The 144,179-nt window shown below is 38.2% G+C and overlaps 1 protein-coding gene across 3 annotated transcripts; it reads right to left on the bottom strand.

Annotated features, from left to right (window-relative positions):
- Nucleotides 1–12,681: 12,681 nt before the first annotated feature.
- CUL3 (cullin 3) lies at nt 12,682–120,118 on the bottom strand. 3 transcript variants are annotated; one of them, XM_015093555.4, is made up of 16 exons: nt 119,767–120,118; nt 89,366–89,563; nt 64,337–64,450; nt 46,541–46,701; nt 45,770–45,884; nt 42,466–42,694; nt 38,435–38,580; nt 37,514–37,690; nt 35,955–36,125; nt 35,239–35,346; nt 30,920–31,044; nt 30,235–30,331; nt 28,629–28,763; nt 21,731–21,917; nt 17,743–17,888; nt 12,682–15,569 (listed from the first exon to the last, which is right to left on the bottom strand). In XM_015093555.4, exons 1-16 carry the CDS (start codon nt 119,830–119,832, stop codon nt 15,438–15,440), a joined length of 2,307 nt encoding a protein of 768 aa, XP_014949041.2. In that variant the 5' UTR covers nt 119,833–120,118; the 3' UTR covers nt 12,682–15,437. The 3 variants fall into 3 exon arrangements, with proteins under 3 accessions (XP_014949041.2, XP_042100245.1, XP_027821044.1); XM_042244311.2 differs by lacking the exon at nt 89,366–89,563; XM_027965243.3 differs by lacking the exons at nt 89,366–89,563; nt 119,767–120,118 and adding an exon at nt 88,084–88,210.
- Between the last annotated feature and the right edge of the window lie 24,061 nt (nt 120,119–144,179).

A 144,179-nucleotide genomic window follows, 5' to 3' on the forward strand; every position in this document is an offset into this window, starting at 1 on the left:
ATTTGGTTGTGTGCTAGACACTGAAATTGAACAGGTTCTGAATTGAATTCAACTCACCCCTCCTTGAAAATAAAATGATCCACTTTGCTGTGAACCTAAAACTGCTCTGAAAAATAAATTAAGAAAAAAAAGATAAATGTGAAAAAGTCTAACAAAATGAAAAAAGAAAACTACCCTACTCACCTTCTCCCCCTGTTGCCTGCTAGCTCGCTTCAGTAGTGTCTGAGTCTTTGCAACCCCATGGACTGTTGCCCGCCAGGCTCCTCCATCCATGGAATTCTCCAGGCAAAAGTGAATTGCCATGCCCTCCTCTGGGGGATCTTTCAGACCCAGGGATCAGACCTCCTGCATTGGCAGGTGGTTGGTTTTTTTTTTTTGTTTTTTTTTTTTTACCACTAGTGCGAATAGCAAGTCTATGTTTTCAGTGCCTCAGACCAAAAGCCTTGGTGTCATCTCTCGCTCTCTGCCCACATCCTATCCATCAGATGCTACTTGTAAACCCATCAGATTACTGGAGTAGTCAGAGAATATAGCAGCTAGAGTGATCTTTCTAAAGGATGAGTGAGGGTGTCATTCCTCTGCTTAGCCCCCTGCAGTGGTTCTCCATTCCACTGGAAGTAAAAGCCAGTCTTTTTGAGGCCTGCAAAGCCCTCCGCCATCTGGCCCCTTCTTACTTCTCACTTCTCTCTTTCCCTCCCTGAGACTCTGCACAGTGAAGTCAGCCCCATGTCTGTTGCTTTGACACTTTAATCCAGTCTGTGAACTGTTTTATTTCTCTGCCTGGATCATTCTTTCTAAATAGTGGCATGGCGTGCTTGCTCCTTCACTTCTTCCAGATCATATCTAGCTCAAATGCGAGCTTCTCAGTAAGACAGTCCTACGCTGATCATTCTATTCAGAATTAGAACTCTCTTCCGTCATGCCCTCTTCATGCCCTTGAGCTGCTTTTATTTTTCCTCACAGTGCTTATCACATTATGCATGTTATATAATTTTATCTGACAATTCTCCTCAGTGTACTCTGGTTTTTCTTTTTTTTTCGGCCATGTCATGCCGTATGCAGCATCTTAGTTCTCCAATCAGGGGAATCCGCGCTCCCTGCAGTGGAAGTGTGGAACCCTAACCTCTGGACTGCCAGGAAGTCCCAAGTGCACTGTTCTTGAGGGCATGGCTTGTCTGTTTTGTTCACTTCTGAGTCGCGAGGGCCTAAATAAATCTCTACCTGGCATATAGAAGATATACACCTAAATGTGATGAAGATACATATTAAAGATGGTTCACTATGTATAGACACATAATATAAAAAAATTAATTCTGAGCAAAACATTATTCAATTTAAATATATTTCATTACATTGACATTCTTAAATTTAGTAAGTTACATGATATACAAACTAGGTAACACATTGAGAATGTTCATCTAACAGCAGTACCAAATTCCACCTGTGGATGAAGGGGAGTTCTCACTGCGAATATTGGGAACTTCTGAAAATATGCACATCTTATAAATTGTCTGCATATACCCTGTCTTGAATAAATTCAATAGTGAATCTCTGAGATTTGCTATTGTTACCCTATCCTCCACGGACCCCTTTTAACTCCTTCACTACTTTTTAAAGGTTTTTTTGTTTTGTTTTGTTTTAGTAAACCTGGACTGACAAACTTTTAAAGAATTAGAAGTCTATACAGAGGCAATTTCATATTATGCAATTACACACCATTATTATGGCAGAAAATTCTTTACTCCTGCACCATCTGGGACACCTGCAACGCAGGAGATAGGGATCCCTGGGTCGGGAAGATGCCCTGGGGTAGGAAATGGCAACCCACTCCAGTGTTCTTGCCTGGGGAATTCCATGGACAGAGGAGCCTGGAGGGCTACAGTCCATGGGCTCACAGAGTCAGAAACGATTGAGTGAGCACAGGCACACATACACATTACGGAGGTTCGATTTCCTCACTTTAGAAGCGAAAGTGTTAGGTCACTCAGTCGTGTCCAACTCTTTGTGACCCCATGGACTGTACCCCGGTAGGCTCCTCTGTCCATAGGGATTCTCCAGGCAAGAACACTGGAGTGGGTTGCCATTCCCTTCTCCAGGGGATCTTCCCGACCCGGGGATCGAACTCAGGTCTCCTGCACTGCAGGCAGATTCTTTACCGTCTGAACCAACAGGAGTCCAAACCCAAATTGCCTGGCAAACTCTAGCAAAGCCAGGCTCTTGATTCCTTCCCTCCTAGTGTCTTAGCCTCATTTCCTTCTGAACAGCAACTGTGCCACTGCAGTTATTTTTTTCCCCATCTTTAGCACAGGAGAAGCATGGAAGCTGTTAACAGGCAAGCCCACTGAACAAGGAAGCAACTTGCAGGCAGATTCAGCCAGAGTTGGAGGGAGGCCATAAAAAAGCCCCAGACAAAAGGCACAAAACTTTACTACAGCTGTCCATTGACCCAGAATCATCAGAGACAGGTCAGATTATGTATACACTCACTTCTCAGAAAGGTTTAGACATGAGTGTAACACAGTTACAGAAAACTGACACCAGAAATTATGAAAAGAATACAAATCTGGTAAATCTTTGGCTGTTTGGGATTGATGCAGCATTTTTGTATATATGTAGACATATTTTTATGTTTTTGCTTTTCTAGTATGTACTTTTTTTTTTTTTAACCAAAGAAGGAAGTTGTGTGTGTCTGTCAGTCACTTAGTCATGTCTGACTCTTTGTGACCCCATGGAGTGTGGCCAGCTAGGCTCCTCTGTCCATGGGATTCTCAGGCAAGAATACTGTAGTGGGTTGCCATACCCTCCTCCAGGGGATCTTCCCGACCCAGGGACTGAACCCGAGTCTCCTGCATTTCCTGAATTGGCAGACGGATTCTTTACCACTAGCGCCACCTGGGAAGCCCATTGCCTCATAAGTGAACGCTGCTATTAAGGGGTGGAATGAAGTTAGAATTTGAGAACTAAGTGGCAGGTATCATGCTATGAGGTATTATAGTGACAGCGAGCATGTCTTTGATAAATTCAAGCTCCAAATACTCTAAGTGAAGCCGCTGCTGCTGCTGCTAAGTCACTTCAGCTGTGTCCGACGCTGTGCGACCCCATAGATGGCAGCCCACTAGGCTTCCCGTCCCTGGGACTCTCCAGGCAAGAGCACTGGAGTGGGTTGCCATTTCCTTCTCCAATGCAGGAAAGTGAAAGTGAAAGTGAAGTCGCTCAGTTGTGTTCAACTCTTCGCGACCCCATGGACTGCAGCCCACCAGGCTCCTCCACCCATGGGATTTTCCAGGCAAGAGTACTGGAGTGGGGTGCCATTGCCTTCTCCCCTAAGTGAAGCTACAGAGGGGAAAATCTCCCTCAGGAGAAATAATGCCATTTGGCACCCTGTTCTACCACTGGATTCACAGTTGAGGCCAGTGGAGAAGTAAACAGTATAAATATTAATAAACATTAACAGGCTGTGTACCCATGCTGGGCTTGAAGGAGCAATTCCTGTGGCCTTAAGGGAGGCACCTCAATCAGACTAAGTGGATGCTCCTCAAACCAAAGAGTAACTCTCCCTAGAAATACTTGGCACCATTGAGGTTATGCTGATGATAGCCAGACTGGTTAACCCTCGCATGTGATTTTACAAGGCTGACAACATAAATGTACCAATTCTTTGTCACCCAGATCTCAGTAAACTGATTCACAACCAATCAATCTTTATGGGAGAAAAAAATTCAGATAGGTTCAGTAGGCATTGACTTTTTTCTTAGAATCACTCTTTTAAGTTGCTATCTAAACTCATACTAATGGGACAGAGGTCATTGGGCTTTGAACACCTGGTTTCTAAATTTAATTTCTCCCAGCAGAAAGGCCTAATTAAAAAAAAATTTTTAAGACCACAGCCTTCCCTTTGACTATGACACTATTACTGATGCATCCCGATGTTTCCCCCCTGCAATTATGAGGATTCACTGATTCGTTGCAATTAATATTGTGATCTGTGAGCATGCGTAGCTTGAAATGAACTGGCTCACTTGGCAATCAAATGTCTTGACTTGACCAACAAGTTGCCGTAATCAGCTGAGGCTCAATAAATGCATGAAAGATGTGTACGAACATCTCATAATTTGCATAACATTGTCAAGGGAATGTTTTCTCCAATTAGTAAAACTGGGACATTATATGCTTTATTGTAACACATGTAATCTAAAGCAATGATTCCCAAATTTAGCTGCATTGAAGAATCACCTCAGGCCTACCAAATCATAATCTACAAGAGGCGTTGTTTTTGTTTTGTTTAAAGCTCCCTTAAGAAACTACGGTGAGCAGTCAGGCTTTAAAACAGTGAAGCAGTTGTCATTCCTCTTCGGGAACCGCTTTTAAAAGCTTCTGCAACCTTTCCCTCTTCTGAGAATGGATTGAATTAATTTTTAATTAGCTCAAGTCAGTTTGGTGAATTAGATGCCTTAATACAAATTTCAATAATACTAATTTCGGTCAAAGAATAGTAAGAATGCTCTTCTTAGGAGTACTGGAAAATGCCTAAGGGGGAATTTTTTTTTTTAAGTGATACTATAAACGTAGTATTTATAGACTTTCTTAAGGGCCTTCTCCGATGTAGAAGTTGCAATAAGCTCTTGACAATCTCTAGTGACATACACTGGCTGCTGACTGCTAGAGCTACACTGCAACAAAATGCAGTCCTATTCCTCATTCAATTCCATGCCCTTTAGGTAAGTTTTCTCTTTCCACTTACAATTCTATTCCATTAAATAAAATAAAATCAGTCCAGTGGCTATCTTTTTTAATTCAGAGGATATCGCATCAGGCAGGAAATAAAAGATTAATTCTACAGATATGGATACCTTACATCGGTTCTATAAACTTATAGACAAAAATAAGTTACATATACCAGATACAGTGATATGCACAGTTGATAATCACCAATTTTTCTCTTGTGCAGGATCTATAGAGTTTCACAACATCAAATTCTCCACAGAACACTTTCAGAAGTCAACACAAACTTTCACCAAAATACTCACCAAAAAAATCACCTTTCAGATCCAGATCCATGTTCTGTCCACTGCCTGCCGAAACAACTGAGGACCCATGAACATTCGCTGGAAGCACGGGTTTTGGACTCAGAAACTTGGGCCTAAATTCCTGCACCTCATTAGCTCTAAGTGGGCTCATGAGTTTTTAGATCACTAGTCTGAGTTTTTTTCCATAGGACGTTGAGTCAAGAGGGCAAAAATAAGTATTTAATACCATCTGGAGCAACCCAGCAGTTGATCTGCATTTCCCACTTTGTACCTAGTTAAAAATCAAAGGTCAAGTGATTTCATTTATAAAAGTAGAATATATATATATAACCCTTATACCATATTGTCATATCTCTAGTATGAATTTTATAAAGCTCAATTTTTCTAAGACTTTCTTTCAAATCATTTCGTGATTATTGTGCACATTCATCTGAGATTTACTGAGTGCCTACACCCACGACATGCCAGACACGATGCTGAGGCATTTCCTCAAGAATCACAACTACAGAAAGAATTTTAAGGCTTAAAATTTTAATTTTCCCACACTGTAAAAATTCTTAGTTTTATGTATTATTTGAATTGTACTTTACCTGAATATTGAAATTTGACAATTTCACTGTGACTAAAAAGTAAGATTACTCTGAGCTCTTCACATACAGAGTTATTTTGGTGTGGCTTAGTGGAGGTTCACTTTAGACCCCAATACTGAGGATCAAGTCACTCATTCACAAACAAACTGGCTATATCTAAAATTATTAAATGAATGGGGTTTTAAGTTGTTGTAACTACTCATGTTTCCACAAGTTAGCTTCATTTCCATTATTACTTATTAATTCTTGGGTCTCCTTTTACTTCTGGCTAAATGATTTGGTACAGGACAGGCATACAAAAAGTAAAATGTTTCTTTAAATCCAAGATTTAATTTTAAATAAAGCATCTATCCGTGTTGCCCACTGAAATATATAAGAAATTCACTGAGACTCCAGAATAGTAGCCATTACCTTCCCTATATACCCTTCCTACTAAAAACTGTGATCAACAAATAATGTTCAGTCGCTCAGTCTATCTCTTTGTGACCCCATGGACTGTAGCCTGCTGGCTTCTCTGCCCATGGGATTTTTTCCAGCCAAGAATACAGAGTGGGTTGCCATTTCTGACTCCATCAACTAAAGTCTTTAAGTTCCATGCTTTTATATTGCCTTTAGCTTTCCATAACATCTTTTTCATGTGAATGAGGTACAAAATAAATGATAAATTTTTAAGTAGAAAATGTCAATTTGCAATATGGAAGATAAGCTAGGAGCCAGACATAGGATCAAACCCAGACCCAATTCTAGGCTCTGCCATTTCCTAGTAGTAACCTTCACTTTCCCTTCATGGGTAACAGCCTTGTCCTGGTGAAGGGGCCGGTGTAACTCATGAAGCTATGAGCCATGCTGTGCAGGGCCACTCAAGACAGACCAGTCATAGTGAAGAGTTCTGACAAATCATGGTCCACTGGAGGAGGAAATGGCAAACCACTCCAGTATTTTTGCCGTGAGAACCCCATGGAAGTATGAAAAAGTAAAAAGATATGACACTGGAAGGTGAGCCCCCCCCAGGTCGGAAGGTATCTGACATGCTATTGGGAAAGGTGGTGGTTTAGTCGCTAAGTCGTGTCCAACTCTTTTGACCCTGTGGACTGTAGCCTGCCAGGCTCCTCTGTCCATGCAGTTCTCCAGGCAAGAATACTGGAGTGGGCTGGCATTTCCTTCTCCAACTGGGGAAAAATGCAGGGCAATTAGTTGTAGCTCCAGAAAGAATGAAGTAGCTGGGCCAAAGCAGAAATGACTCTCAGTTGTGAATGTGTCTGATAGTGAAAGTAAAGTCCAATGCTGCAAAAAATAATATTGCATAGGAATCTGGAATATTAGGTCCATGAATCAAGGTAAATTGGACGTTGTCAAGCAGGTGATGGTAAGAGTGAACACCAACATCTTAGGAATCAGTGAACTAATATGGACAGGAATGAGCCAATTTAATTTAGATAACCACTGTATCTTTCTTTGCGATTGGAATGAAAAATGACCTTTTCCAGTCCCATGGCCACTGCTGAGTTTTCCACATTTGCTGGCATATTGAGTGCAGCACTTTCACAGCATCATCTTTCAGGATTTGAAATAGCTCAATTGGAATTCCATCACCTCCACTAGCTTTGTTCATAGTGATGCTTTCTAAGGCCCACTTGACTTCACTCTCCAAGATGTCTGGCTCTAGATTAGTGATCACATCATCATGATTATCTGGATTGTGAAGATCTTTTTGTACAGTTCTTCCATGTATTCTTGCCACCTCTTCTTAACATCTTCTGCTTCTGTTAGGTCCATACCATTTCTGTCCTTTATCGAGCCCATCCTTGCATGAGATGTCCCCTTGGTATCTCTAATTTTCTTGAAGAAATCTCTAGTCTTTCCCATTCTGTTGTTTTCCTCTATTTCTTTGCATTGATCGCTGAAGAAGGCTTTCTTCTCTCTTCTTCCAATCCCAAAGAAAGGCAATGCAAAAGAATGCTCAAACTACCGCACAATTGCACTCATCTCACATGCTAGTAAAGTAATGCTCAAAATTCTCCAAGCCAGGCTTCAGCAATATGTGAACCGTGAACTCCCTGATGTTCAAGCTGGTTTTAGAAAATGCAGAGGAACCAGAAATCAAATTGCCAACATCCGCTGGATCATGGAAAAAGCGAGAGAGTTCCAGAAAAACATCTATTTCTGCTTTCTTGACTATGCCAAAGACTTTGACTGTGTGGATTGCAAGAAACTGTGGAAAATTCTGAGATATATGGGAATACCAGACCACCTGACCTGCTTCTTGAGAAATCTGTATGCAGGTCAGGAAGCAACAGTTAGAACTGGACATGGAACAACAGACTGGTTCCAAATAGGAAAAGGAGTACGTCAAGGCTGTATATTGTCACCCCGCTTATTTAACTTCTATGCAGAGTACATCATGAGAAACGCTGGGCTGAAAGAAACACAAGCTGGAATCAAGATTGCTGGGAGAAATATCAATAACCTCAGATATGCACATGACACCACCCTTATGGCAGGAAGTGAAGAGGAGCTAAAAAGTCTCTTGATGAAAGTGAAAGAGGAGAGCGAAAAAGTTGGCTTAAAGCGCAACATTCAGAAAACGAAGATCATGGCATCCGGTCCCATCACTTCATGGGAAATAGATGGGGAAACAGTGGAAACAGTGTCAGACTATTTTTTGGGGCTCCAAAATCACTGCATATGGTGATTGCAGCCATGAAATTAAAAGACGCTTACTCCTTGGAAGGAAAGTTATGACCAACCTAGATAGTATATTCAAAAGCAGAGACATTACTTTGCCAACTAAGGTCTGTCTAGTCAAGGCTATGGTTTTTCCAGTGGTCACGAATGGATGTGAGAGTTGGACTGTGAAGAAGGTTGAGCGCCAAAGAATTGATGCTTTTGAACTGTGGTGTTGGAGAAGGCTCTTGAGAGTCCCTTGGACTGCAAGATCAAACCAGTCCATTCTGAAGATCAGCCCTGGGATTTCTTTGGAAGGAATGATGCTAAAGCTGAAGCTCCAGTACTTTGGCCACCTCATGCAGAGTTGACTGATTGGAAAAGACTCTGATGCTGGGAGGGATTGGGGGCAGGAGAAGGGGATGACCCAGGATGAGATAGCTGGATGGCATCATGGACTTGATGGATGTGTCTGAGTGAACTCCAGGAGATGGTGTGGACAGGGAGGCCTGGCGTGCTGCAATTCATGGGGTCACAAAGAGTCGGACACGACTGAGCGACTGAATTGAACTGGACTGAACCACTGTATCTACTACTGCAGGCGAGAATCCCAAGAAACGGAGTAGCCCTCATAGTCAACAAGAGTCCAAAATGGAGTATGTGGGTGCAACCTCAGAAACGACAGAATGACCTTGGTTCATTTCCAAGGCAAACCATTCAACATCACAGTTATCCAAGTCTATGCCCCAACCACTGATGACAAAGAAGCTGAAGTTAAGCAGTTGAAGAACTAGAACACACGCACGCACGCACACACACAAAATGTCCTTATCATAGGTGACTGGAATGGAAAAGTAAGAAGTCAACAGATACCCAAACAACCTAGTTTGACCTTTGAGTACTAAATGAAGCAGGGCAAAGGCTAACAGTTTTGTCAAGACGACATGCTGAGTCTTCATTAAGAACACTTTTCCAATAACCTGAGACGACTCTATACATGGACATCATCAGATGATCAGTAACAAAATCAGGTTATGTTCTTTGCAGCCAAAGATGGGAAAAGGGCTATAGTCAGCAAAAACAGGACATGGAGCTAACTATGGCTCAGATCATGAGCTTCTTACTGCAAAATTCAGGCTTAAATTGAAGCAAGTAGGGAAAGTCACTAGGCCACTTAGATATGACCTATGTCAAATCCCTTATGACTATAAAGTTGAGGTGATGGGTAGATTCAAGGGATTAAATCTAAGAGTGCCTGAACTATGGACGGAAGTTCAAAATATTGTACAATAGGCAATGACCAAAACCATCCCAAAGAAAAATAAATGCAAGAATTCAAAGTGATTGTCTCAGGAGGACTTACAAATAGCTGAGAAGCGAAAGGCAAGAGAAAAAGGCTTCTCGGCCTTTTGGCTGAGACCGCAGACAGTAAAGCATCTGTCTACGATGTGGAAGACTCAGGTTCAATCCCTGGGTTGGGAAGATTCCTTGGAGAAGGAAATAGCAATCCACTCCAGTACTACTGCCTGGAAAATCCCATGGACAGAGGAGCCTGGTAGGCTACAGTCCATGGAGTCGCAGTCGGACACGACTGAGCGACTTCACGTACACTCTATTCAATGTAGTGTCACAGAATAGCAAGTTAAGAAGGCCTTAATTGAACATTGCAAAGAAATAAAGAAAAAAATAGAGTCGCAAAGACAAGATCTTTTCAAGAAAATTGGAGATATTGAGGGAATACTTCATACAATGATGAGCACAATAAAGGACAGAAACAGTGAAGACCTAACAGAACAACAACTATACAAGAAAGATCTTAAAAGACCTAGATAAACATGATGGTGTGGTCACTCACCTACAGCCAGACACCCTGGAGTGTGAAGTCAAGTGGGCCTTAGGAAGCATTACCGTGAACAAAGCTAGTGGAGGTGACAGCTGAGCTATTTAAAATGATGCTAACATGCTGTACTCAATGTCAGCAAATTTTGAAAACTCAGCAGTGGCCAGAGGACAGGAAAGGGATAGTTTTCATTCCAATGCCAAAGAATGTTCTAACTACTGTACAATTAATTGTGTTCATTTCACATGGTACCAAGGTATGCTCAAAATCCCTCAAGCTAGACTTCAGCAGTGCATGAATCAGTAACTTCCAGATGTACTAGCTGGGTTGCAAAGGGGCAGAGGAGCAGATCAAATTGGCAACATTCACTGGATCACACAGAGAGCAAAGGAATTCCAGGAAAACATCTACTTCATTGACTATGCTAAAGCCTTTGTGTGGATCACAGCAAACTGGAAAATTCTTAAGAGATGGGAATACCAGATTACCTTACCTGTCTCCTGAAAAACCTGTATGCAGGTCAAAATGCAACATTAGAATCAAACATGGAAACACAGACTGGTTCAAAACTGGGGAAGTACAAGGTGGCTGTATATCGTCACTCTGCTTATTCAACTTATATGCAGAGTATACATCATCCAAAATGCCAGGCCAGATGAAGCTAAAGCTGCTATTAAGACTGCCAGGAGAAATATCAATAACCTTAGACATGCAGATGCCACCACCCTAATGACAGAAAGCCCAGAAGTAAAGAGCCTTTTGATCAAAGTGAGAGAAGAAAGTGAAAAGAGCTGGCTTAAAGCTTGGGGCTGGTGCACTGGGATGACCCAGAGGGATGGTATGGGGAGGGAGGTGGAAGGGGGTCTCAGGATGGGGAACACTTGTACACCCGTGGCAGATTCATATTGATGTATGGCAAAACCAATACAATATTGTAAAGTAATTAGCCTCCAATTAAAATAAATTTAAATTAAAAAAATTTCAGAAAACTAAAATTACAGCATCTAGTCCCATCGGTTCATGGCAAACAGAAGGGGAAAGAGTACAAGCAGAAAGATTTTCTTTTCTTGGTCTCCATAATCACTGCAGATGGTGACTGCAGCCACGAACTTAAAACGATGCTTGCTCCTTGGAAGGAGAGACATGACAAACCTAGACAGCGTATAAAAAAGGCACAGACACCACTTTGCCAGCAATGGTCCATATAGTAAAACTATGGTTTTTCCAGCAGTCATGTATGGGTGAGAGAGTTGGGCCATGAAGAAGGCTGAATGCCCAATAATTGATCCTTCTGAACTGTGGTGCTGGAGCAGACTCTTGAGTTTCTAGGAAATCAACTCTGAATATTCATTGGAAGGACTGTTGCTGAAATTCCAATACTTTGGCCACTTGATGGAAGAGCCAACTCCTTTTTCCATTGATGCTGGAAAGACTGAAGGCAAAAGGAAAAGGCAGAGGATGAAATGATTAGATCACCAACTCAATGGACATGAATCTGAGCAAACTCCAGGAGACAGGGGAAAACAGAGGAGCCCGGCGTGCTGCAGTCCATGGGATCGCAAAGGAACAAGACAAGTTAAGTGACTGAACGAGTAGTATTAAGCTTGGGCAACACTAGTTATAATCAATAGTTCTCATCTCATGGAGACCATGTTTCAACTAAGTTAAACAACATACACAAAGCACTCAGAATACCATCTGGCACATGGTGGTAAGTATTATATCACTGTTTAACACTTACATATTTGTTTCTGCTTTGGGGAACAGAAATGATTTAAACGATTTTGCTAACCCGAAATGTTTTAATATTCGTACTGATAGTGCACAAAATACGTATTGCCTGACTATATGCACCATATTGAATACATGATCTACAACTGTGGTACGTTCACTGCTCTCCTCCCTAGACTTGGACAAAAATAGCACTCATGAGATGAAAGTGAAAGTGAAAAGTGAAAGTGAAGCCGCTCATTCGTGTCCAACTCTTTGCAACCCCATGGACTGTAGCCTACCAGGCTCCTCTGTCCATGGGATTTTCCAAGCAATAGTACTGGAGTGGATCGCCATTTCCTTCTCCAGGGGATCTTCCCAACCCGGGGATTGAACCTGAGTCTCCCGCATTGTAGACAGACACTGTGATAAACAAGGCTATAAGGCAGGCAAAGATGAAACCTTGTGATGCTTATTCAAAGTATGTTTAAAACTGTAAACAAAAGCAACATTACTTGGCATGAACATTCAATTGTTTTCTAGAACTGGGAACTAAATACTTAGAAGGCTGAGATCATGCAAAATAGTCTCCTAGGGATGCAGACATAATTGTAAGGTCACTGCCTGTCACCTAAGCCTTTCCTGCTACTCAATGTACACTCTGGGGGGAGGAGCATCGTCAGCGCTTTGCTATGATGAGATTTCTGCCAAGAGAGTACACCAGCATCTTTGGGGGTGGTGGTGGTACCTGTCTATGTTTACAGTGCTACACGGGTGATTTTAATATACCCTTTAGCAAGACATGCATCCCTCTCCCGCCCCCTTTTAAAATTCACTGACATAAGAACCATACAATCACAACCACAAGTTTATTTCGTGAGGCTGTGTGTTCCCTAATTGCAATGAGTTTTCAATCTTTAAATAATATAACTATATAACAATTCAAAATAAACACTGTCCTGGATTCAAAAATGATAGCAGAGAATTACAATTAAACAAGTGGACAAAGAGTACATCATTTTTGCAACTGAAAAACTATGTATCCAACCTCCTTAAAATTCTTCAAGTAAGTCACCAAAATCTATTCACATCAACAGGATTAAATGAATGGTTAGAATCATTGTTTGAGATTAAGACATTAAAAAACAAAGAACAGCATGAATGACCTCTTGCTGAAAAGAAAGCAACGTCAAAATGTATCACTATGAGCTTTATGAACTAAAATAAAGCTAATGCACTAAAACATTTAAAACATGTTGGGTGATCCAATTTTGTTTTTCAGTACAGCATCATTTTCCGACCATTCAACTCAACTGCAATTGACTGAAATGCAACTGAATGCAAAACAGCTGCATTCGCTGATCGCTCAACTCAACTGCAATTCAGAAATGTTTTAATGTATTTATAAGCATTTAGAAGCATAGATATCAAACCTGTTCTCCAAAACTAACAAGTGTGTCTCTGAATTCTACGTGTGATTTGTGTATCCATACTTGAGACGATGATACAAATTTAACTTGACTGATTTTTAATAATTCAACCACAACCTAAATTTTTGTTTTAATGTCTCATTTAGACTTCAAACGGAAGTTTTTACATCTTTCATATTAACTTGACAGTAAGTATTCTATTCCCTAAAGTTTTATATATATATATATAAATCATTTAATTGGAAACTGAGACCAATTAAAAAAAATAATGAAATGTGCAATACCAGTATTTTCCTGTAGATAAACACCCTATCATTATAGAAATTCCAATTGTGTGAAGTCTGAAAGGGAAACCTTTCACCTTCCCATGTTACACCTGACTGACTACCGCTCAAGTATGGTCAAAGCATCCTGAGAATAATGTTCATGATAGCTTTCACTTGTATCTTGTATATGTATCTTGTATATGTAGCTTTCACTTGTATATCATGCAAAACTGGAAAGCACTGAGAAGAGCATAAGGCCTGTATTTCTACAGTACAAATGGAGACGAAATTAAATGCAATAAGAGCATATTTCCAAGTCTGAAAGGAAAATTATAACCCAAGACGCACGGGGAAAAATATTTATGTGGAATTTTTAATCCATATTAGAATTCAGTTTTAACTTGACCATAAATTTAAACAGATATCACCTTCTGAGACATACATTCTAATAAATGTATCAACAGTTTACCATAGTCAACCAAGGGTCAGTTGGTGACATTATTAGTAACATTTCATCTTTCTATCAACAGAAATCTATAGTGGTTTGCCCCAATTACATATCTGAAACATTGTCTTATGAAAACAAAATGAAACAAAATTAAATAAAATTGAAGATAAAAATACTCTGAAGTTAAAGCGAACTATAATCCTTGGCAGATCAGTCAGGTAAAAAATATTGGTGAAAGTTGGAAGCACAAGATAACTGACGTGAATCTTCAGCACAAAGCACATCTTTGAAAACATAAAATGATGACTCTTTGGATTATAAGAGCTAAATATCCAAGAATCATCAGGTTTGAAAAATATTGCTTAATCACTTTCCAAATTGCAGCTGCAAGAACTGAAGATCTTATTAAAAAATATTAAGGTAATCATATTTATTGCATCTTTAGAATGCATTCTGAAGCAGAAAATTAACAGTGGATCCCAGCTTCACCAAAATATATATATTTGAGAGGGGGAACCTAAGATATTTAGAAACAAAGTGTAGACCACATGTGCTTTTCAGAGGGGCTGAATTAAATATAACCAGCTGCCAACTTTGTGCTCTGACATACTTGAATTAGTGAGTATATGTATACTAAACTCATTTGTGTTTGCCTACAATAAGTGAAATAAACACTGCCCTATACAATCCACTATTAGCAGTGCATACAACAGCAAAAAATTATTGTACAATTTATACATACTAAAATATTTTCTTTCTCTAGAAATAATGCAGAACAAAACCTAATCATTGTTAAGAATTTGGGACATCTCAAATTACAGTAGGGAAAAATCAAATCAGGGTGTGTACTGAGCCCAAAACAAAGGTTCCTGGTCATAAGGCTATTAGATTAGTAAGTGCAAGTGGTAGAATAAAGCATGCTCAAATTTTATGCTTGGGTCTCTGTATGTAATCAAACCTTTAAATTAAAACAAGACGAGCTAAAGAAATGCCTTAAGCAGAGCGAGATAACTGGGAATCGTGTCACTGCTTTTACCATTATTGTTACCCAACTTATACAATGTGCAAAGTGCTAAGCAACGCTACAAAAACACAATTACATGAACACTGAAGACCTGGGGAAATGAAATCCAACAATTTTTATTTTAATGAGCTGTATTTTCTAAATTTTGTTTTATTTTTTCCTGTTTTCATACAGTATTGAAAACAAAACTCAGCACATTCACATTTTCCCGAGGAACTGTAAAGATGATCTCTACAGGGATAAACGTTGTAAAGCCTGAAGCTCAATCAACTGATGTTGAAAACTCTCAAAGGGAGTAAAGGCTTGATCTGAATGGTCTAGAACATGTACTGTAATTTAATAGAAGAGATGGTCGTCTTAATATTTAATGATTTAAAAGAACTTCCCAGTCCATGCGAAGAGTACAGTCCAATAATAAATCAAGTTTCTGAACGCATTTTATGCTACATATGTGTATACTTTGCGATCCTCAGGTGTTCGTGCCAAATATTCTCTCTCAATAAGTCCTTCAATACGTTTTTTAATAACAACTGGACTTGGTAAGAATCGAGCCTTCAACTGCTGAGTTACCTAAAAGAGAAGGTTAAAAAATAAACTAACTTCTACCAGAAAATTGGAAACAAAAAATATTTCCATATAAACACACAATTATCTTTGAAATGAAATGATGTACCATTTTAAGACTCAGATCAAACTTCAGTAATTTGACTATGAAAATTAAAAACGATACTGTTGAAAACGTCCTGTGTGGCTGGCTAGAACATATCTCCTCATGTGAGGATTAGCAAATGGATTAGCAGATGAATTAGTTGGAATATATTCATATCAATTTATTACCACCCTACAGTTTAACCACTTTGAAGCTATAATCTAGTGCCTTCTAAGTTACTATCCCAATTCAGATTCAAATTCCAGCTCTCTCACTAGTTCTGGGTCCTTGGGAAATTATTAACCTCATGAAGTTGTTGTGTATATTAAATGAGTTAATAGATGTGATGCAGAATAATGCATTGTCCCACAGTTGAGTGCTACTGTTAGTATTCTTTTCTTCAACAGCTGTCAGGATTCTAGGTCTTGTTACATTAGTAATAATAAAACAGTTAACTACAGCACAGTAGCTGCAACCTGACTATACACTCTCTATATATGTCAGTTTTATATATATTTATTTGATACTCTTAACCCTGCAAAGTTGGCTGTCTCATTTTACAAAAGTGGAAAATAAGCCAGAGAGGAAAAATGACAAGTTGTAAGCAGCAAACAGAACCAGAAGAGATGAGAATCTAAATCCTTCTGATCTTACCTCCTTCTTTCATGTAAGATCACTTTATCTGCAGTCGCAACAGTACCTTCAATTCCTTTGGTTCTATTTCATAAGCACCTATTCTACAACACCCCAAAAGCCATATTCAGTTCTTTACTAAGTTGTAGTGTTTATACCTTTTGTGTAGACCTGGAGTCAACAAATCGCACCCTACAGGCAAATGCAGCCCACTGCCTGTTGTAAATTTTTCCTGGAACAGCCACCCTCATTTGTTATCTATAGGTGCTTTCATGCCATTTAAAAATAGGCTGCCAAACTCTGGTACAGACTGATAACACAAATTTATAGTATAGCAAGTTTCCAAGCACCATAACCTCACATCCTGTTTTACGTAAGAAAAGAAGTCATTTTCATGTGAAATTCCTCTAACTCCCACCATGTTGCACTTAACCTGTTTATCCAAGCATGTATCCACCTTTCTTTAGAAACACCCCTGCCTCCTGCCCTGGGCTTCAGGAAGAGGTACTCAGTAGCATTCATTAACACATTAACTGCCTGTGCGTTCTCTACACAATTCTCTTGCCTTTCTTTTTCTAGACTTTAGTACATCAATTATCCCTCATCCCTGTTCTTTCCTTTTGTTTTTAAGCATCCTTTCTTTATCCTTAGACTATAAATGCAACACAAGGTGTTCCCATCTAGAAAAAAAATGTTCAGATGCCCTCACCTCAACACATAATCCTCTAGGTGTTATTCTTCGTGCCCTTGCCCACAAGACAGCATCCCAAAGGACAAGCCACTCACTTGGTTTTAGCTCCATTTACTTCTCAAGGCACTGCCACCAAATGTTCACTCTTACCAGTCCAATGAAAATGGGAAAACTAATCAGTCACCTAATTGCCAGCACATATTAAATGTTTACTTGATTTGGTTTTTAAATGATTTTTGAAATTACTGACCATTCACCCATAATTCTCTTCCTTTGCCAATGTAATACAAAGTCAACTGATAAAAATGATTTTAACTGACCTGTGGAACACAGCAGTACATACCCTTTCCCTTTTCAGTTAAAGAAACCAACCTCTATCTAGCCAATCAAGCTAGGGGCCTCAGAGTCATACTCCACTCCTCTTTTTTATTTCCTATGCTGTCAGTTTCTCTTCCCATTTGTCTTCATTTGGTTCTCTATCTTCACCCAATACTTTATTCAACCCTAATCACCTCTTTCCTCACTGTTTGAATGGCTTCACAAAGATCTTACATCTTTACTACAAGCATGTTTGTTTTTAAGGTGTGCACAATTTGATGCTCAGCTATGCTTAACTGTCAAGAAAGTGCCAGGGTTTTAATACTGTGTTAATTGACTACAGTTTTCAAATTTGAAGACTGTATTTTAAAATACAACAGTACTTTCCTAAGTTTAAGCTGTTACAGTGATTTTGCCTTTTCCACATCAGTGCTGTCTGGAAGAGTCCTCACCTCTGCTACTAACACATTGTGCTGCATCTTCTTCCTAGATTTCATTATCCGCACTATAGCAGCTTCTATCTCATGTTTTCTGTCGTCGTCTACTTTCTGCCTTGTTTCTTTCCTTTCTGGGTCGGATTCACCTTGCTTGGCAGCAACTACAAGAGAAATAAAGACATTTACCATGTGATTATCATGCAAATTTCACACACAATTAAAAATTATTTATAAGCAACCTTAACCTAAAAAAATCCATTTCAACCTCTGAATATATACTATACACATACTTTTATTCAAATAAACATACAAAAAGTACCTAATTCAAAGTTTACTGAATATTAAATTTAATTCTGGATTTTTCTTTTTAAATATTAGAAGCTTAATTTTATAGAGATAATAAAACCAATTTTATTTTTATAGACTATAATGATTCCTTTCCTAGAAGAAAAATGGTAGCCACATATAGTTAGCAGTAAGATTATCAGTGAAGAATTTTCACTGCTTGCGACTTCCAAATGTTAAGTAGTATCTTACCAATATGACTTCAAGTTAAGCCTCACCAAAACCACATCAAATGGGAGAAACGTGGGGACTTTAAGAGGACAAAAGAGCATGTATTGCCAAGATTTAGCTAGGTAAATAAAAAAATTTTAAAGTATCACCAGAATGTCTCTTAACAAAACTCCATTTGGACACCTCATCAATTATTCAACAATTTGTCATTTATGTTAGTAATTCCTAAATGTCACAATATCACTAATTTGGCTCCAAAATCACTGGGGAGGGTGACAACAGACATGAAATTAAATGACACTTGCTCCTTGGAATAAAAGCAATGACAAACCTAGACAGCACATTAAAAAGCAGAGACATTCTTGGCCTACAAAAGTCCGTATAGTCAAAGCTATGGTTCTTCCAAGTAATCATACAGATATGAGAGCTGGACAATAAAAAAGGCTGAGCATTGAAGAATTGATGCTTTAACTATGGTGTTGGAGAAGACTCTTGAGAGTCCCTTGGACTGCAAGGAGATCAAACCAGTCAATCCTAAAGGAATCAACCTTGAATATTTTTATTGGAGGGACTGATGCTGAAGTTCCAATACTTTGGCCACCTGATGTGACGATCTGACTCACTGGAAAAGACCCTGATGCTAGGAAAGACTGAGGGCAGGAGGAGAAGGGAGCAACAGAGGGTGGAATGGTTGGATGGCATCACTGATTCAATGAACATGAGTTTGAGCAAACTCCAGGAGATAGCCAAGGACAGGGAAGCCTAGCATGCTGCAGTCCATGGGGTCGCAAAGAGTCAGACCTGACTGAGCAACTGAACAACAATGTAAACTACATTCCACTCTTTCAGAGTAGTCTCACTCTGTTATTCCCCAGTCTTCAAGCCAACTTCTCAAGATTTAAATATAAAAGTTCTTTCTCTTATAACCTTGCTCTAATTGAAGTAGCAGAGAAAGAAAAGTGGTAATTGATGCAGTTTATTTGGTTATCAATAATAGATAGATGTGAAGTTTCTGGAGTAAAAACTGAAATATTACAAAGCACCACATAAAATATTGCTGACTTAGGCTTGGGCACACCTATGAGACAGCATACTACAATTCAGAAGATCATTCTCATGTGCCCATTCAGTTATTTCTAATTAGAACTCCTTGGTTAAGAATTCTACTTTCAGGGTCTTCTCCCAAATCAATCAACACATTAACAAGAAAAAGAATAAAATTAGATTAAAATGCTCAACTAAAGGAGAAAAATGCTTTTCTTCAAAAATTCCATACCATAAGGAGAAAAACAAAGATAGAGACACTGGTTTAAACAGAACTAAAGAAACATTAAAATCACTGTAATGTGGAGCTCTTGAGTGACTCCTGGACCCAAAAAATATGATTATGAAAATGAAACAACCGTGGACATGCAAATATGGGTAATACATATAGATGTTTAGAATTTCTAATTAAAAATTAATTTCTGGGTCTGATATAGTACAATTTTGTGGTAAAATCTTAATTCTGAGATAAGTATATTCTCAAGTATTTAAGGGAAAAGTGTTACGATGTTTGCACATTATGTTATGATGTTTGCAAATTAAGTCCAAATGCTGCAGGAACTATAAAAAAAAAACATATATGAAGGGAGAGGGGGAATGGGAAGGTAGAAATAAAGGTGCTTAAGCAAATGTGGCAAAATTTAATTGAGTGTCTATTACAGCATTTTTCACTTTTTCTGCTGATGTGAAAACAGATAAAACAGTGGAGGGAAAAATTTTTTTTAACAACGCACTTATTTCATCTAAATTTGGTCACCTAAATAAATATACTCCAAGACTGTGGATTATGTTTTTAAAAATGTGAGGACGGAGTTCACTCCCAGAGCCTGGCATAATGTGTTTAAGAGAAGCATAACAAGGATATTTGCTGCGTAAGTGGGTACCTAAGTATCTCTATGTATCAGGAGGAATATACTTAGCACCAGAGAGAAAATTTTAACTTCCACAAAAATCAGTAAGAGCCAAGATAGATTCTAAGTACCATTTCAAAAATGAAACACGTTTTTCTTTACGGAATTTGATAGCTGAAAACTTTAAAAAAGGTCATCTAGTCAAATTTTTCATCACATTTAACTGTATTTCTTTTTTAATGAAATCTAAAATACTATATACATATATACTACATACTTAACACCAAAAATAAAAAATCTATGAAGATGACTTTTTAAAATAATCATAATACTTTCTGACAATATTAGCTGGGCATGATATAATCTTGAATTACAAAGACATTAATTTAGGATTAAGCAGGCTGAGGCTAGGTAATTCAGATCTGTATCACCACACATCCTCCAAATCTGAGATATAAGTAACTTCTGAAATCCAAAACTCTGCCCAAAACTGCAGTCTTATGTCTTACACTAGTGAAAAAGATACTTTATTCCACAACCACCCTTTAGCACTGTTCTATTTTTTAACATACATCTGTGTCCCAAAGATATGGATCAATGATATGGGTTCCAATGAATAAACAAAGTAGTCATGGCTGTAAAGAGATACCACTTTGCTGTGAAAAAAATATCCTATTTAGAGTCAAAAAGAAAAACTAAAGTGTATATACAAAGTTCTTGAATCAGTGTATTCTGGCAATCAACTGTATACTTAATATTAAAAAAATTTTTAAGACTTTATCTTTTATTATTAATATATAAAAATCAGAAAATTGAAGTCATTTTAAACACTTATTTTAAAATACACAGATATGAATTACACAGATTTTATTAGATTAATAAACACAGGTTTTATTACACAGATATATTAGATGTACTGGACAAATTATCACTGGGAAGCTCATCTAAAAACCAGGTAGCAAGCTACACTAAGAGTTTAAATATTCAGCAAAGGTGAAGTGCTTTTTTGCCTTCTTAAATACATAGAAAATATACACCTTACATTGTTAAATATACAATAGATAGGACGTTTACTGTCATCCTAAAAAAAGCTGAACCAAAAACTGTTCACAACAGGGTTATCTCTGTTTTTAAGTTAGAGAAATAATATGGTTTTTAAAGTTTTGAAATTTAACAAATATTTATCAGAATATAAATAGCTGAATCTAAAGATTAAATTTTAAATAGATAACTCACAATTTTGAAAAATTTGTAAATCAGTTTTAAAAGCAGACTTCATTGACTAGTTGTTAACCAGTTAAAAGCAATTTTTAATAAGAAAACATTCATAAAATTGTATTTCACTTGCTGAAAACCATATGAAAATAATACTTGTTCACACTATGAATTAGTTTTTCAAATGCTTACTGAACTTGGATTCAACTGCATTTTGACAGGAACATACAATGATAAAAGTCACTTTATCTCTTAAGTCTATGTATCATGCAGCAGACAGAAAAACGTTACTTTTTAAAAAACAGAAATCCAACGTTAAGAACTTCTAAGAAAAAATATGTATGTAATTTTTAAGAGAAAAAGATAATTTCAGATACCTGTTTGAATCTTGACTCTGTGTAGTTTGGACGTGAACTGATCATTAACTGTAAATATGTGACCATTTTCTATCTCCTTTGACTTGGGCTCCTTGGTGAGGACCCGCTGTGTTGGTTTACCACAGGCGAGGGATTGCAGGGCTCTAACAAGTTCTCTTTCAGGGATATCTGTCTCCTGTTGAATTTCCTGAAATTTCACCAGATTAACAGAGTTTAACAAGCCAGATTAACAGTGTGAAAGATTAAATTAGTTAATTAGTAAGTAAAATTGACCAGGCAGTAGTTGAGAGGTAATTACACTTAAGAAATAATTCACAACAAAAAACTTTGTTATGACACTTCACTAAAATCTCACTTATTTGAACACACTAGAGAAAAAGGTGGTTCAAGTCACAGAACATTGAAAAGCTATGCTTTTTCCTGCAGGGATATAAAGTCCAGTCTAAGAATGTCATCCAACAGAGATTAGCAGGGGCTTACTTTAATATTTAGGTAAAAATAAAGTGTTAACCAACATACAAATGCTAACTTTAGAAATACTCTACAATCTTCCTCCCAAGTTTATCCATACTACTCTTTGCTTAGCAACTTTTCCCTAGAAATAAGCAAAGTATACTATCAAAGATTTACAATCCAAGTTAACCATATTTACTGCCTGTATAACCAAATGAAAAAAAATTTAAATACTTGGTAATTTTTGTATTAAACATGAAAAGCAGTATATTCGTTGTATACTTTTTTATGTCAATGGGACGGGAAGAGAATTGTACATCTGTATAATATACATCGACAGGTACTGCATGGCTCAAGTTTTCACAGTGGGATGTATCATTTTGATTCACTATTGTATAAGGCTGTTTTTTTCCCTCAAATGGAGCACAGGAAGAATGGGCATAAAGATGGTGTTATTTAGACTATGTAACTGATCTGGAGCAAGTCATCGTCCTTTAACAAGATCCTGAGGAATACCATTAGGCTTTTTCAGAGGACTACAGGTAGGTGAGGACTGAGAGACCTGCCAGTTTTAGTGATGATGCACATTCCTTAGCTTCCAATGATCTCTGGATGTCTACATACTTTAGACACATCAATATCAATCCTAGCAAATTAAATACATGCTCTTAATAAACAATGTTAATTTTAATTATTATGTACATACTAAAAGTGACTTATTTACCTATATTATTGCTTAACCAGAGTCAAAGAACCAGAAATGCCTTTTTAGGTAGAAATTCATGCTTCATCAATAAATAAATCTCCATTATCTCAATAGATCAGTGGAATTCGATTATGATTTTGCATTTGATATGACATATGGAACTACTCTCTTTCCATTCCTACAAATGAATTAGCAGTTATTTCAATTCCATTTATTAGAAATGGCAAATTTATCACATCCCAAACACTTCTGTATAATACTACTCTGTTTCTGGACTTTCTGTTTTGTTCAAATGAGCTATTTGTTCACACATGTTAAAAACAATTTTAACTTCGAGTTATGTTTGGGTATTAAGACATATTCCTTTCCCTCTTACTGGGCTTTCCCATCTCCAAACCCCTGCCCCTCCTTGCCTACTCTTGTGCATTCCCTTGACCAGATGAATTTTGGGATCAGTTGTCAAATTTCATAGAAAATAAATCTACAGGTTTGGATTGAGACACTGAATTTATAGATGACTTAAAAAAAGAAAAACCCAAATTCCTTTATAACACATACCTTTCTCATTCAGGTACATTTACCCTTCCATATTCTTTTCTCTTTTTGGTTTAAGTCTTGTACTTTCTGTGTTAGAATGATTCCCAGAAAGATTATGATTATTAAAATACCCCTTTCCTCATGTCATTTTCCAATTAGTTCTCATGCAGAGAGAAGGGACTTACTATTAGTAAGTCTGATTTATAGAAAGATTTTTCAACCAAATTCTCCTCAAAGAATAGTTTCTCAGTTATTATTACACTTGACAATCATACTGTCTATAAACTTTGTCAGCTCTTGATATTTGTAAATTTCATTCCTTTTTCTTTTTTAGTGTGTTCATTAGGACCTGCAGAACAAGGCTGGACAGTAGGAGTAAAGGCAGGTATAAATTGTTTCTAACCTTAAGGGGAAGGTGTCTAAGGTTTACTACTAATTACTGCTTGCTTATTAGATCTCTCATTACGTACACCTTTATGCCATTAAGGCATTTTTTCTATTCTTAGGTGGCCAAGAGTATCCCATCTGGAAATAAGAAATCAGGACTGACTTTTCTCATATGCTTTGCGTACATCCATAGACATCATTGATTTTTCTCCTTGAACTCATGTCTGCTCAGTTAATTGTATTATTATTATAAAATCTCAATAGCTCTCTGTTGACAAACTCCTTATCTGTATTCCAGGAAGAAACCCTACTTGGATAGGATGGATTATTATTTCAACACTGCTGAATATAACCTGCTAATAATATTTTATTTAAGATTTGTATATTTATTGTGAATAACCTATAGCTTCCTTATCTTTTTTGTATTCTCCTAGTTCAGTTTTAGTAATAAGGTTATATAGCCTCCTAAGGTAGGCTTCCCTGGTGGCTCAGAGGTTAAAGCGTCTGCCCGTAATGCAGGAGACCTGGGTTCAATCCCTGGGTCGGGAAGATTCCCCTGGAGAAGGAAATGGCAACCCACTCCAGTATTCTTGCCTGGAGAATCCCATGGACGGAGGAACCTGATGGGCTACAGTCCACGGGGTGGCAAAGAGTTATTTCTCAAGAACAATTTATGTATTTTGATTTCTGGTTCAAAGTTCCCAGTATAACTTTCAATTTTAATTTGCTGTGTTAATTCAGATCTTTAGTATCCTTTTTTATTGAGTACATATATCAGTACATATGTGAGGGCTTTCTGTAACAATGGAGTTACCTATTTCTCCTTGTACTTCCAATCATTTTCCTTTATGTGTTGTTATGTCACAATAATGACATAATTTCTCAATGAAATACCACTGGTGTTTAATGATTGTCTATGCAAATTCTGACATTAATTCTGCTACTGTCAACAATTAGCTTTTAGTCTCATTCTCAGAAATTTTAAAAAAGTATTAATAACATTCAGAAAAACATGTATTAATATCCATACCTCTTTCAAAAATTAAATGCTAGTTACTAAAATCTAAGGTACAGACTACCATTAAATATATATTTTGGTATTTTAGCTGTTCTAAATCACAATATGGACTATATTCCAAAAAATATATAAAAAGAGGAAAAAGTCTCTGCAGCCTGACTACTATGGATTAAATGTGACACTATAATAAATGCTACCTTTTGAAGGCAGTTCTCAAGATGGCCCACGGTGACCGTGGTACGTTTTAATCTTGTGTGGTCCCCTCACTTTATCAGGGTGACATTACTCCAACAAAATAAGGAAGTGACAATATGTGATTTTCAAGGCTGGATCATAAAGGCACTGCAGGTTCTGCGTGGTCTCTTGGATCACTCACTCTAGGGAAAGTTAGCCACCAGGATACAAGGACAATCAACCAACCATGTCTGGTAAAACCCACATGGAGAGAATCTAATACCCGCTAAGTTTGGTTAACAGCCAAAACAAACTTTCCAGTCATGTGGAAAAAGGTGCATACCAATAGTATTTTCCAGTCCTGACAACATTAGATAACTGAAGCCCCAGCTGACATCTTAACATAACCTCATTAAAGATTCCAAGCCATAACTCAATCAAGCCCCTCCTGAATCCCCAACCCAAAGAAACCACAAAAGATAATGAATTGTTAGTGGCTATTTTACAACATGAAGCTGAGATTTGTTATGTAGCATTAAATAAAAAATACTCTATTTTACTGAACTCATAAAGAAATAATATTTGAAGAGACCAGCTTCCTTTAGTAATTATTAAATACTTTTAGCTATCTTCTCTAATATGTGAAGATTTTTGCAAAATAAATGCCTAATAAAACTTATGCAGCAGACTGTAAGCACACAGTGTGAATTTGAGTCATGAGCCTTTTCACCATTGCCTGGTTCGAGATGCAAGCAGAGGTTTTGGAGCCATAGAAATGGCATTATGCCACTTATGCTCAGGATTCTGGTTTGACACAGCTAAAATTTAAAATATTAGAGCAATTTTCTACTTAATTTTTCCTTCTACCTAAATCACTTCTTGTTAGCCTCAATGATCCCAACCAGACAGGGAAGGAGAAAAGCCACTAAAAAACCCACTAAAATTACTAGCCATTCCAATAACGGTTTAAGAAAACCCATTTATGATTTTGTTTATCCTATTATTTTTACCAGCTCTTTATAAAGTAGGACTCTGAAAACCAAATCTAGTATTTATTAAGTAGCTTGTTTGTTTAAAATACATTATCCATGATAGCTCCAGACTAAAACATCTAAGCTGTTAAGAGATAATTCACTTCTACCTGCCTGAAAAGCTTTACAATGTTTGGGTAAGGTACTCAATACTTACTTGAAATCAATATTCTTAGGATTCAATCACATATAATTTTGTGTTTCGAAATTAACATTTTTCCTGAAGTAATACATAATATACACCTGGAAATTTACGAGAGCAAAATCTCTTGGCTTAGCCACTGACTTAAAACACTAAGGTTTCAAAATATTTCTCTGAAGCATCATCACGTAAAAATAGTCATCTCTCAACCATATTATCATCACATTAAGGGAAGATGAAGATTAGTATTAAAATAGGCCTACAATTTAATTGCTCATTTCAAATTTAAAACTTCCAATGTTCACCTGTATCTGAAAATTCATTTTCACTTAAGTATAAATATGGCAGTAACTTTACATCTTGTCTAATAATTATTATCTTTCATTTAAACTTAATTTTAAAATATCACATGATCCTCATTTCAACTCCAACCTACTCATTAAACATGTGGGAAAAGACTAACTGAATATAATTCAATCAAATCATGACTTAAAGGGAGAAAAAAGTAATAAAAAGTATATTTTTATAGTTACTCTAAAAAAAGAAAGTTGACACTATCAAGATAGTGTAAAATTACCAAACGGACAGACAGAAAGTAATGAAACAGTGAGAGTGTGTAGAAATACATACATATGGCCAACTGATTTTATTTTTTCTAAATAAAGGGGCTAAAGTAATTCAATGAGAAAATAGTTAGTGCTTTTGACAAATGATGTTGAATGAACAAGTGAATATATGTGGGTAGAGGAAATAATTCTTAATCCTATCTATAACCATACCAAAAAAATTAACTTGAAATTGATCACACATCTAAACGTAAAAAGCTAATTATAGAAGAAAAAGTAGAAGAAAATCTTTGAAACCACACAACAGCCAATAATTTCTTAGACTATCAAAAGCACAAACCATAAAACAGTGGCTACTGGACTTTCTCAATATTAAAAAGCTCTGCTCTTAGCAAAATTAAGAAAATAAAAGGGCAAATAACAGACTGTGAGAAAATATTCATAGCACATAGAAGTGACAAAGGATCTGTATCCACACCTTATAAAGAATTTTTAAACAACCCAATAAAGCTATACGAACAAAAAACTCATCAAATAAGACACATTAAGTGGCACATGAATTAACAAAAAAATGGTCATCACCATTAGCAATCAAGGTAAGAAATTAAATCCACAATGAATAGGTGTAATTGCACACTAGCTAAAATGGCTGAAATATAAGACTGAGAATATTAGACTTTAGAGAGGATGTGGGGCAACCAGAGCTCTCCTACACTGTTGGTAGAAATGGAAAAAGTAAAATCACTCCAGGATGCAGCCTGGTAGCTCGGTGGTCTGTGATGACCTAGAAGGGTGGGATGGGGATGGGAGAGAGGCTTAATCAAGGGGTAGGGGATCTACGTACACATACAGCTGATTCATGCTATGCTGCAGAAATGACACAACACTGTAAAGCAATTAATACTCCTCAATTAAAAAAATAATCATTTTTTAAATGGATTTTCAAAAGCACAGTAATGCAAAGTGCAAAAGAAAAAAAAATTAAACATACAGCTCTATTCACTACAATCTAAATTCAACCCAACAATCGAAATGCCTATCAAGAGGTGAGTGGATAAAGAAACCATAACAGATCCATGTAGCAGAGTATCACTCAGCAATAAAAATAAACTACTGAAAACTATACACTCAACAACATGGATTAATCTTAAAATACTAGACTTTGTAAAAGAAGCTGGACAAAAGTGATATGTATCATGTGGTTCCAATTATATGAAATTCTAGAAAGCCAAAACTAATTTACGGTGATACAGACAACTGGCTGCCTGGGTCTGGAGATACTGTGAGGGAAATGACTGAAACAGAGTATAAAAATTTGGGGAAGATACTCTATGGGGGCTTCCCTGCTGGCTCGGTGGTAAAGAATCCAACTGCCAATGCAGGAAACGTATGTTCCATCCCTGGGTGAGGAACATGCCCTGAAGAAGCAAACAGCAAACCATTTCAGTACTCTTGTCTGAAAATTTCCATGGACAGAGGAGCCCAGCAGGCTACAGTACACAGGGTCGCAAAAGAGTTGGACACAACTTAGTGACTGAACAACAAAATAATATTCTGTATCTTGACTCAGTGATGCTTGTTACAGAGGTGACTATATCTGTTAAAACTCAAACTGTGAACTTAGATGGAGTTATGTTTTACTATATAAAACGTACTATTTCAACAAAGTTGACTTAGAAAACCCAATGAAACATGACCCAAGAAGTATATAACGTTCAGTTTCATGGTTCCATGGTCCAATTTTATGCTACACTTTTTCTCCAATTATATTCTGAAAGGTTATTACTCAAATCCTTTTCAATAATAATTCTACATTAGGTTATTCAAACAAGAAAGACTCAAATAACAACACAACAAGGTACAATCCACACAACCAACTCATACCTCAAATGTGTATTTTTCTCTATTATTGAAGAGCATTAATATGGTCATCTGGAAAGTGGAGACTTGCAATATATGCTTCCGTGTATTAGAGCCAGTTACTTGTGCACCTCCAACACCAACTTCAGATCCATCTTCCTGTTTAATTTTTAAACATAAAAATAGAACCAAGATATAATTATCTTCTGGTAACTTTATCAGTATGTTTGTGAAATAAGCTCTGCAATGCCCAAACCCGCCTTAACAAAATGACAGGACTCATTCCTACATAAAAAAGACATGTCACTTTAAAAGTATATATGTGTGTGTAAACAAACACACAGTCTTTATTTGGGACTGTCCCATTTTTTCCTATTATGAACACGCTAATTTATCTGAACAAGTAATGAATCAATAATTCCTTTTATTTATAGCTAAAATTTACGGTAATAGGACACACAAGGATAATACTGGACTTTAAGATACTGCTGCTATTATACTGCCGCCCAAAGTAGTAGGGTGAGGTTTCTTTTTACATGGTCTGATCACTGTAAGAGATTAAAGGGTGGAGAGGGGGGAATCTCTGTCATCCTTAAAGCCTACTGCTGCTCTATGATTTAAAAGTACAAATTTAGTCCTCAATAATTAACATATGAATTATCTTTTCAAAACCTACTTATCTGTTTAATAAAACTACAGAAGCTAACATGATTATTTAAGAAAAAAGCTTCTCCTTTAAAAGAGAAGCAATCAAGCAAGAATTAAAAACTGAGTGAGTTAATATCCTTGGCCCTCCCACTTACAGCTAAATAGACATATAACAGTCTTAAATGTAATTCAACTGAATGAATTCTAAGGAATATTTCCCATTTCAATTAAATATAAAAAACTACAATATGTAGTTTTGTAACTGTAGGCATTTTCACAGTATTAAAAAAAAAACCTTCAGTGTTACAGTAACATATAAAAGTTAAGATTTTAATTAAAATGTTTAATGAAACTTACTTGCTGCCTAGATAACAACTTGGGTATTTTTTTCTTCAATGGTTTTTTTTAAAAGCTTTATTATTTTGCCTTTTAAAGGCAAATGACTGTGATTTTATTTATACCGAGCAATGAAAAGTAAATTAAAGCTCACAATTTTACATTCAAAAAAGAAATTATGTTTTAAAAATGAAGGCAATTTACTAGTGTATTGCTAATTTTTAAATAATCACTTTAATAACATTTTGCACATTTCACAAGTCTTAATTGTTAGCTTTCCTGATTTCAATTTATTGGAAATAAGGATTATAGGAGACTGAGAATTCTGAAAAGGGACTCATGGTTTTTGTATGCTCTCAAATCAATCTACATTTTATTATGCAATACTATCTCAAGTCTAATCTCATAAATAATGTAATTATATTACTTAGTCCATAAGGAAGGCTACTGGCATAGTCTTCATAATGTCAAAGGAAGTTAGTAACTGAAGGAATAGAAGTAAAGAATCAAAGCTGACGTTCCCTTCTTCTAAATATTTGAAACAGGCAGGGACATAAGAGAAATAAATAACTGATCCAAATCAACAAAACTAACTAATCATTTCTAAGTTATTAAATAAAAATATGCTCAAACTATTAATATTTACCTTTTTAACTGGTCCATAGAAGGTGGCATTGAGATCTGCAGAACCCATGTGATGCTGGAGTGTGAGCTGTCGACCACTGTGTTTGGCTAAGTAAAACCTTCGGCAAATCAAACCAGGTTTTTGAGAATTACCTAACTTATTTATTTGAAATTATAAACTTCCAATCTTTAACAAACATTTATGTAAGGGAGACTTCAAAAGCTAAACAAAATCTTAAAAATCAAGTTCAGTTCCAATTTTTTATAGAAAAGAAACAATAAATTAAGGGGTGGGGGAAAAGAGACAGAAAAAGACAGACCTAAGTTAGCTAGACAGTAAGTGATAAAGGTAGTACATTAAATACTTTCTACTGGTATATTTATTTGTCCTGGCTGCTGCTCAGCCACTGCAGTTCATAAGACAACCTTTCTCCATAATTAACCCCAAAACAATTCACCCCCAGCTAGTGGCAAATATCAACAATACAAAATATACTCCTAACTATGCACTAATGCCGAAGAAGGGTATTAGTATTCCTCTGAAAAGAGATTATGCAATTCATCCTTACATACTGAAAGCATAAAGGGTAAATAAGATTTAAAAATGGAGTATATTCCTCTTCAATCAGGGACACTACTAACTGCTCCGATTCATCTCAATTCTGGACAATTTGTACTTAGAAATACAAAGTTTGATCTACATTTACCTTCTGAATATCTCAAAAGCGTGTCTTGGTGCTGGTGGGATGTTGCACTTTGGTGTGGCTGACTGAGTGGGCCAGTATCCTGTTGTGAGCACCCGGACTGTGAGATCAACACCACCTAAAGATACCTGTGGCAAAGAGAAGAAATTGTCCCCCCGCCAAGTTAGCTAGGAGGTGCTATCTATTGCCAAGCCACTGTGGGAGTTACAGTTATCAAAGTAGTTATCTCCAGGTCCAACAGCCAGCAAATAAAACACATCTTCTTAAAAGTTAGACTCATCCAATGTTTTCCTAATTTTAACTATGGCAAATTTTATTGCTTAAGATGTTTGCTTAGTCTTACTGGTGTCACTGAAATGTACAAAGTTTGCGGCCTTTAAGATCTTTTCCAGATAAAATGCCAAGGGGTCATACCAGTATCATTTTAGACAAAATTCTAGAATAGTACCTTTCATCTCAGTTTTTAAGTACTCCTGCCATCTTAATACAGAAACAACATATTTCTAACATTTCAACTAAACTGACCAAAACTTTCAGATTTTCACACATAGCTCACATTCTACCAATCTTTGCACAGGACGCTAGGCCCAGTTCTACACAGTAGGTGCTCTATAACTAACTGCATAATGTTTGACTGCCTCTATAAAATACATGCTAGCATTACTGTCACAATGAGGTTATTTTTTCCCTTTAAACAGATCTCTTAACAAGATAATTTTTAGAGAAAACAGTAACAAAGCACATCAACAGACATTATTAAAGGGGAAAAGCTCCAATACTCTGGCCACCTGATGTGAACAGCTGACTCACTGGAAAAGACCCTGATGCTGGCAAAGATTAAGGGCCAAAGGAGAAGGGGCAACAGAGGATGAAATGGTGGATAACATCACTAACTCAACGGACATGAGTTTAAGCAAATTCCAGGAGATAGTGGAGGACAGAGGAACCTGGAATGCTACCCTCCATGAGGTCGAAAATAGTCAGCTGAACAACAATCACTGTTCAGCTTTATCATTAAGATTCACAGCTTGTTCCATTTTTAGGTATCCTGAATGATTCAGTGAAATTTTTAAAACAGCAAAACAAGTTTATAAATATCAAGACGTATTCCACACTTAGATTTCTTCATAAATATCTCTTAAATGAGTTACTCCATTATAAAGAATTGAACCCAGAAACCTTAGATGACACATAGGAAAGATCACAGCAAAGATGCTTAGATGATGAATGGAAGAGGCCTGAGAACTATTTACACGTTTGCAAGCAGGGAAGGGGCACCCAAATAACAATGTCTTTTATCTCTTTTTTCATATCCCCACATATCTTGCTCCCTAATCTTCCAATTCTTTCTTCAAAAGGTCATATTTTAAAGGAGACCTTCTCTGACCACTCTTCCTGGCTACAGTGATCCTCTACATCTCCTATCACCAGCTGAAGTGTTCTGTAGTTACTTGTTTACCATCAGGCCTCCCAGATTAGAAAGAGCTCCATCAAGGTAGGGATTCTTGTCTATTCTCTGCTGTATACCCAGTGCCTAGAACAATGCTTGGCACAGAAACAGTGAGCATACACACCGAGGAAACCAGAATTGAAAGAGACACATGTACCCCAATGTTCATTGCAGCACTGTTTATAATAGCCAGGACATGGAAACAACCTAGATGTCCATCAGCAGATGAATGGATAAGAAAGCTGTGGTACATATACACAATGGAGTATTACTCAGCCATTAAAAATACATTTGAATCAGTTCTAATGAAATGGATGAAACTGGAGCCGATTATACAGAGTGAAGTAAGCCAGAAAGAAAAACACCAATACAGTATACTGACACATATATATATATACGGAATTTAGAAAGATGGTAATGATGACCCTGTATGCGAGACAGCAAAAGAGACACAGATGTATAGAACGGACTTTTGGACTCTGAGGGAGAGGGAGAGGGTGGGATGATTTGGGAGAATGACATTGAAACATGTATACTATCATGTAAGAAACGAAGTGCCAGTCTATGTTTGATACAGGATGCTTGGGGATGGTGCATGGGGATGATTGAGAGAGATGGTATGGGGTGGGAGGTGGGAGGGGGATTCAGGATTGGGAGCCTGTATATACCCATGGTGGATTCATGTCAATGTACGGCAAAACCAATATAATACTGTAAAGTAAAATAAAGTAAAAATAAAAAAATAAATAAATAAAAAGAGAAAGAACCTCAAGAACTATTGCTCTAATGGTTTGGACCTTTTATTTCTAGCTATTGTAATAATATTTTTAAGCCATTCAGCTTATTTGCAAAGACACTACACGACAGAGACAAGTACACAAAGACAAGGTACTGGAAAAGTCTCTCTGGATATAATTTGTTGATATAAATGAACAGAAATATGATAGCAAGGTGGTTTTCCTGTCCTTATCCGCATGAAAAAAGTAAAACACAGGAAATAATGCACAAATACTTAAAATTTCCTTCAGCATAATAAATATGACTTGTCTAAATAAAGTATACTACAAGTATTCAGAATTTTAAGAAAGTACTTGTTATATGACTTCTGAAAGTAAACAGAAGAGTCATTCTATTTCAACAGGTCAAGAACCTTTAAGATAGTAACAGAAATATCTGAGGATTGGTGACATTTTAAAAGGGCTCCAAGATTTCAGAAAGTTCAAGATTTGTTTTGATTACTCTGTCACTTTTCATCAAATCTTTCTAATGAAAATAAAGGCTTAGGAGACTTAGAGCTTAAGATTCTTAGTGTATAAACAATTACAAAATAGTGAGGAATTGCATGCAAATAATGGCTCTACAAAGTGGAAGCTGCAACAAGATCAGCAGATATATAACTCTGAGCATCTCGACAAGTACTCTACTTAAAGGGTTAACAAATTATGAAACGAATATTCCACCATAAAGTGCAGGATATATCTGAACAGTCAAAATGGAAGAACAGAAAATGCACAAATTTCATAGAAAGAAACAGAATCTGATAAAATGATTGCGTTGAACAATCCCAATGCAAAAGAATCAGTTCAGTTCAGTCCAGTCCAGTCGCTCCGTAGTGTCAGACTCTTTGCGACCCCATGGACTGCAGCACGCCAGCACTCCCTGTCCATCACCAACTGCTGGAGTCCACCCAAACCCATGTCCATTGAGTCGATGATGCCATCCAACCATCTCATCCTGTCATCCCCTTCTCCTCCTGCCCTCAATCTTTCCCAGCATCAGGATCTTTTCAAATGAGTCAGCTCTTTGCATCAGATGGCCAAAGTATTGGAGTTTCAGCTTCAACATCAGTCCTTCCAATGAATACCCAGGACTGATCTCCACAGAATGGTCAACAGTAAACAGAGATGGTAATTTTTCAATCAAAAGGCCTTCAACTATCACAGAAAAGGTACTTGGACACTTATTAAAAAAAACCTTAAGGTGAATGCAAAGTTGAAAAAGTTTAACAAAAAAGAAAAGAGAAAATCCTAAAGTTCATTATACCCCACTGAAATCTTTTCAAAAACTTCACTGGACTCAAAAGTCTTACTGTAAGTTGCAGCTCACTGCCTTCTGGCAATCACAATACAAAAGCACACTTACAACACACCAGCATCAGCGCTGCTCTACTCAGGTCACCCTTTACCAACCCTGAGGATGTCAGGCCCATTTATCCCGATCTTTCACATGAATAAGAATAACGAGGTACAAAAAGCTCAGGTAACAATTATAAGACAGTACCATCCTAGGGTAAAGAAAAAGTATTAAAACTCAGTAAGCTTGCCTAGGGAGCTTCCCCGGAGGCTCAGCAGTAAAGAATCTGCCTGCCAATGCAGGAGATGCAGGTTCAATTGCTGGGTCAGGAAGATCCCCCGGAGAAGGAAATAGCAACCCACCCCAGTATTCTTGCCTGAGAAAATCCCATGGACAGAGGAGCCTGGCTGGCTAGAGTCCACAGGGTCACAAAGAGTTAGACACGACTGAGCGACTAAGCAACAAGAAGTTTGCCTAAGCCTGGTATTCTTTCCATAATCTATAACGGTTATAACAGCCAAGTAACTCTATTAAATATTCAGTGCATTCCTTCAAGTAGGGAGGATAAACTAAGTTGTTTAAGAATGAGAATATATTTTAAGATTAGAAAAGTTAGGAAAACAGGTTATATGGGGTAAATAATTTTTAAAGCCCTCACAGACAATACATATGTTGTCTCTAATGACATTTAAAGAAACGACACCAGCAATTCAGTTATCTAAATGGATGAAAATGCCTATTACAAAACACTGTATATAAAAAACATTTACATAAGTAGAAATTAATTTAAGAGTCTCACCCCAGTGGCCTGTAGATGTTGCCTGAACTCATCCATAGTTGTGTTTGAGATGCTCATATCCCTAAACATTCCTTCCAGTTTTGATGTGAATTGACATCCACATTCAGTCTGTAGAAGAAAAACACAAATATACACAAATGATGGATTTTGTTATGAGGAAACATACAAACTCTTCCATGTTACTGCCATCCTTTCTAAATCTTTCTAATAGTTGTTTTATGCCTGTAGGCACCAACTTTAGTGGGATTAATAACCTACGAATTTTATTTTAAAATGCAAATTTCCAGACTCTCTCTGGGATTTCCGTAAAGCCAACTGAAGGTGGGGCCCAGAACTCTCTGGTTTTAACAAGAAACACCCATATTAGGTGATATGGGTGCAGGTGGCCTATGGATCACACTCTGTGAGTCTGTCATACTCCATTTACTGCTTTCCTTGTACTGATCCTCCCTCAGATTGCCATAAACATATCTGCTTCACCAAGAGAAATTTCAGTACACTGTGAACGTCCCAGAACTTGAACAAATCTCAATACAACGTTCTCTTAAAAAAAAAAAAAGAAAGAGAGAAACCCCAAGTCCCTCAAAATCTAGCTTTGTTCATTTACAAAAACAAATATTTTAAATCAATTATTTCCCAATTATTTGTTTGCTGGTGCTCAATTATGTGATAAACATTAGCTAAGGGCACTCCGTTCCATCTTAAATACACCTTACCTTTAACTTAGAAATCATATTTTTTTCAGAGTCATCAGAAACACTTTTATTTGTAAGAAGTCTCCTTGCCAAGTGTTGCTTATAATAACGTTCAAATACATCTTTTTCTTGCATAAACCTAAAAAGGACCATTGCCTTATCCAATATTGTTTCTACTTCTTGTTCTGTTAGCTGCAAATCAATCAGAAGACAATTTAACAATTACACAGCTTTAATTCTACAAAAACAGCATCACAGTTCAGTTTTAAAACAACATTAATAACAAACATAAATATCTGGTTGACCAAGGTCAGAAAGGAGATATAATGTGAGAAAATATGGCCCACTTCCTACAGCTCACTCTTACATTCTGAACTAGTGCAACGTGAATCAGAAGTTGGAATGGAGCTCCACTCCCCAGTGGGCTAACTCTGAAAGGGAGAGGCTGATACATGGCTGGATTAAAGGATGACTGAGAATAGCTGAAATGAAATTTTAATCACATAAGAGAATTTTACAGTGCCCTTGCATTGTAAAACATATTGGACAAAATTTATATGAGCTCATTCAAAATTGAAATTGTTCAAAGAGAAGCATAACAATATGTTATATTTCCCAAAGCAGAAAGGTCTCTTGCCCCTAATCTTTTAAACAAGAGCAAGATGATACTGTGGCAGGTTGTATTCAGTTTATATTAAAAATTACGGAAGACTACTTAGATGTGTCTTTTCTATTCGGTATCCTTGGTAATCTTCCTCTTGTTTCTCTGCTATTACTACCTACTTGCTGCTTTGCCCTTATGTCTCACAAATCCCAAGATGAAGTCAGCAAGACCAATTTACACATAATCCCAATCTGTTTATTTTGATTTTCTGTGCTATAGTACGCTTCCAAGATCCCACATATATTATAAACACTTGAAACTGAGCTTCCATATATGCTATCAAACTATTTTCTGATACTTATTCTAGACTAGGCCTTCAAATTCTTGACACTCAAGTACTACTGGATAACCTCCAGAACCAGGTAAGAGTAAGCAATATTCTATGTGCAATGCATAGCTGTCTTCTAGTTTCTTATTATCTCTTATAACATACATAACCCTTACAATCTAAAGTTTATGGCTGTGTGGCTGTTTCTGATGCCAATGACACATTACGTGAAATGTCAAAGTACTTTTGACCACTTCAAGCACTTAAAACAATCCTTTCAAATATCACAGTGCACATTTAAGCATAGCAAAAGTGAAAAGTCAAAGCGTCAGTCACTTAGTCCTGTCCAACTCTTTGTGACACCATGGACTGCAGCCTGCCAGGTTCCTTTGTCCATGGAATTCTCCATACAAGAAATCTGGAGTAGGTTGCCATTCCCTTCTCCAGAGAATCTTCCCAACCCAGGAATCGAACCTGGGTATTCCACAATGGAGGTAGATTCTTTACTTTCTAGCCATCAAGGAAGCCCAAGCATAGCAAAAGACTGTTTAATTTTATATATACAAAATTGTCTAATCTTATATTTTATTTCCTAATGTTACATCTACAAATAAAACTTAATGTACTTTCAAATGCTTTAACACTTACCCCTTTGACTCCCTTTTTCAGCTTATCATCAATAAATAATGAGAGGTATTCAGGGGACCTGGAGTTGAGGTTGAGAAAATACTCAAAGTCACCCGCAATAGTCTGTTTAAAGAGCCTGTCGTTATTGAACGATTCCTGGAGGAAGCGATCAAACCTACTCTTCAGATCCAACAAGCCCTTCCAAATAAAAAAAGAAAAAAGAAACTTAGGATACATGTTAATTTTTCTATAAACAATACATGTGTAACTACACATTTATTTTTGACTTTGCTAGTAATAAATGTGTGCATTCAGTGTTAAACTTACAGATTCTACGTTGTTATTTTCAAGCCTATATCTAAGCCTGTATTAAAAACATCAGTGGTGAGAGAAGTATTCTATCTTCCACTTATGTATTACTCTACTGAAGGTGAAACAAAGATCCTTTTCACCGTTTCTCCCTACCTTCCTCTATCTTGACTGAATGGGTGTGCCTGAGAAAATCAGCTTTAAAAACACACACAGAAAAAGCTGACTGCTGATACTAAAACATGAAAATTTTGAGAGCATAATATATTCGTAGTACTGTTTGAAAGCAAAATATCTTGAAACAAAAAGTCACTAAAACATTATTTTTCCTAATACATGAGGGTATATAAACACTAAGGCATACAAAGAAGAAGAACGAACTTTCATTCTTGACACTATTTAAATAAGGTCTTCATCAGATAAGCTAATACATAAAAAGAAGTGGCTGAGTTTGGCTCCCTGATATAAACATACGTGCTTTCCAAAATTCCTGAAATATTTACAATAATTACCCATATTAACCTACCACTGGAACAATTCAGTCAAAATACATACCACATCACTTTGTAAAAGTGATCTTTTTAGCATGACAAAATTACTTTATGATAAAGAGAATCTTCCGTATTTACTTACCTGGATATAGTCTACGGGATTCTTTCCTTCTCCTTCCTCAGAAACAAGGGCTTTACCTTGTTCCCTCAAATAGGAACTCATACACTCACACATCGTTTTCAAACCATTTGGCACACGACTAAACAACTTGTACATGCAAGCAAGGTCTGCAATCAGAACGAACACACAAATTGGCCACATTAAAGATTAAGAAAAAAAAAACCCTGAATATCTGCTCATGCTGATTTGTGATATTTAAAGAAGCTCCATTATGATAATTTGATGACCACATTAAAAAAACTACTAAAAACCAAAACTCCAACAAAACAGGGGTGGGATGGGGGAAGCTAGTTAATGGTTGTTACTGCAACTTACAAAATATATCATACAGATGAGATACTAAGCATCAATAAATGGTTGCAGCAAGTTTTGGTTTGCATGGAAGAGATGTCCAAATAGCATAAGAAACAAAGTCACAAAAAAGGAAAACTGAACTTTTGGGTCCCTATGTAATTTATCCAATATAATTCTAATTTAGAAACTAGTAATACAACAAAACAACTATCAAAAGAATAACTTTAAGTTTGGTATGTCCAATTAAAAAAATAAATGTGGTTTAACTGACAGTTAATGTAATAAAGTAGAACTTTAAAAACCAAGAAGTCTTACAGATATTTTGAAGCATGTCTATCTCAAAAGTTCAATGCCAATAGTGGCAAGAAATAAATTTCATTACACACCATGGTAAAATTCATGTGAAACTTACAGTATAAACTCCTATGTTTTAGTATTTTCCTTGGAGCAATCCCTAATATTTTTCAGGAGATGATCTAAGCCAATATCTGTATTTGAAAAACTGGCTTATCTCACTACATTGTTTTTATTTAGAATGAAAACTCTAAACTGCCTTTTACAGAAATAAAAGGTGGAGTTAAGATACTGCTTTCCCGTATGTCTAACGCATCTCTGAAATAAGAACTTACTGGAAGAGTACAATGTCAAAACTTTACAATAATATAAAAAAAGGTTTTATAACTGAGAACTTTTAAAAATGGAGTTAGAACAGCACTTTCTAGATCAGGGGCTGTTTTCTGTAAAGCATCAGACAGTAAATGTTTTAAACCATGGATCATATATGGTTTTTGTTCCAACTACTCAAATGTTGCCACTGTAGCCAGAAAGAAGCCATGGCTAACACATAAACGAATGGTCATGACTGTACTCCAATGAAACTTGATTTATAGACACTGAGATCTAAAACTTATATAATTTTCATGTGTAACGAAATATTACTCTTTTGACTTTCTTTCCAGCCTAACTGGTAGTGGGCCAGATCTGACAGACAGGCTATAATTTGCCCACCTTGTCTGTATTTATAAGAGCAATTTAGATCCTAAAAATACATGGATGCAACTTTTATAAAAAGGGCTTCAAAATTTGTTTCAATGACTTTCAAAAGCCAAGTTTTTGGACAAAGTATTCTCATCAACAATATATGTCCAAAATAATCTACACAGAGCAAATCTTATAGTTTCTCACATTTGGTATAAATTATAACCAAGTTGCCCATGTTAAAAATAAATATTACAAATGCAACAGAAATTTATGGATATGTACTATAGTAAGCTTTTGTTATCAAATACCTCTAACAAAATAGTTTCCAATTTTGTCTTCTTTGTTCCTATGCTGTTATAGTTTTGTTTACATGTTGTATATTTAACTGTATATAAACTAATAAAATTTCTTATATATAATCCACTGTAAATAAATGGATGGCATAGTGGAGAAAGTGAAAGAGAAGAAAAATTATGTGGCAAGCAATTAAATATTATTTGTTTATACTGAAACAATAAAATGATACTATCTGAACTTAATTTCATAGCACCATATGCATTTCATTATCAATCCAACTAATCCTCCACTCATGGTGGGAAAAAAACCTTTCACTTTCTGATCTATAAGACATTTGGCTTCATAATGGTGAAGTTCCATCTCTGACATATTCTTGACATACTGTTCAAGAGCAGGTCCTAGCATAATGAAGACATTTTGCAATTAGGTTTCTAGTAGCCAGGAAAACTGAAGACATGATTTTTAAATTTAATTTAGCATCACAGAGAGCTGCTTACTTGCTGAGAACATTAAGCACTAAATAGAAACTATGGTAAGTAGCTATTCTGATACTCTATCATTTAGGTACTTATTAAGCAGTTGCCATGTGTTAAGATATACTTAATAGCCTTTAACACAAGTCTCCATGCAGGCTACAGATACTATAATTCAGGTGTGCTCAATAATCTCTCCATCAAACATTTCCTAGCCTCTTAATCTTCAAACCCATTTAATCTCCCCACTCTTAGCCACCCCCACCAAACATGAATAAGAAGAAAGCATTAACTCAGTAACTAAACAATATATTAGAAAATTGATTCTCATCCTGTTTAAGTAAGGAAAATTGCTTTTCATAAAGTCCTAATCTGCCAGAGATCATTAAGATTGGGGTCATCAAACTATAGCCCATGGAACAAGTACAGGCCACTGCTTGTTACTATACAGTTCACAAAATAAGAATGCTTTTCACATTTTAAATGGTTAAAAATAAAAATCGAAGTTTTATAGGAATACAAGTTTATTCATTTATGTTACTGTCTATGCCTACTTTCTATTATAGCAGAGATGGGTAGTTTACTGAATGGTCCACACCCCTAAAATATTTCTTTTAGAAAAAAAATTTTGCCAATCCCTGACTTTGACAATGGGCATCCAGGAGTAGCTTATTTTGGAAAATATCCTTTAAAATGACTTTTGTTTTGCTTTTACAGAAAAACTTCATCGGAGGGTGTTTTAAAAAGTAACTTCTCTGCTTAATAAAGACAACAAATTTACATACAACTTTTCTGGAACTTAAAACGTATATAGAAACATAATCATCTAAAAATACAAGGCAAAGATTCCACTAGAGGAAGAATAGAACAACCTCTCTTCCCACCATCTTTCTTTTCCCTTCTCTTTTAAATTATTAACTTAAAAAACTGTTTCACTCTCTATGTAGGGAGTCAAGGTAGGGTCATAAGTCATAGTATGTATTTCTTTTATAAGTATGTGGCTAAAATGTCGCTAAGACTTCACCCAGCACCAGATTTACTTTTTAATACCATGTGCTCTGTGTGCTCATCTGCTCAGTCGTGTCTGACTCTTTCCAACCCCACAGACAGTCCACCAGGATCCTCTGTCCATGGGATCTTCCCTGACGCCGGGACTGAATCCACATCTCTTGCGTGCCCTGCACTGGCAGGCAGATTCTTTACCATTAGCACTACCTAGGAAGCCCTTTTAATACTGTATCAGTGACTTAGCAAGTCATAGTTTTAATGCAAAGCTTCAGAAATTAAGAATGAGGACATGACTGTTTTTCATAATTTGTCCCAGGGTATTCATCAAAAAGTATCACTTTAGAAAAATAAGGTAAATAGTCAAAAAGAGAGTAAATGTTAGTTATCTCCAAAATGTTTACTTGTAAACAATACTCCTTTCTCCTTTTTCAGTCTATAACTTATGAGTTCCTCTAAACACGCTGACATGCAAGACATGTAAATTTTTGCATTTTGGTACCCTTATCACAACCAACTCCCCAAAGGAATGCATACAAAAATTTAAGACTGGAACTTCAGACTGTGGAGAGTGTGGATGAAAAAAAGAGTCTAAATGCTCTGGCATATAAAAATAAAGTAAGGAGCAGGTCAGGAGCTCACCGGCCTCATGAACATTATCAGGCTCATCTTCTGGGTTAAGAAAAACACAAAGTGAGGAGACTAAAGAGAGAAAAAAGTAGCTATTCAATTCACTAGCAACATCTAGAAACCTTAAGTGTAAAGCTTTACTGTAAAATTCTATCAAAGTACCAACAGTGATAAAGTAATCAAAAGTAATGACTTCTTAAAAACTGATATTCATAATCTTCAATAGAAAAAAAAAAAAAAAAAAACAACCAAAAAACCGAGAACCTGGCAGACCTACAAGAATTCAATTGTTTTTCAATTGCTAACACTTACCTTCTGTCTTGCCATTTTTCAACATATGTACTAGCCCCGAATTCTCCATTTCTACTATAGTTTTCATGTGCTTGGAAATGAGTTCCCTCTCAACCACCTTTACAATCGGCTCTTCGGTTGATTTGTCAAGGCAGTGCATCACTCGTTCTATTTCTTCATTAATTCTAGCTTCTACTTTCTTTATATATACTGAAGCACTGTTTTCTGCTAGAAATTTCTGGCTTTCCATCTGCAAACAAAAAGCATGATTTTTTTTCTTTTTTAAACAAAGCAGCAAAATGTGCTTCTGCTTTCAACTGGGTTTCTACAGTGTTTCTCATAAACCAAACTAAATATCCCAAGCACTATTAACATTTTATACACTGTCTATATATACTCCTATCATAAGCATGATATCCTTTAAAGCATTACATACAACTAAATTAATACATTATCCTTAAGTAGCATTTTTCAAACTTTGCCAGTGTATTCCGAATAGCAGAAAAAGCAAGCACATGCCAGTAAAAGTTGAAACTACAGAATGAAGCATCTGACCCCAAGTGAGAGTGAAAAATTCTTCTTTGTTTTAATGTAAAATTATGCCTTAAAAAGATTCATCCTATTTATCACACAGTTTTGCTGGCATACTGGAAGTTACTAAAGTCCTCCTGCCACCCTATTCCCACTCTCAAAGGAATGTATATAAAGTCTGAGAAAGAGCTTTTCAATAACTATTAATCATGTCTGCTAATACCAGTCTTACAGAGAAATCTCAGTAAGTTTTAAATGCTGACCCTACTAACTTTAACCTCATAGTAAAATTAACAAATATACCTAAGAATTATATAATATTAGACATGTTAATATAAATGATATACAAATTTAATAGCATTTTCCATTCTCTTAATAAAAAGTAGTTTGAAATAATTAAAGTTTTTAAGAATACACATTATCACACCAAACAAAAATCATGGTGAGACAACCACTTCACTATTACATTAATACATATATCACTGTAATATATTTTGGAAACTCAGAGGTTAAAGCGTCTGCCTCTAATACAGAAGACCTGGGTTCAATCCCTGGGTTGGGAAGATCCCCTGGAGAAGGAAATGGCAACCCACTCCAGCATTCTTGCCTGGAGAATCCCATGGACGGAGGAGCCTGGTAGGCTACAGTCCATGGGGTCGCAAAGAGTCGGACACGACTGAGCGACTTAACAATTTTCAACTTTATTTCTACACTGTAATGAAAGAAATTAAAACAAATGCAAATGTAAAAACACTGTCAAAAATATCCAGAACTAGTTGTTGCATTATTAGGAAATAAAGACTGTTTCCTACATCACAAAATTAGTATTTCATAAAGCATGGTTCAGGCTCACCAGTACAGGCCATAAAAATCTTCCTGATAGGTTACAAACTGATTTTTAAAAACCGTGGCGGGGATGGTGGTAGGGTGATGTGGGCAGCAGTGTGCAAGTATGTTTTTTTGTTTATTGTAAGTGACAGCAAAATTTCAGGAGTCCCACATTTATATACATCCAATGGCTCTTAATGCTGGGAGGGGCTGGGGGGCAGGAGGAGAAGGGGACGACAAAGGATGAGATGGCTGGATGGCATCACTGACTTGATGGACGTGAGTCTGGGTGAACTCTGGGAGATGGTGATGAATAAGGAGGCCTAGCGTGCTGTGATTCATGGGGTCGCAGAGTCGGACACGACTGAGCCACTGAACTGAACTGAACTGAATGGCTCTTAAAAATGACCTACTGTAGAGTAACTGTAACTTTCTGCTTATTTTTAAAAAGCTTATTACTGAAATTGAACAGTAAAGTTTTAACTGAGTCTACTTCAGCAGTACTACAAAGCTCCTACTACAAACTGCTCAGATGGTTGAGGCTTTCAGGAAGAATAACCAATTACCATGACTCTGTAAGGACTGTCTCGTGTGTCATGGTACTCAGTCACTGTTATTTCATTACAAATCAGTACTAGTTTATCCTTACTTTTTTCAGTTGGTTTGGGGTTGTAGATACAGCTGCAAATTTGTATCTTATAATTTCCTCATCAATAGATTTTAAGACAAATATATGCACTATGGGATCATACCTATTATCTAATCTATATTTACTAGTAAATTACCAAAAGCCTGAATAATGAGACTTCATTGGTGATGTACTGCCTGTGAATTTATGGCAAATTACAGTAACATATAAATATTATAAAACGTAAGGTTATTCCTTAGTTTATATGTATTATAAACATATAAACATAAAATTTGTTAAAGATTTTTTTTTTTGGATGGGGACCATTTTTAAAGGTTTAATTAAATTCGTTAACAACACTGTTTCTGTTTTATGTTTTGTTTTTTGGCAGAGAGGCACGTGGGATATCAGCTGCCTGACCAGTGACTGAACCCACATTCCTGCACTGGAAGGCAAAGTCCTAATCACTGGACCATTAGGGAAATGCATATGCATATAATTTTTAAAAATTATAAAACAACAAAATCCTATAAAGCAATTATCCTTCAATTAAAAAATAAAATTTAAAAAAATTATATGTCTAAGTTCAACCTCTTCAATTTATTTTCAATAAACTTGTTCACTGGAATATGAGCATGTAGGGTTGGTGTGCTGAAGGGTATAAAATTTGCACTCATTTCCCCAATGGGCCTCAGGACAATAAACGTCAAAATGTTTAAATTAGTAACTATATATGGTAATCTTAAGAACATCTTCCGTTCAGTTCAGTTGCTCAGTCATGTACGACTCTTTGCAACCCCATGAATCGCAGCACGCCAGGCCTCCCTGTCCATCACCAACTCCCGGAGTTCACTCAGACTCACGTCCATCAAGTCAGTGATGCCATCCAGCCATCTCATCCTCTGTCGTCCCCTTCTCCTCCTGCCCCCAATCCCTCCCAGCATCAGAGTCTTTTCCAATGAGTCAACTCTTCGCATGAGGTGGCCAACGTACTGGAGTTTCAGTTTTAGCATCATTCCTTCCAAAGAAATTCCAGGGTTGATCTCCTTCAGAATGGACTGGCTGGAGCTCCTTACAGTCCAAGGGACTCTCAAGAGTCTTCTCCAACACCACAGTTCAAAAGCATCAATTTTTCGGCACTCAGCCTTCTTCACAGTCCAACTCTCACATCCATACATGACCACAGGAAAAACCATAGCCTTGACTAGATGGACCTTCGTCGGCAAAGTAATGTCTCTGCTTTTGAATACACTATCTAGGTTGGTCATAACTTTTCAGTATGTATTTATATCTTAAAAAAATAAATATATAAGTTATTTATATCTTGTAACTGATTACCTGAAAAAACTCTGCAGACATTTCCAAAAAAGGAGCCTCAAAATCTTCTTCATAGACTGATCGTCCTTCGAGACCTAATATCATTAACATCTGGCAAGCATTTCTTATAGCGCCTCTGTCAAAAGAAGTTAAACCACTTGATAGTAAAAACACATTCAAGATTCACGTGAAACATGCAACAGAAGTAGCCAGAAAGACTTTCAGAACAACTTTAACAAAAGTGCTCAATCTCCCATAAGCAACCGATTTATAACATAAGGATCCAGAACAATTTTAATTGGAAAGCACACTGTATAGTTATTTATCTCAAGTTGTTCTCATGCTGTTGTAGCTTAGAATATGACTTAACAAAAGGGGTACAAGTTCTCTGTCATTTTACACCATGTTCGACATCTTTTTCTTCACATATATTAAAACCAAATGCTAACCAAAAGCCCCTTCAAAAAAAGACAAAGAGACAAACATGGTATCAAACAGAACAAAGAAAAAGAACAAAATGTCAGCGTTACAAAATACACAAAAAAATAAAAAAGACGATTAATGGTTGATTTGCTTCTTAAAGATATATTCAACAAAAGCTTAGGATGGTTTCTTCTAAAAACAAATGTGTGCTTTTCAGTTAAAATCTAGCTAACTTTGCTAACTGTGATATACGGTTTTTGAGTATTTTTATATAACACGCTGTTGCTAGACAAACTTAAGACAGTGAAATCAATTCTCAAGATATAACCAATAGAAACTGAAACCCAAAGAGTAGAAAGACTGTCATACCGGTCTACGACTTCTCCTTTCCGCTCCCTGGCAATCATATCCAATAGCGTTTGCCGGAGATGATCCCTAATACACCCATAGCGTACAACTTGATCTCGAAAAATAATTAATCCCAAATTGTAGACATTCTCCACATTATTTTGTTGTACATATACACGGTCCTGCAGTTAAAAGAAAATCATAATATAAACATTAGTACAACTCTTTCGTACATAAAAATAATCATTTTGCGTTACAAAAACAAAGGAAATAAAATTTCAAAAGTGGTCAATTTTCAGGTGAGAAACACTTCAGGCAGCATGGAATTTTCTAGTACCTCCCAAGTTACATAAAAGTTATTCATAGTTAAGTATTTACTATTTACAATGGCTACTGAAGCAATGGCGTTAAGTGAAGATCACCCATACACCATAAGTAAACGGAGGAAAAAAGCACTCCACCCAGGGAGAGAGACAAGTCAGCAGAAAGGAGAGAGGAGAAAGGTAGACAGCAGGCAGGCAGGTCTTCCCTTTTCCCCAAAGCCATACCCTGCGTGAACATGGTTTTTATTTTCCTAAATACTGTACCTGAAGGTGATACTCTTTAAATAAAATCGAGAGCTAAATGAAATAGAGATACATGTGACTTAAGTTGGCTGCTTATTGGTAAATGTTAAAAGTTCCTAAATGCTTACAACAGAGCAGCATTCAGTATTACGTAATTCAAACACCCTTGGCTAATGCCAATTCGGATTATTTACTAATAGGCAGTCATCTTATCTTAAAGTTCATACCAGCATGCTTACCAGTGTTTCACTTACTATAGCACAGATAATCCAAAATTATTGGTCACAGAAGTCTCGTTTTGTGAAATACTTAGAAATCTGTATTTACACCAAGATACACTGAAATAAAACTACTCTTTATCATTCACAAAAGGATTAGTAACAGAATTCCATTCTGTTCTTAACCAGGATCTCTCTGGGCTTTGGTGGGTCTGCAAACTTCTGGAAATTTTCAAAATTATTTTGTGCTTGTTCATATTAATACGTAAGTATTTTGGAAAGAGTCCATAGCTTTCACCAGATTCTTAAAGGAATCTGTAATCCCCAAACAAGATCCACTAAACTCTATCTCTGAACTTTCAAAGCAACACTGTACTAAAAGCAATACCAAATAAAGTACAAGGTAAGTAAACATGAACAGAAGTTCTATCATATGGGCATTAAATGGTACTCATCTTTTTTTCCCCAATGGCAGGAATTTCTATTTTTTTAATGTAAAAATACAAATACACAAAATGCAAACATATAAAAATATTATAGTTGTACATAAAATATACATGTACTCATGACCTTTCTAACCAATTTTTATCTAATTTTTCATGAGTAGTATAGCCTCTCTTCACAAACACTATTCCTCCAACTTTCATTCATCTCAAACAATGATCCATTCGTAATTGCTACAAGGAAAGCTGCTGTTCTGTTACTCTTTGGTGCTCACTTTCTACATTTTATACCACATTTTTCAAACTGTGGTAGCAACTTCGGTTAAGTTTAAAATTTTCACCGGTGACTTCAATAAATTCCAGAATTTCACACTTCTTTCCTTGAGATCTTAAATTCTAAGTTTCACCCTGTGCACATCCCTCTTTTTTTAACGGACTCACTTGTCCTGAAGCTTACTCATGATCTCCAGGTCCAACTCTCCCCCACCCTCCAGTATCATCCTGATTCTGGCTTACTTTTCAGCATAAAACAAAACGTATTCAATGAAAACTGACAAAAACCTAGTAATTCATAAAGCAACGAGAATTATCTTTATTATAAAAAGTCACTCCAATTAAAGCATAAATTATTTATAAGTGTGTTTTTTTTTTTTTTTTAAATTTTGAACATAAATTTCTATGGTACAGAATCTGGACCAAATACAGAATCACTCTTACCCAATGCCATCAAAACCAGTAACTGATTAATTAAAGTGGTAAAACAGGAAAACCATTACCACATATACATACACACACCACACCTGCACCTTAAACATTTTATTTTAAAACATGTGCACGTTCACTAAGATACTTTTTATTTCACACTCGTCCTGTCATTCCAGGTCAATGCTGTCTTTCTCAAATATACTCATTCAATATAAATTGCCTAGCATTTCCACTTTCAGTTTTATTAAGGTGGATCATGACCAGAGACAACTGTGAAACAATCTAACTGTAAAAGGCCTTCTAAATTTTTATTTCCCACCCTAGACCTTTAAAGTACCAAATAACCCAATACTTAGCGATTTGCCTTTGTCAAGTCTTTCCAAAACATTCAATCTAGTCTGCCAAATGACAAACTGTATTGTTTTACACACTATCCTATTGACTGACACAATATAATATTATGTAGAAACAGGAAGTACAATTAGCATAAGTAAGTTTGAAAACAAACACAACTGGCTCTCAGTAAGGAAAGCGCGACTGAAAAGAACAAGACAGAGAAGATACACTGAAAAGTAGTGGGACAGCACTGAGAGAACATCTATCAATCAGGCTTTTCACAGCTAGAGCAGAGAGTACTGTCAATTCTAACAGGTACTGTTAAGCTTCAATGTATTACATGCCTCTGTGACCAGCAGCACATCTTGTAGGAGATATATAACATACATATACATAATACATATTAGCAAATTTAACATATGCCTTCTAAAATACCTCTTTCTTAAACCAAATGTTTCTAATTTAGGCTAAGAGAAATGTCAAAGAACTATATCAGATTTTATTGGTTTTGGTGAAAGGCAATTACCTTTAAGAATTACAGAACAGAAGACGCACCAATGTAACCTTCAGAATAAATTAGAAGTGTTAAAAGTGAAAAATTTTGGCTTTATTGTAGTTAATTTATATGCCATAAAAAATTCACTCATTGTGAGAGTATGGTTCAGTAATTCACAGTACATTTCTATACTGTGTAATCACTGCAATAACCCAGTTATAGAATATATTTCCATCACTCAAAAAATCCCTCCAGCCCTTCTGGCATTAATCATCACTATCAGCACCTCTGCTTTTTCTATAGTTTCCTTTCCTGGACATTTCATAGAAGTGGAATCATATAATATGTTGTCTTTTTGAGTCTGATTTTTTTACTAAGCGTAAGATTGCTAAGGTTCATTAATGTACCACATATTAGTATTTCATTCCTGTTCCGTGCTGAACAGTTTTCCACTGCATGGATATACTACATTTAGTTTACCCATTTATCAGCTAATGGATATCTGGGGCTGTTTCAGTTTACCAGTTGTTTCCAGTCTACTACAGGTAATGTTGCCATGCACACTTGGGTACAATCTTCTTGTAGGATGTATGCCTTCATTTTTATTTTTTTAATAGATTTCTATGAGCAGAAGTATTGGCCACATGGAAATAGCCAAATTGCTTTCTAAAGTGGACATATCAGTTACAGAATTCTTCTTAAGATGTCTGGCCCTACCATTAATGGCTGGTATGATTCTGAGTAAGTCATTTATCCACTCTGGTCCTGGGTAACACAAAGGGCTGGTAAAAATACTCCCTAAAACTCTGATTTCCTTTGAAGCTTAACTCTCTGATCAAGACTTAGCATATACTAGGGACCGAGACATGTATCACTATTACTCCTTTCCTTTCTGTTATCAGGCTCCTCTGGCCTGGGTTTTTCCCCTCTCAATCCTAAACACAGTGATGCTATCATTCTATAACCAAACGGCCTATAGATCCTGCTATCTTGAGTCTTCTGGCAAAAAGACAGAAAGGGAGCTTGGTGCAGCTGATAAGCTCTTCAGGTATGTTGCATACAGAGACGAACAATACTTCAGAGTAAAAGAAGCCAGGTATAATGGGAACACATGGCTGGGGTATTCAAGGAAATCACACAAAATTTACATCCATGGAAAATGACTGAGGACAAAGAAAATACTGATGCTAAACCCTGTCTTTCAATGTGAGGCTGTCAAGGTGTATATAATGATCATAATTAAATGACATAATATTAAGAAAACCTGTTAACCCTGATTTTGACTATGGATACCAGAGAACTAACAAATAGAGAAAGAAAACCTGCAACTTGTGTGTGGCTACTTAAAATCAGTAATACCAAACAGTCATTTATATTGTTTGGTGCATGTGATTGATAGCCATCAAGCAAAATAAAAGCTACCCATGCACACATCTAGGTATTTACATGTACATGAGCAATAATGCAGGATCACATTCACAATAAACTTGTGATCTGCACATGATAAATATGAAAATACTTGCTGAATGAACGTGCTAAATCTTTTTACTGTTTATTAAGCACTATCAGAAGGACTTCAGCCTGTGGGTACACAAGAGCATTTCGTAACAGATTCTAATAGGAATCTTCGTTAAGAAATAAATGGCTAACTTTATGTTAATACAGTATCTATTTAGCTATAATCATTTAAATCACTGCAGGACTTTTTATTTTGTATATGTGTCTATGTGATATTTAATTTGACCAAAATGTAATTTGTATGAGTTCAACTTCAGTCAGTTATCTACTAGAGAGATAAGCAGAGGTAGAAAGTTGGTGGTTGCTTCTATTTGACTTTTTAAAGCCAAAATAAATGCCTTTTTAAGGCATTTTGAATTCGAAAATGTTCTGAAAAATCCATGTTTCATCACTACTGAGATAAAACTACATTTAAATCTCTATGGTTCCCTCTCGGGAACTGCTATTCCTAGGCTAAGCAAACCTTTTCCCCTTAACTGTTGGCTTCACCGAGACACCTAATTCACCTCGATACCTAAATACCTAACTAATATATGAAAGGTCAAACTCAGAATGCAAAGTATTCTCAGATGGTCCAAGACACACTATCAAAAAAAAAAAAAAAAAAAATTTAGGAAAGCTAAATCTATGCAAAGTCAAGGAATGACTGTGTAAGTGGGCTAAACAGTTTCATGAGTAAGGGATAAATAAAAATAAAACTAACAAAAATTTGGTAATGAAGTTCAAAAAGTAACGCATACTACTTAATTTACCCACAAGAAATGGTTTGGGAAATATTTTTAATCAACAGTCATCATGTCATGAAAAAGCCAAGGAAAGAACAAATTTAAGCTCTTTCAGTATCATTCTTATCTAGTCTCATTGAACAATGTTTTCTTCTAAGATTAAATGGGTACTCAGGGAGCAAATTCTAACCTTTGGGTAATATTCAAGTCTGAAAACTTAGTACTACAAATATATATACAACATTCCTTTGCCTCAATTATAAAATTTAGGGCAGATCTTCATCATTTTTTTGCTTCAAATTCCAGTAGTTCAGTACTTTCCATAACAACACTAAGGAACTAGGGGCAGTTATAGTTAATACTCATTTGTCTCCACTTCCCTGCTTGATCCCACTTATGACCAATGGCAGCTCTTTAGGCAAAGATCACTTTTTGAATTGAAGTGGATAGCTCTGAAAGTTGCTTTATCAAGTACATTGTTAAGATGGTTAATAAAACTTAATTCTTCTCTCACTTTCACTCATTTTTCTTTCTCACATCTCAAGGCAAGATGACCTATAACTGCTTTCATTTGTTTTTTTTTTTTAAAGAGAATAGAAAAATAGGAATGTAAATCAGGTTAAAAATCTTTATAAATACTAAATATTTATCCTACTCATGAACTAGAGATAAATCCTGAAAAATTAAAATCAGTTAAAAGAAAACACACACACAAGAAAATACCGCTGTAACAAGTTGCTACTGTAGGTTTGAACCTACTTTCCCAAATTTAATCACCAGGCAATCCTTTACCAACAAGTAATAAATTAAGTGTTTTCAAAAACAGAGTTCACCTTCTACCCACGTTAAGATGGCTTAACACAATGAAGACAAAAATAGAAAATTTAAAAACAAAACAAAAACCCAGAAAAGCAACAAAAAGATTCTACAGCAGAGCTTACAGTAGGAGTAAAAAAGTCTAATCAGAGCAATGTTTGAAGAAGTGTCCCAATATTTTTACAGAACGCTAGTGTCTGACTACATTGCTGAAAAGGCATCCATAAGATATGAAACAGTAAACTGCCCAGATTAACACTTCTGAATTTAACAGAAATGTAACTGGTTAATTATGGATAAAGTGAATGAAAAAGCACACAATACAGTGTCCAAAAACCTGGCTTGAAAACTTAGCTGCATAACTAAAGTTCAAAGTCATAGTTTCCACCAATATTAAAATGGACCCCAATCTCCCTCTTGGGAATGTGAAGGCCGTTTAAGGCTGTGCAGCTCCAAGAAATTCTATTATTTAAAAAAGTCTTTTTACTGAATTTGTTACAATATTATTACTTCCGTTTTATGTTTTGGTTTTTTGGCCATGAGGCTTGTAGGATCTTAGCCCCCTGAGGAGGGATGGAACCCACACGTCCTGCATTGGAAAATGAAGTCTTAACCACTGGAACGACCAGGGAAGTCCCCAAGAAATTCTACTTTAAAATAATTCCCATTCACTTCAAGAACTGTATCTTAGAATATGTGACAAAACAAACCCCTAGTCATGTTTCTCTAAAGCTATATAAATTGCACCAAATCACAAAATAAAAGCACTGTTTCCTATTGCAAAATTTCACCAATGTAATGGTGGGGAATAAAGCAACAACGCTAGAATACTGTCCCTATTAGAACCATAAGAATTTTAATAATGAGATTGTAAGATTTTTAGAAAAGAACACCTATATCAGAGAAGCTATATACTTCAGTGTTTATAAGCACAGATTCATGAGCCAGACAGGCTGTCTTGATCCTATCTCTACCATTTACTAGGTGTGACCTTAACATCTGTGTTTGTTTCTTCAATATAAAATAACACCTATCTCAAAAAGCTATTATCACGTACTTTCACTTTTCGTATTGAAAGAATACCCTTTATAAACCAAACTCGTTTGACAAGAAGCTACAATAATACCACCTCACAGCCATGAAGATAGTTACTATTAAAAAGAAATAATAATTCAAAAAGATACATGTACCCTAATGTTCACTGCAGCACTATTTACAACAGCCAGGACGTTGAAGCAACCTAGATGTCCATCGACAGATGAAAGGATAAAGACGACGTGGTACATATATACAAAAGAATATTATTCGGCCATAACCCGACTGAAATCGAGTGACCTGAAGGGATGTGGAAGAACTTAGCGGCTGTCATACAGAGTGAAGAAGTCAGAAAGAGAACAACAAATACTGTATATCAACACACACAGAAAAACGATGCTGATGAACCTATGTGCATGTAGAGCATGAACATGCAGGCAGAGCAGGTAAAGGAGACGCTGGGATAACGACATATGTGCATTACCACGTGTAAGACAGCCAGCCAGCAAGAAGCCATCACACAGCGCAGAGGTCAGCCCAGGGGAAACACACTATGTATACATAGAGCTGGCTCACACTGCTGTACAGCAGAAATTAACACACTATTGCAAAGCAATTATACTGCAACTTTAAAATAAAAGGGAAAGAAAGGGAAAAGAACAAGCACATAGTGAGAATATGGAGAATTTGGAATTCTTGAATATTGTTGCTGGGAATGTAAAATTGTTCAGCTGCTATGGAAAATAAGATGGTAGTTACAACGTGCTCACCACAGTTTAGCTTCACCATCTTGCCTTGCCCTCACTCCCCTTTCCCTCTGTTAACTATTCATCTGTTAAGAAAAAGAAACTCAGACTCAGATTACAACATGGATGAAACTCAAGTTGCAAAAGGACAAATATTCTGTGATTCCACTTTTAAGAGGTAGCTAGAGTGGACTAATTCATAAGTCAGAAAGTACAGTGGTGGAGACCAGGGAACTGAGGAATAGGGTGGGGGGGATGGGGAGTTACCGTTTAATGGGTATCAGATTTTAGTTTTGCAAGGTGAAATTCTAGAGATGAATGGAGGCAATGATGGCTGTGTAACAGTATGAAAGTACTTCACATCACTGAATTTTAACTGTACACTTAAAAATTCTTTATGTTATATGTATTTTAAAATAAAACACACAAACAAATACTGTTTAAAAGCATGAAAGAGCACCAAAAGCCATCTGGATCTGCAAGACCAATATTCTGGAAAAAAGGCAAGTATATTAAGAAGAGTCCTATGTTTGCCTTCACTCATTCCCTTGGGCCATCTATTGTTCTCACAATACTTGGGAGGCCACGCAGAAAGTCGGAGAAGCCAACGGCACCCCACTCCAGTACTCTTGCCTGGAAAATCCCATGGACGGAGGAGCCTGGTAGGCTGCAGTCCAAGGGGTCACTAAGAGTCAGACACGACTGAGCGATTTCACTTTCATGCACTGGAGAAGGAAATGGCAATCTGCTCCAGTGTTCTTGCCCGGAGAATCCCAGGGACGGTGGAGCCTGGTGGGTTGCAGTCTATGGGGTCACACACAGTCAGACACGACTGAAGCAACTTAGCAGCAGAAGCAGCAGCAAGCAGAAAGTCACAGGTGGAATGGCTATCAAGTAGCTAAGGGTTCCGAGGCAAAAGTCTAAAGAAAAGAACCAAAGTTGTGCAAGCAAATTTCATTGAGACATTTACTGACACATCATCTAAGCATGGATGAGACACCAAACTCCGAACAAAAAGCAGCACGGGCAGACTAAAGAGCTGATCAGAGACTGTTGCAGACCTGCAGCGGGGACAAGTCAGTATCATCTCGAGGCACAATAATGTGGAGATCAAACTGTAAACAACTCAGGCTTTTGACTGAGACACCAGAAGGGGTTTTTTCTGTGAGTAAAATATGGTCTGAAGAAAACAAAAAGGCAAACTAAAAATAGATCAACCTTAACAAAGCCTAAAAGCGAGTTCCATCTAGATTATGGTGATCTGCCCATACTGTGCCTGTCTGCCAGAAGAAAACTGCATTTCCTAAGAAGGAAGGTTATCATTACTCAGGGCCTCCACAAATTTTCATATACAATGTTGGAATAGTTAACAGGCCTGTCCCCAGCACAATAAAACAAACACCCCAGGATCCAATGTCTAAAAACTAGAAAAAGCCCCAGGAAGTCAAAGTACTCTATACTCAAACTATCCAGAAGTGTTTAAGAACAAACCAACGACAAACAAATAAATATAAGTAAACTGTAAGTCAAGGGTCTGTGTTGTAATCTCTAAATCCCTAAAACAATAATAAAAGCATATATAAATAATAGCTAATGGGGGAAGGGGGTATAGTAGTAAAACATACTTGACTCACCTAAAAGAAAGAAAACTGAAAGAAAAAAAATCAATAAAGAACAGATGAGACAAACAGAAAAAAGAAAACCACAGTAGGATGGCAAACATAACCCCAAATGTGTCGGTCATCACATTAAATGCAAAAGAACTACACGCTCCATTTTAAAAGCAAAGATAATCAGATGGGGTTAAAACGCATGTTACTATTGGGTACTTACAAGAGACACACCTTAAATATAAGCAGACAAAAAGGTGAAAAGCAAAGAGTGGGATCAAGTTTGCTAAGAAAACATTAATTATAAGAAAGCTCATATTAATATTAGACAAAATAGTCTTTTAGCAGGAAGTATTACTAAAGATAAAGAAGAATATAATCCTAAATTTATATTCACTGTGTAACAAAACTTCAAAATATATAACCTAAAAGGAGAAATAAGACCCAAATCAAATCTGAAGATTTTAATATTTCTTGGTAGTTGATAGAACAGGCAGACAAAAAAATTAGTAAAGATGTAAGATCTGAACTTGATTAGTAAATCTGACCAACTGATATATACACAACACTTTCTCCAGCAACTGCAGATTGAAAAACTGAAATCAACTGAAATTAAAAACTTCTCTTCAAAGACACCATTAGGAAAAAAGACATGTCTAGAATGAAAGACAATATCTCACAATACATTTATTATTTGATGAAGTATTTTTATCCAGAACATACCAAGAACTCTCACAAATTTTTTAAAAAATCAGAAAACCCACATTTAAAAAAAAGGGCAAGTGTGTAGTTTAACTTGTTATACATAAGTGTTCATCATTCAGTTATATCTGACTCATTGTGACCCTATGGACTGTAGCCCACCAGGATCCTCTGTCCATGGGATTCTCCAGGCAAGGATACTGGAGTGGGTTACCATTTCCTTCCTCCTGTTATAAAGTGCTTTTAAAAAAATTAAAAGAGGACTTCTGAATTAGTGGTTAGAATAACTGCTGTAACTACTACAGTATCTAATATTTTTGCTGAGTTTCTAACTATTCTAATAACAATGGTTTTAAATAACTTCTGATGACAATTAGGTATCTAAATCCTTAGAAAATCACTTCTTTAATGAGAATTTTACTATCAGATTCAAAATTTAAAAATGAGAAAAGGAACAGTGCTAAAATATCTAAATGTTTTCATAGCTTACACTTGGATCATTGATAAAAATCACTTTTCTTAAATTATAGGCTTGGGAAAACAGGATTATCTACCCAAATGCGATGTCCACATCATAAAACTGCCCAATGACAGAAGAAACTGGAAAAAGAAACCCAGTTGTTTAGAATAGTGTTTGACACATAATACACATTCACTGCATACCTGCTGAATTAATGACTTTATCCACATAAGCAACAAAGGTAAATGAATGTTAGCTAAACCCTGTGTAAATAAATTATCATAAACATGTAAGTGTGTGTATGAGTACGTGTGGAGAAGTCTCCTTTATTGACAAAAGTTTCATCTTCCTTTCCTACACCAAGATATCTGTGCTCTATGAGTGCACCTCCACAGGACCTACCCATGATGGATTAATACCAGCTTGCCTCCCTCCTTAAACTCAATGTCATGGACTGCTACATCATCACTGCACACACACAAAAATAGTTCACAGGGCGTAAGTAATCAAAAGTGTTTATGGTTCTATTAATTTGCTGAAAGGGGAACTTTTTAAATGGATGGCAAGGAAGGAAATCCTAACTATCAAGCCCAATACGCTTAACCTTTACAGTATTTATGATGTTGCCCTGGTTTTATTTTACATAAAGGCCCAGTACTCGGCTTCTGAACTAACCATAAAGAGATACCAAGGTATTATACTATCAGTCACAAATGCAAAAACTAGAGCACACATGGGGAACCTCTCTCGTATAGGCCCTTCTTGCAAAAGCAGTAAGTTAAAGAAAAAAAAAAAAATTAAAAACTGTGAAGCTTAACAGCTCAAAAGCCACATCCTATTTCCTTCTAAGGTATCATTTTGAAAGCAGAGAAAGTACCGAGAAAACTTAAATGCTATTCTAGAATACAGCTGTTCTCAAACTTTTCTCAGCGCTCAATCTAGAATACAGTAAAGAAGTATTTTTTGAATCTAAGAAGTACCAAAGTCTACAAAAGAAAATGCAGACTCTCAAATTCTGTGATCTCCATGTTCTCATCCTATCTTCTGGTATCCAAGGACATACAAATCCTTGGTAGCCTTAGCAAACAGCTCATATTATCTCTCAACTTGGTTCCTTGATATCTATCACCTCTGATAACTGTAATTTTCATAATAACGACCAATTTGACACACTCCTTACAGATGCCTAAATTTCCATCTCCCACCTTATCAGGATTCCCTTCACCCACATATTGGGATGGACAGACTTTCAGCTTCCTCATTAGAAGACCTCAAATATCTCTGGTATTAAAGGTCCTCTTTTTCCTCCCACCTCTCCCTGTGTACATTTCAACAGCTCCTCACTTCAGCTAGAACTTCATGTCTCCTGATCCCCAACACCGAATCCTTGTTTCCTGGGAACTTGTGATTCAATTGCCCGCTTCTTAAAACAGCACAGATTGACAATCAACGATTTTAACAATGCTACGATCTTAGAATTATTCCCCATACCCAATAAGCCAAATTGAATTAGTAGTTTTTCCTTAGCTTTTGAATATTCTTCTCTGAGACTGCTAAGTCCCTCCAAACAAAGTATAAAGGCTACTGACTGCAGTCACTATACAAACTTTGTGCCAACTTACTTAAATTATCCCCTCCCGATTACAGATGATCCACTTAGACGGCTGACCCAGCACAGGGGATATTCCAAACCTCCCTGTGTGTTAGTTTCCCATTGTTGCTGAACAAATGACCAGCTTCAGTACCTCATTTACTCTGTAACAGTTCCCGAGTTGAGAAGACTGAAAACAGTTTCACTAGGATAGATGACGATGTCAGCAGCACTGGTTCTTTCTGGGGGCTCTGAGGGGGTTTCACTTCCCAGTCTCTTTCAATCTCTAGTGGTCACCTGTATTCCCCTCTTCCATCTTCAAAGCGTATCACTCCAATCTCTGTGTCTGTCATCATATTACCTTCTCTTATTCCGACCCTCCTGCAACTCTCTTATAAAGACCCTGCTGCAGGATAACCTAAGACAATTATCATCTCATGATCCTCAACCTCATTACCTCTGCAAAGTTCCTTCTGCTGTATATGGTGACAATCTCTAGGTTCCAGAGATTAGTCATGGGCGTTATCTGGGAGTCCATTACTCAGCCTACCACATTCCTCAGTACCTCACATGCTTCTGCGACCAGTAACTGAGTGTCTCATGGTCTACCTTATTAAGGAGACCATCCTTGGCTTCTCTCCTCTTCACAAAGTTCTTCCTACATTCCACTTCACCTCTTCACCCATCCTAATGACTTTCCTAATAGCTCAAAGAAGCAGTGAACCATTGGTCAACTCTCCCCCCATAACTTTGAATTTATAGCTTCTAGTCTTTAAGGAAAACCTCAATAGAACTGTATCTTTGTTATTTGTAAAAATGACTGGGAATATAGATAAATAAGTAAAAATATGAAAGTATCTTTGAAAATCATGACAAAGTTTTATGCAGAAAATTCTATTAACTTTCCATTAACCTTCCACACCACAATAGGAAATGCTTTCCTATTTCTTTTGACATGAATTCTAATTGCTCCAAAGTAAGCTACAGAATGCCATCCATACATTTAATTTCTCCCTTGATATAATAGCTATTTTACAGTTTACAGGGGGAGAAATATATGAATATTAATATACCTGTGGATTATTTTGATAATTAAAGCTATTATATAACCTATGACAGATTTTCTTCATAAAATTAAAAAACTGAAAAGCAAACATACTAAGTAGCCCCAAACCAATCTTAGAAGTTTAACATGTTAACTTTTTTTTAAAGAAAAGGATGAATTAAAAATAAAGCAGATTAAATACAGGTAAATTAAGTCTCAAATGTTAGAAAAAGTATAGTGGCAGAATCACATGTTCCATTTTGAGATATGTGTACACTTTTCTTTCTAGAAAGCTGAACCTGCCAACAACAAAGTGTTCAGGGACAAATTTCGACCAATAGCTGCCTCCATGTAACCTGTTATTCCATTTTCACTTTCAAGAGTCAGTGTTTCCCACAGTATCTATACACTGAGGCTGGTGCAGCGCATCTTAGACACAGACCTCTCCCTGTCAGAATGACAGTCAGCGAGCTGAGGAGCAGGAAGGCAGGAAGACAGTGCATTTTAGACACAGACATCTCCCCGTCGGAGTAAAAGTCAGCGAGCCGCGGAGAAGGAAGGCGGGGAGACAGCGCCTTTTAGACATGGACCTCTCCCTGTCAGAGTAAAGTCAGCGAGCTGAGGAGCAGGAAGGCGGGGAGACAGCGCAGCGTCTGCTCTTCTCCCGTGAGCCTGAGTTCTAAAATTCCAACAGGCAGAGCTGGTATTCACAGGAAGAAGAATCTGCCTAGGTGTATGTCTTACCTAGCAGGTAAAGTGATCTGATAAGTCTGGAATGAGGGTAAAAGCTTCATAAAAAATAACAGAGATGTCAATATAAAAAAATTGGGGGGGGGGCAGTTTTTGGAAAATTAGAAGAATTTACCTTGATTGAAGCACTGGTTACACATGTGCATACATGTGTCAAAAATAACTTTGTACACTTTAGTTCTGCACATTTCAATGTTAACTGAAATTAATTATACTTTAATTTTTAAAAAACACTTATTTAATTAAGCCCAGAATACTACACATAAAAAGGCAAAATGAAGAGAATGAAAGATGGAAGAATTACATCTATAGAATATGAAAATACATCATCATTTTAACCTCTTTCTAAATCTAAAATTTTGCATTTGTAATAAGCATTTTGAAAAAATGCACTATCTATTAACAAATGTGTATAGTAATTCTAAGATGTAGTGAGTGCCTAGGTTGTGCAGGAGGCTGTGCTAGGTTTTGGAGACAGAGCCGTGATACAAACACTGTCCCGTCCACACCACTCCCAGTCCAGTCAAGAGAGGAAGCGAGGCTTTAAGCACTTGCTAGTAATGATAAATACTACAAAGGGAGTAGCGCTAGGTACAATGAGAGCAGCTGGGGCCACGGGCAGTACAAAGCATGGAGCAAGGAAAGCTTACCAGAAATCTAAGCAAAGCCTTAAAGTAGGAACACATGACAAAGAGAGGAAACATTCTGGAAACATCTCCCAACAGAACACACGTGTGAATATTCCAAGATGAGAGAGAAGGATGAGAAAGAATCATGCACTTTAAAGTAATAATTCTAGGAACAATGTAAAAAAGAAGAGAGGGGAGCATGGTGAATGTTCTATGACTAGCTACTGAGAAATCTAAGTGCTCTGGTCTTGAGTGGCAGATATGAAAATAAGAAATTACACATTCTAGAGATATATGATGTAGGAAAAAAGGGAGAAGAAACTGACAAGAACAATTCCCAGGTTCCTGTCATGACCAAATGGACTCACACTGATTATGAGCTCACTTGGAAATGCCAAGTGTGAACTCTCTCTAGACAGTGAAGGGAGCCACCAGCTGGATCAAAGAATTTCTGAATCTGAATCTCAGAGCATGAGACTGGAGAGAGAAGGTAGGCGTCATGTGCACAAAGGCACTACAGAGAGTCAAGGGAAGTGAGCACCATGTACCAGGAGAGGGAAGCCTAAGGTGAGCCCCACGGATGGCTCTATTTTAAGGGGCAAGAAGAGAAAGAAGAGTGACTGAGAAGAAACAGAAAGGCAGAGGCATACCAAGGGAGTACTTGATCGCAGAAACTAAGCACCCAACCATGCCAGAATAATAGTACTCAAGCGTGCCAATGCTGCTGGAAAATCAAGGCAAGTGAGGATTAGCAGTGAGCTTTGTTTTCAGAGATGTGCAGACAGGAGCAAGACAGAACAGAAGAGTTGAGGTAGAAGCATGACTGAAATATACTCAAAATGAACGGTGGTAGTTTAGTCGCTAAGTCGTATCTGACTCTTGCGACCCCATGGACTTGCCTACTAGGCTCCTCTGTGCATGGGATTTCCCAGTCAAGAATACTGGAGTGGTTTGCCATTTCTTCTTCCAGAGGATCTTCTCGACTCAGGGACTGAATCTGTGTCTCCTACCTTGTAGGTAGATTCAAACCGATGAGAAAAGAGAGACAGCAAGTGTCAACACTTGCTATGAGACATTTAGCTGTGAATAGTAATGGGAGATCCTAGGTGGCAGTGGAGAGGTCCAAGAGAAAATTTAGCAGGATATTATTCTGAGAAGGCGGAGAAAGTAGAGGGAAACTTGCAGACTCAGAGGCAAGAGATGAATACAGCTTCTACCTGATGCTTTCTCTTTCCCTGAAAGGCAGATGAGATTGTTTATTAACAGCAAGGGGACCAGCAGGATAGCAGGAGGCTTGAAGAGAAATAATTGTTTCAAAGTGGTAGAATGAGCTGACTAGAGACTTCTGGGCAGTGTGGAAGGTTGGTAGAGGAAGTTCATGAAAATGGACACATAGTACAAGGTTTCCCAAATGGGGTTTCTACCAGCAGAAGCCCAAGGAAGGCAAGTGGCTGGGTTTATCCAGGGCTGTTACACTACCACATGGATTTGATGAAAAGATGAAGGGAAATATTACTACTAATTCTAACTGAACAAAATACTACAGTCCAGGCCATGTAAGTGCTTCACATGAAGGGCTCCTTTAAGCCTCATGGCTACTCTACCCATGAGTACAATATTATTTTCATTTTATAAATGAAGCTAAGGAATAATAATTAGTTCCTTGATTATGATAATTAGTTCCCTGACTACAGTCACGTAACAGCTAGGATTCAAAGTCTGAGATTTCTTTTGTGCCCCCACCAACAGAAAATGCAGTGTGTATGCTGAAATAAAATAGAAATTCTAAGAAATCACAGGGTATAAAGAAAGTATATATTATTTCAAAATACTCCTTTTATCAACAGAGCAATGGACTATAAAATCACAAGTGATTTTCTATCTCAGTGTCTGTGTTGAAACTCAAAGACTCAACAAACCTGGAACTTAAAGAAGACAGCAGTAAGCGAAGTCATTTCACATTTAAATCCTAAATATTATGATATGTTTTCACAGGCTACCTCATTTACCTCAAAATGTCCACATTAAGATAACTGTTGTGAAGAGGAAAATGAGGCTCAGAAAGGCTAAATAATCTACTAAACCTTTTCCCAAAACCCTGAAAAATGATGTACCCCTTCTTTGATGCTCTTGCCAATCAGTTCAGTTCAGTCACTCAGTCATGTCCCACTCTTTGTGATCCCACGTACTGTAGCACTCCAGGCCTCCCTGTCCATCACCAACCCCCAGAGCTTACTCAAACTCATGTCCATAGCATCAGTGATGCCATCCAACCACCTCATCCTCGGCCACCCCCTTCCCTTCCCACATTCAATCTTTCCCAGCATCACAAATCCTGGGTTAATAGGCCTGATTGAATTCACTCAGCAGAACAGAAAACTTTATAGTTCTTTGATCTCACTGGAAATTCTTTTCAAAGACTGCCTCATTCTACCAACTAAAGAAACTAGGATTCACTCTCACCATTACAACTAATAATCAAAAACTAAAGAAGCTGAAAATAAAAATTCCAAAGCAGAGAGTAAAATCTTGGAAGAAAATCATTAAGTCCTATTCCCAGACATAAGTTCAATTCCCAACCAGAAATACTGAAGAAACAAGTTATTGGGCTTGATGACTCTGCAGACCCAATAATGAAGCTTGACGAATCTTTAATAATTGTATTTTTTTTTAAAAACCTGATAGTTTTTAATCTCCTTGAAAGCTATTAAACAATCTAGCTCAAGTCAATGTTTTCCTAACTGTTTTGATCAACAAGGTCTTTTTTTGAATGATTAAAAACAAAAAAGTTACACATGAAAAAGGGAATACATATCTGAAGAATATATATACATATGTGTGTGTGTGTGTGTGTGTGTGTGTACATGTACACATATGAACACACATCCCTAGAGGAGGAAATGGCAACTCACTAGTATTCTTGCCTGGGCAATTCCATGGACAGAGGAGCCTAGGGGGCTACAGTCCATGGGGTCACAAAGGGTCAGACACGACTGAGCATACACATATACTATTGGGAGAGACAGATGGTAGCTATTAAGAGTACAGTTATTACAAAAAAAGTTGCATTAATACGGTATCTCCTGTAACCGAAAACATAAAGACATTAGGGTTAAAAATCTGCAAGAGAATATTTAGCTTTCATCTCTCATGTTGCCACTCAACTCCCCTTACTCAGGGATGGGCTTTTCAGTATTTCCCATATTGAAGCTTAAGTGCTAGATTACATCTTTTCCTTTCTAATCCTTAAGTATACGAACAACTAAGATTTTATTCATATAAGCTAAAGTTGGCCCTTATGATATAAACGGTATTAAAAAAAAGAAAAGTTTTCCACACTGAGTTGCACAATCTAACTAAATGTGACAGAAAAAATGACACTGTGTTTTGAAATGCTTAAAGGAAAAACAACAAAGCTCTACTTACCATATACATTAGTATGTCTCTAATCATCACCATAGCTGTCTGATGATCATTCCAAGCTTGATTTAGCGTTTGAAGAAAGTTGTTATTCAATGAATTTAGTACATCTTCTCGCACCTATTAACAGAAGGGTTCATTACAGTTTGTTTATACACCCCATATACACTCATATGTATACATGCACATTATCTGTTCAACAAAATAATGAAGTGAAATCTTCAATTTTAAATCAAGAAACATGTTACAGACCAGTAGAAGTAAGCTATAATATAACCTATATACAGATAACTAACAAAACACGTTTTGTACAGTCCAGACCAGTCTCTTGACCTCCAGAATCATAAAGCAACCTCCTGGGCATTTCTCAACCCTCCAATGATGTAACTTGTCAGCATAAAATCCTAAAGACTTACAAAAGAACTACAAAGGTGCCACAGAACTGGTCCCAGGCTCTAGCACTCCAGTTAAACTTTCTACTACACTACCCCTCCCCCATCTTTGAAAAATGGTCAAAACTGACTTTGGAGTCAAACTACCTGGGCTTGAATACCAGTTCCCTGATTAGGAGTGCAACCTTGGGTAAATTATTTCATCACCATGCTTCAGGTTCCTCATATCCGAAACAGTATCCATTTTACAGGACTGTTTTAAGGACTGAATTACCACTTGAAATACACATAAGACAGTACCTAACACTCAGCAAACATACAATGAGCATAAAGTATACTAACTTAATGCACTCCAACTACCATGAAGCTGCGTACTGCAAACGTGCTCTGCCATCTCCGCTTAGTTCACACAGCTCACTCCCCTCCTTTTCTTCTACTCAAGTTTAACCTCCACAAAAAGGTCTTTCCTGACTATCCTATTTTAGTGACAATACCTCTACTTCTTCACCCTATGCTTTATTTTTCCTCATAGTATTCGTCACTAATTACCAGTATATTACATATTTATCTGTTTACTATTGCTCTGTTGCAGCAAGGATTTTCTCTTCTTCATGTGTACCTCCCACATCTAGAACAGTGCCTGGCATATAAAAGACCCTTTTTTTCATCGCCACCCTCCAATACCATGATTCACCTCCAACAAGGTAAGTTCTTTCACCATATCTGCCTTTGCATAAAGTTCCTTCCAGTCTGAAATACCCTTTAAAGGCAATTCTGATAAGACTTGAGGAATTTTTTCCCACAATCCACAAGTATATTCACACCTTCTCCAGTAACAGGTTACTGACCATTACTTCTTTCTGCTATGTTATCAGTCCAATGGAAAAATTCTTTGACTAGGAAACAGAATCTAGACTCTGGTTTTAGCTTTGTCATGAAGTACTGCATCTGTCCTCTAAGCTCCTATGACACTCTGGGACGATTAACGCCAGTTTTTCAAATCCAACCAATCTTCCATGGTCCACCTCAACTCTCAGTAACTCCAGCCTAAAGAGACATATTTTTTTTTAATCTCTAAACATTCTTTACCATAGATAATCTACAGCAGTGGTTTAACTTTTTCAGGCTGGGAAGAATCTGAAGTCACAGTGCTTTCTGACACCTAAAACCCAAATTATAAACACGTGTAAATAAACACATGTATTAGAACTAGAATAAAGTGATTTTAAGTGCCAAAGATTAAAACACACACACACACACACACACACTATTCTCAACACATGGGAGAGAAAGCAGAAGCTAAGAAAACTGTAATTTATTTTTTCTTACATGTAGAGGAAAAATAGTGGGAGATTTTACTGGTGGGACAATTAATCTATTCTACCAAACATCCAGTATGAAAACCACTAGTCTATACCACATAATTCAAAATTTTATTACATACTCTTGTTCACAAGACTCAGCTACTTGACTTTAAATATATCACCAAGAGATTACTCCATAAATACGTTGACAATATTAAAAGTGATAAACATCCATGTCAATTGACAGTACTATGTTAAACACTTTCATGCAAAGTGGTAAAACATCATATTTCAAGTAATTAAGTCAACCACACATCATATGCAAGCTCCCATATGCTAAACAAACAAAAAACCCCAGCAAGCTGAAAATGTGCCTATTTACAAAATTCTTCATCAAGCTTCATATTCTTTCACTGACCCTCTAAACTCTGAGCAGCAATTAAATTAAAATCATGATAATACTAGAGAAACTGTATTATACATTCTAAACACCAGAAAATCTAGAAATTAATCATTTGAAAGGATTTAAGTGAAAATATTCCCTTTGTTATAAAAGCAAGTTATATGTTAACTCTGATTATAAAGTCATTCTGATTTAAGAATGCAAAAATGTGCTTGGTATATTTGCTGAATAAATGAAAAGTTTACCTATTAAATTTAAAAGTTATAAAATAAGGCATATTTTCTGTAACCACTAATTATACTCTAAAAATATATCAGCAAGTATAAGATACTGCCTTTCAACAAAATTAAAATGCAACCAACTAACACAGTGTGTTATAAATGATAACACTGCTTTATTTGCATTATACTTCAAAAAATTATCCTGACAGATCAGTAATAGTGAATTCTACTCAGCAGAAAGAAAGTTGCTATTAAGAGTTAATTTTGTTGTATTTATTTTTGAATGATCACACACAGATATGACTAAAAGATGAAAGATAAATGCTCTTAAGTACACTTGCTGCAATCATCTCTTATTCAGATCACTCTGAGCAAGAAATTGTTCCTTTAAAACTGTTTCAGAAAGTATCTTTGTACTCATATATGAAAAGTGAAAGATTATTTGTCCAAACATACAATAAAATGGTAGGAATGAGATGAAAATTTAATGTTTATGAAGATCAAAACAGGCTTTTTCAAGACTAAGCTGGCATATAAAGCAAAACACGCATAAAATGACAAAACATTTAACCTTTATCTTACAAATTATTAACATAACAATACAGAAAGTTTGAAACAGAAAATGGGGGATACGTAACATTATTAATCTCACACCCTACCAAAACCATAATTAGTTTCTGCACTAGCAAAGCCTGAGATAAAGGTGGTATCAGAACCAAAGGGTCCTGCCAATCATATTGTGACCAGACCCATTATTTTAAAAATCTATATGAACATTATGCAGATGAAGAGCTGGAATGTGAAGAATGAGACAATGAAGAACAAGTTTAACAAGATCATGGAAGCTGAGAGCAGGATGATGTACCAGCTGTGACAAGAGGCTAAAGCAGTAGCTGAAAACTGATGACTATGCAAAGTATCCAGCCTTGCAAAGGATAAAGCAAGACACAGTAATTTAAAACAATAGATCATAAACCTGGCAAAGAGACAGAATCCTACAGAGACTAAGAGATTTCAGTCAAGAGAATGAGAAGACCAGACAGACTGGAAGAAAATATTTAGAAAAGATACATACACCTGATTCAATTCAATTCAGTTGCTCAGTCAAGTTCAACTCTTTGAGACCCATGAACTGCAGCACGCTAGGCCTCCTTGTCCATCACCAACTCCTGGAGTCCACCCAAACCCATGTCCATTGAGTCGGTGATGCCATCTAACCATCTCATCCTCTGTCATCCCCTTCTCCTCCCTCCTTCAATCTTTCCCAGCATCAGGGTCTGTTTCAATGAGTCAGTTATTCGCATCAGGTGGCCAAAATATTGGAGTTTCAGCTTCAGCATCAGTCCTTCCAAAGAACACCCAGGACTGATCTCCTTTAGGATGGACTGGTTGGATCTCCTTGCAGTTCAAGGCACTCTCAAAAGTCTTCTCCAGCACCACAGTTCAAAAACATCAATTCTTCTGCGCTCAGCTTCTTTATAGTCCAACTTTCACATCCATACACGACCACTGGAAAAACCATAGCCTTGACTAGACAGACCTTTGTTGGCAAAGTAATGTCTCTGCTTTTTAATATGCTGTCTAGGTTGGTCCTAACTTTCCTTCCAAGGAGTAAGCAATACACTTGATAGACTGTTAATCAAAATACACAAAGAATTTCTAAAACTCGGCAGTAAGAAAATAAACAGTTCAACTTTTAAAACTGGCAAGACCTGGACACCTCACCAAAAAGATACTCAGATAGCAAACAGGCACATAAGAAGATGTTCAATGTCTGAATTAAAATAACGGGATGCCACCACACATCTATTAGAATGGCCAAAATCCAAACAAGGACAACACCAAATTTGGTGAGGATGCAGAGCAACAGGAATGAACACTCAATCACTGCTGGGAGGGATACAAAATGATACAGCCACTTGGGAAGACAGTGGCAGTTTCTTACAAAACTAGACATACTCTTACTATGTGATCCAGAAAATTATGCTTCCCAGAGTAAATACCGAAGGAGTTGACAACATATGTCGACATAAAATCCCCCACACTAATGTTTATAGAAACTTTACCTGTCACTGCCAAAACCCGGAAGCAAGGAAGATGCCGTTCAGTAGGTGAATAAATAAACTGTGGTACATCCAGACAATGGAATATCACTCAGCACTGGAAAGAAATGTGCAATCAAGCCCATGAAAAAAAAAAAAAAAAGATGCAGAAGAACCTTAAATACATACTACAACATGAAAGAAGTCAATCTGAAAAGGTTACGTACAATATGATTCCAATCACATGACATTCTGGAAAAGGCGTAACTTTAAGAGACTGTAGAAAAGATCAGTGGTTGCCAGGGCTTAGAGTGAAAGGAAAAATGAATATGCAGAGTACAGAAGATTTTTAGGGCAGTGAAAACATTCTGTATGCTATTGTAATGGTATTTCACTAAACAGTTGCCAAGACGCATAGAATAAACACCCCCAAGAATAAACATCATGTAAATGATGGACTGTGGGTGATAATGATAAGCCAGTGTTCCAAGTTCAATACTGTAACAACTGCACCACTCTGGCAGGGTACATGTGTCAGTGGGCATATAGAAAATCTCTATACCTTTTGCTCAATTTTGCTGTGAATCAAAAACTGCTTTAAAAAAGACAGTCTATCTTAAAAAGCTGCTCTGGTAGCTCAGATGGTAAAGAATCTACCTGCAATGCAGGAGAACTGGGTCAGGAATATCCCCTTAAGAAGGAAACAGCAACCCACTCCAACATTCTTGTCTGGAGAACTCCATGCACAGAAGAGCCTGGCTGGCCACAGTTTCATGAGGCCGCACAGTTGAACACAACTGAGTGACTAACACACATACACAAAGTCGGGGGCCCACACAGGATCTAAGAGAAAGAGAATCTTGGGTATTCTTGTTTTTAAAGAGCTACCCAGGTGATTCTGATATAACAGCCAGGATTAGGGGCCCTTTAACTTTAAGAGCTAAACCAGCCATTTTTGTTCCTTCCCTTTGCAAAAGTTCCTCAATATGAATGTTTATAGTAATAATAATAATAATAATCATACTATATGTGGTTCTAAGTTCTGATTTTCTTAGGCCATTGTTAACATTCAACATCAACCTTTAAGAGACAAATTTCTTGCTGTATCATTTCACTTCCAAAACACCACAATTAATTCAAAGAAAAAGGGTATAGCAGAATGAAATGTAAGAAAAAAAAATGTCATGTGAGATTTAAACAGTTTTCAACCTAACACCAAAAGCATGAGGTATACAAGAAAAAAAAATGATAAAATGAGCTCCATCAAAACTGAAATTTTTTGTTCTGCAAGTATTCTTAAAAGAATAAAAAGACAAACTATTGACAGGGAGAAAGTACCAAATGGCTTGTACCAAGAATTAAAAAAAAAAAAAAAACCCAAACTCTTACAACTCAATAAAGCAAGCAAACAGAATTTTTAAATGGGAAAAAGACTTGAACAGACACTCAACCAAGTAAGATATAAAAAGGCAATGTGGCACATGAAAAGATGTTCACCAACATGAGGTAGGAAGGAAAGGCAAATTAAAAGCATGATGAGATACCACTATCCACATATATCGGAATGGCTACAATACTGACAGTACCAAGTGCTGGAAAAGATTCTGAACAGCTAAAACTTTCATACATTGCTAGCAGCAATACAAAATGGCACAATCCCACCAGCAAACAGTCTAGCAGTAACTTATGAAGTTAAATATACAATTACCATATGACCCAGCAATCCCACACCTAGGAATTTATCCTAGAGAAAGGAAAACCTGTATCCACACAAAAACTTGCAGAAAAATGTTCACAGCAACTCTATTCACAACCAGAAGAAACTATACAACCCAAGTGTCTTGCAATAAATAAATAGGTAAATGGATAAGCAAACTGATACACTGATAACAAGGAACAAACTATTGATATACACAACAGACTGGCTCAACTGCAAAATAATTATGTGAATGACAGAAGTTAGTCTCAAAGGCTACAAACTGTATGATTCCATCTATACAACATTATTGACAAAACAAAACTACACTGACAGATCCGTGGTTGCCAAGTATTAAGGGTGGAAGAAGGATGTGACTACAAAGGAAAACCAGAAATGTTGGGGGGCTGAAGGATATTCCATACTGACTGTGACAGCAATTATACAAACCTATACATGGGTTAAAATTCACAGAATCGTACATGAAATTAAAAGGATAATTTTATTGTATTTATTTCTTAAAACTTGCAATATTTATGTTCTCAAATTGCGTCCTGTTTCATTATTGTATTAACATAAGCTATGATGCCACAGAATGCTCAAACTACCACACAATTGCACTCATCTCACATGCTAGCAAAGTAATGCTCAAAATTCTCCAAGCCAGGCTTCAGCAATATGTGAACCGTGAACTTCCTAATGTTCAAGCCGGTTTTAGAAAAGGCAGAGGAATCAGAGGATCAAATTGACAACACCCGCCGGATCATCAAAAAAGCAAGAGAGTTCCAGAAAAACATCTATTTCTGCTTTAGTGACTATGCCAAAGCCTTTGACTGTGTGGATCACAATAAACTGTGGAAAATTCTGAAAGAGATGGAATACCAGACCACCTGATCTGCCTCTTGAGAAACTTACATGCAGGTCAGGAAACAACACTTAGAACTGGACATAGAACAACAGACTGGTTCCAAATAGGAAAAGGAGTACATCAAGGCTGTATACTGTCACCCTGCTTATTTAACTTATATGCAGAGTACATCATGAGAAACACTGGGCTGGAGGAAGCACAAGCTGGAATCAAGATTGCCGGGAGAAATATCAATCACCTCAGATATGCAGATGACACCACCCTTATGGCAGAAAGTGAAGAGGAACTCAAAAGCCTCTTGATGAAAGTGAAAGTAGAGAGTGAAAAAGTTGGCTTAAAGCTCAACATTCAGAAAACGAAGATCATGGCATCTGGTCCCATCACTTCATGGGAAATAGATGGGCAAACAGTGGAAACAGTGTCAGACTTTATATTTTTGGGCTCCAAAATCACTGCAGATGGTGACTGCAGCCATGAAATTAAAAGACGCTTACTCCTTGGAAGAGAAGTTATGATCAATCTAGACAGCATATTCAAAAGCAGAGACATTACTTTGCCAACAAACGTCCGTCTAGTCAAGGCTATGGTTTTTCCAGTGGTCATGTTATGGATGTGAGAGTTGGACTGTGAAGAAAGCTGAGGGCCAAAGAATTGATGCTTTTGAACTGTGGTGTTGGAGAAGACTCTTGAGAGTCCCTTGGACTGCAAGGAGATCCAACCAGTCCATTCTGAAGGAGATCAGTCCTGGGTGTTCTTTGGAAGGAATGATGCTAAAGCTGAAACTCCAGTACTTTGGCCACCTCATGTGAAGAGTTGACTCATTGGAAAAGACCCTGATGCTGGGAGGGACTGGGGGCAGGAGGAGAGGGGATGACAGAGGATGAGATGGCTGGATGGCATCACCACCTCGACTGACGTGATTTGAGTGAACTCCAGGAGTTGGTGATGGACAGGGAGGCCTGGTGTGCTGCGGTTCATGGGGTCACAAAGAATCGGACACGACTGAGCAAATGAACTGAACTGATGATGCCACAATCATTATTCATAAAAGCAACCTGAATGCCAAACAATGAAGAATCATTATTTTGAGTACACCAAACTTTACAGAGGCTTCTTCAATAATTCAAATGGACATACTACATCCTCCATTTCTGTGAACAGAGCTTTCCCTGTCCTTTTCATTACACCCTCAGTGAAGATTGAAGTGGATTAGTAAATCAAAACAAAGCCTTTATTTTTCAATGCCATAATAATGTAAGTTCACTGTGTTCAATGATAAACTGACATCCAAGTTGTAAGAAATACATTCTCAAATCAGATTACTGGCGAAGGTATGAAAGTGGAAAGGGTAATGACAGGAGAGGGCAGCAGGTAGGAGCATGAGTGGGAGCTGAAAGGACTGACAAGCAGGCTGCCCTTGGAAGGATTATTAATCCCACCCTGTAACACACACACACACACACACACACACACACACACACACATACATTTATTCTTCATCATTAATTAAAACTTTTTCACCCTCTAAGGTTTAAATGCCTGGAGCAAATCCCAGCAAGCCAATCCTAATATCTAGGTAACACCAAGAAATTTTATCAACTAAAAGTAGTAATTAAGATTTTAATTCTCAACTTTACTGAAACAAGAACTAAGCCATATAATTAATAACGATATGGACTACTGAAAAGGACTTTCTGCTTTAAAAAATCTTCAAACTCGGAACAAAACTTAATTCCAATAGAGATAAACCTCTGAAAAATACAGACATTTGTATTTGGCATTATTTTCCATGGAAATATATACCATGTATTAAAAACATCAAAAGGTACATGAATAATATGGTGCATGTGCTAAATTAAAAAAAGAGAGAAAACATTTAAGGGTACCATGGAAACACTATCATGTTAAGAGGTGTGACTTCTTAGAAATCTGTAGCATTTCAGTGTTCACTCAGGAGCTAAACAATCAAATTTGTATTTGCAGACAGTTACTGAGGGCAATTACAAAGACTTTGAACAAGTTACTTAACCTATACATTCTGTAGTTTCTCTTCCTGGAATATGACAGGTTGGTCAGATCAATGGCACTTATGCAATGCCTTAGAACCATTTCAGGGTGGGCTCTTTGCCCTAATTAATATGATTTATACCGGTTTTGTGTGATTTTAAAAGTAGGGTTTTCCACTGTTTTAAAAATACAGGCATACCTTGAAGATACCATGGTTCTGATTCCAAACCATTGCAACAAACCAAGCACTGCAACAAATCAAGTCACAAAGATTTTTTTTGTTAAAGTGAGACTCACGAATTTTTTGGTTTCCTAGTGCATATAAAATTTACGTTTACATTACACAGTAGGCTATTAAGTGGGCAATAGTATTACGTCTAAATAAACAGTGCATAGAGCAGGCGTGAAGAGATAGCCCACATCCAAGGTACGAGAAACCCAAGTAAGACAGTAGGTGTTGCAAGAGGGTATCAAAGGGCAGACACACTGAAACCACACTCTCGGAAAACCAGTCAATCTGATCACACACACCACAGCCTTGTCTAACTCAATGAAACCAAGCTATGCCCGTGGGGCAACCCAAGATGGGCAGGTCATGGCGGAGAGGTCTGACAGAATGTGGTCCACTGGAGAAGGGAATGGCAAACTACTTCAGTATTCTTGCCTTGAGAACCCCATGAACAGTATGAAAAGGCAAATGATAGGATACTGAAAGAGGAACTCCCCAGGTCAGTAGGTGCCCAATATGCTACTGGAGATCAGTGGAGAAATAACTCCAGAAAGAATGAAGGGATGAAGCCAAAGTAAAAACAATACCAGCTGTATATGTGACCGGTGATAGAAGCAAGGTCCGATGCTATAAAGAGCAATACTGCATAGGAACCTGGAATGTTACGTCCATGAATCAAGGCAAATTGGAAGTGGTCTAAAGAAGATGGCAAGAGTGAATGCCAACATTCTAGGAATCAGAGAACTAAAATGGACTGGAATGGGTGAATTCAACTCAGACGACCCTTATATCTACTACTGCGGGCAGGAATCCCTTAGAAGAAATGGAGTAGCCATCACGGTCAACAAAGAGAGTCTGAAATGCAATACCTGGATGCAATCTCAAAAACGACAGAATGATCTCTGTTCGTTTCCAAGGCAAACCATTCAATACCACAGTTATCTAAGTCTATGCCCCAACCAGTAATGTTGAAGAAGTTGAAGCTGAACGGTTCTATGAAGACCTACAAGACTTTCTAGAACTAACACCAGAAAAAGATGTTCTTTTCATTATAGGGGACTGGAATGCAAAAGTAGGAAGCCAAGAAACACCTGGAGTTACAGGCAAATTTGGCCTTGGAATGCGGAATGAAGCAGGGCAAAGGCTAATATAGTTTTGCCAATAAAACGCACTGGTCATAGTAAACACCCTCTTCCAACAACACAAGAGAAGACTACACATGGACATCGCCAGATGGTCAACACCGAAATCAGACTGATTATATTCTTTGCAGCCACAGATGGAGAAGCTCTATACAGTCAGCAAAAACAAGACCGGGAGCTGACTGTGACTCAGATCATGAGCTCCTTACTGCCAAATTCAGACTTAAATTGAAGAAAGTAGGGAAAATCACTAGACCATTCAGGTACGACCTAAATCAAATTTCTTATGATTATACAGTGGAAGTGAAAAACAGATTTAAGGGACTAGATCTGATAGATAAGAGTGCCTGTTGAACTATGGACGGAGGTTCGTGAGATTGTACAGGAGACAGGGATCAAGACCAAGCAAAATGGCTGTCTGGGGAGGCCTTACAACTAGCTGTGAAAAGAAGAGAAGTGAAAAGCAAAGGAGAAAAGGAAAGATACAAACATCTGAATGCAGAGTTCCAAAGAATAGCAAGAGGAGATAAGAAAGCCTTTCTCAGTAATCAGTGCAAAGAAATAGAGGAAAACAACAGAATGGGAAAGACTAGAGATCTCTTCAAGAAAATTAGAGATACCAAGGGAATATTTCATGCAAAGATGGGCTAGATAAAGGACAGAAATGGTCTGGACCTAACAGAAGCAGAAGATATTAAGAAGAGGTGGCAAGAATACACAGAAGAACTGTACAAAAAGATCTTCATGACCCGGATAATCACGATGGTATCATCACTCACCTAGAGCCAGACATCCTGGAATGTGAAGTCAAGTGGGCCTTAGAAAGCAGAGGTGATGGAATTCCCGTTGAGCTATTTCAAATCCTGAAAGATGATGCTGTAAAAGTGCTGTACTCAATATGCCAGCAAATGTGGAAAACTCAGCAGTGGCCATAGGACTGGAAAAGGTCAGTTTTCATTTCAATCCCTAAGAAAGGCAATGCCAAAGAATGCTCAGACTACTGCACAATTGCACTCATCTCACATGCTAGCAAAATAATGCTCAAAATTCTCCAAGCCAGGCTTCAGCAATATGTGAACTGTGTACTCCCAGATGTTCAAGCTGGTTTTAGAAAAGGCAGAGGAACCAGAGATCAAATTGCCAACATCTGCTGGATCAACGAAAAAGCAAGAGAGTTCCAGAAAAACATTTCTGCTTTATTGACTATGCCAAAGCCTTTGACTGTGTGGATCACAATAAACTGTGGAAAATTCTGAAAGAGATGGAATATCAGACCACCTGACCTGCCTCTTGAGAAACCTACATGCAGGTCAGGAAGCAACAGTTAGAACTGGACATGGAACAACAGACTGGTTCCAAATAGGAAAAGGAGTACATCAAGGCGGTATATTGTCACCCTACTTATTTAACTTATATGCAGAGTACATCATGAAAAACATTGGGCTGGAGGAAGCACAAGCTGGAATCAAGATTGCCAGGAGAAATATCAATCATCTCAGATATGCAGATGACACCACCCTTATGGCAGAAAGTGAAGAGGAACTCAAAAGCCTCTTGATGAAAGTGAAAGAGAAGAGTGAAAGAGTTGGCTTAAAGCTCAACATTCAGAAAACGAAGATCATGGCATCTGGTCCCATCACTTCATGGGAAATAGATGGGCAAACAGTGGAAACAGTGTCAGACTTTATATTTTTGGGCTCCAAAATCACTGCAGATGGTGACTGCAGCCATGACATTAAAAGATGCTTACTACCTAGATAGCATATTCAAAAGCAGAGACATTACTTTGCCAACAAAGGTCCATCTTGTCAAGGCTATGGTTTTTCCAGTGGTCATGTTATGGATGTGAGAGTTGGACTGTGAAGAAAGCTGAGGGCCAAAGAATTGATGCTTTTGAACTGTGGTGTTGGAGAAGACTCTTGAGAGTCCCTTGGACTGCAAGGAGATTCAACCAGTCCATTCTGAAGGAGATCAGCCCTGGGTGTTCTTTGGAAGGAATGATGCTAAAGCTGAAACTCCAGTACTTTGGCCACCTCATGTGAAGAGTTGACTCATTGGAAAAGACCCTGACGCTGGGAGGGACTGGGGGCAGGAGGAGAAGGGGATGACAGAGGATGAGATGGCTGGATGGCATCACTGACTTGATGGACATGATTTGAGTGAACTCCCGGAGTTGGTGATGGACAGGGAGGCCTGGCATGCTGCGATTCATGGGGTCGAAAAGAGTCAGATTTGACTCAGCAACTGAACTGATCTTAATTTAAAAATATTTTGTAGCAAATAAAAGCTAACCATCATCTGAGTCATCAAGGTGTTATAATCTTGTTGCTGGTGAAGATCTTGCCAAGGTGTTGATGGCTGCTGACTGATCAGGGGTGGCTGGTGAATGCTGGGATGGTTTTGGCAATTTCTTCAAATAAGATGACAATGAAGTGTGTCACATGAATAAAGTCTTCCTTTCAAGAATGATTTCTCTGTAGCATGCAACACTGTTTCACAGCATTTTACGAACAGTAAGAAGTGGAGTCAGTCCTTTCAAACCTGCTTCATCAACTAAGTTAATGTAACAAATCCTTTTGTGTCATGTCAACAGCCTTGACAGTATCTGTACCAGAAGTACATTTCATCTTGCTTCCCTTGTAGCTCAGATAGTAAAGAATCTGCCTGTGATTCCGGCGATGCAGGAGACGTGGGTTCAACCCCTGGGTCGGGAAGATTCCCCTGGAGAAGGAATGACAACCCACTCCAGTATTCTTGCCTGGAGAACGCCATGGACAAAGCAGCCTGGTAGGTTACAGTCTTTGGGGTCACAAAGAGTTGGACACAACTGAACGACTAACACACTTTAAGGTTCCAATTGTAATTCTAGTTTTTTCTGCTATTTGCACATCTGAAGTTACTTATTCTACACTGTGAGCTCTTCAAAGTAATCCAAGGAGTTAACTTCTTCCAAACTTGTGTCCATATGGTATTTTGACCTCTTCCCACCTATCAGGAATGTTCATCAGAAACCCGCTGAAGACGGTTGCCATAAACCCTCTATTTGTAAAAAATGCATTTATCTGCTATGTGTAGTAAAGCAAAAGCACAATAAAACAAGGTGTGCCTGAGACTGACAGAGTCACTGGATACTCGCTAAGTACCTTTTTCTTGGCTCTAAATTCCAAAACATACTGCTTGTTTCACCTGATGAAACCAAGTATTTACAAAAATAGGCAAAATTTACCATGATCAAAAATAGCATTGAAGTTCGCACAGCATTTGAATTTTTCAGAGCCCTGCATATATAATCTGGGAACTTATCATTTTACAAATTTTACCAGTTATATAAATCCTATTTTTCCAAAAAATGGGCTACCCTGGTGGCTCAATAGGTGAAGAATTCACCTGCAATGCGGGAGTCACAGGATATGCAGGTTCGATTCCTGGGTCAAGGATATTCCCTGGAGAAGGAAATGGAAACCCACTCCAGTATTCTTGCCTGGAGAATTCCATAGACAAAGGAGCCTGGTGGGCTACAGTCCAAAGGGTCACAGTCAGACACAGCTAAGCAGGCAGGCAGGGATTTCCTAAAAATGTCATTAAAAAATAATTCCTGAAGATCTCAAAATATGAAGTGATGTGATATAAACCTATCAATAAACATGGCTTAATATATAAGTGAATTTCAACAGAAGCCAAGCCATGAAGTGTAGAAGATCTCTCTCCTAATGGGACGCATCCTTTGAAAAACGCTTCACAGCTCTTCCCCTTATGCAAAGATTCTTGATTGAAAAGATTACATGGTAAATAAAGGCAGCACAGGAATACAGATGCTAAAAACCCCATCTGCCTGATTCAAATCATAGAGCCAATGTTAGGTAGATGTGTGACCCCAAGCAACTTCATTTGTGTGGAAGTGATAGTGTGTGTCAGTCGCTCAGTCATGTTCGACTCTTTGTGACCCCATGGACTGTAGCCAGCCAGGCTCCTCTGTCCATGGGATTCTCCAGGCCAGAATACTTGAATAGGTACCTGTTCCCTTCTGCAGAAGATCCTTCCAAACCAAGAATCAAACCCAGGTCTCCCGCACTGCAGGCGGATTCTTTACCGAGCCACCAGGGAAGCCTAAGAATACTGCAGTGGATAGGCCATCCCTTCTCCAGTGGATCTTCCCAACCCAGGAATCGAACTGGGGTTTCCTGCATTGCAGGTTGATCCTTTACCAACTGAACTACCAGGGAAACCTTCATTTGTTTATCAGTTTTTATAAAATAGCACTTACTTCAAGGAGTTATTTTGTGGATAAAATGAGCTAACATGCATAAAATACTTAGAACAGTGCCTAGCCCACATTAAATGCCACATAAGCATTTGCTTTCATTAAAATATTACTTGTTACATTATTTATAACATTATTTGAATCTTGCTACTGAGAGTGTCTGCACAGAGTAGAATTATGGTCAACATCCTCATCATCACAGTCATCATCTGTAAGCCTGACCCACTGAATCATAATCTGCATTTTAACAACATGCTCAGAAAATTTTCTGAAACAACACACACACACATATATATTCACATATTTTATACACTACTGATTCTCAACTCTCAATTTCCACTTGATTACTGCTTTCTTTCCTTTCTTTTAAAGAACCAAAATCTCTCCATAACTAGAAAGAATTACTTTACTTCATATTTTGAGGAGTTCATAATGCAGCCAACCTCCATTAAATCTGGTGAATAGATGTAGCTAATTCATAATACATAACAACCTTAAGACTTTTGTATTTCAAAGCAAACTTCTACTAAAGGTTGCTGTTGTTTAGTCGACCAATCGTGTCCAACTCTTTGCAAACCCATAGTCTGCAGTATGCCAGGCCTCCCTATCCCTTAGCATCTCCCAGAGTTTGCCCAAGTTCATGTCCATTGCATCGGTGATGCCTTCCAGCCGTCTCATCCTCTGATGCCCTCTTCTCCTGCCCTCAATCTTTTCCAGCATCAGGGACTTTTCCAGTGAACCGGCTGCTTGCATCAGATGACCAAAATAGTGGAGCTTCAGTTTTAGTGTCAGTTCTTTCAACAAGTATTCAGGGCTGATCTTCCTTAAGAGTGACTGGTTTGATCTTGCTGTCCAAGGCACTTTCCAGGAGTCTTCTCTCCAGCACCACAGTTCAAAGGCATCAATTCTTTGGTATTCTGTCTTCTTTACAGTCCAGCTCTCACAACCACATGTTACCACTGGGAAGACCATAGCCTTGAGGATATGGACTCTGGCAGCAGAGTAATGTCTCTGCTTTTCAATACATTGTCTAGTAGGTTTATCCTACTAAAGATTAGGAAAATTAATTTTAACTTTTGTAGATACTTTAAACTGTCTAAGAATTCACTAATGACAGATTCCTGACTGGAATAAAATTCACTGCCCTTTTGATATTTTCTAGATTCACAGTACTGTTCTCATTATTTTCACTTATTTTTAGAATAAAGGTTGGCCACCTTTATAAGAGGATTCATACCAGTATTATCAAAACTAAAGACAGCCATTTCAGGGAAACGTTTTTTGTGACCACTGTCAAGATTCTTCTGTAAGTTTACTAAGTATACATAGTTATTAACGTAAGTTTAAAAATTTCACAAAGTGTCCAAAATGAAGGTCTTAATTTAAATGGATACATAAAATTTTTTCCCTGAGCTGACAATTCTAATATTTAAAGATTAGTTTCAACAAGCAAGCAGGGTGTTAGGCACCATGGGGAATATAAAATGCACTCACTTAACAATCTCTACAAAGGAGGGTAGAAGGGAGGAGCCTAATATTAGCATCCATATGACCTCAACACAAAGTAGAATTCAATGAACAGTATTAAAGAAGTCAAAGCAGGGACACATGATGCCTATTAGGACAACAGGTTTTCATAGTTCCATAAAGAAAATTTGCTACATGTTAAAGATTTTAAAAAACACCTAAATTTTGGATTTAAAAAAAAAAACACATTCTTACTTTAAAAATAACACAACTTGGAAAACCAGGATTTAAGGATGAAGTCACACCTTGAAAAATGGTAGCTTTTTACCCAATGGATGGAAAGGAGAACCAAGAACAAGGCAGTGTGCCACAGAAGGACAATACGATTATCATTTGTCAAGTACTTCATTCCCAATGGTTTTTTCCCCCCAATGTTTAAGAAATACATTCAATATATTACATTAAATACATTAAAAGCACCAGTACATTACAGCATTAATGCCATAGTTGAACTCTGAACAACAGGGACACTGACAGAATAGTAAAACATATACAAAGTATGGCAATACAGCAACTACTCTCTCCTGGGTATCATGAAGAGAAAAAACACAGTTCTACAAGATCACACAATCTAGAGTTCCCAGCAAACTGACAGACTCCAGACTCAAGAAATCAAAGGTAGTCAGCCCCAAAACTAAACTGCACTTTAAAATGGTGAAACACTGCTTTATAGTAGTTAAGATTCAGTAATGACCTTGGGTAGGAAGAAGTATTACTTCATATACAGAAGACAAAACAGATGTCGGCAGTTCATAGATATAAACCATAATGGCTGGCTTCCATTTGATTCTATTTCTATTTGTTCTTAGAGATTCATTTCAATAGACAATTATTGATGCTAACTATATGGAGAGCTGGAGAAGGCAATGGCACCCTTCTTCAGTACTCTTGAATGGAAAATCCCATGGACGGAGGAGCCTGGTAGGCTGCAGTCCATGCGGTCGCTAAGAGTCGGACACGACTGAGCAACTTCACTTTGACTTTTCACTTTCATGCACTGGAGAAGGAAATGGTAACCCACTCCAGTGTTCTTGCCTGGAGAATCAAATCCCAGGGACGGGGGAGCCTGGTGGGCTGCTGTCTATGGGGGTCTCACAGAATCGGACACGACTGAAGCAACTTAGCAGCATGTGGACAGCAGAAGACACAAAGATGAATGAAACAAGCCCTAGGTTAATAGATATTAAAAGAACATCACTAGAAAATATAATCAAGACTATGAGCACTGCTCTCACAGAGCTTATAGTCTACTCCACAATTCAAGTAGGAATAGCTGGTGTTTAATATGGGTGAACTTACTAAACTACACTCTAAACTCGGCTCTACCCCAGCATTTCTCTTTCAATCCTTTTACAGTAGAAACTACTCAATTTCCTACCCCCCTCATATTCTGACTGCTATCTTTCTGACTCTCCATTAATCCCTACTCCTCACCCTATCCCTATCCCTAAAAATCTCTTTGGGGATCATCCCATTTATATTCAAGTCATTCTTTCCGATCCTATTCCTTAAGGGTTTGTACACCCAGCTGAGGGCCTTCCTCTTCCTTCTTTCTGTCAGTGCCACTCTAAGCGACTCTAACATTCACTGGGTTCTTAGTTTCTTCCAACAACTTTAAATTTTAAAAAAGGACAAGAGGGCACGAGAATGAAAGATAAGTAGCAATGAATGACTGAAAATGGAACTTCTATTTAAACCTTTTACTTCATCTTTTCCACTTCAGGCTTTTTGAAGATTAAAACCCAACAGCTCCTAGCACCCACAGAATAAAAGTCAAATCCCCTACAAAGTTAGGCCAGCTAACTTCACCATTCTCATTTCCTACAAATCCAAGTGAAGTCCTTTATGTTCCCTTTAAACTTATACTGGTCCACCATACTATGCTCCTACCTACCTACCTTTTTATTTATTCATGCCATTTCCCTTACTGAGATTATCTTTTGCCTATGTTTAACATGATGAATCTTCTATAATACTTTAAGGCTCATCAAACATGACCTCCTCTTTCTACTTTGCCCTGAATTCTTCAGGCAAAATAATTCCCCTTCAAATCTGACTACCTCACTAAAACTGGGAGGTGAGGTTTCCTGCTGATAGGCACTGTATCTTAATTCTTTTCTGGTGGGTAAAACACAGGAGAGACTCAGTATCTGTGGGACCTCTGAACTGAATCTGTCTTTGCTAATGAAAATCTTATTCCCTAGTGTTTCTATCAATGTCCTTTTTAATTCACTGCAATCACTATATTTACGATACATTTTGTACATACAATGCTATTTAAAAGGTGCCTCTACATCCATTTATATTTGCCTAGAAAGAAAAGAAAAGCACTAAAAGAACTTTATTATAAAAGCTAAGTCTACTTAAGTGGCCTACAAAACAGTCTAGAGCTTACCATAAAATTACCAACTTCATTCCCTCAGACAATTAGTACCACTATATAAACATTTAAATTTACCTATGAATAAACATAGTATTTAAAACTCCAGTTCTTCCCATTCTCCCTCTAAAGATGAGGAGAAACATTAATAAACTGAGCAAGTAGTTTACACAGAAACATCATTTTCAGCAAAGGTGACCCTACATACAAAATAAAAACAGTAGCATGTTATTATACAAAGAGAATTTACATACACACACACGCACACGCGCACACACACACACACACACACTCAACAAGAAGTCACTTAAAAATTGAAATTCTTCTTCTTCAAAGCATCATTTTTCCTACCTGAAAAACAGAGTGCTTAGAACTGATCAGGATTACAAGGCACAGATTCAAGTATGTAAGCCTCTAACTTAAGTTTCAGAAAGATGGAGATCTTTGATTTAACACAAATGCATAGCCCAGTGCCTGGCATTAACAGATCCTCAATAAGCAGTTTTCTGAATGAATGAAACGTGAAGAGGATGAAGCTCCTCCTACTCTGTCTTCCTCACACTGCCATCAAAGTAAGACAGTATTTGAAGAACAAGATAGAAGGACTTTGAAAACCACTGGAATAAATATTCCTTTTACCAATAATAAACTTTCTAGTAGAGTTGAAAAGTCAGCATCTTTTCTGTTCAGCTATTTTCCTAAAAGAACAAACTTTTACAGTACAGAAATTAGCTTTTATAAACTCAGTTATGAGACTGCCTTATTATTACTATAGAGTAGAAATTGGGGGGAAAAGGAGGGAAATTAACCTTAAGGCAAATCTAAGAAACTTGTTAATCATAACAAGATTAGGATAATCAAGTTCTTTCTATATTAAAACCAAAGAGTTTCTCCTGACCTTAAGAAACAATTAAAAATGGGAAAACTTCTATTCTAAACATGTATTATGGCACATGAAAGGACAACAGCAAACTCAAAAACTATCATTTTCCTAAGTAACCCAAAATTATCAAGGTACATAATCATCATATAAATTTAATGCTCATTCAAGCTAACAAAACTAATCCCAATCATTTTATACATTAATAATCTTAAGTCCAGAAAAATCTAGTAACTTGATTCAATATTTAGTGGTAGAATCAGGCCTAATGCCTCATTCTCCCTACTTTCTATCCAGTACTTTTTTTCACTGCATCTACTTCTAAATTATTTATTATTAAACTCTTATTATTATATCTATTATTATTTATTATTATGGAGTTGTTAGCAGTGTATAGAAGAAAAGCTAAGTCCTCTATACAGACTTTCTATGAAGTCTGAATCTCAAATAGGAATCTTCTAAAAGGACATGACTCAAAAAAAAGCAAACACTTTAAATTTGACAATTTCATCAGCTATACCTCAATCAAGCTGAAAAATAAAATAAAATCAGAAACATTAAAAAAACATGGCTCCATCCTAACCTAACCTTCCCACAAGTAATAGAACGTTTACTTGTTTATCTGTTCTATGAATGCAGAAATCAGATGCATTCTATTTAGTATTTCTTACACCCAAGCCAGTCCAGCAAATAATACTTTTGAATGTTAAATTTGGTGATGATTAATTTTACAAGGATACTTTTGAGGCTTTTACAAAATGACCTATAATTTTAAAATCCTTAAAACTTAAAAGTAGCATAATCTTTTTTTCTCCAATATAATCATGCCTTTAAAGGTATTTGAGTTAGAAAAAAATAGTCCCTGAGAATTCTGAAATGTTTTCATATTTATGACAAGGCAGAGAAGGTCACAACACACAGTAGGTTTTGTTTTTGTGGTCTTGAGAAATTCACTGAATTCCTTTGGGTCTCAGTTTCTTGGGGAAATATTCTTCTACAGATAGAAAGAATATACTACCAAGAAAGAAACAGCCTATAACTTCTACGCGTGCTTCAATGTAGCAAGCTTATTTCTTCAACGTGAAAAGATAGTCCTGGCTATCTACACCACAGCACTAAAAGGTTCACTTCAATGGAAAATAATTTTGCTTTAAAAAATACATCATTAGCTAGGCAGTTCAGCTAACTGCTCAAAGCATACTGAACAAAAAGCTGTAGGAACACTTCCAGAACCATAAAAAGGGATATATTCTGTGAGACTGAAGACATATAACTTTGATACCACAGAACCCTAAATCATTCTCTTAACTTCCAGGCAGAAGGTACAATGTAGAAACAGGCACTATTGATCTACATGCAAACTATCTCTCTGCACACTGTATCAGTAACATCCCTAAGTCCTATTTGGTAGAACAAATCGACTTCCACATCAGAGGACAAGTATTTACGCTACTGTAGGATGGCTCTGCCAGTTAAGACTTCTTGTAACAGTGTCCCCTTCAGACAGTACTGTATTTGTACAATTAAAATGTCTTATAAAATCAAACTAAAAATGAAATAAGATCAAGAGGAAACAGAAAAATGAAAGCATAGATACCAGCAGAGGTTCAAAAACTTAATTCAACTGAAACAAAGAAATCATCAGATATGCTGATGATGGTATATTTCCTAGTCAGAAATTAACTAGCTTAAGGTGGTCAAATGAGTATTTGTGAAAGAAAAAAAAAATTTTAAGAACATCTTCAGATGCTGCTATTTCATTAATACTTATAGGAGAAATAAAAGTTCAGCATATTCACTTTTTAATTCTTTAGCATAATCAACTCGAATATATGTTCCCTGGAATATACTGTAGAGAACTGGCTATATTTTGAAATAACGGTTAATCTTAGATATGGGACCACTTTAAGAGACTATACTGAAGCTCTTAATTACCAGAGTTATTGTTCACATGACTCCAATTTCTACCTAACCATGTTTCAGAGTCCAAAAATCTGTCCCATTAACTCTGACCTTCCCTCCTCTCCTCACTTTTTGAATCAAAGCACATAGAGTTTTTTTCCCTACATCTGTGCCCAAGCTGCAAAGCACTTCTTAAAAAAAAGAAAAAAACAAAAGGAAGAAAGATAAATCATACATTCAGGCCAACTCCCACAGAGGTATCTTTTCCCTCACTTGCCAATTCCTTAGTATATTCCCCACAGGAGATACTCCAAGCTTCTTCATCTCATTTTCAGAAGACACACTGCTTAATTATTAGATTTGCAGTAGTTTTAGAACTAAAACATCTCAAAAATACTCCTGCCAACTCCTTGATTTTAACCATAAATAAACCAAGAACTAAAATTTAAAGGATTACAGTTTTATAAACACTGAGGCAATTTTCATGAAACTCCACATGCACCCTTAATTTCAGCATATTTACTGCATTTTCATCCATTCATTATGCCTCGGGAGGAGATTTATAGAAAAGTTAGGGATTCAGCCTGAAGCGACAATGCTTGAATACTGTTTTCAGCTAGGATACTTACTAACTTTGTGAAAGTGAAGTGTTAGTCGCTCAGTCGTGTCCAACACTTAGCAACCCCATGGGCTGTAGCCTGCCAGGCTCCTCTTTCCATGGAATTCTCCAGGCAAGAATACTGGAGTGGATTGCCAATCACTTCTCCAGAGGATCTTCCTGACCCAGGGGTCAAACATGGGTCTCCTCTATTGCAGGCAGATTCTTTAGCATCTGAGCTACCAGGAAGTCCCTAATTTCGTGTATTTGGACAAATAACCAACACTGTGTGCCTGGGTTTCTTCATTTTTAAATAGAGGTAATAACAGTAGTATCTGGCTCCTTGGGTTGCGACCATTAACTAAGTGAACATATTCAAAAGCACTCGGAGTGGACCTAGCACACAGTAAATGCTAAGCAAGACTCAGCTGGGCTCGTTACTATCATGCCCTGTGAGAATCTGCTCCCCTTCTACCTTTACTTCCCCACTGTTCCATTTCACATTCCCTTCATATCCAAAACTTCAGCTGCTCCAAACTTCTCTTCTACAGCTTTAAACAAACCTCTCCCACTCTACTTTTCTTCTCTTTTTGATGCCAAGATTCTTATATTAGTCTTCATTTTTCACACCTGTTCACCATAGTTTGCTTTTGAAGTTTCATCCCTTGGTTCTGGGATTTTCGTTTTTGAACTCCCAACACGTATTCCTCAGTGCAGGCTACCAAATGTCAGATCTCACTCTCCAGTTCTGAGTTCCTGCCAAGCTCCAAACCCACCATCTCTCTACTTGGACACCTTATTACAATCTCTCACACAAATTTCCTCACATGTAAAATGGTTTCTAAGTTGACTTCTAACTATAAAAGTTTCCAATATTAACCTAAAACAAAATTTGTCATCTCCTCTACCCATTCTAAATCCGTTTTCCACCAAAGTTCACAATAATTCTTTTGGTAGCACCGTAATTCTCTCCCAGTAACTAAATTTTATCTTGTCTTATTTCAGAATTGTTGACATCACATTTTTAGACTATCATCTTAATTAGCTTTTTCCAGGTCTTCCTCTGTTTCTAGCACACACATTCCCTCAATTCTACTTTATATCGCTCTCATCTTAATCTTAAAATATTCTGTCGTATTATCATCCACTTAAAAACCTCCAATAAACCTCCACTGTAAAGTCCAAATTCCTTAGCTTGGCATTCAAGTTTTTCTCCAAGATATTCCCAAATCAACTCTGCAACACTCCACTCCACTAAGCCCCATAAACTGTTACACACCTCAATCCAACTCTACTTACCACCTAAAAGTTTATTTCTGTATAATCATGAGACATCTGACATCCTGGGAACACCTGCTGCATTGTTCACTTATATTCGAAATTTTTCACGGTTCAGTTCAGTTTCATCCTTTCCTATGAACTCTTAACAGCCCAGGGTAGTATCTCCTTATCTGAATACCTAAGCCATTTATTGATGCCACACACTGCTATCTAAATATGTATATCATCTCTCACATCAGAATAAAAACAAAAACAAACCTGGAAAGGGGCAGCATCATATCTCTTTGCATCTACTACATTTTCTTAGAAAGTTGTACACAGTTAGGCACTTAACAACAACAACAACAAAAAACTACTGAATGAATGAAGAACTTAATCACCTTGCTTCATGAGACACTATTTACCTGCTCATGTAATTCCATTTAAGAGAAAAGAATTACAGAAGAGTAGAAATATAAAGTGATTATTTTGTAACCATTGTAGAAATAATGATTCATGCAAGAATCATCAATGGATGCTAAAACTATCACATGAAAAGTTTCTTGGGGAACAGGATATTTACACAGTCTCAAAATATATCTGAACAAATTACTTATGAATTACAAAGGGAAAAAAGGTACCTTCACAGTGGAGAAATCTGGCGGACACCAAGTGATCAAAGTTAACATCACCAATAATGGGATAAACTGACATCATGTGCCTCCTGATGTGATGCACTGAGGACACAACATCACTTATGTATAATTCCTGCCAAAAATGCACAACCTGAAACTAGTCATGAGGAAACAATCAGACAAACCAAAAACTGAGGGACAATCTACAAAACAACTGACCTATACTCTCAAAAATGTCTATGTGCTCAAAGACAAAAGCAGGCTGAGGAATTGAGTGAGTGATCCTGGATGAAGATCCTGGATCAGAAAACATACTGCCATAAAGGACATCACTGTTACAAGGGACAACTGGTGAATCTGAATGTGGGTCATAGTAGACAAGAGTTTTATATTCATGTTAAACTGCCTGATTTTGAATATTGTTCTTTGGTTAAGTGAGAGAATTTCCTTGTTCTTAGGAGAACTATTCCAAAGCATTTGAGTGTAAATGAATCTAAAACTAATTCTCTGTCTGGCAATAAAAATAATACCAATAATAGTAATAAATACCAATAGAAGATTGGCTAAAATGTGGCAAAATCTTGACAACTGGTAAATCTACAGTATAAAGAAATTATTGTACTATTGATGCAACTTTTCCATTTTTTTTTTCAAAACAAAATTTAAAAAACAAATACCCTAATACCACGCAAAAACTCTGAGAAGTTTTTATTTATCTGTGGTATTTTACATCTTATCTGACAATCTTAAAGCAGGACATACTTATAGTGGAAGAGTCTGCTTTATAAAAAACATTTGTTCTAAAAAAAACAAATACATCTTTTTGGAACCAAAGAACCATTTTATAATGTTAACAATCCAACACTAATTTATCTTTAAAAATTCCTATTCGTTGTAATAAAACTCAGTTAAAATGAATAAGGCCAATTTCATTTGGTAAAAAGTCTTAGACAACATTTTTTAAACAATGTAGTCATCTTATTTTCAAATATACAAAGAAGACAAAACTAAAATAGGCAGATAAGCATTTTAAAGAAAATAATGATCTATAATTAACTTATTCATAAACAACCATATGTATATTAAATTTACTTCTGAAACTATATTTATCAAAGATCACAAATTCCACCTTCCTTCAATTATCAAAAATTCTAGTTTAGCTGAATATAAGTTTTTAAGTGAGGTTTTACAACACAGCTACTATTATTTCTACAGGCTTCCTGGAACCTTTAAAAATAATACTTCTAGGTTGAATACAGTTAGCAACAGTCCTTTAAAAGTTGGATACCTTATTTATGAGATGTTCGGTAACAACTTCTCTTAGTCCAGTGTAGAGCTTTTCTCCATGTTTATGCAAAACCATTGTATATGCATTTCTATAGAGCTCCTCAAAACTAAGACCACTGTTATTCTTACGCTGGATTTCTTGAATTGCATTTTTCAGAAGGTCCCAAATGCTGTTTACATATTTTTCATCCATGGTCATCTGTAATATCCAAAAGAGAGAAAGAGACAAAAAAAAAGAAAAAAACCAATGGTTGAAAATCTTTCTGTATTTGTCCATATAGTAAATATTTTATTATATGATTACATATCTCTATGACTTACAAGGATGCTAACAATCTATTTTAACAGAAACAATGGGATACATTTAAAATAGTTCTTAGAGCTGAAAGAAGCAATTTTAAAATATCATTTTAAGACCTCCCTCCTTATCTGCAGCACAACCCTCCACTTTAAATAAAATCATAATTCCTGATGTTACTACTTGTTTTAGCCAAAAATATAGAACATCCTTTTCCCTAAGTTTATGTAGTAGAATATAAGCTCAGATGTTCCTTGATGAAAAAACACTGGGGACATGAACGCTATTTTCCTCTCCTGAAGATCTGCAGAGCTCCTTAGCAAATTAAAGATGAGAAGGAGATCTGCAATAAAAAACAAAACAATAAATCCACACATTTTCTTTGTTTAACCTAGTATTCTCTCATTTTCCTCCTTTCCCAGTTTAGATTCCATGGTCTGTCATTTCTGAGCACTGTTGCATATACCCATAAATAACTTGCCCCTTTTCCCCACTTCAAAATACTTGCCATTCTATACCCCAACTGCCCACCTACCCTCACAGGCACTCACACAGCTGAATGTAACTAGACATACATACATACAACCATATTCAATCCATCTCAATTTAAATTCATAACCACAAACCATAAGTGGGCCCTTAATACAATCCCACAGTTCTACTTTTCTAGTCTTAACTCTACTTTCCTAGATGGTTTTATACTGTCTCCTCCATCCTCAACCCTAGAATAATGACTTGCTTCCTGCTCCATTGAGAAAACAGAAACAACCTGAACAGAGTGTCACATCCACTGACCTGTATGACTGTACACCAACATAACCTGCTAGCTCTTGTGCTTGAAGTGCTAAGTTCTTATACTCAAATTATAGCACAGGTACCAGAAACTGACATCATTCCAGACCAACGGAAGTGTATCTGCAGTTTAACAAGCACCGCAGGTGATACCTATACAAAACAAAGTTTAACAAGTACTACTCTAGGTCCATCCCAAGTCATCTATTCAAGGACCTCCCTATAGCAATCGACCTCTCCAGCATCATCAAAATTTTCCTCTGTGCTAAGTAATTTCCATTTGCAATTTATATCCTCAGATTCCCATCTTAAAAACAAACAAATCCTCACAATCCCATATATTTCTCCAGCACCACCAGAAAACCTTTTTCATTTACGACACAATCACAGAGCTAGGGAGATGACTTCTATATTTATTATCCCCAGGTCACATTTTCCCCACTGTATCTTGAATCCATTCTAATAAGGCTTTCATATCTACCATTTCACCAGCCCAGGTGGAGCTAGTGGTAAAGAACTCGCCTGCCAGTGCAGCAGACATAAGAGATGCAGGTTCGATCCCTGGGTCGGGAAGATTCCATGGAGAAGGAAATAGCAACCCACTCCAGTATTCTTGCCTAAACAATCCCTTGAGCAGAGGAACCTGACGGGCTACAGTCCACAGGCTCGCAGAGTCGGACACAACTGAAGCAATTTAGCACACACGCACACTCGACCATTTCACAGAAACTACTCTACAGAAGGTCACCAGTGACCTTCCACACTGCTATCTCTAACAAAGTCTCACTTCTCATCTTACTTGACCACTCTGGTAGCAATTGAAAGACCCAATTATTCAGATTGATACAGATTCCTCCCTTGCCTTTCAAACACTACCATCTCTTGTTTATCTTTCTATTCCACTTGCTCCTATTTTGCCAGCCTGCTTACTGATTCTTACTCATCACCACAACCTCCAACTCTCATCAGAACCTCTTATCTATCCAAACTCAGTTTTCAGGTGACGTTAACTCATCCGGTCTCCTGGCTTTAAGTCAACCTCAAAATTTACATATCCTGTTTGGAGTCACCCTCTCCCACCAACTGCTTAATACCAGGTTCCCATATCCAGCCCTCTAACTCAATATTTGTACTTGAAAATCTACTAAGTGTCTCAATCACATCTAGAACAGAATGGCTAATCTTCTCCCCTAAGTTGACATGCCTACAGTCTTCTCCAGCTGAGAAGACATCCACTCCATCTTTCCTGGTGCTAAGGCCAAAAAGTTTGCAGTCAGTCCTCCTTAGTCTATCACCTCACTACTAATCCAAGAGGAAATTCTATTGTCTCTATCTTCAGTCTTCAAGACTGAAGGATTCGCACTAATCTTCTCCTGCAAGAACTCCAAAATTGCAACTTGCTAAAGAACAATCATCGACAGGATACTGTTGAATCCCACCAAGAAAAAATACCCCACATCCAAGGGCAAAGGAAAAGCTCCAACAAGACAGTAGGAGGGGCAGAATCAGATTTAGAATCAAACCCCATACCTGCCAGAGACACTCGGGGGGCTCAAACAAAACCTCGTGTGCATCACGACCCAGAGACCCCTCAGAGACTGAACCAGACATGCCTTTGAGTGTTTGAGTGTCTTCTGAGGAGGTATGGGTCAGCAGTGGCCTGCCACAGGGACAGGGGCTCTGGCTGCAGCAGACCTTGGTCATGCAGCGTGTGAGGTTAAACCTTCTTGGAGGAGGGCGCCATTAGCCCCACCATAGAGCTGCCAAGCAGACAACCCACAAACTGCAGAACAATTATACCAAAGAAATTCTAGCAATGTCAAGAAAGTTCTAGGACCCACAACAGACTCCCTAATCTGGGGATCCGGCTAAGGGACTGAGAATGCCTGGGGAGTTTAACTTTGGAGGCCAGTGGGATTTGATTATTCAACTTCCAAAGGACTAGGGAAACAGACTCTTGGAAGGCACAAACAAAACTCTGTGCACGCCAGAAGAAAGGAGCAGTGTCCCCACAAAAGAATGAGCCAGAATTGCCTGTGAGAGTCCAGGAGTCTCCGGTGGAAGCGTGGGTCAACAGTGGACTGCTGCAGAGTCAGGAACACTGAATACAACGGTGCGTACACATGACCTTTTGAAGGTGGTCACCAAGACTGTAATTGCCCCTACCATAGGTTGGCCTCAGGCTAAAAACCACAGAGAGGGAACAAAGCCCCGCCCATCAACAGACAACTGGATTAAAGATTTACTGAGAATAGCCCCTCACCAAGACCTTCCCCCACAGTCAGTCTCTCCCAACAGGAAGCTCCCACAAGCCTCTTATCCTTATCCATCAGAGGGAAGACAGAATGAACACCATAATCACAAAAAAATAACCAAACTGATCACATGGACCGCAGACTTGTCTAACTCAACGAAACTATGAGCCATGCCATGTAAGACTACCCAAGACAGACAGGTCATATTGGAGAGTTCTGACAAAACGTGGTTTGCTCAAGAAGGGAATGGCAAACCACTTCAGCATTCTTGCCTTGAGAACCCCATGAACAGTATGAAAAGGCAAAAAGATGGGACAATGAAAGATGAACTTCCCAGGTCAGTAGGTGCCCAATATGCTACTGGAGATCAGTGGAGAAATAACTCCAGAAAGAATGACAAAACAGAGCCAAAACAGAAACAATGCCCAGTTGTGGATGTAACTGGTGATGGAATTAAATTCCCATGCTGTAAAGAAGAATACAGCATAGGAACCTGGAATGTTAGGTCCACAACTCAAGGTAAATTGGAAGTGGTCAAACAGGAGATGGCTAGAGTGAACAACATTTTAGGAATCAGTGACTAAAACGGACTGGAATGGGTGAATTTAATTTGAATGACCATTGTATCTACTACTGTGGGCAAGAATCCCTTAGAAGAAAAGGAGTAGCCCTCATAGTTAACCAAAGAGTCTGAAATGCAGTACTTGGATGCAGTCTCAAAAACAACACATTGATCTCTGTTTGTTTCCAAGGCAAACCATTCAATCTCACAGTAATCCAAGTCTATGCCCTGACCAGTAATGCTGAAGAAGCTAAAGTTGAAAGGTTCTATGAAGACCTACAAGACCTTCTAGAACTAACATCAAAAGATGATGCCCTTTCCATCACAGGGGACTGGAATGCGAAAGTAAGAAGTCAAGAGTTACATGGAGTTAACAGGCAAGTTTGGCCTTGGAGTACAAGATAAAGCAGGGCAAAGGCTAACAGAGTTTTACCAAGAGAATGCTGGTCATAGCAAACATCCTCTTCCAACAACACAAGAGATGACCCTACACATGGACATCACCAGATGGTCAATACAGAATCAGACTGATATATTCTTTGTAGCCAAAGATGGAACTCTACACAGTCAGCAAAAACAAGATAGGGCGCTGACTGTGGCTCAGATCATGAACTCTTTATTGCCAAATTCAGACTTAAATTGAACAAAGTAGGCAAAACCACAAAACCATTCATGTATGACCTAAATCAAATCCCTTACGATTATACAGTGGAAGTGACAAATGAATTCAAGGGATTAAATCTAATAAGAGTGCCTGAAGAACTAAGGATGAAGGTTCTTCACACTGTGTAAGAAGGAAGCACTGATCAAAACTACCCCCAAGAAAAAGAAAGGCAAAATGGTTGTCTGAGGAGGCCTTACAAATAGCCAAGAAAAGACAAGAGCAAAAGGCAAGGAGAAAAGGAAAGATATATATATCCATCTGAATGCAGTGTTCCAAAGACCAGCAAGGGAGGAAAACAACAGAATGGGAAAGACTAGAGATCTCTTCAAGAAAATTCGGATACCAAGAAAACATTTCACGCAAAGATGGGCACAACAAAGGACAGAAACAGTATGGACCTAACACAAGTAGAAGATATTAAGAAGAGGTGGCAAGAATACACAGAAGAACTATATAAAAAAGAGCTTCATGACCCAGATAACCACGAAGGTGTGATCACTCACCTACAGCCAGACATCCTAGAGTGCCAAGTCAACTGGTCCTTAGGAAGCATCACTACAAAGCTAGTGGAGTGATGGAATTCCAGTTGAGCTCTTTCAAATCCTAAAAGGTGATGCTGTGAAAATGCTGCACTCAATATGCCAGCAAATTCTGAAAACTCAGCAGTGTCCCTGGTGGCTCAGACGCGGTAGAGAGTCTACCTGCAATGTGAGAGACCTGGGTTTGATCCCTGGGTCAGGAAGATCCCCTGGAGAAGGAAATGGCAACCCACTCCAGTACTCTTCCCTAGAAAATTCCATGGATGGAGGAGTCTGCTGGGCTACAGTCCATGGGGTCGCAAAGAGTCGGACACGACTGGGTGACTTCACAGCAGTGGCCACAGGACTGGAAAAGGGCAGCTTTCATTCCAATGCCAAAGAATGTTCAAACTACCGCACAATTGCACTCATCTCACACACAAGCAAAGTAATACTCAAAATTTTCCAAGTGAGACTTCAACAGTACATAAACCAAGAACTTCCAGATGTTCAGGAACCAGAGATCAAACTGCCAACACCCTTTGGATCATCATAACAGCAAGGAAGTTCTAGAAAAACATCTGCTTTAACAACTACACCAAAGCCTTTGACTGTGTGGATCACAATAAATTGTGGAAAATTCTGAAAGAGATGGGAATACCAGACCACCTGACCTGCCTCCTGAGAACCCTGTAAGCAAGTCAAGAACCAGACATGGAACAACTGACTGGTTCCAAACTGGAAAAGGAGTATGTCAAGGTGGTATATTGTCACCCTATTTCCTGTTTTTTCAACCTCTATGCAGAGTACATCATGAGAAATGCCAGCTGGATGAAGCTCAAGCTGGAATCAAGATTGCCAGAGAAGTATCAATAATCTGAGATATGCAAATGACACCACCCTTATGGCAGAAAGTGAAGAGGAACTAAAGAGTTTCTTGATGAAAGTGAAAGAGGTGAGTTAAAAAGCTGGCTTAAAACTCTGTATGCAAAAAACTAAGATCATGGCATCTAGTCCCATCACTTCATGGGAAATAGATGGGGAAACAATGGAAACAGTGACAGACTTTATTTTCTTGGGCTCCAAAATCACTGCAGATGGTAACTGCAGCCATAAAATTAAAAGACACTTGCTCCTTGGAATAAAAGCTGTGACAAACCTAGACAGCATATTAAAAAGCAGAGACATCACTTTGGCAACAAAGGTCCATCTAGTCAAAGCTGTAGTGTTTCCAGTAGTCATGTATGTATGTGAGAGTTGGACTGTGAAGAAAGCTGAGTGCCGAAGAATTGATACTTTTGAACTGTGGTGCTGGAGAAAACTCGTAACAGTCCCTTGAACTGCAAGGAGATCCAACAGTCCATCCCAAAGGAAATCAGTCCTGAATAGTCATTGGATGGAATGATGCTGAAGCTCCAATGCTTTGGCCATCTGATGTGAAAAAATGCCTCACTGGAAAAGACCCTGATGCTGGGAAAGACTGAAGGCAGGAGGAGAAGGGGATGACAGAGGATGAGATGGTTGGATGGTATTACCGACTTCATGGACATGAGTTTGAGCAATGTCTGAAAGTTAATGATGGACAGGGAAGCCTGGCATGCCGCAGTCCGTGGCATCACAAACAGTCAGACACAACTAGCAACTGAACTGATCTTCAGAATGCACCCAAAATTAAGTCCTCACTTTTCCCGTTACTAGCCTAATCCAAACCACCACTATCTCTCAGGTTACTACAACCGTCTCCTAATTGGTCTGTTTCTCCTCTTGGCCCACTATCATAAAGCAATCAGAGTGACCCTTCTGAAAACAAGTCAAATCATGTTACTTGGCTGCTCACAACCCTCGGTGGGTCACTTCTCCTGGAGTTAAGAGTCCTAAACACTATCCTACAAACTGTTATTCGACCTGATAATCTCTGTGACTTCATCTATCCTTTCTCCTTGCTCTCTCTGTTCCAGCCCTATCAGCCTCCTTGTTATTCCTTAGAACATGATAAACAAGTTCACTTCAAGGTGGTTTTTGCTATTCTCTCTGTCTGGAAATGGTCTTCCCCCAGCTATCTGCGTGGCTCATCCCCTTATCAAACACAAACACTGCTTAGTCTTTAATGAAGTCACCTTAAAATGAAGTTTTAACTGTCTACTCTATTTAAAGCAGCAGCCTCCTCCTACTTGCTGTTGTTGTCTCCCACAACAACATGCAACCCCATGGACTGTAGTCCACCACGCTCCTCTGTCATGGCATTTCCCAGTCAAAATACTGGAGTGGTTTGCCATTTCCTTCTCCAGGGGATCCTTCCTGACCCAGGGATGGAACCGGTGTCTCCTGCATTGATTGGCAGGCAGATTCTTTACCACTGAGCCACCAGGGAGGCCCCTCTCTCCTACTAGTGACCATCAAATTCCAACCTCACATCTCTTTTCCTGGTCTCTCTCTTCCCATTCAAATATCAGTTCCATGAAAGCAGGGATTTTCCTCCCTACTGAATAAACTCAGCCATTAAAATAATACCTGGCATTTAACAAGCACTTGTTGATAAATTTTCTACTTATCTCTGACTAAGCAGCCCTTTTCAGGCCACATAAAGCCTACAAGCTCTCTGTTCACAACCAGGGAAACACTACATCAATTACTCATCTCACTCATGTCTACTTCTAACTTGAAATGGATAAGATACTGAACTAATAAAATCCTCTCCAAAGAGGGCTGGAAGAAAATTTGGAGGTGATGGATATATTTACTGCGTATATTGCAATCTCTTCACAAATGAATACTTACCTCCAAGCTCATCAAGTTGCATACATTTAATATGTACAGCTTATCTCAATAAAGAGATCTTTAAAAAGACATTAAAAAAAAAAAAATCTTCAAGTCCTGTCCAAAGGGTATGAACGTGAAAAGAGGAAGGAGTAGGTAGGCAAAACAGTTTTTTCAGTCAAACAAGTTCAACTCCCAGTCAAGAGGATTCTTAGGCAGATGACTCAAACTAAGTCTTATTATTCTAGTCTTTTCTGGAGAGCTTAAAAATGAACTCTTTAGAAAACAACAACTTTAGAAACAACAACTTCTCAAACCTTATTCAAATCCAGGTCTACCAGAGACTTCTATGAAACCGCGTTAAAAGACTTTACCGTTATATCTAAACTACAACCTATTTTATCAGATACCCTTATACAGAGGATGCCATCCATGTAAAATATAAATAAGATGTGGCTTTTCACAACTTTGCACAAATAAAGGCCACAAGACAATGTGAAATGATGGCCTCTAACAGTCTATACATGTGCAATGTGGTTTTCTTAACAGTTTGCTGACGGTATATATAGAGGTTACAATAAAGCAGACAGACACCATTCCTGAGGTTAAATATTGAACATATAAAGAAGAATGTTCAAAACTCTTTCAAAGAAAGAGCAGTTACTGTGGACTGAAAATGCCAGAGATAATTATATTGCTAAATAAAAGTTCAGTAAAACCTTAAATGATCTTTTCAGGCTCTGTAACGAAGATCCCATAGTAGCTAAAAAAAACATATAGGAGGGTCTCTACTCAGCATGAGTTACTAAATTTTCTATTACAAAGTAAAGTATTTTTAAGATACTTTTAGTATAAAATATAGAAGTTATGAATATAAAATACAAACTAATGTTTCAAATATTGTACAAATACTCTTAAAGAATCATTTCTCACACATATGCTGCTGCTGCTAAGTCACTTCAGTCATGTCTGACTCTGTGCAGCCTCATAGACGGCAGCCCACCAGGCTCCTCCATCCCTGGGATTCTCCAGGCAAGAACACTGGAGTGGGTTGCCATTTCCTTCTCCAATGCATGAGTGAAAAGTGAAAGTGAAGTCGCTCAGCTGTGTCCGACTCCTAGTGACCCCTTGGACTGCAGCCTATCCGGCTCCTCCATCCATGGGATTTTCCAGGCAAGAGTACTGGAGTGGGATGCCATTGCCTTCTCCATCTCACACATATAAATTATTTTAAAATCCAAGATGTTATGTATATTTTCCTCAATATTTGTGCATTATAGGTAGAGGTGAAGACACAGGACAAAATGTTTTTTCTCATGATTGCTGAAGCATTCTAAAACAAAGACAAAAACAGGCCCAGAGAAGTTAAATGACTTACCCCAAAATCACAGAGCTGGAAGAGAATCCGTATTTTCAAATCTAGTCCAAACCACTGGACTCACCTCCCATCCCTCTGTGCTAACTGGGTAAAGCAGTAGTATCAGTAATCACTAACAATCTTGGTAAACACGGTACAGTATATCATTAATAGTAGAGAACATAGATTTTGCTGCCCACCATGCAGTGGAAACAGTGGCTGACTTTATTTTTCTGGGCTCCAAAATCACTGCAGATGGTGACTACAGCCATGAAATTAAAAGACGCTTACTCCTTGGAAAGAAAGTTATGATCAACCTAGACAGCACAATAAAAAGCAGAGACATTACTTTGTCAACAAAGATCCGTCTAGTCAAGGCTATGGTTTTTCCTGTGGTCATGTATGGATGTGAGAGTTGGACTGCGAAGAAAGCTGAGTGCCGAAGAATTGATGCTTTTGAACTGTGGTGTTGGAGAAGGCTCTTGAGAGTCCCTTGGACTGCAAGGAGATCCAACCAGTCCATTCTAAAGGAGATCAGCCCTGGGTGTTCTTTGGAAGGAATGATGCTAAAGCTGAAACTCCAGTACTTTGGCCACCTCATGTGACGAGTTGACTCATTGGAAAAGACTCTGATGCTGGGAGGGATTGGGGGCAGGAGAAGAAGGGGACGACAGAGGATGAGATGGCTGGATGGCATCACCGACTCAATGCAGATAGGGTTGGGTGGAGCCCCGGAGCTGGTGATGGACAGGGAGGCCTAGTGTGCTGGGGTTCATGGAGTTGCAAAGAGTCTGACAAGATTGAGCGACTGAACTGAACTGATGCCTAGATTTGTCATGCCTTTGCTAAATGCTTAAGTCAAGCAACCTTGGGCAAAATTACTTAACTCCTCTAAATCTTTATTAAGAGGTTTCCCTAGTGACTCACTGGTAAGGAATCCGCCTGCTAATGCAGGACATGTGGGTTCGATCCCTGAGTTAGTAAGATCCCCTGGAGGAAGAAATGGCAATCCAATATTGGAGAATCCTTTAGACAGAGGAGCCTAACGGGATACAGTACACAGGGTAGCAGAAGAATTGAATATGACTGACTGACTAAATAACAACAGACCTTTATTTCCTCACTTTTTAATAACAACATCTATCTCAGAAGACTATTATGAGGATTAAATGCAAATGTTGGTAAATTCTGCCCAGGCCAGGGCACAGTATGGCCAGCCCTCCGTATCCATGGAACTCACAAATACAGAGCAGACTGTACTCTGGCATCTTACACAAGGGACTAGAGCACCCTCAAGGGCTTCCCTGATAGCTCCGCTGGTAAAGAATCCACCTGCAATGCAAGAGACCCCGGTCTGATCCCTGGGTCGGGAAGATCTGCTGCAGAAGGGATAGGCTACCCACTCCAGTATTCTTGGGCTTCCCCGGTGGCTCAGCTGATAAATACACCTGCAATGCAGGAGACCTAGGTTCAATCCCTGGGTTGGGAAGATCCCCCGGAGAAAGGAAAGGCTATCCACTCCACTATTTCAGCCTGGAGAATTCCATGGACTGTATAGTATAATCCATGAGGTTGCAAAGAGTCAGACATGATTGAGTGACTTGCACTTCACTGAGCACCTGCAGATCCTGGTATCTGCAGGGGTCCTATAACCAGTCCCTCAAAGATACTGAGCAACTACTATATAATCCCTCACATGCTGACCATCAGTGACAGGATCTCTTGAACTCTCATCTATGGAAATCAAACGTCAGGGAAAAAAACATAGTTTTTCAAGCTTAGCAAATAAACAGCTAAAACAAAAGTAGCTTAAGAACACAACTATGATTCTGAAGCCCAAGAAGATAAAGTCTGCCACTGTTTCCAGTGGGCTATAGTCCATGAGATACCAAAAAACTCCGATACAACTTAAAGGACTGACCAAGAGCACAACTATGCTAAATGCAAGTCAATAAAATGTAGCCTTCTTTCAAAAACAGTATCCCCCTACTTCATATCGCCTATTCTACCAGTGTCATTTACGTGACTTTAATCCCCAGAGCTCTGTCTTTGGTTCTTCTTTTCACTCTACACTGGGTCCGCATGCATTTCCATTCATTATAAGGGTTACAACTACTATGAACACTACCAGGATCCTAAAATATATAAAGTTTTAGACTGGCAAGGGATTCTGGAGTCCCCTAAAACTGCATAGAAAATTTTGCAAAATTTTGTGTGTGCACTTCTTTTCTGGATGGTGGGTCAGTAGCTCTTACCAGATTTCTCTCAAAGAAGATAAATTAGTGGCTTACGTGTTAATTGCTCCCAAATCTATACTGCCAGCCCAGCAGTAATCCCAAAGTCTAAACTATGGTATTCAACTACCTGCTGGACATGCCCAACAAAATCCTCCAGACACAAATTAAATTTATCATGTCCAAACTTTCTGGTAAACTCAACTCTTCAAACCCACTCAAATCTTCTTTCTATATTCTCTAGTTCAGTAGTGGCCAACACAAACCACCTAGTTATACAAGCTGGAAGCATAAGCCTTAACTTTTCTTCTTTCCTCTCTCTCATCCAGTCATCAAGGGATACCAAGATCAGGCTCAAGAGATTTCTCAAACATGCTTCCATTCTTTCATCCTGAATACTCCTGCCCTAAAACTTTCTTCTAGATCACTGCAACAGTCTTCCAGGCATCATGAACTGGACTCTAATAACCTTTTAGAATCTATTTTCCTCAAAATCTACCCTTTAAAATACAACACATGAGCATCATGGCCCTATTCAAAACCCAGCTCCTATTAGCATGGGTGGGGGGAGGCAGTGGCCCTTTTAAAAGCAAACACAACCCTTGATGATCCAGTCTATGCCTACTTCTGTAACTTCATCTGTCACTCACTGCGACCTATCTTACATTCACTTCCTGCACTGTCATACCTCCCTTCCATACGCCATCCTCTCGTCGTCTTTATACACTCTTCTGCCTCTTGATATCTTACATAGCTTCTGAACACAGTTCAAGTGTCACATTCTCCAAAAATCCCTCCCTGAAATCCTCAAGCAAAGCTAACAACTCCCAACTTTTTCATAACACTCAGGTTATATCTATCACTACACTCACATACTACTCCATAATTATCCATTTACGAATCTTTTTCCTTCATTAGACTATGAGATACTTAAGGGATTGTGCATTTTTCTTCAATGTCACTTAGAAGGCCATAAACAAATGTCTGGGGAGTGCTGTTTTACCTATGTTATACCAATGCAATTTTGAAAGCACAAACATTTGAGTTTACTAAGCACAATGAAACAGAGAAATATTTTAATGTGCTTATCTAACAGTGTAATTTTAATTTTAAAATAATCAACTATCTTTTTCAAATAATGTACAAGCAAAGGATTCTCAAATGTCACATATCAAGTATTTTCAGATTTTCCCATTCACCTAACTAAATGCTTCAAAAGGATGTTTAGTCATTAATTATATTAATTAATATTAACTAGGAGAAAAATTGGAGAAGGCAATGGCAACACACTCCAGTACTCTTGCCTGGCAAACCCCATGGATGGAGGAGCCTGTAGGCTGTAGTCCATGGGGTCGCTAAGAGTCGGACACAACTGAGCGACTTCACTTTCACTTTTCACTTTCATGCATTGGAGAAGGAAATGGCAACTCACTCCAGTCTTCTTGCCTGGAGAATCCCAGGGACAAGGGAGCCTGGTGGGCTGCCGTCTATGAGAGTGTCAGACACAACTGAAGCGACTTAGCAGCAGCAGGAGAAAAACAGTGCATAAAAAAGCTCTTCTGGAGGAGTCCATAACTACAATCTTCCTCTAAATCAAGCAAGTACAAAAACAATACACCCAAGGAAATATGCTTCGAGTGCAGGTTCCTACATGCTTTGGTCTTGGCACCAGTGAACATGTCAACAGTGGCTAGATAACCACACTAGTGATGAATTGATGCATGACTGTCTCACCCATCTTTGACAGAGAACACAACTTTAACTGTCAGCGAAAGTTAAAAGAACTAAATGTTAAACTCTGAAGTCATCAACGTTAACCATTAAAAAACACCAGAGTCATTTAAAAGCCCTAATATTTTAAAGTAATTTTCCAAATTATCTGAGTAGAATTTAATCCCATTGGAGAAACCAACTTACTCACGTTGCAATAACTGCAAATACACTCAGGAAGGAATGTGCTAACAATGCTTCAGCAAAACAATAAAATGCACACACACACCCCTATATACACATTTAATGTTTGCTAATTTTAGGTATATAGAGCTTCCCAGGTGGCTCGTGGTAAAGAATCTGCCTGCCAATGGAAGAGACACAGGTTCAATCCCTGTGTCGGGAAGATCCCCTGGAGTAGGAAATGGCAACTCACTCCAGTATTCTTGCCTGGAGAGTGCCATGAACAGGGTAGCCTGACAGGCTACAGTCCATGGGGTCACAGAGCTGGACACAACTAACCACACACAATTTCAGGAACATACTGCATGCTTCCCCAGCAAGTTCAAATTACAAAGTGTTCAGCAAAATAAGTTCCTTTAACAAATAAAGAAAGGTTTAGTGAGACCTCTTAGAAACCAAATTAACACTATTTTTTTAAAGTGACCTTCAAACAAATAAAATATTTTTGAAAAAAAGAAAAAAAGGACTTCTGATTGTCCAGCGGTTAAGACTCGAGCTCCCAATGCACAGGGCATGGCTTTCGATCCCTGGTTGGGGAACCAAGATTTCACGTGCAGTGTGGCCATAAATTATTTTTTTTTTAAGTGACCTCCAAAGAGTAATAGAAAGAGAAAAGAAAAAAAATAGTGAACTTTATCCCCCTACCTGTACCCAATCCAGGATTATAGTGTCCCCACTAGTAAGTATAAATAAGAAAAATAACACTAACAATCTCTTTTCTTTCACAAACATCTCTGCCTTTTCATCCACATTAAAAGATATAAAAACATAACCTTCAAAATGCTACAATTAAAAGGATGTCTATTATATACTTACACATCTTGAAGGTTCTGTAATTACTGAGAGCTGGAGAACTGCAGCATGAGGCAATTAAAACTAAAATGAAGAAAACTGTATTCTTCACATTCACTACACACAGAGGACAAGAAGTCTTTAGTCCCCCGTGAATAATTTTCAACAAGAAATATAGAACAGGGTGGGTGGGGGAAAAGGGTGAGAATTTCAAATTCCAGGCAATTCAGACTGACACAGCTAGAAAAAAATAAACAAGGAAAAATGCTTGATCTTAATTTTGAGCTTTGGCTTAAAAAAAAAAAATGTTGCTTTGGTACAAATATCTGAGGAATGGCAATATTCTAGACAAATACAACTAAAACTATAAATTTTGTAAGGACATTCCCTCCCAGACTATAAGCATCGCAAAGTAGTATCAAGCCTGTTCTCTTATTTTACTGTATCCTTTTTAATACATGTCATGATGCCTAGATAATTTGAAGGCAGTCCCGTTAAGAGTTAGTAATAATGATGAATCTTATTTGATGACCTATAGCTACACAACGACTTATGATGTCTACAATAATCCCATTTGCTCATCACTTAATCTTTAAGTATCCTCAACCACCAAAAAGATAGTCAAAGATCCAAGCTTTGAGGAAAACAGAGCAGTGGGACATACTCAGACTATGGGCAAGATATTTAAACTTTTCAACTTCACTTTCCTCATCTGCTTGTAACAAGAGAAATGGGAGAAGGTGGTACATTGTGTAGCAATTAAGAAAGTTTGTGAAAGCATCTGACGTATAACCCTTGCTCAATAAATTCCTTTCTTTCTTACAAAGAAGAAACACACAGCCTTCTGTGCTGGAATTGTACTACCAAATGTAATGACTGATGTCAAGGAAGGAAAGCTAGATTATCAATTGGAAAAGCACAGCAGCCTGAAACAATACCATGAAATTACACATTAAGTCTGATCTACACTCAACTGGCATCTAACATCACTATATTACAGAACAGTAACATTTATAATGAGAAAGCTAAATCAACAGAAGGTTCAATTATTATAATCCGCATTTCAGTTCTCAACATGAGTAGGCTGTTCAAAAATCAATTTAAAAATTTGAAGTAATTTCTTTCAAAGACATAAGTTTTCAGATTAGCCTGTAAAGTTCTGTTAAGTTACAACTGACAACGAGTATGAACAATATTCTTTCAACTGTTACCTCTGTGAGTGATTTTATGTGAAAAAAATGTATATCTAACATTTCATAGTCTGATAATGACCACAACAAGTAAGATGCAATTGTTACACATTCTCACTGAGTCAAGAAGTCTGCCACTATCCTATTGGTGCTTCTTCTCTGATAAAGACATGTTATTTGGCATTCTAAAACATCTTTTATCCAGAGAATACAATATTTATATTCACTAGAACTCTTCAAAGACTCTCTTTGTGAGAAGTTATTGTACCTATGAGATCAACAATTTAAAATAAAAACATTTCCTATTTTCTTAATGTACCATTAAATCCCAAACATTAATAGTAAGAGGTCATGAGTATAAACTAGCTCTTTAAACATCTATCTGGAAAACAAAAATAATAGAAAAGCAAGAATCATGTATTTTGGATGAAATCTCAAAGTAGTAGTAGCAATACTTCAGACAGAAATACTTCACGTCTAAATGCATGTCTGCGTTTCATATTTCTATCCTACAATCTAAAACTATGAATTTTAGTTAAAAAATGACAATCCTTTGTTCTCTGTAGCTTCATCTCTAAAGTTTCTTTTTTTTAGTGGGTAAACCCAGTTTTTCTAAAACTATGATATGTGTGGGCTTCTCTTGTGGCTCAGCTGGTGAAGAATCCACCTGCAATGCCCAAGACCTGGGTTCGATCCCTGGGTTGGGAAATAATGCGTACAGCTGTATAAACAGTTAGACAATAACAAATTAGTTTACACCAGAATAAGTTACACATAATCCAAAGAGGGGAAAAAAAAGAAAAAGTAAAACAGTATAAGCTGCTACAGTTACTTAACTTTGTCTTTGAATGACTAACTATAAACCAAATGTGATAATGCAGCAAAAGGCCTACCTCATAAAATTATTACAAAAATCTGACAACACATCTCAAAATTTCTCTAAAATACCAACTTACACAAAAAGAAGTATGTAAGAATATAATCAACTTTTCCACTCCTTTATATTAGCATTTAATCATCATCACTGAAACATACCATTCTTATTCTAAAGAAATTCTAAAGCTGAAAAGACAGGTGACATTTGCAACATCACAGAATGTTCTAGGGCACAGGAGAACACACCAGCTTTCAGTTTCTAGACTGAAATTTTAAGAACAAAAATAAGCCTAAGGAAACCCCAATTTAAAATCTCTTAATTTTACAAATGAAGAAACTGAAGCTAGGGAGTTTATCCAAAATTATTCAGTTAGTTAAAGCAATGAAGGAATCCCTGAGTCCTGAGCTAAGGATCCTTCTGTTAAACCATGTTAACTCAAATCACCTGAGTGTCTGATACTACAAAATCAATTAATTAATACGTTAATATTAACACCAAATTATCAAGGCTATATGCATTTTTTAAGTTTGGCCTAAAGAGTTTTTAAACCAGAAACCAGGCTTTTAAGTCATGGTTCTTCTGTAAATCCAAGACAGTATCCTCTGGGTAAATCACCCTCTCCAGTTCTCTGCGTCCCCCATCTATTACGTAAGATCTAGAACAGATTCTCTCTAAATTCTTTTTACCTTTTAACAATTAAAATATGAAAACAAATAGGATCAAATTAATCGTTATTAGACTAGAGATCTTTTCAAGAAAACTGGAGATATCAAGGGAGTATTTCATACAAAGGTGGGCACAATAAAGGACAGAAACGACAAGGATCTAACAGAGGCAGAAGAGATTTGCTTCCAAGAGGTGGCTAGAACACACAGAAGAACTGTACAAAAAAAGGTCTTAAGGACCTGGATAATCTGAATGGTGCACTCACTCACTAGAGCCAGACATCTTGGAATGTGAAGTCAAATGGGTCTTAGGAAGCATTACTACAAACGAAACTAGTGGAGATGATGGAATTCCAGCTGAGCTCTTTCAAATCCTAAAAGATGATGCTGTTAAAGTGCTGCTGCACTCAGTATGCCAGCAAATATGGAAAACTCAGCACTGGCTACAGGTTGGAAAAGGTCAGTTTTCATTCCAATCCCAAAGAAAGGCAATTCCAAAAAACATTCAAACTCTCATTTCACATGATAGCAAGGTAATGCTCAAAATCCTTCAAGCTGTGCTTCAACAGTACATGAACCGAGAACTTCCAGATATTCAAGCTGAATTTAGAAAAGCCAGAGGATCCAGAGATCAAATTGCCAACATCTGCTGGCTCACAGAAAAACCAAGGGAATTCGAGAAAAACATCTACTTCTGCTTCACTGACTATGCTAAAAACTTTGACTGTGTGGATCACAACAAACTGAAAAATTCAAGAGATGGGAATATCAGACCACCTAACCTGCCTCCTAAGAAACCTGGTCAAGAAGCAACAATTAGAAACGGACATGGAACAGTGGACTAGTTCAAAATTGGAAAAGGAGTACATCAAGGCTGTATACCGTCACACTGCTTATTTATCTGCAGAGTAGACCATGTGAAATACTGGACTGGATGAATCCCAAAGTGGAATCAAGACTGCCGGGAGAAATCTCAACAACCTCAGATATGCAAATAATACCATTCTAAAGCAGAAAGTAAAGAGGAACTAAAGAGTCTCTTGATGAGGGTGAAAGAGTGAAAAGGCTGGCTTAAAACTTAACATTCAAAAAACTAAGATCATGGTATCCAGATCCATCACTTCATGCCAAACAGATGGGGAAAAAGTGGAAACTGACAGATTTCATTTTCTTGGGCTCCAAATCACCGCAGACAGTGATTGCAGCCATAAAATTAAAAGACGCTTGCTCCTTTAGAAAAGCTATGGCAAACAACACATACTAAAAAAAGCAGACATCTCTTTGCTGAAAACAGTTCATAGAGTCAAAACTATGGTTTTTCCGGTAGTCACGTATGGATGTGAGAGGTGGACCATAAAGACGACTGAGAGTCCACGAATTGATGTTTTCAAATGGTAGTGCTGAAAAGAACTCTCAAGAGTCTCCTGAAGCTGTCAATCCTAAAGGAAATCAGTCTTGAATAGTCATTGGAAGGACTGAGGCTGAAGCTCTAATACTTTGGCCACTGGATGCGAAGAGCCAACTCATTGGAAAAAGACCTTGATTCTGGAAAAGACTGAGGGAAGGAGAAGAGGCAACAGAGGATGACATGGTTGGATGGCATCACCCACACGATGGATATGAGTTTGAGCAAACTCTGGGAAATAGCGAAGGACAGGGAAGCCATGTCCTCTACAAAGAGTTGGCCATGACTTAGCAACTGAACAACGCTCATCAAAATAATACACTTCTTTCATATCTCATTTGCACATAGCATGAAAAAAAGCAAACTATTTTAAAGTATCTGATACTTGTACTCCAAAATTCATACACTGTTTAACCTACTTCTCAGTATATTCTGAGACACAAAAAATTATCTATAAAGGTATTTAAACACATTCCAGCACTCTTGCCTGGAAAATCCCATGGGCGGAGGAGCCTGGTAGGCTGCAGTCCATGAGTCGCTAAGCGTCGGACACAACTGAGCGACTTCACTTTTATGACTGGAGAAGGAAATGGCAACCCACTCCAGTGTTCTTACCTGGAGAATCCCAGGGACGGGGGAGCCTGGTGGGCTGCCGTCTATGGGTCGCAGAGAGTCAGACACGACTGAAGCGACGCAGCAGCAGCAGATGGTAAAGCATCTGCCTGCAATGCGTGAGACCCAGGTTTGATCCCTAGGTCGGGAAGATTCTGGGGAGAAGGAAATGGCAACCAACTCCGGTATTCTTGCCTGGAAAATTCCATGGATGGAGGAGCCTGGTGGGTTACACTTCATGGGGTAGCAAAGAGTAGGACACGACTGAGTGACTTCACTTTCACTTAAACACATTAACCTCAAGGAATCACTTTTTTAAATGTTTAACAAGATAAATTTCTAATAACTGAAAAAAGTCTAAAAATGTGTCCTATGAATCTTCAACTTAAGCAGTGTTAACTTAGAAATACGTCAACTAATGTATCTTTCTTATAGGCTATTATTTTGACTGCTTTATTAAAGTCAGTACACACTAGGATCCCCTTAAGCAATATAAAATAGTCAAATTTTACTGAACATAGGATTCCATTGAGTCAAAGTTCTTAAAACTTGTATCTGAGAGGTACACACACTTTGAATCTAGAGAGGTTTAAACTTACAAAAGCTCCTTCCAAGACCTGGAAACTAATTCTAAGTTCTTTTTATAAAGAGAGTACTGAAGTGTATAAGCTTCAAGGGCCCTGGATCCACCCCTGGGTAATCATTTAAATGGCAAGCTTAGAATTAACTTCCCAATATATTCCTGTTAGGAAAATAAATATTTCAGAAACTAGAAAAATTTTTTTAAAAACCAGTACTTTTATTACATATTTCAAGGCGGTTTAGTTGCTAAGTTGTGTCTGACTCCATGCTACCCCATGGACTGTAGCCTGCCAGGCTCCTCTGTCCATGGGATTTACTAGGCAAGCATACTGGAGTGGGTTGCCATTTCCTTCTTCAGAATCTAGCAAGTTTTTGACTGAATATAATTAAGGTAGTGTGATGTAATGGAAAGAACATGAATTTCTGAGTCAGATACACCTGGGATCTGAATCCCAGCTCTGCCCTTCTGCAGGTGTATATGTAATACACATTATTTTACTAGAAATGGCAACCCAGTCCAGTATTCTTGCCTTAAGAACCCCATAGACAGAAAAGCCTGGTGGGCTACAGTCCATGGGGTCACAAAGAGTTGGACATGACTGAGTGACTTTCACTTCATTCTGAGCCACAGGACAGATTTAAAACAGTTTAGTTCAGCTGCTCAGTCATGTTTGACTCTTTGCGACCCCATGGACCGCAGCACAGCAGGCCTCCCTGTCCCATCACCAACTCCCGGAGTTCACCCAAACTCACGTTCACTGAGTTGGTGATGCCATCCAACCATCTCATCCTCTGTCATCCCCTCCTCCTGCCGCCCTCAATCTTTCCCAGCATCAGGGTCTTCAAATGAATCAGCTCTTCACATCAGGTGGCCAAAGTATTGGAGTTTCAGCTTCAACATCAGTCCTTCAGAAGTAACATCTAAAGACTGTTGTGAGGATTTGAGATAATTACAGTTCAAAGAGCCTAAATCAGAGCCTAGCACAAAGTAGACATTCAACATGATGCAGTTATTAATCTTATAAAGCAACTTCTCATACTATTAAACTGAAAAGGAAAGGGGGAAGAGTTTTTCATTATTACTCTCAAGAGGATAGGGAGAAGAGAAGAGGCTAAGTATTGCTCAGTTAAGAGCTGCTTCAGGTAAGAATGACTTGCAATCAGTATGTTAAAGCATTCCTCTTAGAAATGATGGCTTGCTTTTACAGAAAAGCATCTCTAAGGAATCTTGTATTTTCTTAAAGTAGGTAAAAGATATCTCTTGAAGTCTTTATTCATTTGCTTAGCCATAACCTTTCTCATCTAAAGAGCAAACTCAGCTCCATGCCCTACTCAAAGTTCACTTAAATAAATGAAAGTCAAATTAACAAATTTTAATTATATTTTCAACTTTAAAAAAAAGAAAGAAGGAATGTTTTCTTGTAGCAAAAGGCTCTGGATTAGTGGTTAAAGCAACTTCAGACTCTGTTCTCAATTTCTCATTAATGGTATCAACTTGGGAAAGTAGGACTCTCAACTTTAAAAATGCTGGATTGCTCACTGATTTCAAAACAACAGAGAACTTTTAAAAATGAAATCTTCTATGCAAAGAATACAAAAATGGCTCTAAATGGCTAGAGAGGGAGATTTCTGAAGATACCCACTCCACCCCTCTTAGGCTTCCTGGGTCCTAGGGCTTCCCTGGTGGCTCGGATGGTAAAGAATCCGCCTGCAATGCAGGAGACCTGGGTTTGATCCCTCGGTTGGAAAGATCCCCTGGAGGAGGGCATGGCAACCCACTCCAGTCTTCTTGCCTGGAGAATCCCCATGGACAGAGAAGCCTGGCGGGCTACCATCCATGGGGTGGCAAAGAGTTGGACACGACTGAGCGACTAAGCACAGAGACCCTGTAATTTGATAATACCTGCTCTACATGAACACACTACTTTTATGCTTGAAAATACTAACTTTATGGTTAGAAAATGATTTTAGCAGTCTCAGTGATGTTACTGTTTATTAGCAAGCACTTTCTAATATTATTTCTTTTATTCCTCACAATTAATCTGTGAGAAAGATTGCTATAGTGCCCATCTAAAAGATGGGAAAACAAACTAGAAAGAGTCTGTCAGCTCATTCACTCAATATTGTTGGATGTTACTGTAAAGCACTGACAAAGATCAATACAAAGAGCCCTGCTGCCTTCTCTAAAGAAAATCACATTCTAATAAAGGAGATACTGACTATTCTCTGAAGATGGGGCTATGAAAGGAGATGGAATGGTAGTTACCATGGCAGAGAAGACAGAAAAAGGAACATCTTACTTCTCTGAGACCCAAGGGAAGGAGTTGAGAATAAGTAAAGATACAGGTTAATGAATGAAATTGAAAGAGATCAAAGCTGAAGGTACTTACACAAGATAACTTTGGTAGTTAAGTTTCCTGAAGAGAGAGAAGAGAATTCTCAACAAAGAGCTTGAGGACAATGACTAAAGTTTGAAATAGTTCAAGCAGGAAAAAGTGAGCCGGAGCTCACAGGGACACAAAAAATTGCCCAGAGGCACTGAAAAGTCCAGCAAGGTTAGAGACCACAATCTTGGAATTTTCTCCAGGAGTGCCCAATAGTCTTAAAAAATATGAGCAGTGGAGACAGACGAATGGAATGGTTCAAGATGATTTTTGCTGATATTTCTGGCCTTGCCCTGGGAGACAACAGGAAAGAAGTGGCAACTGGTGCCCCACAGCCTGGGAGAATGAAAAGGGTCTTCTTGAGATCCCAGGGCACATTTAATGTGAGAAGAAAACAAGCAACACGTAGGATAGAATAATTCAATAAGAACAGGTTGCATTTATTTATAGTGTTTATTATGTGCCACTTGTAAGAACTGTGTATGTATTAACCCTATCCTTACAACTACCTGATGAGGTAGGTACTACTGTTTTCTTCTCTTTTACAAGAGAAAACAGGCAGAGGTTAAGTGATTTGCTCAAGTCCTACATCTAATAAATGAAGGAGCTAGGACAGAATGTAGTATGAAGTTTTAAGATTTCTAAAGTAGCGGATAACAAGTTTCAAGACAGAGTGAAGACCACAGTAATAGACAAGAGGCCAGATCTGTCCCATCATTACTATTTAGTACCAGCAGGAACACACAATAAACATACATTAAAACAAACGAATGAATGTCTGCCCACACACACTGTACAAAGTTACAATTTAAACTAGAGAGAATATCTGTGACGAACGCATGCAAGTCTTCGAAGACTGAGGGAGCATGTGTAAGAAGTTAGGAGACAGTCATAGGAATCACTCAAAGAATGGTACAGAAGGGCCCAAGCCACAAGAGTGATAGATGCGGCAATCATTAGCATCTGGGCCCAATGATTCACAGATTCTAAGGAAATAGGACACCTCAATTCAAGAAGATAAGCCTGTATCCTCAGGTCAAAGGTAAATTTCAGATGAAAAGAGGGTAAAGAATTCCCAGAACAGGTAGAGATGGCAGATGGTAGTCAATCTGCCGTGAAAGAAGGGCCTTACCGGGTATGGTTAACTGGCTGGGAGGAAGAAGTCATGGTGGAGGGAGTAAAATGTAGAGAAAGCTAGTGAACATAAAAGACTAGGCTAGCAAGTAAGTCTTCTGACACGTAATCCAAAGTAATTGCCCCACACCTACATCTTTACTTTCAAGTCACTGTTTTAGGAGACTAGGCTAACTAACCTTTAAGGAAAAGTGCCACATGATCATTAATGACCTACAAATTAAGGCTTCACTTACAGCTGAAAAAGAGTTCAAGTATTTTGGAATACTCCCAGAATCGACTTAGCTAAGTCATCGATTCCTGCGGTTTGGCTTCAAGGACTAGTTTCTCATTTAATCAATCATTCACTAACCATCCACACTGTGTCCAACACTTCAAGATTGAAAAGGGGATCTGGTATAAACTTCGGGCAGGAACCACAACCTAGTTCATGAATGAAACAAAAAAAAAGAGTGTGGAAGAAAAGAAGGAAGGAAATAAAAACAAAATGTACTTTTAGATAAACACTTAATGTACGTATCTGGAATAGGAAATGGCAGCCGGCTTGCCTGGAGAATCCCATGGACAGAGGAGCCTGAGGGGCTACAGTCTAAGGGGTCCCAAACAGTTGGGACACAACTGAGCAACTAACACTTACTTTAATGTATATTAGAATGTACACACCAAGTAAGTGTTTACTCCTTCAATAAAGTTATCGCAGAAAGGTTATACACTTACCCCAATGAGTAACTATCACTATTGTATTTTCTCTTTTGAATCTACCCCTACCCTACAAGAGCCAGTGGCATTCTTTGGAAACACCCCAGCAGTATCAAACCCATATACTTTGAGACTGATTTCTTAATGTGGTCCACAGATTGAATCTGTAAATGGCAACCCACTCCAGTGTTCTTGCCTGGAGAATCTCAGGGACGGGGGAGCCTAGTGGGCTGCCACCTATAGGGTCACACAGAGTCGGACACGATTGAAGTGACTTAGCAGCAGCAGCAAGCTTCTCAAACTATAAGTTCTAAAAATGTAAGTACCCAAAACTGGCAGCATCACTAGAATAACAGTATAGCAAATAAAATTACCTGCAAAACTAACCTTCAATTTAACGTATAAATTGTGGCATGAGTGGTCAGTCGCCTAGTTGTGTTCAACCCTGGTGATCCCATGGATGGGAGTCCACCAGGTTCCTCTGTCCATGGAATTTTCCAGGCAAGAATACCGAAGTGGGTGCCATTCCCTTCTCCAAAACTGTGGCAGAATCATGACTAAATATTGGTATAACAATTGTTCACTGTGTGTTAGGTCCTGTTCTAATGCTTGACTCTCTATCTCACAACAGCCATGTAAAGTCCTACAATCTCATTTTACAGAGGAGAAAACCGAGGTTAGAACTGGTTAAGTAACTTGTTAAAGATAACACAACTAGAAAAAGGTAGAGCTGACATTCAAACTCTGATAGTGTATGAGCCCACACTCTTAGCTATTATGCTCTCTAGTCTCTTTACTTTTTAGTCCGGTTTCTAAAACCTATGCTGAATACTCTAATGTAAAACTACATGAAAATTCCCTACAGACTACCCATAGTTTTACTCTTTTAAGTAGGCAAAGAAATACAAATTAAAACATTCAAGTACTATTTTTTCAACTATGAAATTAAAGATATCTTATCTAAGACACTGTTACAGGGTAGAAGTACAACCTTGAGAGATATAATTAATTCCTAAAGCATTCACTTTAGAGCCAGACTGCCTAGGTTAAAAAGAACCTTAGGTTCTGCTACTTCCAAGCAAAGTGACCTTAAGCAAATTACTTAACGTCTCAAGACCTCTTTTGTAAAAAAGATGATGATAGAATCCTATAGAGTTATGCAAATTAAATTAGTTTACACATGCAAAGCACAGAGAGCAGTGTGTGGCACATTATAAGCATTCTGCAAGTGGAACTATTATTATTCCTACCTTTCTGGAGGTCAATGTGGTTGGTCAGTGTATCAGTTATGTTGAATCCAGTAACTCCATAATCTTAAGTGAAAAAGTGAATCTGTTTAGTTCCTCAGTCGTGTCCAACTCTTTGCAACCCCATGGACTGTATAACCTGCCAGGCTCCTTTGTGCATGGAATTCTCCAGGCTAGGAATACTGGAGTAGAGAGCCATTCCCTTCTCCAGGGATCTTCCCTACCCAGGGATTCAACCCAGGTCTCCTGCATTGCAGGCAGATTCTTTACTGTCTGAACCACCAGGGAAGCTCCTAAATAATCACAGCTGCATTGTTTGTAATAGAGAAAGCATGTATTCACTGGAATCAATTAAACCTGTCAGTAAGGAAAAGGATAAGCCAAAGTACTGCAGAGTATTAGGTAGTGATTCAAAATCATGTTTTTGATATACTTAACATGGAAATAAATGTATAGTAAGATACTATATTTTTTAAAAGGCAGTATATAAAAAGATGGTACCTGAATTTTACTGTGTGCTTATACATGTATGAAAGATTATAAGGAAACACATCAAAATGTTAATATGGCTTACTTCCAAGTGGCAGGGTTACAGGTGATTATTTATTACCTTACTTAGATGTTCAGATCCTTATTAAGCTATCATGAATATGCATCACTTTTATAACTAGAAAAGCTACTAAAATGAATTCATAGCTTTGCTAGACTACAACTGAATAATTTTCACAATATACTTATAGACATTAACTGTAATTCATGTTTTAGCTCAGTGATTTCTTACTAGTAGCACCTTTTTTTGTTGACTTTATAATGATAAACAGGAACTATTAATAAAGTTCCATTATTTAAAGCTACAAACTGTCCAATAACTTTTATAAAAATCTAGCAAAACTGCTAACACCAAGATTAACAGCAAAATTTTTTGCTGTTAAGATTAACAGATAATTTTTTTCCGAATAACAGCAAAAAATTATCTCAGGTCTCCCAATGTATAACACAATGGGAAGATACACTATTTTTTCTATCCTTAATTATATAATCTTGTTGAAATAGAGAGAACACTATTATTACCTAGCTACATTTAATGAATGAAACTTTCTCTTTTTCGTTTGAATGAACTTATCGTGTGACTATTGTATTATTTAACAAGTCAAATTCTCACATTATACTCTATACTATTAAAACTGTTTCAAATTCAATAACTTTAGTACTAATAATTTGGTAGTAATAATTTTCTTGGCTCCTCAGAACTGCTTTCTAAGACAATACAAAATAGACACTTTATAACTACTGTATCTTTTTCATTTTTAAGCTTCTGAAGGCTGTGAGGTACTAACTATAACACAGCTGGCTGTCTTGAAACCATTAAATACAAAAAAAATCAGTCTAAGTGAAAGCAATACTTTAACGAATGCTATATCTCCATAACATCCCTATAAGAAAATACTAAAGAATAAAAAACAAACCAAGCTTAGAGGTTAATTCCGCGCCCTGTGTGATTTGCAAAACTCTTCTTCAATCTCTCTGTATGTACAGTCCAGGTAGTTTAGGCAACAGCTGCTGCTGCTGCTGCTGCTAAGTCACTTCAGTCGTGTCCGACTCTGTGCGACCCCAGAGACGGCAGCCCACCAGGCTCCACCGTCCCTGGGATTCTCTTGGCAAGAACACTGGAGTGGGTTGCCATTTCCTTCTCCAGTGCATAAAAGTGAAAAGTGAAAATGAAGTCGCTCAGTCGTGTCCGACTCCTAGCGACCCCATGGACTGCAGCCCACCAGGCTCCTCCATCCATGGGATTTGCCAGGCAAGAGTACTGGAGTGAGTTGCCATTGCCTTAGCTACTTACTCTAAATAAAAGAAACCTATTTTGAACATTAAAGCTGTTCCCTTAAATCTAACAAATAACACTAGAGCTAGGAGAAACAAAAACATTAACTTTCCCTCTTGTCCTTAAATCCTTGTGCTCTTAAGTATTTAAGAGCATAACAAATGAGTGTCAGTCATTCTGTGGGTTCCATTTAACAATAGCTTCTCTAATTGTCCACGCCACACAGGTGGTGCTCATCTAGAATTATTGCATGCACATCACAGCCAGAGATTCCTTATCATGACTGGGGTGCTTCTATAAACCAGTAAGTGAAACCATTTTCAGAAAATGTTCTAATGAAAATCACTTTCACAATTTGTCTCCTAAACTCTGAAGTCTAAGTCAAATAAGGCAAGTCAGAGGAGACCAGTATTCCCATTCAACCATATCCCCCCCTCCAATACAACCAAGCTTTTCAAGCCCATGCGGACAAACTACCCAACTACAGTACAGGCGGTGAGGAATGACTATTACAAAGGTAAGAACAAAAAGTTCACCTGACAGCAACTAATCCTACAGAGTGAAACTGAAGCACAGGAGTGAGACACATGGCAACAGCAAGGAGATAAGGGCAGGAACTTCTTGGGACAGCATTCTTTGGTCCAAAGCCACAGTTTCCAGGAGTTTCACAACTACAGCTTCCTTTCTTAAAAAAGTTTTGTGTCCCTTGCTGTCACTGTGGGTACCAAAAAACTCCAAAAGATGTGAGATGCTATATATTTTGTTCACTGCAGCAAAGTTTACAAACTGGAATAAAATATTTCCTCCATCATCAATCTGTTACATACAAAAAGCTCTTCATTGTTTTCTGTCTTAAAAAGAACCAACTTCTCAGAACCTGATTTTACTGATGAGACTACAGCTGGGGTAGGTTTACACATTTACAAAATATCCTGTACCATCACTTACTATTTTGTAAAGATAACAAAACAATCTTCAAACATATTTTTATACTTTTTCACAGATCAGTTTTATAAAACACTCTGAAAGGAGTATTTGAGGCCTCTGCTTACACTACAATTTCCCTTAGAGTAGTTGTTTATCTCAAATCGTAAAATACAGTAGTTTTAAGTGTGCACACATGAATACACACAAAATATTTTCTTCATGGAATAACAGGCATTTATTACTTCTGACTTGCAATCCATGCAGACTACAGTTAGGTAAATGACTGCTAACCTGGAAGGAAAAAAAATTCTGAAACTCTTAAGTATTCATTTACCAAATAAATCACTGAAATCACACCACTGAGGTTTTATGTAGCCATCCTTAATGAAAGTTCAAAGAACTATGATTTTTACATTTATATATTTAAAAAATGCAATGGTTCTCACTGTAGGAACTACTCATGAGTGATGTTAATACCCATGAGAAAATTTAAAACTCTCAGACATTTTTAAAAATTAGCAGATACTAAGTACTGAATATCAAACACTAGCTACTTGCAAACTTCATTTAAGGATTTTAGAGAAACTTAAGAGGGCAACAAATTACAGATAAGAAAAGGTCTGAATTAGTTCATTATCATAATGCGCCTGAAAAAAAAAGTCAGCTTCAGTGCTGTGTGGTAACCTGTCACACACTCTGATACTCTTTAGCTAAAAGAACAAAATTCTCTCCCACAGCTTCTTCCCAACAATACAAGATCCAGAAAGGAGGGATATTGTTCTCTGAAGCTATACTGATACATCCCAAGACCCCAGAACAGTACCTGGCACACAGTCCTCAGTATTTCCTAAAAGAATGAAGGAGTGGAAAAACAGGTAGGGACAGGCAAACCAAGAGATCAAAGAGTTGATTACACATAGATAAAGATAAAGCTGATTAATCAGAATATCCACAACAGTGAGTTGATGTCAAATGTGAGCTATTCCACCTTTTAACAATAATCTGTATTAGAAGTCAGACTTCAAGAATAGCAAACTTCTCTTAAAAATGTATAAAACTATTTGAAATTCTGAATAATTCTAGATTCTGCTTATTTAATAGGAACTGATTCAGTAGGAAAACTATCACTACTCACAAATTCATAAACCCAGTTCACTGTTTATAAAGAAAAACGTGCAAGTGAACTTCATTAGTGCTCTTCTGTCAACACTTGTTACTTTCTTTGTACTTTCTCACGATTACTTAGGGAAAAAACTTCCGAAATTCAAAATCCCTTTAATGTGCATTAAAACATCTAATTCTCCTGATTATATCCTATCTTTATTTACATAAAGTCCGAAGAGTCTTCACATAGGTATTAACATTTTTATTACCATCTGGGAATTCTGCATCAGGTGTATTTTTTCCTTCTAAATTTTAAGAATTCAGGGAGGTCCTCAAGTTCTCTAGGTCGGTTTCTTACTCAACTAGGACAATTATATTAATTTTTCCTCTAAAGTGCAAACTGTACTTTAGAAAAAGCATGCTTTAAGAAGTGAATACAAACCCTCTTCACCGCCCCCCACCACTCAATATAACGTGCTTGTGATTCTAAGACAGGAAACCACAGCTTCTTCTCTATAGTTTTCCTGGTTTAAAATCTTCTATTCAATTGCTAGTTTGTCCACCTTGACGTCTACCTGTTACAGAAGCGACATGAGCAAGTATGTCCAGTTTCTCTGTCCCAAGAGTACACTCTAATTGCTTGCCACTGGCTATCTGATTCAGATACGACATCCAAAGTTATACCATATAATACTAAACACCGCAGGGGTATGACTTAATTTAAGGCCAAAAAAGTTTCTAAACAAAAATACTTTTGCTGTCACTAAAACCTAGAGTAAAGCAACTCACGGTGGTGACTACTTATTCTTTTGGGCTTCCGTGGCTAGGAAATGAAGAACCAATCGTCTCATTTGTTTTGTCTTACTTCCCCTTGAGTGGCTAGGCCATTCCTGCACAGGAGAGTTTGTAAAGTGCATTGGAAGGTTGCGGATGAAAGATTCTGTAAACACACCGACGTTGTTAGTGTATTACTACAGAGCATTACGCGGAACGTCTGTCACCGCGTAGAGGGTAGGTGGACGGCAGAGCCCTTCCTGGGGAGGGGAAGATCGGGAGAGGTCCGTCCCCGGCATCTTTTAGCAGGCCATCCTTTAGGCATGGTGATTTTTTTTCAACTGCTGCGAAACCTCACGTGAAAAGTTACACACACGCCCCACACCAGGAGGACGTAGACGATCCCCATCCCTGCAGGGCTGGGAGTCCCGGGGACCGAGCAGAAGCGGGGTGCTAGGGGTTGGGCCTACACCCCAGGAGCGCGGCGAGGTGCCGGGACCGGCCGAGGGGCCCCGGCCGCAGCCGACGCCCGCGGGGCGACCGGAGGCGCAGCTCCTGGGCGGGGGCGCGGCGCCGGCCTCGGATGCCGGGGGCGCGGGGAACGGCCCCGGAGGGTGGCCGCGCCGGGGCCCCGCGCCGCCCCGTTGCCGGGAAGGCTCGCGCCCCGCGGCCGGCGGCGTGGGGGATGGGAGGCCGGGCCTGCGGCCTGTTGGGGGGGAGTTCAGCCCGGGCCTCGCGTGCGGCTGTCGGCCGGGCCCCCCGACCCGGGGTCCCAGGCGCCGAGAAGAGACTCACCGGAAAGGCCCGGATCCGCATCTTGGTGTCCTTCCGGCTGCCCGTGCCTTTGCTCAGATTCGACATGGTGCTCGTCCCCTCCCCGGCGGCGGCTTCAGGTCGCACTCCGAGGCGCCGGTGTCACATTTAAGGCGGGCGGGCAGGCGAGGGGCGACGCTGGGGGCGGCGGCGGCGGCGCGGCCCCCGGGCTGGGCTGGGGAGCTGGCCGGCCCCTGGGCGGCCGCGGCGGGGGCAGCGGCGGCTCGGTCTCCGGCGGCTCGGGCTCGGCTGGGGGACTGCGCTGGCGCGGCGGCTCCGCGGGGTCCCCCTCACGCCCGGCTCGGCTCCCTTTATCGCGCTCCTCCGCGATGGCGGCGGCGGCGGCGACGGACAAACATCTCACTGCGCAGGCCGAACGTCCTCCTCCTCCTCCTTCTCCTCCTCCGCCTCAGCGAGACGAGATCCGGCCCAGAGGGTGGAGGGGGGAGGAGGGAGGGAGGAGAGCCGGAGAGTGGAGAGATTGGGGGGAGGGGGGGAGGACAGAAGGGGGAGGCGGGCGGCCGCGGCAGGAGGAGGGGGACGCTCAAATCTCGCGAGAAGAGGGCGAGCGCGCTTTCCCGGGTGGGGCGGGGCGAAGCCTGCGAGCGGGAGGGGGCAACGGGAGAGGAGGAAGGGAACGGGGATTTGGGAAGGTGGGCCAGCGGGGCGGAGAGGTAGGAAAGGGGCGGGACTGAGGCGGGAGGAGTGAGCTGACTTTTTGAAAGAGGAGCGTTGAAGACCGGATCCTGGGTGAGGGGGCTGCTGATTGGTGGAGCGCCGGGCGAGGGGGCGGGGTCTTGTTCACGTGGACGGAGTGGGCAGGGGAAGTTCCGAGAGCCGGAGCCGGACTGTAGCAGGCAGTGCTCGGCTCCGCTTGGCTGGGCTGGGCTAGAGCGAGAGGAGGGTAGTCTCGGGGTGGAGCGTAGGGTGCTAGGTGGATAACCACGTCCTGAAACTGGTTCCTGTGTTTTTCTAGGGCAGGTGGACTAGGGATGGGTACTTGACCAGAAGCCAGAAAGTTGAAAGAAGAGTTTGTGCAGGAGTTATTAATATATGCAGTGTCAGAAAGTAGAGTCCTGTATGCCTAACAAGGTATTCGGATTGGATGTGCACACTCCAGCTGTCAAGATTGAGGGGTGGAAATCCGTAAAATTTCCTTAAACTGATTCACTGTTGTCTGAGAGACCTAGAACTTACTAGTATTAAAATTTGTGTTTCGTTGCCTTTGAAATAACAACTCCCTTAACTCAGTGCAATATTTTGGTAAATGGTGTTAAATAGAAAATAGAATAATGGAAACCTAACCTTAACCTGCCAAGTCATTTTAAGAGTATGATACATTTTGAAAGCCAAAATTTTTGTCTTTCTTTTCAGTTTGCTGATAATTTGAGGGAATAAAAGTTTGGCATTGCATTCAAAAAGTCTAGTTTGATTCATCAGTTTTGCTTTTCATTATGAATTTTACACCCTAATTTACCTCTTTGTATTGTTATAGTTGGATTTCTGACTGCAGAGGAATATGTGAGTTCCCACTAAAGTTTGTGATATCATTTTTAAGTAAGAACCTATTGTTGGAATGAATATTAATAGAATGTTAATACTTTTAAATTTTATTCTTAATGCCTTCTTTTAAGCTGAAGTTTAATTCTTTTTAAATATTTGGAAGCTGGGGGGTTTTATTTTCTATTTTTTGATAAATGAACTGGAATATACCTTTTTGATTTGTTCACTGTAAGGTTGGATTTTCCCTAAATTAACTTAATCCTGATAACTAGATTCACCAGTGTTGTGCTTTCACCCCTTACTTGGTTGAAATGCCCTACTGAAAACATTTTCTTGTTTTGTTTTCTGGTATTTGCTAATAAAACAGAGCTTAAGAAACAAGGATGTTGCTTGAAGCAATATCTATGTAAGTACTGAAGCTAAAAATAGGTCAAGAATTTTGCTGATAAGCTAACAATGGGAGGGACTCTGATTTAAATGTAAGTTACTATGAGTCTTGGATAGGAGTTTATAACCTGTGTGCTGATTGAACCTTCATTTCCATAATTGTTAGACTATATTAACAACCAATGTTTTTGTATTGGTTGCAGTGTCACATGGCTCAGTTTCTTTGTGATGTAAGAAGACTGCTCTGTCCAAGGGATTCTCCAGGCGAAAATACTGGAGTAGGTTGCCATGCCCTCCTCCAGGGGATCTTCCTGACCCAGGATCAAACCCACTTCTCCTGCACTGTAGGATTCTTTTTGCACTGAACCATCTGGGAAGGCCTTCTACTCTTTTACTGGATGTATTTTGTGTCTTTGGGGGCAAGGGCTAGGCTGTTTGTCTAGAGTTCCTTATCTGTGAAATGGAGATAAAAAACAATGTTTCTTCCTTGGGCTACTCAAATTTAGATGATAAATACATTTTTTAAAACCCTGAAAGCAGTGCTCAGCACAGAGTAGTCACTCAAAACCTGTTGGCTGCTACTGTCTTTGGTAATTAAGGCCCAGCTTATACTGTCTTCCTTTATTCAATATGTAGGTTTCTTTAAGAATGCTGTATGTTTTTACAAAATGAACCTTACTTGGATTTCAGAAACCAATGAAGTAGTTTTTTAAAACACTAGAGAACCAGTGTAGGGTTGACAAGTGTATTTGGCAAGTAAGAGCATTAAAGGGCTTCCAAGGTGGCTCAGTGGTAAAATAAATCCCCCTGCCAATGCAGGAATCACAGGAGATGCCACTTTTATCCATGGGCTGGGAAAATCCTCCAGAGAAGGAAGTGGCAACCCACTTCAGTATTCTTGCCCAGGAAATCCCAAGGACAGAGGAGCCTGGCGGGCTACAATCCATCATGTCACAAAAGAGTTGTGCACGACTTAGCCAGTAAAACAGCAACAACAAAAGAGCATTAAAAGAAAATAAATAACCGGGAGTATAGACTAGCTTCATTATTTTATTTTGCTTTTTAAAGTATTTTAACCACAGAAATGGAGGAAGGTCAGTTTGTGAATGAAGTTTGTTCTTTAGAACAATTCATTGAGGTGATTTTTCTTCTTTCAGTGTGAACCTGAGAAAACACCAGCGTGAACGCCACACTAAAAGCCAGCATTTAGGAAACCCCCCCTGCATTAAAGCATATATCCATGTAATTGTGAAACGTATAATCTCCTTTTGCTTTGTGAACTCAGATTTTCATATTATGGTTTTACTGAAGCAAAATTTAGCTGCATTTTAAAGAATCACTCTCTACTGTCTTCCTTTAGGTTGTTAACCACAAAAACCCAGAAAAATTCTTAAAAATGAATTTGTCTGCCACTGCCATAAAAAATTCTACTGCTCATTTATTTAAAAGATATTTATTTAATGGCTGCCATATATCGGGAGGTAAGGTAAATAAAACAGATGAGACCTACCATCACATAATATATAGCCCTTCCTCCCTCCCCCAAACTTGGAAACGACAGGTCCATACTGGATTTGGCAATAACTTTTTGATACACTGTAGTCCAGAAATCAGAACTTTTCCTTCATAGAAAATCAACATCCTCAAAATGCCTATGAAATACCCTCTAAAGCAGCAGTAGGCCATTCTCCTAGTCCAGTCGTGTTCCCTGACCTGCAAATGGCAAATGAACTCTCAGGATATTCCTTTTTCTGTCAACTGCCACCTGATCCAGCAGAGAAAGGAGCGCGGGACTAGGAACCAACTAGATGTTACATGCCTGCCAGTTGGTATTCCCACTTATGCTGACCGTGTCCTGACACAGGAGAATTGTGGCCCCATTTCCATTTATTTGCAGGGAGCACGTGCAGTCAGAGAAGGCAGGAGGCTGAGTGGACCAGCCTCTTTTCTATATCCTAGTCTAGAGATGGGCAGTACAGACTGTGAGAAGCCAGTGAAAGGCAATAGCTTCTTCTTGGCCATGAATTTCCAGGTATCCAGGATACCAAGCCACATTAATCACTGCATCATACCTAGTGATTTGATTCTGCAGATATTGCTTATTAAAACAGCTGACAGCCTACCAATTTATTTGGAAAGATCTGCTCATTGGCTTTAAGCAGCAAAGGCTGTGTTAGGGAAAGATGCACATTCTTCAGATTGGAAGGGAAAGATCTGTAGATATTATCACGCCCTTGAAAAGAAGGGCTCCGTCTCCTTTCTTCCTTGTCTCCACCAGGCAACTAGTATTATAGGCCATTAAATTTGTACATGTTTAGAGCAGTAGCATTCATATTTGCTTTATAAGATGACATGTTATAGGAGTATTGGATTGACAACATAATCACAGACATAAAAACTGTAGATCTTTTCTACTTTTTACTGTTTTTTTATATGTATATCATCTACACAAAAGCATGTAAGACCTATGAGCATAGGAAACAAGTTACATCTTGAATTAAAATCTTAAGTGCCCATTGTATCATAAAAAGCACATCTCCATTTTTTATCACATGTCATGCTAAACAAAATCATCTCACTGGCAGCTCTGGAAATCTTCTAGTTGGCCTGGACAGTGTTCTGTTTACTCCACATTTATCCAGTAAATTAATATTTTGAAAATAAAAATGTCTATATATACAACCGACAAACCTAATTTAACAGAATACATATTCTCAATTAAAAATTATAGGCATCGTGTTGATGTAATTTTATTTTGAAGACAAATAATTTCCTCTTACTGATAACAGTAACTATATCAAGAAACCTCTGGGGGACAATTATGGATATGTATTGCTCTTTCTTTCGTGATGAGTAAAATGCATGTTGAAATTTATAACTGTTCAGCTCTGTCTTTGTGAAGTAAGTTAATTTTGAAGATGAGATAAAATGCAGTTCCAAAGGACTATAAATGTAAATAGTCTAAATTTTGTGCTAGACTTAGTAATTGTGTGAACTATAAATACAACAGTCAACAAATAGAATAGTATTATCTTTCAATTTCTTCAATAAGCTGTTTGTTTTGAGTCCACAGTAAACCTATATTCTTTATTGTTACATTTTCAATAATGCTGGTAGAGATGAAGAATTACCTTTAAGAAACTTACAGATTATTGTTTTAAATTGTTGGGGCCGATTTCTAGCCCCAAGTTGATATAATCAATTAATTCCCACCAATAAGTTCAAGAACCTCCTGGTTCTTGAATGGCTGGTTTTTGGGCAGACAATCCACTGAATGGATGGTTCTAAGAAACAGACAATGTGGACACCCTGTTAAGATGAAACAGTCAACTTTATATCTCACCCAGGTTAAAACCTTGTAAAGATTTTTCATGTATAAGAACTTTAGATATTGTCCTTCCCTGCTGAGGGACTTTGTTAAGAAGTGCCTACCTCTGCATGAACCTTCATTTTTTGGGAAGAGTTGCTTTAGATGCTTGTATTGTTAAGGCAGTTTCACGCTATTTTATTAATTTTTATAGTTATGTTTGTCCTTGTTTGGGGGGTGGTACTTCCTATTAGCATCTCCTGATTTCTTGTTTTAAAGGATTCAACTGTTGGGTGTGGTCTTGGTGGGTAGTGGTGTCCATTTCCTATCGCAATAGCCAAAGGGGCCTCATGCCCACTTTCCACTGCCCAGCTCAACATGGGGATGTATTATGTAGACTCAGGCGAGCGGGCCTTCTCCTTGCAGTGGCGGCTGAAGGACACAGGGACACTTGGTAGGCATACAGGCAGTGGCAGTGGGTGGCCTAGGCGCCTCCCACTGGATGTCTTCAGTGTCATTTCTGCTCTTCAGCTTTCCAGAGATCCCTGGGTTCCTGCTTGTTCTCCAACCCTGGTCTTCTACCTCCCTGCCTTTCTGTGACTCCTAACATGCTTTCCCCAATTTCCATTTTCACTTAAAATAGTCGAAGTTTGTTTCCGCTGTGTATCAGTCAGGGTCCTGGCAAGAAACAGATGGCTTGCTCATACAGGGAACTTGAGGCGAGTTTAATTCAGGGACTATTTACAGAAGTGTAGGCAGAGTTAGGGAGTGACCACGGGATGATGAAGCATCTCAAGACTAACAACAGAAGGGAGATTTGCATCCCTTCCAGACTAAAAGGGCTACGAGAAGTAGCCACCAGAACCTGGAGGCAGAATTCTCTCTGAAGCTTTGGAACAGGGCTGTCTGAGAAGCTGAGACCTTAGGAGAGGACCCAAGCTGCCGGCTCAATAGGTAGGCAGACAGGGGAGAAAATACCCCAGCCTTACTCTTCTTCTCCTTCCTCTAGACTTCTGGCTGGTAACCTCCCATTGGATGAAGCTAACTGGAAGCCAGAAGGCAAGGAAGCCATGAATGGAGCCCATAAAGGTCAGCCTTCCTGAACACAGAGCAGAATGGAGAAGGGAACAGGGAATATCTGTGTAGAGTTCTTATAAGACTTAACTGATAAAAATAAAATACACATTTTTTTAAACCCTTTCATGTAGTTGTAAAGTCTGTGCACAATAAGGAGATGCGTCGCTGAGGAGGTCAATAGAACTTATATCCAAAGCAGGTGTGCTTGCAAGGGCTGTCATTACCTGAAGGAAGGAAACCTATTTCCTTGATCAGAAGTGCCAATTGCCCTCTAAACTATGCAGCTGTGAGTCTGTGTTTCCCTCGGTGGCGGGCAGGGCCCTTTTCTAATTTGTATTAAAACTATCATATAGGGTTTCCCTGGTGCCTCGGTGGTATAGAATCCCAGGAGATGCAGATTTGATTCCTGGTCCGGGAAGATCCCACGTGCCACAGAGGAACTAAGTCCGTGTGCCACAACTATTGAACTTGTGCTCTAGAGCCTGGGAGCCACGACTCAGTGAGCCCTAGAGCCTGTGCTCTGAAACAAGAGGAGCCACCACAGTGAGAAGCCCACGCAGCACAACTAAATAAAATTATTTTGAAAACCTATCATGTAGACAAACAGTGATTGCATTACCCATACACTAAAATTTTAAACTATGAAAGAATATAGTACCATGGTTAAGCATGCCCGCACTAGAATCAGACCACCTGGATTCTAAACCAAATTCTGCAATGTATCAATTTTTGTTGTTGTTCAGTCACCTAGTTGTGTCTGACTCTTCGAGACCCCATGGACTGCCGCACGCCAGGCTTCTATGTCCCTCACCATCTCCTGGAGTGTGCCCAAGTTCATGACCGTTGTATCAGTAAATGTACCATTTATTTTCATCAGTGAAATTAGGTTAATAATAATACCAGCTTCTCAAGGCTAACATGAGGATTAAGAGAAACAATGGAGGTAAAGTATTTGGCACAACACCGACATGCAGTTTGAACTCAAAGAACACGAACAACTGTTCCATGGTTGATTTCTTACCCTGTGTTTTGACTTTCATTCCTGCAGCCACCATCATATCCTGTTTGCTTGATCTCTTCCCAGGTGGCAGAAGTATACCATCACCACTTACACAGTAGCCTTTCTGTCATCTGTATCTGGTATCTATACTACCATCATCTTCTCAATCATATCACTTTCCAATCAGCTTTCATTTTCCCTGCAGCTTTCACTTCTCTAGGCCTATTTCCTAGCTGTCTCTTACCTATAAAACTTGCTCCCAAGGTCTCTGTCTTCCCAGGGAGACCCAGGAGCAGCAAGTCTTCTAAAACAACTGAAAAGGAGAAACGATGATGGGAATTTTGCTTTGACTTTCCAGCCGTGTCAAAATCTTCACTAACTTTTATGCTATTAGGATATCCTTTCTGTAGTTTAAGATTTGACTTTACCGCAATTCTAGGATTAAAATTGTAAATCAAAATCTTCACTAACTTTTATACAATTAGGATATCCTTTCTGTAGTTTGAGATTTGACTTTACCACAATTCTAGGATTAAAATTGTAAATCTACTGTACTTATTTTAAGGGCCAGCAATGGACTTAAAAAAATAAAAAATAAACACGCAAAGCAATGTAACCCAACTGTCCCTTGTCATGATCTGTCTTACGCTGTGTTCTTACCTTCCAAAGCATATAAAGCATAAACCGTGGATATATAAATTACACGTGGTGCAATTCATCCTCATGTGCACTTCCGCTTTTCTCTCTCCACTGCCATGTCACTTTTGTTGTGCACAAGAGAGCAGCAAGGTTCAAACTGACATCATGACAACTGAAAAATTATGTCTCATGTCAGTGTTAAGTACATGACAAATTAAATCCATCCTTAAGCTTTCTGTGTTCTCATCACTTTTCACCTTTATTATACTTCAGCACATGTTTTTAAATTTTCATTTAACCCTAATACTTGCCAATAATATTAACAGAATGCAAATTTAAAAGGCATGCATGCTTAGTCGCTCAGTCGTGTCCAACTCTGCAACTGTGAGTACTGTAGCCTACCAGGCTCCTCTATCCATGGGATTTCCCAGGTAAGAATACTAGAGTGGGTTGCTATTTCCCTCTCCAGGGGATCTTCCCAGCACAGGACTCAAACCCATATCACCTGCATTGGCAGGAGGATTCTTTACTACCGAGCCACCTGGGAAGCCTCAGTTTAAAAGGAGTGGATAGCAAACTCCCCTTGACACTCTTGTATTGATTTAATCTCAGATAACAACTTAGTCCTTAAGGTTTTGATTGAAAGTATGATGCTATATTAAAATCTAAAGTATTTTTATATCTATTGATAAGTAGGCAGTTCTTTCCATAATTGTATCCAAACTTTTAGAAGTAATAGAAATGGTCCACAAGACTCGTTTGATCAACTCATTCACCAACAGTTTTTGGTGCATTTACACATCTACCATTTGAACTAATGTAACAAGTGACCATGGGTAGGAATGGAGAAGGATTATGAATGAACTGATTATGAGAAACATCATTTTTTTAAAACAAGCCAACACACTCTCCTTTATATAAATACCTGGCATATGGTCTGAACTCAAAGAACATTAGCAGTTATCACGTGGTTATACCAAAGCCACAGAACAATTATGGTTGTCCATAAAAATAGTACACTTGAGGAGTTCCCTGGTGGTGAAGTGGATAAGAATCTGCCTATCAATGCGGGCGACACAGGTTTAATCACTGGTCCAGGAAGAGTTCACTTGCCGTGAAGCAACTAAGCCCATGTGTCAACTGCTGAGCCCATAAGCCACAACTACTGAAGCCTGCATGCTCTATGACCCATGAGCCACAACTAATGAGCCCCTGTGCCACTCGACTGAAGCCCATGTGCCTAGAGCCTGTGCTCTGCAATAAGAGGAGCTGCAGCGGTGAGGAGCCCACACACCAGAGCTAGAGAAAGCCTGCAGGCAACAGCAAAACCCAGCACAGCCAAACACAGACAAATAATATATACAATTTTAAAAAGTAGCGTATCTGAATCAGCCAAATTAATTTTGTTGCAAGTAAGAGAAAACTCAACTCAGACAGGCATATGCAACAATCAAATCTGCTGTCTCACGTAGCAAGTCCAAAGTTAGTGTTCTAGGTATGGTACATCAAGGCTCCAGCCCAGCCTTGTGACAATCTTCCCAGCCCTGGTCTTGGACTGATGGAGAGGTAGCTGCAGTCACCTCTGTATCTGTGTGCGTGTCTGTATCACTTATAGACACAACAAAGTCAACAATGCAGGAAGGAGAGAATTGTCTCTCTGTGTAATGAGCCAGAAAGCTGTTCCCAGAAGCAGGAGACTCTCTTGTGGCTCATTGGCCAAGACTAGATTACAAGTATATTTTAACCCACTCAGTAGCAAGGAGAGTGACCTTAGTTTATGCTAATCATTGGGGTAAAATGGATTTTCGGAGTCAACTATGAGTACAGAACACATTTATTTATCTGTGAAGAGAGTCTACATGGAGATTAAGGAAAGGGCAGTGTGTGTGTGTGTGTGTGTGTGTGTGTGAATAAAGGGGCATGATCTCAGGCCTCAAACCAGAATGAAATGAAAGGATAGCTCTCAAACACAGAAAAGGAAATCAAAGAGAAGTGTATCACTGCCAGGAATCCACAGAAAGATGCAGCTTGTTTCAAAAAGATGCCACGGGCATGCAAATGTATGCAGACACTTGCACACTTCTCTCAGGGGTCACAGGCTTCTCTTTCAGAGGTACTGAAGAAACCTTATTCTCTGCTCCCTGCTTTAATGGGATCTATAGATCAGGACCACCACAGGCCAATGCGCACAAGGTGGGTGCCCACACAAAGCAACACGACAGGTGATGAAGAGGCCTCTCCACCCTTCAAAATGCTCCCCTCAAAAACAAAGGAAATGAAATGCACAAAAACACAGAGAAATCAAACCAGCCATCCGCTTAGATGGACAAGAAAGCTAGCTAGCCATGAAATATCGAAAGAGTTTCTGTGCTGTCTCTCCAAGCCCCCGTGGCTCCCCATTCTCAGCCCAAAGACATCAGTTCCACTACTGGATAAAGCATGCCTAAAGTTTTTTCAAAAGTAATGCTTTTTCTGGATTCCACATATATGCGTTAATATATTTGTTTTTCTCTTTCTGACCTGCTTCATTCTGTATGACAGACACTAGGTCCATCCATGTCTCTACAAATAACCCTATTTCATTTCTTTTAGTGGCTGAGTCAATATTCCATTGTATGCATGCACCGTCTTCTTTGTCCATTCATCTGTTGTTTCCATGTCCTAGCTACTGTAAATAGTGTTGCAATGAACATTACGGAATGTATAAAAATAGTACAGATGAATATATTTCCAGGGCAGGAATGGAGATGCAGACTTAGAGAACGGACATTTGGACACAGGCAGGGAAGGGGAAGGTGGGATGACCTGGGACATTAGGCTTGACATATATTCACCACCATGTATAAAATAGCAAGTGGGAACCTGCTGTAAAGCACAGGAAGTTCAACTTGGCGCCCTGTGATGACCTAGAAGGGTGGGATGGGCTGAGGAGGGAGGGAGGGAATATATGTATACATAGAGCTGATTCACTTCTCTGTACAGCAGAAACTAACACAACATTGAAAGCAATTATATTCCAATAAAAATAAAACACAAAAAAGTAAATGTCTATGGGAAGTAGACTACATTAAGCCACTAACACCTTGGCATTAATTGTTACATCACAGAAACTAAATGTACCTGAAAACAAGCAAATTTCCTAGATGGATAGCATCTTTAAAAAAGGAGATAAAACTGCTCTATCAATTTGCTTAGATTTCCAGTAAGACAAGCATGTCTGTGTAAAACACATGAGAAAAATAATGTGATGATGAAATTCAAACATGTGTCCTACTTAAACCAATATATGAGGAAGAAACCAGGAACTAAGCCTCTCAGGAGAAGCCCGGTGGCCCTCTGGCATCTCTTTCCCTGGCTTGTCTTCCAAGGGGAATCCTGGGATTGTGTTCTTTACCCCACCTCCGGCTTATTGGTGAGAGATTGGCTCCTCTCCACATTACAATGGAAATTAAGATTCCCAAGAATCAAGTATGACTTTGGGATCATTTTAGACCCTCCTAAGGGAGTGAGTGGGCTTTCCTGGCGGCTCAGTGGTAAGGAATCTGCCTGCCAATGCAGGAGACATGGGTACAATCCCTGGGTTGGAAAGATCCCTTGGAGAAGGAAATGGCAACCCACAATAGTATTCTTATGTGGTGGTAGAGGTAAAGAACCCACCTGCCAATGCAGGAGCCTCAAGAGATGAGGGTTCAATTCCTAGGTCAGGAAGATACCTTGAAGTAGGAAATGGCAGTCCACACCAGTCTTCTTGCCTGGGAAATCCAATGGACAGAGGAACCTGGCAGGCTACAGTCTATGGGATTGCAAAAGAGTCAGGCATGACTTAGCAACTAAACAACAAGGGACTGAATAGGAATGTGAGAACTTTGTATTGGGATATTTAGCTCAGAAATGTTTGTACTTCATTGATGTTAAAAGGTTTTTTAATCATTCTGGAGCCCTTCTGGCTCTTGATCCTGTCTTTACTATTTGAGAGCAAAGGTGTGTGTCCCCCAGAGATGTAAAGAGATGGTGTAACAAGGAAGCTTTCCTTTGGGAATAGAAGTTCGTACTTTATGTTTAGGTCAGATTGATTCTTGATCTATTGTTTAGTTTGCTTGATTCACTAACTTCCTAAGAGTAAGACACTATCTAACCTTTAGAAATTGTGAATCACTATATTGTACACCTGTAACATACAATATTGTACATCAATTATACTTCAATAATAAATACATTTAAAAAATATCTAAAGTATAAGTTCTGGACGTTCTTATTTAGATTGCAAAGGAGGGAAGCTTACCGTTGATTGAACATCTGCTACATGTCTTTCATGCCTCAGTTTTGCTCACTTCTCTTGAAAGCAACCCTGTGCAATTCAGTTTTATTAGGATAAAACAATGAAGAGCTTTGGGTTCAAGCCCAGGTACTGCACTCAAGCTGAACGACCTGGGCTCTCCTACAGAAGAAGATAGTAACAACACCTACTTCGTGAGATTGCTGTAAATATTAAATCAGTTAAGGAATCTTCAACACTCTTAGTTCAAATTTAGACCATGCGAATAATAAGACTTAATAGAAATCTGCTCTTATTTTATTGTTTTTCTTATTTTACCTATCAGAAAGTCATATCTCAAAGAGATTAAGTAACTTGTCATATCTGAGAGAGGTTATTTGCCTAAGGTCACTGCATTAATAAATCATGAGAGAGGGATTCAAACACTTTTTTCTAATTTCAGGTTGATCCATTTCTAGAGTCTGCATCTTTCACAAATAGTTAATATTCTTGCTGAATCATCTATTTCACTGCTCTACTCCACACAGGATAATAGGATTAAGCACCCTAAAACTTGGAGAGTGGAATTTTTTTGTTGTTTTGTGTCTTCCTTAGTGATCTGTACTTAAGGGCCCTAAGTGGATGTTGCCAAATGCTGAATGATGGAGAGTCCTTGCCTAAGACCCTGACAACCTACAATTGACCTCCTGTATCCAAGGGTTCTGCATCCAGGGATTCAGCCAATTAAAGGACAGAAATAATTTGGGGGAAAAAATTCCACCAAGTTCCAAAAAGCTAAACTTTGCCACACATTGCAATTAGTTTTGCACTGTATTAGGTATCATAAGTGATCTAGAGGTGATCTGATGTACACAGGAGGATGTACATAGGTTATATGCAAATACTTCACCACTTTACAGAAGGGACTTGAGCATCCATGGTGGTCCTGGAGCTTAATCCCCTTTGAATGCTGAGAGATAACTGTATTTTGTTGCCATTCTCAGTGATGACCTGAAAATGTAATAAGATTGCTGCGATCTTTACTCACAAAGACCATCTCTATGTCTTTTAAGACATAACTTAGCTAGGAAAAATTAAGTTTTGCTGAGTATGTTCTTCACATGGTAGAGAAACAGAGATTTTGAAGGGAAATTCATTTCTTTAGCTCACCAGAATGTATAGATAGATATGTGAGACAGTGCCAACTGTGGTTATGTGTTGCTTTTTTTCAATAATAGTACTGGAATGTTTTTGTTTTTGGTTTCTGTCCAGGGCTTACTTTCTACATCAAATATATTATGAGAGGGAGTAGGTGTGAATTATAAAATATGCTGAACAGGCACATGTTAGAGGACAATTTTGTTGAAATCTTTTTTCTTGGAGCACACCCAAAAAGACTAAGATTGCCAAAACCCTTCCTTTGGTAGGGGATCTCATCAGTCATTATCCACATTGTCCCCTTAGTGTTACACGTGGGAACTATTGAGTTTAAGCGCTTTGACATGGTAGAATCAAACAAAAGCTGGAGAACCAGAACATGACCCTTGTCATCATGCTGATTTTATTGACTTGCAATATTCATTCTCTTTTCTATTTTTTGAGGTTTTATTACATATTTATAGGTTTATTTCCTTTTCTTCTTTCTAAAAATCAAGATATAATTGACATGGTAACATTCTATTTCTTTCTGGTGTCCAATATGATGATTACTGTGAAATGATCACCACAGTACATAGTTACAAATTGACAATTTTTTTTCTTGTGGTAGAACTTCTTTATATTTTAACTTACAAATGGATATACCAGATAGATTTGGATTTATGACACAAGATCAAACTGAAAATGCTCAAATCAAACAACCAGCAAAGAGAACCTTGATATAGTTCAGCTGACCTATCAGACAAGCTTGCTATTTGATACCAGGATTTTGAAGGCATTTCAATGCATTATATTATGGGTTATAGCAAATATAATTGGTGATTTAACTTGAGTATTTAAGTCACCACAAAAGAGTTGATTTGAAATATCTAAATCACCCTGGAATATAAGAAGAAATGCATAGTTTCCTTATATGTAAAGTTTTACCCCAAGTGGGAAAAAAAGACTCCCAGACAAAGTCTGGATTCTATTTAACAATAAGCAGGCTGATATTTTTTGGGAGAGAAGTGTACTGATGTTTTCCATAGAATATGAACTGCATTAGAAAAGAAGCCTTGCTGGATGGATACAGGAGTAAGTGGACAGATACGTGATAATATATACATATCCTTGATAATCATGGCAACCCACTCCAGTATTTTTGCCTAGAGAATCCCCATGCACAGAAAAGCCTGACGGGCTACAGTCCATGAGGTCACAAAGAGTTGGACATGACTGAGCAACTAAGCACAGCACAGGGAAATGTTAATTGTACTATCCAGGCCATGGGTGGATAGGTATTCACAGCATATTTCTTTCAACCTTAGGTAGATTTAAAATTTTTCAATAAAATGTTAGAAAAAATATGAATGTGTGGATTAAATTACTTATTTTGTTGTTCAGTTGCTAAGTCGTGTCCGACTCTGCGACCCTGTAGACTGCAGCACACCAATCTCCCTGGTCTATTGCTGCCTCCGAAACTTGCTCAAATTCATGTCCATTGAGTCAGTGATGCTATCTAACCATCTCATCCTCTGCTGCCTCCTTCTCCTTTTTCCTTCAATCATTCCCAGCATCAGGATCTTTTTCAACGAGTCGGTGCTCTGCATCAGGTGGCCAAAGTATTGGAGCTCCAGCTTCAGCATCAGTCCATCCAATGAATATTCAGGACTGATTTCCCTTAGGATTGACTGGTTTGAGCTCCTTGCAGTCCAAGGGACTCTCGAGTCTTCTTCAGCACCATAGCTCAAAAGCATCAATTCTCCCACACTCAGGCTTCTTTATGGTCCAACTCTCACATCTATACGTGACTACTGAAAAAAATTGCTTATAGTCAGATTTAATTGAAGAGTCCAAAAAATGTATGTGTTATAGGAAGTCTCACTGTAAGTGACCTTGATACATGAAAATGTAGAATTAATGGTATTGACTGCAATTTATTGAGTGCTTAGTATGTACAAGTATGAGTGCTTAGTATGTTGTTGTTCTTTAGTTGCTAAATCATGTCTGACTTTTTGCAACCCCATGCACTGTAGCCCACCAGGGTCCTCTGTCCATGAAAATTTCCAGGCAAGAATACTGGAGTGAGTTGCCATTTCGTTCTCCAGTGGATCTTCCAGACCCAGGGATTCTGAACCCATCTCCTGCATTGCAGGTGGATTCTTCACTGCTGAGCCACCAGGGAAGCCCATTTTCTAATTTAATGTAATACAATTACTATTCGAAGTACATATTATTATCCTTATTTCACAAGTTAGGAAAAGATATAAAAAGGTTACATGACTTGCAGGAAAGTGTATATCCAGTAAGTGGCACAGTTGAGAGGCAAACCACATAAGTCACTGTACTCCAGGAAAGGCAAATCTATTTTTATTAAAGTTACTTTATTTGGCTGGGTCAGATCTTAGTTGTGGCTTGTGGGATCTTCATTGCCATGCGTGAGATCTGTTCCCCTGACCAGGGATTGAACCTTGGCCCCCTGCATTGGGAATGTGAAATCTTACCCACTGGACTACCAGGAAAAGGACATTTAAATTAGAGACGTTTAGAGATGAAATTTTCCCGCTCCTTGGTACAAATGACACAAAGGGGAATCCCAGAATTTCTACTCTTTGATCAAGGCTTTTGCCACATAATCTCTCTCAAAGTACAGTTTTTTGGTTTTGGTTTTGGTTACAAAATGGATTCACTATAGGATTCTTTTAAGTAACAGATTTCTATAATGTACTCCAACTATCATACAGTACAGCAGAATTTGATCTGTATACTTTTTTCAGGTATTGTATATGTCATAAACAGCAGCACCAAGATGCTATGAACAGTATGTCCAAAAATGTAAATTCCCTTGAAGTTTTGAATGCACTGAAATTGTGCACACTTCTCGGTGGGAGAAACACACAAAATTCTAAAATAAATATGTATTGCATCCATCCATTTGAGTGAAAATGCTATAATTCTGATAATTATGGATTTTTTTTCACAGTTTAATTCCAAATCCATGTCGTTGTGGGATTTTTTTTTTTTAAGCAATGACTGATTTATATAGTGCAAACCACCAAAAGGGGAAAAAAAAAAAAAATGAATGTAGAAAAGGGAAGTTGAGCATCAAAAGACAAAGAGGGCATATTTATATCCTTCCTCCACTTGTGTTCCTTCCAGCTTATGTCTTCAATTCTGCCCCCAAAATTCTGCCATGGAGGTGTGGCAGCACCGAGGAAATGAAGAGACCCACTAAAGCTTTCAGGTTTTAAGTTCTCAGCAGATGCTCATCTGCTCTAGTGCTGTTGGTCAAATGTTTGGTAGTTTGGGAATAAGAAATCCTGGGTTTAACCTGTGGGCCCACCACTCACTAGAGGATTATAATGAAGCTCTTTATCTTCCGAGTCATTTTTCCATCAGTCATAGACTGATGGAAATAACTACTTTTCTCACAGGATTATTGCTGGCATCGAAGGAAAATGCGTTTATACTTTGAAAAGTGAAAGTGTTAGTCATTCAGTTGTGTCCGACTCTTTTCAATCCCATGAACTGTAGCTCCCCAGGCTCCTTCCTCTGTCCAAGGGATTCTCCAGGTAAGAATACTGGAGTGGCTTGCCATGCCCTCCTCCAGAGGACTTCCCTGACCCAGAGATGGAACCTAGGTCTGCATTGCAGGCAGATTCTTTACCATCTGAGCCACCAGGAAAGCCCGTGTATACCTTGAAAACAAAATGACAAAACCATAAAAACTAAGACCATGCAATGAACAGTTCTTAAACTTTGCCATTTGTTTTTGCCATTTTCTGTAAGGCATAATTATGTTTCCATTGTGTGATGAAACTGGGAACAAACTTTTGTGATTTCAGAACAAAAAAGACAGTTCTTTATGAGTGGCTTGCATAGCTACATACATTTCAAGTGAGACGCTGATTTCCTCTATTATGGACTGTCTTTTCAAAGATTTTGGTATAGTTAACAGTCTTGAAAGACAGAGGTAGTGACTATCTCTGGAGCAAAGAACAGTCATGTTTATTGTCCTGTATAAAAGGTTTGGGTTTCCTAACCTCAGGGTCCTTTCTCCCATAACCCAATCCGCTGTATGTGTAGTTATCCATCTGGGCCTGTGTGTGTCATCCTGTGGGAAATGGACCTTGGGGAGCAAATGCAGATTTTTTAGCTACTATCACTGCTGTGTATGATAGAGCAGAGCTCTTGTCTCTGACCCAGGAGTTTTGCGTCCTCTGTCAGTCTTCATGAAACTGTTGCTGTTCAGTCACTAACTCATGTCTGACTCTTTGCAACCCCATGGACTGTGGCATGCCAGATTCCTCCGTTTTCCACTGTCTCCTGGAATTTGCTCAAACTGATGTCCATTGAGCCAGAGATGTTATCTAACCATCTCTTCCTCTGCCAACCCCTTCTCCTTTTGCCTTCAGTCTTTCCCAGCAACAGGGTCTTTTCCAATGAGTCAGTTCTTTGCAAAAGGTGGCCAAAGTGTTGGAACTTCATCTTCAGCATCAGTCCTTCCAATGAATATTCAGGGTTGATTTCCTTTAGGATTGACAGGCTTGATCTTTGTTGTCCAAGAGACTCTCAAGAGTCTTCTCCAGCACCACAACTTGAAGGCATCTGTTCTTCTGCGCTCAGTCTTATTTCCCTGGAGAAGAAAATGGCAACCCACTCCAGTATTCTTGCCTGGAAAATCCCATGGACAGAGGAGCCTGGTGGGCTACAGTTCATGGGGTTGCAAAGAACAACTGAGCAACTGAGCACACCAGCCTTCTTTATGGTCCAAATCTCGCATATGTATATGACTACTGGAAAAACCATAGCTCTAACTATATGGACCTTTGTCAACGAAGTGATGTCTCTGCTTTTTAATACACTGCCTAGGTTTGTCATAGCTTTCCTTCCAAGGAGCAAGCATCTTTTAATTTCATTATTGCAGTCACTGTCCTCAGTGATTTTGGAGCCCAAGAAAATAAAATCTGTCATTACTTCCACTTTTCCCCTGTCTATTTACTGTGGAGGAGGGCATGACAACCCACTCCAGTGTTCATGGCTGGAGAATCCTGTGAACAGAGGAACCTGGCAGGCTACAGTCCAAAGTGTTGAAAAGAGTCAGACACAACTGAAGCGACTTAGCAACAGCAGCAGATGGGACCAGATGCCATGACCTTAGTTTTTTAAGGTTGAGTTTCAAACCAGCTTTTTCACTCTCCTCTTTCACCCTCATCAAGAGGTTCTTTTGTTCCTCTTCACTTTCTACCATCAGAGTGGTATCATCTGCATTACTGATGTTGTTGATATTTCTCACAGAAATCTTGATTCCAGCTTGGGATTCATCCAGCCTGACATTTTGCATGATGTACTCTGCATAAAAATTGACTAAGCAGGGTGACACTATACAGCCTTGACATATTCCTTTCGCAGTTTTGAACCAGTACATTGTTGCATGTCTGGTTCTAACTGCTGTTTCTTCACTCAGATACGATTTCCTCAGGAGATAGGTAAGATGGTCTGGTACTTCTATCTCTCTTAAGAATTTTGCATAGTTTGTTGAGACCTACACAGTCAAAGGCTTTAGCATAGTCAATGGAGCAGAAGTATATATTTTTCTGGAATTCCCTTCCTTTCTCCATGATTCAGTGAATATTGACAATTTGATATATAATTCCTCTGCCTCTTCAAAGCATAGCTTATACATCTGGAAGTTCTGGGTTCATGTACTGCTGTAGCCTAGCTTGAAGGATTTTAAGTATAACCTTGCCAGCATGTGAAATGAGTGCAACTGTAAGGTAGTTTGAACATTCTTTGGCATTGCCCTTCTTTGAGATTGGAGTGAAAACTGACCTTTTCCAGTCCTGTGACCACTGCTGAGTTTTCCAAATTTGCTGACATATTGAGTGCAGCACTTTAACAACATCATCTTTTAGGGTTTTTAGCTCAGCTGGAATTCCATCATCTCCACTGGCTTTGTTCCTATTAATAACACAGCTGCCTAAGGCCCACTTGACTTCACACTCCAGGATGTTCCACTCTAGGTGAGTGACCATATCATCATGCTATTCAGGTCATTAAGACCTTTTTTGTATCATTCTTCTGTGTATTCTTGCCACCTCTTCTTAATCTCTTCTGCTTCTCTTAGGTCCTTACTGTTTCTGTCCTTTACCGTGCCCATCCTGGCATGAAATGTTTTCTTGATATCTCTAATTTTCTTGAAGAGATCTCTAGTTTTTCCCATTCTATTGTTTTCTTCTATTGCTTTGCGTTGTTCATTCAAGAAAGCCTTCTTATCTCTCCTTGCTGTTTTCTGGAACTCTGCAGTTAGTTGGTTATATCTTTCCCTTTCTCCCTTGCCTTTTACTTCTCTTCTTTCCTCAGTTATTTTTAGAGCCTCCTTAGACAGTCATTTTGCCTTCTGCATTTCTTTTCCTTGGGCATCGTTTTGGTTACTGCCTCCTGCACAGTGTTATTCATCTTAATCCATAGTTCTTCGGGCACTCTGTCTATCAAATCTAACCCCTAAATCTATTCGTCACCTCCACTGTATAATCACAAGGGATTTGTTTTAGGTCATTCCTGAATGACCTAGTGATTTTTCCCTACTTTCTTAATTTAAGGCTGAATTTTGCCATAAGGAGCTCCTGATCTGAGCAACAGTCAACTCCAGGTCTTGTTTTTGCTGACTTTAGAGCTTTTCCATCTTTGGCTGCTAAGAACATAATCAATATGATCTCAGCATTGACCATACGGTGATGTCCGTGTGTAGAGCTCTTGGGTTGTTGGAAAAGCATGTTTGCTATGACCATCATGTTCTCTTGGCAAAACTCTGCTAGTCTATGGCAGGCTAATTTCTTTGTTGGCAAGAAACGTAAAATCTCAGACCCTTCACAGTTCTTGATAAGAAGACAAAACCTTTTTGCCTCTCATGTCTTGAGACCAGGTTTACAAAATATATATCATCTTTTCGGGAGAATAGGAAGCATGTGGTAGGAATAAACACTAGGCTCTGTGGCCAGACTATCTGGGTTCTAATCATGTCTAGGACTCTTTTTAGTTTGAATTCCTCCAGAAACAAACTCTAAGATAAGGATATGAGAGAAAACAGTTTATTTGGGAGGTAATCCCAGAAATCACTGGTAGGAAGTAAGGAAATAAAAAAAGGGGAGGGAAGACTGCCAATAAATGATGAATTTTTAAGTAAGTTATAACTGTGGGTAACAAAAGTTTAATTCCATTCAGAAACTCTTAGGAGGCAGTATAGAACATGTGCCTGAGGGGGGAGGGACTCAAGATATTTTATACCAAATCCCATTCATCATTGATTGAGGGCTCCTGGGAGGAGGTTGGGACAGATTCTAGGCTTTTTTGTCCTGTCTAGCATGCAGCAAAACATACACAGAGCGGCCTGCAGCAGGCCCTGGCAGTTAGAAGTATGGCCTGGGTGTGTGCTACATTGATAAGGCCAAGGAACTATAGTTGGCACACCCACAGCCTTTGCTACAGACATCCTCTATCAATATATTCTTAGGAGGTCACTCAACCTGTTTAAGCCCTAGTTTCCTCCTCCATAAAATGGAAATAATAATAGCTCCAACCACCTAGGGTTGAAAGAAGGATTCCAGATTCAATCCATGTAAAATACTTAAAGTAGGTCATAGCATTTCCTAAGCACAGAATAAAATGTTGGCTATTGTTATAGAAGAAGATGACATTTATTGATTGATTAGTATTTCCATATCATTCTCTGATATTCTGGAGGTTGACTTCTAATGCCCAAACATCAAGAAGTCTGATTTTAGTAACTGCCTGTGATGGACTCTTAACAGATTCAAGGTGTATTTATATTTGCCATTTGTCAAGGGCCAACATTGGCTGTCTCATGGGAGGTACCAAGAAAGATGTGTTTAAAACTTATTATTCCTATTTAAATTTCTTTAGAGAATTTTATGGGGCTAAGCACTCCTAAACTCTTTAATTTAAAGATTAACTGCTTTGTCAGAGAAACTAATTAAACTTTATTTGAAGTGTCAGTAACACAGCAGTTTTAAGCTCAGTTTTCTGTTCTTCTATTATGGGAATGAGAATATAAAAGAGAAGTATATTTTAAACTCAGTTTTTTAGCATTATGTATCATTTATGTCAGGCTCCTGCAAATCAGCATCATGGTAGCTATGGAATTCACCAAAGGAAAACACTCAAGAATTTTAGTAATCCTCTTGGTAAAATTCTGCTGTTATGCTAAACACAAGAGAAAGAAAGCACGGTTTACCAAGGAACAGACATATTTATGGAAACCAGCTCTTCAAAGGTCTATGCATGCTTGTGTGCTCAGTGGCTTCAGTCATGTCTGACTCTACAGACTCTATGGGTTATAATCTGCCAGGCTCCTCTGTCCTTGGAATTCTCCAGGCAAGAATACTGGAGTGGGTTTCCATGCCCTCCTCCAGGGGATCTTCCCAGAGATCAAACCTGTATTTCCTGCATTGCAGGTGGATTCTTTACTGCTGAGCCACCAGGGAAGCCCTCAAAGGTCTACAGATTTGCCTATTTCCTAATCTAATAAAATCCTTGATCTCCATTACCTTTAATTGTTCCCAAACAGTCCTCTTGCCTTGCTCTGCTTTGACTTTTAATCTCTTATTTAAAGAATTCTCACTTTTATAAATGTATTATGTGTCTTAAATTAAGACTTTTAAGTTTTTATGTTAAGTCTTTATATTGAGGAAATTGTCTCAAGCATTTTGCCTAAAATCCTTTTTCACTTTTGCAGTTGCTAATTTAGATATTATTTTCTATGTCTAAATCTGAAGCTATCTTAATGCACTATATATGTGGATATTTTTTAAAAGTTAAGAAAGTTGTTATCTTTCTATAAATATCTTACCAGTGTTTGGACTGAAAGATTTTGACAGTTTTAATGAGACGTTTTATTTTTAGGTACTTCTTTTTTTCCACATTTAAATGTCTTACATTTGAATTCTATTAAATGGTGCTTATTTTTATTATAGACCAAGAACAGTTAGAAAAACCTGTAATCATTCTTTTCTTCCATTAGTCAACTTAAAAAAAGTTTTTTTTTGATGTCTTACTGGCCTATAAAATTTTTCTAAGTAGGAGGTAGATTAAGATTTCCTATAAACTTAATTCATATATACTATAGCATTATCTTTATTTCTTGAATTTTATAGCCATTTTCTTCCTCTCTCAGCATCATTTTAATAAAACATATTGCTATAGATAATATGAATCAAATGTTTTTATCTTAAAAACAGATCATTAGGGAGAAAAAATAAATAAAATTCATGATTTAACCGATGCTCTTATTAAGAAAGTACATAAGCCAAGTTAAAAAAAAAGTTCAAGTTGTATTACAGATTTATGGGTGTTAAGAAATTATTTTAAATGTTTTAAGTAGTCTGTGTATATATATACTTATAAAAATAATACATCTTTATTTATTTAGTAATAACTGTTTGAAATATCTTTTTGCTGCATTTATTTAAATTTTTAAAATTATTCTTACTTCTGAAATGTAAACATCAATTCATATCCTCTGAAAATGGATTTCAATTCTTGCTTTTTCTTTGAATTCCTCCTTGGACATTAAACTCCATTTTAAAAAGCCAACATTTATTTATTCTTTTATTTATTGATTACTTGATGTTTACTATAACTGGATATGGAACAACAGACTGGTTCCAAATATGAAAAGGAGTACGTCAAGGCTGTATATTGTCACCCTGCTTATTTAACTCATATGCAGAATACATCGTGAGAAATGCTGGGCTGGAAGAAGCACAAGCTGGAATCAAGATTGGCGGGAGAAATATCAATAACCTTAGATATGCACATGACACCACGCTTATAGCAGAAAGTGAAGAGGAACTGAAAAGCCTCTTGATGAAAGTGAAACAGGAGAGTGAAAAAGTTAGCTTAAAGCTCAACATTCAGAAAACGAAGATCATGATATCTGGTCCCATCACTTCATGGGAAATAGATAGGGAAACAGTGGAAACAGTGTCAGACTTTATTTTGGAGGGCTCCAAAATCACTGCAGATGGTGACTGCAGCCATGAAATTAAAAGACGCTTACTCCTTGGAAGAAAAGTTATGGTCAACCTAGATAGCACTTTCAAAAGCAGAGGCATTACTTTGCCGACTAAGGTCCATCTAGTCAAGGCTATGGTTTTCCCATTAGTCATGTATGGATGTGAGAGTTGGTCTGTGAAGAAGGCTGAGCACCGAAGAATTGATGTTTTTGAATTGTGGTGTTGGAGAAGACTCTTGAGAGCCCCTTGGACTGCAAGGAGATCCAACCAGCCCATTCTAAAGAAGATCAGCCCTGGGACTTCTTTGGAAGGAATGATGCTAAAGCTGAAACTCCTGTACTTTGGCCACCTCATGTGAAGAGTTGACTCATTGGAAAAGACTCTGATGCTGGGAGAGATTGGGGGAAGGAGGAGAAGGGGACGACAGAGGATGAGATGGCTGGATGGCATCACGGACTCGATGGATGTGAGTCTGAGTGAACTCCGGGAGTTGGTGATGAACAGGGAGGACTGGCGTGCTGCGATTCATGGGATCGCAAAGAGTCAGACACAACTGAGTGACTGAACTGAACTGATGCTTTATTAATTTGAAATTAATTATGAAAAGCAAAACTCAACTAATTCTCCAAAAGAATTGAGATTAGAATCCAAATGATGAAAGAAGAAGAGATAGATACAATTTTAAATTGCTTAAAAATCTTTTAAGTACTGCATCATCAGTAGAGTGCATGAAAAAGAAGTCACTAACGTATGTAAAGTGATTGATTTAAGATGGCAAATTTAAATAATAAACCATGATTATGAAATGGCATTGATACTATATAGATGATGGCACTGAACCTCTGCTTATTTATTACTTTCTACTCTCCTGCTCACAGCACAGACATGTGATAATCTAAAAAGATACCACTAATTATATATTTACATAGTAAAATAGTTGATGCTGTTCTGAACAGTGGTTTTCTTTAATTTATAAATTTTAATAGACCTCTTTAAGATTCTGATGAAAACTCTATTTGAAATATATCTCCCCACTATTCTGTTTAAAACATATAC

Source organism: Ovis aries, chromosome 2 (genome assembly GCF_016772045.2).
Source record: "Ovis aries strain OAR_USU_Benz2616 breed Rambouillet chromosome 2, ARS-UI_Ramb_v3.0, whole genome shotgun sequence".
Classification (NCBI taxonomy): Eukaryota; Metazoa; Chordata; class Mammalia; order Artiodactyla; family Bovidae; genus Ovis; species Ovis aries.

Excerpts from the sequence above, each read along its gene's own strand:
- CUL3 (XM_015093555.4), bottom strand. The coding sequence starts at position 119,832 with ATGTCGAATCTGAGCAAAGGCACGGGCAGCCGGAAGGACACCAAGATG. Across the intron at positions 36,126-37,513 it reads TGAAAAAGGGAGTCAAAGGG|CTAACAGAACAAGAAGTAGA; the intron begins GTAAGTGTTAAA and ends ATTGATTTGCAG. Across the intron at positions 28,764-30,234 it reads TCTATGGACCAGTTAAAAAG|GAAGATGGATCTGAAGTTGG; the intron begins GTAAATATTAAT and ends AAAATTAAACAG.